Source organism: Ischnura elegans, chromosome 2 (assembly GCF_921293095.1).
Source record: "Ischnura elegans chromosome 2, ioIscEleg1.1, whole genome shotgun sequence".
NCBI lineage: Eukaryota > Metazoa > Arthropoda > Insecta > Odonata > Coenagrionidae > Ischnura > Ischnura elegans.
Window position 1 is genome coordinate 103,985,240 of NC_060247.1, and position 121,896 is coordinate 104,107,135.

A 121,896-nucleotide genomic window follows, 5' to 3' on the forward strand; every position below is an offset into this window, starting at 1 on the left:
CCAGGCATATTTTTAAAGCTCATCAATTCTTAAGAAGACAAGTTACATAAATAAGAACTATTTGCAGGCAATCTAATTCAGATTTCTTCAAGTAAATAATCCACCCATGCATGTTATTAGTAATTTAAAAATATAATTTTTGAATTTCAAACAATGGGATTTTCATTCACCTTAGAGGAAATGTAACAATAATTATTATTCAATCTTGAATTTGAATTTGATTTAAAATAAAGAAGCGTCTCTATCATTTTGGATTGAGGGATGAGATGCAATTAGTCACTATTTTCTGACTCGAGCAAACAATATCTACGAATGAATGCTCTATTTTATACATGCACCATATTTCTACGTACCAATGATACAGTTAATTAACCAGTATTGCAATATTGTTATGAAAACAAATTCCAAAATGGCCCCAAAATCTACTTTTCCATTTTTAATTAACTGATTGATTTATCTAAATATGAATTATCTTACCTTATACCTGGGCATATAAATCGGAGCTAAGATAGTAATGAAATATGATAAGTTATCCTTATCTTATCTTACCATGTACAGAACTCTTCACCCTTAAAATCTTGTATTTAATTTCATTTTATAGTCATTTCGGTGAAAGTTTCGCTAAAATACAGAATGTATAACTCGCACTAAGACAAGAACAGATTGCGGCAAAAAAACGGCATTTTAATGTAAAACAAGCAGCATATGCACTAAAATGGAAACTATTGCGCAGAAAATAGATAAAAGGCGCCATTTCCAAGGCCTTACGGTAATATTTAAGCCCTTTAACTAAGCCCAACGCGAAATAGAACGGTGCGGTATGCCTTTTCGTACGAGGCTCTGTCGTGGCGAACAACAAAGACTCGTAAACTCTTGAACTTCAAGACAAAAGCCCTAGGTTATGAAAACATACAACCAAATGGATATACTAGCATAAACGCGAGGACTTCTTGAATCACGAAGTAAATTGGACTCGCAAAATTATTCCCTTCTGAGGAATATCTCAAGGCTGTCTTGGAGAATGGACAGCCGGATTTTCCTTTTTAAGAGCAGTTGAAATTCCGACACTTTATTCGCGGAACGGACAAACGTACTCATCGCCCTTCTTTTCCAATTCGAGGTCGCCTGAACGAGAGTGAGAATGAGCGATCGAGCTGACGCTACAACGGATGCGATTAACAGGTTTCTGCTCCAGATGACGCCACTATAGTCCAGCCATCATTTGAGAGAAATTCAGCAAAAATGTCCACGCTGACATAACCGCATTTGCAGACGCTGGGAACGAATGACGATTCGCGATTTCAGTTGCGCTGCAAGAAATTCAATTGCATTAACACCGACGTTTATGCTTCCGAATGATTTCCGCGATTTCCCTAAATTATTAAATTAAAAAGAACTTACATTATCAGGAGGGGAATGCTCGTTGTGATCGCGCTCTCCGCTGTGACTTTTCACTGTGATATCCTCCATATCAGCCAAGTCTCGAGTAGTCGCAGGTAATTCCTAGGAAAGGCAAAAATACCATTTAAAAATTGTACACCATGCATAAATCAGGACAACAAGCACAATATTTACGATTTTCAAAGCAAACGCGATCAAACAAAGCGGAAAATTTAAGAGTTATCTACGTTATATGATCGAAGGTATTTGAATTATTCAGAATATTTTACTACAGCATGTATTTATAATGAGGGTTCAATTAGTTTAATGCACTCTTAATTCATTAAATTAGATTTTCTAAACTAAATTATTTAAAGAGTGCATTAACCTAATTAAACCTCGTTCTCATTAAACATTTTTTTTGGCAATGTGATAAAGCCAAATTTGCAGATTAATCGATGAAATATATTTTCAGAAGACATTAAGGAGATTATGTACAAATTGGTTAACCATTGATTATTTATGAACGACATTCATAGTGTTGAAAATTTTTTGACACTACGAGGTCTATTTTAAATGCCACTTTTTTTTAATACCTTGTTCAATCATACCAGATTAATTCCTATTTCTGCAAACAGGATTCAAGCATTTTATAAGTTGAACTATAGCCAAGTGATATTTTGATTGTAGATGGGTTAGTCGCTGTTGATAATATTTTAGGATAGCTCAGTAATATGCTATAATACTTGTGGATCGTAAGAGGAAATTAAATTTAATAAAAATATGAATAATCACCGGTTTGGGGAATGTATTTAAAATTCGCAAAATCACTACACATTGTTTGCCACAATAGTTTGCTTACCACAGCAAACAACTACCTTTACTCGCGTTTTTAAGCATATGCATAACTAAAAACTTAAATTCTTTTCCTCATATAACTCAAAAAATTACTTTCTATTGAATTCCAAAATTAAATGAAAAAGAAAGAAGGGATTGATTTCTGAGCCACTGCCTCCAAATGATTAGAGCTCAAAGCAATTCAGAAAATCACGAGGAATAACTCCTCTATTGCATAAGTATAAAGTCACAGGACATTTTCTTAAGGGTGGACTCACCATAATAGGACGAAGAACAGTTTTAAATTTGAAAGTATATTCAGTTTTTGCTAATCTTTGAATGCACGAGCATATTTCAGGAAGTTCAAGATTGAAAACGGGCACAAATGAAAATGATAGTAGGTATTTACTATTTGACGCAGGACATTTTTTGAAAAATCCTTTATTAGGACATCCGAAGAAAGCTATTTCAATGCAATCACAGATTAGGAAAGCAGTAAGGAGTTGGTAAAATTGGACTTTGAGAAGGATACTCATCGGCAGTGTGAATGAACTTCCTTGATTTAATGAATGAATGAATGAATGAATGTAACCATAAATTTACAAAAAAAAAACATTTCAAGCATTCGATTCACACGATATAAGGCAATAGAAACGAAAAAAAATATATTACGTGATTCAATCTCAATGTGAGTACATTCTTTGAATCAAAAGCGAAAATTCCTTGATGACGTATAAGAGGAGAGTAAAAAAAAATAGCGTGACTATGGTGGCCATTGGAGGAATAAATTTCAATGTTTCCAACATAGGAGTTCGGAGTAGTTCCGGCATATTGAGATGCCAGAAACAGCTCGAAATCCTTGAACTATGCAATGTAAGACATTGAAATAGACCACTCAATTACCTGCTAACGAATACGGATTAGGCTTCTCCGACTTCAAGAACAAATTAGGAGAAGCAGCTTTTCAATTCCTATTAGTCAGCGATCGCGGAAATATTCGGAGCAATTGCTACAACAGTCAGCGGAGTTCACTGGTAACATGTGTTCCAGGAATTTCTAAATCGTTACGAAACATGCAGATGAACATTATAATCACCAGAGAAATAATCAAGATACATATTTCTTTCCTTAAAAATTATATTATGACAGATATTGGTAATTTTCCAAATTCCATAGCAATCTAAGCAACTATTTACACGTCAACTCATCATATTCGCTATTCGATCGAAATTCTAGCCATTATTTTTATTCTTATGGTCTTTGGGTAGTTATAAAGTTATAATACTGCTACAAATCTGGGGCAGTTTGCGCGTGCACTAAATTAAGGATAGAACAAGTCTCGATTAAAATGCATGATCTTATTTCCAAAGGTCAGTAGGCAGAAAAATACTATGAAGCAATACCATCAAATGCCAAGCAAGCATTCACAGTAAAAGGTTTTATTACGTACTTGAGCATGAAACTGATGCTTTAAAAAAAATGGGAGAAAATTATTTTTAAATTACACTGGGTTTTCATATTGGCACACCCATCATATTTATTTCATTGACCAATGCTGTGATGCGTTTACTTTTTCCATTTAAAACCGCTGACAATGAGTACCATCACTTTCGTATTTGCAAATAATTGTACTTTATACTGAAATCCATCTAAATTCATCTAAGTAGCACTCGAGCATTAATTTAAAACAAACATCATTAAAAAGGTGTAAAAAATGTATCCATCAAACCAAACAACCAATAAGATCAACATCATCAAAAAAGATTCACTAATAAACGCTTCACGGAGATACCAACACATTTGAGTGGCAGCGTTGGTACAGAAAATAATTCTCGTTAAACATTATTTAAGGCCAAATTATAAATATCAAACAATACGCCCAACATGCCACCAAGTCCCCAATTTTACCGCTTACAAATTCTGACCATCTCACATTTATTTAATAGCAATTGCTTGCGCAACTATACCGCATAGTCCACAAGCGAAATAATAAATTCCACAAAATACGGCATAACCATCGTAAATCTTGTCCTCAACATTCTCAACTTTAAAATGGCACTGGAAAGGGCGCGGAGGCAATATATTACGCATCTCACTGCTAATGAATACTATGCAACGGCAATGACGGCAAAAAAATTTCGCAAGGAAATTACAGGCCTTACCAAAAAAGAAACACTTCTCCAATTTTCAGCTGAGAACCTCAAATCACTCTGACCTCGAAAAAGAAATTCGTTTTATTATTTTACACTAATAAAGTCTCGAGAAGCGATAAGCATAATTAAACTATATCTTCAGAAAGACGCACTTAGTGCCATCAAACCACACCCGATATGAAGTACAACGCTTTTGACATCATACGATGTGGGCTGCAACACCAAGTAAGGGAAGCAAATGATACCATTGTTCGATAGCATATCGCCATAGGTTCAAATTTGCGATGGCAGGACAACGATTTACCAGAAAGATTTTTCAGTTAGTGCTAAACATGTGGGGACCAAACCACGGTCACTTCCTCGACTCCTACTAGTCCGTCGTATTTAAAACAAACTCAATATTTTCATTTCACAGAGAACTCCCCACAAATTCTTGCGAAATGATCGGTTTGAATTGATCATTTGGAGGATTAACATTCTGTTTCACACGAAAACAAACGTTTCTCTTCGAAAAACCAGCTAAGTATAACAGCCAAGTAGATTGGGTCCCATTGAAAGAGTAGCGATACTTCACTGCAAAAGCTCGGGTTCGTTTTCCAGCCAACTCTTATTTATTGGATCCTGGGTGAAGTGGAGATATGTATAAGGATGGGACGGATCTACATTGCCCTTCAGGGGAGTTCTCCCATGGGTGTAGATTGTCACGATGTAAAATAATTCCATGAACATTATAAAATGGCATTTATTTATATTTCTTTGACACTTTTCTTCATTTGATTTTTCTCTTTTTAATATAAATACTTTTATTTTTTGTCTGATACCAGTAGGTATTTTGCGCTTTTATGCATATTTTTCTTCTTGCTTTTATTAGAAATCAAGATAACAAAAAAATATTTTTTTCAATTTTGACCATTATTAAGTGCAACATACGCAACAGATTATAAGATGCCGAGCTTTATACTAACCCGCCCTGAGGGGGGAAGCAAGGTACTACGACAGAAAAGGCGGAGGAGAGAAGAGGAAAAATAACCGACCTTTTAAAGGAGTGAGACGCATATGCCAGAGAGTAACGGAATTTACTGTTCCGGGAGACGTGCAGGTACTACTATTTATTTAAAAAATACCGTAGATATAAACGTATAAAAGCGTCTCGACCAGTGAACACAGTGGTCGTTAAAGCTAATAGAAATCTATAACGCGAAATAAATCACTTAGTAAAGTTCCACAAAAACTTTTATTTTTCCGACCCTGGGTTTCGACTAGTATGTAGTCATTAACTTGATGGCAATAAACGTTTTTGGGGAACATTACAAAGTGATTTATTTCGCACTATAGATATGTGGTTCCACCAATTGAAGCCTGAACACTTGATAAATATGCTAAGAGAAACTTTACAATTATTAAGATCGGTTCCCGGTATAAGTGATTTTTTTTTCATGGGAATTCTCATCTCCACTTACTCGACAAGCTTGAAATGATCACATTTAATGAGATGCGCCGATGATTTTGTAGTGAGTTCGATCACTGTCTGAGGCTCCCTTGGAAGCAGTTCCTTAGTCATGGGTCCGCTGAGGCATTGTCTTATTTGATGGACAGACTCAAATTGTCTTGAATAGGGTCTCCGAGGCTATAAATTATATCTCATCAACACAAGTGATTTATACCACTACAAAAAAGACACGTAAGATAAATAGCATCCACCAACAAAGCAATATAATCAACAACAGTTTCTTAAATGAATTTCATACCGCAAAAAAACTTCCCAAAACTTTCATTGGCACGTAGAACCATTCTAAATATTTCTTTCCGCAAGAAATATCTAACACCAAAAGCCTCTGGAAATCATAATTGAAGAATCTAGGAAACCCAACAGTCTTAACAGTGGTCTGGGAAATCAATAATCCTTGGACCGTTCCATAACAAGGGACAAAAAAAGTGTTACATTACTTTATGGTATATTTCATCATAAAAGCAATTTATATCAGTTCTTTTTCTAAGTACATGTTTGTAAAGCGATTTTCGTCAGTTATTGTCAATCATGGAATAAAGACAATTAATTTCACTAAAATAGGACTAATCAAGTTGAAGCATAATTATCACTTAATTATGAGAAGAGAATGGAGTTTCATAACACCCTATATGCCCTACAAGTTTGAAAAAGGAATAAATCGAGATTTTCGATTACTCCTAATACTAGTCATATCAATCATGTAATAATTGATAGTACATTCATTACTTCCTTAGAATTACAAGGTAAAAAGTTGCCGCCGTGTGTCCATTATATTTCTTTCATGGAATTGATGCGGTTTTGAAACAATTTTAAAAAGACAAAAATCGACGAAAATCGCATTTTAAGGTGTTTTCTCATCATGAAATTGCTGTCACATTTTTTAAAAATCTAAAACACTTATAATATGGGAGGGAGGAGTAAAAAATCACGTGTTTTTTCATTTAAAAAAATATTATCATTCAGAATATTGAAACACTCAAACACGATTAAACCTATTTAAAAACCTATTTTCACGACACTTAGCTTTTGTTTTTAACTTTCAAAGAACAGAAGCAACTCAATTACTGCGGCGACGCCTATTTATTTATTTATTAATTTATATTATTTAAATTTATAGAAATTTTATATGCAGTAAGCATGATTATTTTAGCAGAAAAATTAAAGCGATCAACGGAAATTATTACGTCATATACCAATTCCACTGACTTGTAGGTACAGCATTTTAAGCGATCACGAGTTCTATATAATCTCATTCTGGAACAAAGAGAAGTGAAGGTTCGAGGAAGTCGAAAAAATCGGATCTTCAGCAGGATAATAAAAACTCAGCCTTGACCGAGAGAATCAGCCCAAAGAAACCACATTCCCCTTGCCTTGAGTATCACTGGGAGCCTTTTCAATATCTGGTTTTCTTGACGCGTGACACTTCAGCCGTGAAATAAACCAATAAAAAATACTCACTATACTGGCTTAAGAATCAGCTTGAAAGACGAGATAGGCAAATTTTGTTTTTAGTCAATACAACTTAACGATAATTATTACTTATCATGGCAAAAAACAGTTCATTAAAAAAATGATATTATTACGCGCCTACAATAGAACACTAGTACCCATAAGGTAACTAGCTTCCTTATTTTTCGAAGCCACGATTACCTTCAAAGAGGCTGTTGTCACTTTTTTACCGGTTAACAAATTTTTTATTCAACAAATAAAAGCTTAATGTACGATAATCCTAGTATTAACCATTCCAACGACAACGAAAAATTATGCTCGATACAGCAAGTTAAACAAGTTGATTCTTCACTCTTTGCAGCAGCGGTATAATATGACCGAGATGGACCTTTACTGACAGAATTACAAAGCCATATTATGACGAGTTAACGATTATTGAGATACCTGACCACTCAAGACTGCTATATGCAAGCAATTTATTTCATATATCCCAAATAAAATTTAAATAAATTACAAAACAAAATGAATAATAATAAGGATTATTTAATGCCATTTCTTAAAATTGATGGTTTGAGGCGTGACTTGGTGAAATTTCTTCATTTTAAAGAAAAAACTTTGTAAATTTCAGATGTAACTTTACTAACGACCAGTATAATCGCTGTGCGACATCACCAGGTTCAAATACAGGGAGAGTATGGCCATAAAGTCTTGGTAAAGTCACGTGTGAAATTTACCCATTCCTTGATTAATCTAGTTAAATTTCACGAAACATGGCAAAGCTAGAGCGAATAATGGAATACTTCCAGCGATAAGTCATCACAGTGAAGCTACTTAGCAGCACCATTTTCACATTATAAAAATATTTCATCTTATTATAAATTCCATTCAAATTCATATCCTTAGTAGCTCTCGTGCGTTAATTTAATACAGTATTCAACAGGGGTACTCCAAGACCCTTAATCCATTAATTCAAGTGCACGACCAACATCATCTTTATAAACATAATGTTACTTCTAACAATGTACTATATAATTAACTCTTTCCCACGAAGTACCACCCGCTGCGCACTTCTGGAGTGCTGCGAGCACATATCATCCACCATATTTTGAATGTTAACCCTAAGTCTATTTAGGAATTCGAAAACAAATAACAAAGTTCCCTGCCCAGCACTTTCGGCAGGCTATGCTTCTAAACATAAATCATCCTCCTGTTTCGTGAAGCTCTGTATCCACATCCGTGAAGGAAATGAAATGTAAAGTAGCGTCGCCGTAGGTATTATACTGCGAATAGTTTAGAAACGGATTTGAGGGGTGGATCATCGCGGAAGAAGCATAAAAATTATGGGCTATATTTTTGGTGTTCTTTATCGCGGCGTTTTTAATACAAAAGATATGAAATGAACAACAAGCAATGATAATAAGTGAGATTAAATTTCTTCTGAGAGCAGGATATATCCACGAGTCAAATACACCTAAGGTAGAGGCCTAAGGCCACTTATATTGACCATCCCATCCAACTGAAGCGCACCTAAACGTTTTTCCTGGCTCCGCCCATGTACGATACCAGCATCCATAAAATAACTTAGATGCGGATATGAGTCATTTGATGTCTACGGACGCGAGTGATTAAATCTTTTTTTTACGAATCGAATCAAAGGGCACAGCGGAATCAACTATTCTGCACCAACTTTCGATTCCAGAAGTTGTGAAATTTGTTAATGAGATACAAGTCGGAATGGCCCGGCTACCCAAATAATGAAGGCCACGATTATCCTTTCACCCCCGTTTGGGCGATGGGTCCACGAATGACGGAAACCGGCACGTCCTCGAAAATTGAACACGTTGCAACACCAGGCTTACGCCAAAGAAGAGGGACATTCTATTTGTTCTCAAGATTGAAACCAATCCTGCACGTGCCTGGTAAATTCAAATAAAATTCCGAGGCATTTAATCACAATACCATTTTTCACGAAGCAAATGCCCCATTTACCCAAGTCAATACTGCAAAAACCTGATCAACGCTCCACTAAAATGCTAATAATTACGTGGCATATTCAAAAATATAACCATTGAATAGAGAGCGGTGTGCATTCACAGAGTCACCCGCAAGTTCAAATATACTGCTACGATTCCACAGAAATTATCATTGGCTAGATGATTTTTCTAATGAAGAATGAAACAATAACTAAAAATCATAATTACTTTACGCTTTAATATCAATTTTTCTACATCAGTCAGAAAAAACTGGAATCTACTCAACAATATCCTTCGTCCATTTTTAAAAGGAAGCAATGACGCTGATTTTAAATGGACTGATTAAACTAAGTTCACTAACTTAAGAGGACAATAGGTGATACTTAGACACTATGTCCTAATCCCAAAAGTCAAATAAACTGCTAGTTTTACAAGAGATAGAGGTACTTATCAAAGCGTGCGCTAACACGTTTAAAATCCGATAACCATTTATCCCGTTGGAGATTGTTAAATAATAACGATTAAATCAAATAAAAGCGCTAATCACAGTATTTTTTTAAACGCATTCGTTTCATACGGATTGAAAACAGCACGAATGAACTATTATGCTAACGAAAATACTGATCAGCGATATGATGTGAGAAGAATAATATTTTAATTTTCTGCAGCATACATAAAAACTGGAATCGACTCAATACCATCTATCAGCCATTCAAAAGATTCTGTTTAAATGGCATGATGTGTAAATTGCATAACATCTCATTTAATGAGGACATTTTGCAGCGTACTCCTTGAATTCCAGGCATGAATCTACGGAGACTTTATTTCAACACGCCAATGTTATCAAGCATGTCGGCTTCACTTAATCTTCCCTGGATATTCCCAATCATAAAACCCCTGAAGGAAAAGTCCTATCATGATCATATGAATCAAGGACCGAATTAGAAACTCTTCTGCTCACAATAACGCCGATGGCGAAATTTTCCTCGGATAAAAAGCCATAAATTCCAGAAACGAATACATTCAAGGGAAATAAAAAAATGAGTCGCAAACGGGAGAGAAAGTAATTTAGGACTTTGAAGCTTTGCCAGCACATACGCTGGCGGGTACTTGTGGCTTCCTTCTTCTAAAGGCTAAGTTCAAGGACGAGGGTAATTCCTTCTCCACGTAAACGCGGAGAGAATAAAATGTGATGGTGGCAACACAAAATGATAAGAGGGTTCCAACGGATGGGGTGGCAACATAAAATAATTTGGTCGAACACGACGCAGTTTTTCCAGCCTTTATATCAACTCACCAACCTGTCTGTTTGTTTGTCTGTTTGTCTGGTACAAATCTTGTAACTCAAATTTGACTCACTTCCTGTGAAGCAAAAACGCTGAAATTTTGCACACTTCTTCAATTCCGATGACAATACATGAAAATATAACTTTTTCTCTCCAACCCCCCTTTAACCACCCCCCAGTCAACCTATAGCCCCCCTATACGTCACTTTTGGTTTTTCGGGGTCACTGAGTTTTTTTGCTTTGTGTCATATATAAACGTTGCTCATCCCCTGTAATCTAAATATAAAGGCTGGTTTTTAAAAAAAAATTTTTTATAAGAGCTTATTTTATGATCGTTTGCAGTCGACGACCAGGTGTCCAGAGAGCAAATAGGTCCCTCAATATTTAAATCGTCGTTTATTCCTTACACTAGCAGACTGAAAGAGAATTTTTTGGCCATTCATACACTTGCACTAAATTCTAAAATGCGATCCTGACGTACAGTGTTGTTTTGAAAAGATATTTCGATTAATATCGCAAGGGACAGGGACAGAATGTCTGAAGCGTGCGCCAAAATTTAGCAGACTCTCTCACGCAACATCACTGATTACACATGTGTTGTGACATTCATACATTGTCCTATACTGAGATTTTTTTTAAATTGTAGCCCTCCATGTATCTCCTTTCCAAGCTATAATCCTTCGCCTTTTCCTCGGGGGACTTGTCCTTCAATTTTACTCTATTATATTTCTCACGTAGACACAGAGCCCTCCAGCCGCAGTTGTTACTTTCTATGAAAACGTCAGAAATATTTCTTAGCACTAAAAGTGAAAGGATAAGGTTCTGCACACTCACGAGTGGAATACTTATTGATTTTATTACATTGGCCAGAAGTTTTTTTTTTACATCTTTCTACTTTATTTAAAAATAAGTTAAAACCTGGCATTTTCTCTGCAAAAATATAGCAAGAATACCTACTAAAGGCTTTCGCGCACTTTTGTTTAATGCGACCACGAAATCGAGAGATAAGGAAGGCGCTCTCACAGCCTCGCATGCGTAATGCGGATCCAACGTGGTCGATGGAGTCGTGAGCCGAGAAAGGACTAGAACACGCTCTCACACACGGAAAAGCTTCGAGCTCACTCTCCGCGCGCTCGGAACTCGGGGAACGACAACGCACGTGGTGAAACGCGGGCGGGCAGGCGCCTTGAAACATCACGCGCGGCCGATCGTCAGTTGGCACTCGGAGGGCAACACGTACGTACGCGGCCGAGTCCTTTTTCGAGGTGCGGATGGAAGGCGCCACAAAGGGAAGAATTCGCGGAATCCCCCCGCGGAACACAAGGAGCAGCGCGATTCCCTTTCCGGAGGACCGCATCCAGAGAAAGAGCGAAGAGAGTAAGACACCGGACGTGATGCCTTTGCTCTGTAAACCTCCATCACTCGGTCGAAAATAAATAAATCACCGCTCACGACCTCAAGCTGGCACAAGCCGAGAATTATCGAGGGCGAGCAGGAAACAAAACGTACTTCAAATGAGGGCCGAAGTACCGCTGACTTATTCTCTGAAGGACCATGGTCTGTAAGCGAATTGATTGATATCGTAACTGCGACCAAATATAGAACATAACTTACTTAGAACAGTTAAAAGTATTCACAAAATATTTTCACTAAATTCCTACTATCCTGAACTAGTTTTGACCTTCAAATGACATTTCAAGGAATAAACAGCCAATATTCTAATGACGAGAGAGTATGATTCTAAAAGAATATTTATAAAAATTGAGATTATACATCATATTATCAGTATATTGTATAAAAAAAATGAATTCCCACTCACGACATCAAGTTGGCACAAGCTGAAGGGCGAGCAGGAAACAATCGTACTTCAAATGAGTCCCGAAGTATTTACTGGCTGATTCTCTCAAAGACCAGGGTTTTTGTATATGAAGCTATCGATCGTAGCTGCGACCAAATAAATATAGAACATAACTTAGTTAGTGGAGTTAAAATTCTTTTCACAACATTTCCACGAAATTCATCCTAACATGCACTGGTTTTGACACTTGAGAGACATTTACAAGGAATAATTAGCCATTCTTCAAATGACGAGCATACGTTCACGTTTACAAAACAAAGAGAGCAAAGAAAAATGGAATCTAATGCGGTAGTGGTTGGGATAGTCTAAAGAGTAAGGTTCTAAAAGAAAGTAAAAAGTGTGATTTACATATAATATTATTAGTAAATTATTGTATCATAACACTCTTGCTGATGAAGTCACCAAGGCGTTGAGAGACAGCAAAATTTTGCCTAAAATGAGGGCAGACAAATATGAATTTATGATAACTGCATAAAAAATATTTGCCATATAGCTATCAGAAAGAATCTCTATTACTATATCCAGTGGGTAGGAGCGGTAAAGTTCATGTGCTATCTATTGACTCTTACATTACTTGCCCCGCAATTTTAAAGAAGACGATTCGTGGGAAATTACTCCACACACGCAGTTGCAAAATGTTTCCGCGGTTTAATTGTTTTTTATGGCAATGAGAATGCAGTAAGATTGAGGATACATAGCTTCTTCCTTATAAATCACATTGGGTTACGAGTAAGGAAAATTACTAAAAGTAGCTGATGAAATGCTGGGGAAACTCATGTCTTGGCAGTTGACCCAAAGGATCAAACTTAACGTAAATGTATACTCATGGTGAAACAAAACTCAGCGCTATTCCACAAACTTTTATTTTAACAGTCTACTAGTTTCTAGTAAATGTATACAATTTACCCAGCACATTATTAAAATTATCAAAGTGAGGCTCCAGAAGTTAACTAGTTGCAATAAAAAGGCAAGCGGATTACATAAGTTATTTCTTATGACAAAAATAACAACAGGATTTCAGGGTACAATTAAAATAATCCAGCTGACCATGGCACTTTTAAATCACTCAATCCGTCTTCATTTCTCTATTTTAAGGGATTTCGTGCCACCGTCCAATTAATTACAACTGCTTTTCTTTGATTTAAGGCCAATTTTGTGGGCGGAATTCTCCTCTCCTTCCGAATATAACCTCAGCAGCCATCCTAGAAATTTTCTTCACGGCCTCTGTCTCTAAGGTGAAACAGTCTTAAAACATAAGGCAACGCAAAACAGCAGACATTTACATCCAGTCGATGGGATGAGAAAAAATTGAAAAAAAATCAAGCAAAAGGTGATTGAAAAGGCAACGACATCAGTGAGCCGTGATGCCACGGATTATAGTGGCGCCCTTCCTATCGCCCGCACATTCAATGGCGTTATGAAATCCTCTCCCACGAAAAGGACGAATAAATTTAGACGCGAGATGGAATGGACCGTTCCCAATGGGAAAGGAGACGCGGAGGGTCATTATCATTATGTTTTCCCTTGGGATAGAAGACGTCTCAACCAACGGCTGGGGCTATTTTATTTTAATTTTGTTTCGGACGAGTGGGGCATTAAAAAAATGGCATAAAAGAACATCGACACGACTTTTGTCTCTCGGATGAATCAAATATTCCACCCGTAGCATGGCTCATTCCAGATAGAGAGAGGTAGAGACATACGTACAACACACGTCCAAAGGCTTTCCCAACACCTTCACCAGGCTCGATTCCCTTCCGCGCCCGGGTAAAAAAAAACCCTCCCCTCCTCCTATCCCACACCCTTTGAATTGCTCCATTCCACCTGCGAAGAGATCGCAATTGGAAAATAGACGATTAACGCGTTGCCCAAGACGAAAACGAAACACAGGAGGGGCGAGGGCTACAGAAATAGCGCTTGTCTCTCGAAATGGAAGACAAGGGCAGGCAGCATAAGGACTCGAGTTCTTTTTTTTCGCTAAGTATAGACAGAGAGACAAGATAATGACGATAAAGGCAGTGACAATGAAAGCGATGTAGCAAGGAAAAGGAAAGAGGTAAAATAATTGAGTGAACGCCTACACAAGGGGTTTTACCGCGATTACCTTCAATTTTTATCCTCAAATTTTCACGCACATCTCGTAAAACATTCTCCCTCATTGACCTTCGAGGCTAAAAGTAAAATAAGGGTTTCCAATGTGCAGATTAGTAAATAAATATATATTATTAACCTTCCACTTTTTCGGCCATTTGAGCAGACCAAATCGCAATTTGCATTTGAATTGCGAGGTTTTACTTCAATTTCAGGATTCATTCATTCTGCTAAATGCACTGGAATAAAGTACCAGCGCTTCATTTTACTGCGTCTAATTTGGTGCCTTCAATATCAGCATTTAAGTTGGAACAATAATTATACAATCAAATTCACATACGTTTCTATTACGTATTGGCAAGCTTTGAAATCAGAGCCTACGAGAAATTGGTAAAATCTTTATACCACATTCCCAATTGTATATTAATTTGGAGAAGCCCATATTAACTTTCAATGGAATTCGATTGAAAGCTATGAAATTATATGAAATTATCATGTATCATTATAAATATTATGAAATTTTCTCCAAGGTTAATAAAAATACTCAAATTAATACTTGACGTGTCAGATAGTGAATAACTATAACTGATATGTGAAATGTCAAATTTGAACAATGAAAGCAATTAAAAATAATTCTTTTAGATTAAATGTATTCTTTACTGTTCCGCACATCAAACAATCCTTTTGTCGTATGTACGGTAATTATGCACTAGATATAAAGAAACCGAGAAGAGACGAACCATTTTCTTTCCATACCATTCATGGGAGTAAGGATGATGAGTTACATGATAAGAAAAAAACACACAAACATGCAATACATTTGTAAAAAAGTTTTATAGTAAATATCTAGGATCTTTTAACTTTTATATATTCCTTAGGTAATACACTACATAGACATTCAATGTCCTACCTCACAAGTTTCAGATATCATCATCGCCGTTCTTTAAGAGGCAACAATTAACATCATAACTACCGCAAACATACAAGCAATACAATAGAAAATTGTTTCACACTTAATATCTACGCTCTGTTAACTTTTTATATAACACGTGAGTAATATACTACTGACGTATTCTAATTTTTATCTCACAAGTTCCAAATATCATCACCGCAGTTCTTTAAGAGACAACAATGAAGATCATAACTACCGCTTTCGATGGTTAACTTCACCGAGTTTATTGGCGGGATCTCCATAAGGAAATGAGAATGAGAGTCGGAAGGGGATGGGAGAGAAAGGGGGAGAAGGGGAGGGAAAGTGAGAGGGAGAGAAAGAGAGACAAAACAGAGAAAGGGGAAGTAGAGCGGAGGAGGAGGTGGGCGAAAGTGAAGACCGTTAGACGATCATGATTCAGATATTTCGAGTGTGCTCGTGGAGGACGACTGTGTGTACGGCGACGCGGGGAAAGCGAATTTCTTTCGCTCTTTTTTTTTGTGACCCTTTCTTTTTTTCCACCAATGAGATGCGAGGAGTAAGTCGGAAGCATGATGAAAATGGAAATAGAGGGGTATGTGGAGAGGGAAAATGGACAAATGGTGGGGAGATGGATGTCATAATTGTTTGGGGCGCGGTCTATAATCTTGGCACCCGTCCTCTTCCTCTGCCGAACGACTTATCATATGGATGAAAAGAATACTCAATCCGAGAAACAATGGAAATGGGATCGACTTAATTTACCTGCGGATGATGCCTTCAATTGATAAAATATCTAATATACTTTCACTGAACAAGCATATTCAAGGATAATCATGAATAAAGAGCTCTACGAAGGGGTCGCACATCAGTCACTTAATTTAAGCTAATATCCATACCATTTATACAACAAAAATGAAATTTATTTTGCAAATGTATCATTTAACATAAAGTATTTAAGCATTATCGTTCAACAGAAAACAAAATTAAGAAAAAACCTGAATATCAAATGAAAATTTTAGAGGTCACGACGCTTAATATCAAACGGATTTAGCCGCGAATAATGAACGTCAATAAAAATTTGGAATCGATTTACTATTGCCTTAAGTTTTATTTTGAAAATTTTCCCAGCCAGAATAAATGAATAAATCTCATTATGAAAGCACGCTATTCATAGAACAAGGGGAAACAAAACAATTCTATCTTTAAATTTCGATAAAAAACGCGTTCAATGATTTTACCATTTTTGCTGGCAATGGCTATGCTAGTTAAATTTTTGATAAAGCCAATTTATTTTCCGCAGCGTTCAACGGTATCTCCGACCGGCCTAGCTCATTCATCATAAGGGGAAACTCTATCCCTTGGTAATGGCCGCAGACGAAGAGCCATTATTGAAACCGGTCAGGATTTCCTATAAAAGGGTGAGCTACAAATTAAATTACATTTCCTCCTCCAAAATTCCGCATTCCATCGAGGAAGTTCGCAATTAATAGAAACTTCTATCCTAGTGATTTTACAGGAGCAGAAGCATAACACATACATACGTAGACCTGAAAAAGCTATAAAGAACTGGCGTTAGGAGGAATAATTCTCGGATTTCCCACCAGCTGTAGTTTTGGGTAATTTTTCCCATCGTTTCGAATGCTGAGTCTGCCATCGTGTCCAGGGCTAGAATCTGGAGCCCAATTCTTTTCGCAAACACGGGAAAACGTGCATTACTTTCCAGAAATACGTTCTTACTAGTAATATATTTCATCATGAGGTAACATTTATAATACGAGAAGATTCTTTATAAAAAGAGAAAAGTTCTGAAACCTGAGTTGCTTCATTTGTCATCAAATGTGGATTCAAGATTATTAATTTCATCATAAAGAGGTGAGAAGCAATCGAATACACAACCCTCTGTTCACTAAACCAAAATAATGTTTAACACATTTTCCCTAGCGCTAACATGGCTCTTCAAGTAGAAATTTGGTATGGATTGGTGTATACAGAGCTCACCCCGTCTAATTTAAGTATGACTATATACCATTAATTCACTAGGATTCCTCGAACTTAAAGTAATTTTGTTCTCATGGCCTTCACCAGGATTTGAAACTCGAGCAGTATCTAAGCATATTAACCTCAAGTCCACCCCGCTCACACTCATCAAATACAAACAACTAATGAAAACGGTAAAAAAAACATCTGATTGGCACGCGATACTTTGAGGAAGGAAGTGGAAACGTACATGGAATTCGAAGGGGGTGGGGATATTGTCAAGACAAAACATAGAATTCTATTGAGTCAGAGAGGAGGTGGTTGTGGAGACATGAGAACCTATTAGGAAAACGTTCAAGGTGGAGGAATTACTCGCAAGGGACCCTCGCAACGAAGGCCATGCGGCGGAGAGCACGTGTGAGGCGGCTGAGTTGACCATTCTGCTCTAGTTTTGGGCCCGCGCAGACAAGGGTGGGAGAGAGATAGGGGTGCACTTGGGTGCTGCGGCTAGGAGGTGGGGAAGTCGGAGAAGGTGGTGCAAGGAAAAGGGAGTGGGGGAGGTTCGAAGCAATTCTCTTTCTCTCCCTCTGGTAACTGGGGGAGATATGGGGTGAACCAACGCGGGGGAGGAGGTGGGGGAACCAAAGGAGTGGCGCAAATGGGGTGGGTCAAGATGTCTTGCGGACTGGAGTGACGCCGCCGTTGGGGGGCAGGGGAGGGAGGGGGGAGGTAGTGTGAGAACCACCAATGACTGTATGGGTGTGCCCAAGCCCTCAAGTGTGAGGGAAAGGTCTCTCTCTCTCTCTCCTATGCTGCATGCTCCTCTCCGTATTCCCCTCTCCTCTTTTCCCTTCTCCCTTCGCGTTTTACTCACACACACCTGATAGAGGAGAGGGTTGGGGACCTCTCCCACACCGGCCTGGCTGACTTTAGTATAAAAACCCCTCGGTGGATGCTGGAGAAATCAGTTCGTTCTCGCTAAGCATACAAAGAGCTTCTTAAAAACCAACCTCATCATCATGAAGGTCCTGGTGAGTACCAGCAATCCCAACCCGGACGGCTTTACTACTCTTGGGATAAGCTACGTAAAGTGTGAGAGGACAGAGTACTCTCTGAGGTGGCCAAGAGTACGGAGACTTAGAGGGACTTAGCCGTTCCAGGCGACTTCATACCGCTACTTGTTGGAGAATGGGTACTACAACGTAAATTTCCGCAGTACTCATTACAGAGTGGCTCTACACCCTGATAAATACTCTCGAAATTTACCAACTGGATAGTAATCATTCACTATGTCAGTAGTACTACGAATATTCGCCAAGTTATACCTAGAAGTACTCAGTGCGTTTTTATCACGTCGAGAGTAGTTTCAACCACGACCAGCACCTACTCCAAGGATAATTTTGCGTGCAGGACCAAGCTAGGAAAGCAGAAATTTTCAGTAGTTCATTAGATTCATTGCATCAGTTTTCGCTGGAAAATATCTCACCAAATAGGCTAAATTAATCGGTAAATCGTCACGTAATATCTCTACTTGCCTCTGACCAGTTCTTTGGAAACTATTTCACTGCCTTATTCGTGTCAGCGAATAACGAATTGTTGATTTATGCTCATAATTAAGGAGAAAAGGTTGGCATTCCTGAAGGAGTATTCTAAAAAGTCTGTAAAATTTCGACAATTTTAAATGTTCGTCTAGATCAATTAGCATGCAGTCTCGTCAAACCATTTTTTACGCCAGTTCGTACGCATAAAAAATAATGATTTGAAAAAATCATTTGTTCTACAATTTTATTTGAATTTATTTTCCCATGAATTCTTAGAAATATTCATTCTCGGATTCTTTTTTATCAATATCAACTGCCGGTAGAATTAACTTCGCAAATGATAAATTTTTAAGTTAAAAATACTAATAACTATTATCAAGTTTGAGCCACTCTGTACCCTGCATCATTTTCAAGTCTAAATACAATATAGGAGTTCCAATATCGAAAAGACAATAATTTCAGGGTTCATCGAGACTCTCGATAGGGATAAAATATTTCGTCCAGGGCACTATTTTCAAGCAACAACAAGTACTATCATTTTGAAAAATACAGCCACTGGGTTAGGCACGAGACTTAGCGTAAAATAATCTAGGTGAACCGCAGCTGAAGATCAGGTGCAATTTTTTTTCGATAATCTGGCTTGATCGGGATTCGCGGACCCGACCAACCACTTTCATTTAGACGGAAAGGTAAAAAAAAATCACAGACCGGCGTAATATACCGTTATCCGCGTTTCAGTCATTCCAGCAACGTATTATTCGACGAATAACTTACCGAAAGTTATTTCATTCCGGAAAAAATATAAGTAGAATTCATATAATTAGTTCCTAGTGATTTCTTTTTCTCAGAGTGACCGCTAAACATATAATCAGTACCTTGAGTCAGTCGTAAATACTCACACCGCTTTCAGGTAAGGTCGAAAATATAAGGTTATGTTCCGGATTTTTAGGACTGAGAGGAAGTTTGTAATAAACTTGCAGAAATTTTGTAATTTCCAACGATTATAGCATTGCGTGTGGACGTAAAATATAGGTCATTCAAACACCGATCACGCGACTGAAAAAAGTTTTGGGCAAGCAATCGCCTTGACAAATAAATTCACGTTGATTTCGGTGAGAGTCGAGTTTTTTTTTTTACGCCACTACGCCGGATGTAGTGATCTTTGCAAAATCTAGTGACCCGAATCGATTGCTTAACGCCGCTTCCCATTTAATTTGTCCAATTCTTCGATGGTTCTCACTCTAACCTTGGAGGAAATCTGGGAAATTAAAAAAAAATATAACTAAATTTAAGGGGTTCTCGAAGCGTGTAGCTGGATTTTCTAACTTCTCGCCACCTAGGACTGTCTTCATAAATATTTTATCCACTACGATTAACTTTGAAACCTAGAACATATGTGATCCTGCGCGACAAAATTATTACTGAACTACAACACTTTTCACAGTAAAATTAAGTAAATTTACAGTAAAAAAATTCCAATTTAAAAGCTGAAAGAACTACTGAATCACATCGTAAGCCCCCCATAAGAATTTTCCAAGCTCTTTAGACCTGGAGGAGTAGTGAGTAGCATTATTTCCCTGCAACTAGCATATACGGCTTCGATTCCCATTAAAGTCAAAAGATTTTATTCACATAAGATTCCGTCGTTTGGCTTTAAATGTTTAAAGGAATTAATCATGCGAATTCTAGTAGTCTCAAAAATAATATTACTGACCAGGAATATTATCTATATAAGCCTATAACGTTTAAACCTTGCGCTGTTCACTAAAATTCGCTGATACTAAGGTTTTTCATATTTTTTTCCATTGTAGGCTATTCTCCTCATCGCTCTGGCCGTCTGCGCCCACGCCGAAGAGAAGAAGGATGTCGAAGACAAGAAGCAGGATAAGCGCGGTCTTGCCGGTCTCGGCTACGGATACGGCGCCCACATCGCCGCACCCGCCTATGCCGCTTACGCCGCACCCGCCGCTTACGCTCACGCCCCTGCCGTAGCCACCTACGCCGCCGCCCCCGCTGTGGCTCACTACGCCGCCCCCGCTGTTGCTCACTACGCCGCCCCCGCCGTGGCTAAGGTCGCCGCCCCCGTGGCATACGCCGCCCCTGCCTACTCTTATGCCCCCGCTGTCGCTAAGGCTGTGACCTACGCCGCTGCACCCGCCGTGACCTACGCCGCCCCCGCCGTCGCTAAGGTCGCCGCCCCCGTGGCATACGCCGCCCCTGCCTACTCTTACGCCCCCGCCGTTGCTAAGGTCGCCGCCCCCGCTGTGACCTACGCCGCTGCCCCCGCCGTGACCTACGCCGCCCCTGCCGTCGCTAAGGTCGCCGCCCCCGTGGCATACGCCGCCCCTGCCTACTCTTATGCCCCCGCCGTCGCTAAGGTCGCCGCCCCCGCTGTGACCTACGCCGCCGCCCCCGCCGTCTCCTACGCCGCCCCCGTGGCTAAGGTCGCTGCTGCCCCCGTTGCATACGCCGCCGCCCCCGCCTACGGACTCGGCTACGGATACGGACACGGTCTGGGATACGGACACGGTCTGGCATACGGACAGGGTCTGGCATACGGACAGGGTCTGGGATACGGATACGGACACGGTCTTGCCTACGGACACGGACTCGGCTTCGGAGGCTACGGCGCCAAGTACATCCACTAAATCCTAATCCAAGCGATCGACGCTTAATTCTTCACATCCGAGAGACGCCGCGGCGTATATAAGTCAAAAGGTGGGTAAAATACACAGAGTAGTGTAGGGGAAAAAAACAAGTAGGCCCTGAAATCAACCTCCAAATGATTTGCATTGTAGCAGAGAATGGCGAACTCATAGCAACTGAAATTCTAATGGATTGCATAAATTAGTATCCTGGTTCGATTGTCAAGTCAATTCAAACGATTAAGGACAGTGCTGATGAAACGGAACGAACCCTCAAAAGATTTTACTTACCACATAACGCCATCATCCAAATCAACACTTTTCGACATTTTCATTTTGAATTAATATAACTAATTAAGCAAGAGTTTCAATGCTGCAAAGGAAGGGTAACTAAAAAAATTAATAAAATAAGTAAAAATTAAATTCATGGAATAAGAACAGCAAAGTAGGTATTACATGGCCTATTATTGCAGGATTAAACATGAAAATTTTAAACAATTAAAGAAACAAGAATTGGGGAAAATCAGCTGTAAAATTTCCAAACAAAAAGGTTCGACGAAGATTTGTTAAAGCTGGTCAAGATATATTTTTAAAGTAAAATATTTTACCCAAGAAATCTCACCCATTGAGACAGTTAAGATTCTTGAACTAAAATACTATTCTTGTCTTCTTTCAGGAGATCGCCGCTGAAGCAGAACGAACCCTCAAGAAGTCTCTTTTTTATCACAACAACGATAAAAAACGCGATCGTCCAAATATGTTACCAAGTGACCAAATTTTCCTGTACAACAAGAATGTTATTTATTTATAAGAAAAACTCTTCTGCCATTAAAAATCATTTCCACAACAAATTTTATCATTTTCATTCTGCCTCAATGTCACACTGTACGTTATAATTTCAATGCAATGGAAATCAAAAGACGGGAAGATTTTGTCGTAGAAAAAACATCGCATGACTGTGGATTTCGAAAGAATAGTACTCAGATTTTCTGAGGTAGACCAAATCAAAAGCCAACTTAACAGTAGCAGGAAAGATAAAACTTTATAATGAAAAATTAATGAGAGAATATTAAGGAGTGATATTAACATAAGAGTTTATAACAGTTCAAGTGATAGCAGAAATAAGCCATAGCTCTCCGAGAGTTACAATACTAAACGAGGATGCCCCAAATAATTGCTGAATTCATTCTAAACTTCTTCGAGAAAAACGATTTTCCAACGAAATTCAATCCTTAAGTGCCACAAAGCCAAAAAGAAAGCTTATTTAGCCTTCTTATAATCTTTGTAGTATTATGGGCAAATGTTTAACAGGTATTCTTCGAATCTATTTTGATGTAGGAATTTGGATGTTATACCTAGAATCATTCCCTGTGGATGGAATTTAACTATGAAGTGATAAGTGCCCCCTAAAATAATTGTCAACATACAATGCACACAAGATAAATACTACCTAGACAATACCTTTGTAACATTTCTCACTCTAGTTTTAAAGGTTAAAAATTACTCTCATGTTAAATGCATAGTTATTTCAATTACTCAGCACTAAGGAGTAACGAACATACAATTTTCATTTTACACCACAGCGTATCAACAAAGTCAGCATGATTTGGCCGTGAAAATTTGTGTGTACAGTGGTAAGCATAGTTATTCAGTATTATCCAACTTGGATAAAATTTGTGCTACTAAGTGCTCGTTAAGATTTTAAAATCTATCCTGAAGTTGCAACAAGAGGGAGTGGCGGAGAAAGTGAAAGATTGCTCGGCGGATAAAGACATCACATGGGGAACACTCGGAGACAACCAACCACCAAGATTTCTTAGAACCAGCATTCGAGTTTCATAATACGCACAGTCTCGCAGCCTAGGCTCACATTGCAATACATTAACTCAAAGGAGACGAATAGAGAATTCGAAATGTGATCGCATTCCTCAAGAATTCCTTATTGATCTTCATAGAAATTAATGTGAGATAGGTGAAGCACTAAGACGAGGTATCTGGGATTTTAAGTATCGTTTACAACTTTTTTTACCATGTTATACCAACACTTGTCTTTCAAACACTCAACTCATTTTTAGAGTTGCTTAGGTCCTAGTATACATTAAGCCCCACCAATAATTTCCCTCCATCTCTTTCTGTCCGTTGCTCCCGGTACTGAAGCTCCAAACTTCTCCAAATCAGATTTTAGTCGGTCCCACCATCTCTTCCTAGGTCATTCCCTCGGTCTTCGTCCATCTGGGTTTTCTTTTAGAACCTTCGTCATCTTACTTCCGTTCTCTTCTCCAAGCACATGGCCAAACCATTCTTCTTCCCTTGATTTCGCCAATAATATCGCCACTCCTGTTGAGTTCTCTGATCTCCTTACTGAAATTTCTTCTCCACCTACCATATTCATAAGTTAGTGGGTTTATATATCTTACGTAAAACCTTATTTTTGAAGACTACCAATATTTCCTCCTCTTTCTGGTTTCATAGCCATTGGCCAGTCAGAGGTAAGGTATCCAAGAGTGAGCTACTTCTTAATTTAAATCTCGGGAAACGAATGCTATATTCAAAATTCAATGCTAATCTAAATTATGCATATTGGATGACACCTTATTTTACACCACTGGAAAACTTCTATCATAGAAAAAATCTCATATTACATCTTTACATCATGCGAGCAAGAATAAATACAATAACTCAAGTATTCTCAAGTAAACTCAAGTACACTCAAAAACTTTAAGTAAACTCAAGTACAAAACTTATATCTTTACTTTCTTATCTTATTGAATTCCTTAAAAGCATCTTAAACCTCAAATTTTCAAATATTATGGAAGACGAAAAAAATGCGTTGCGTCTAATACTCCTAAATGAAAACATCAGTTCATTCCACAATGCGCATGTAATATACCGCTTTCTATCTAAGAACACTCAATCACAACTCCTAGTTCTTCCTAAATTATTCGGGCAGAATAACCATCTTGGAATGGCATAAACATATCGTATTCAATTTTTCAGCAATAACAATTATCGGAACGCAGAAGTGAGGAAGAATTGGTGGTGAAATATAGATAATGGGGAATATCCGCTGGAGTGGTCTAAATTCCAATTTCTCCGCATAAATGAATTCGAAATTCTTCCTCCAAATATCGTTCCGCAACCGTCATGCAGGTTATCCAATTTTTTATGAGGGATTTGACGACTTTCGATAGGAACATTAGCCGAATGATTCCAATATTACGAAAATAAATAATTTATCTTCATGCTAAATAAGCAGTAATTTTTAAAAGCTGATTTTTAGCTGGCTTGAGTTATGAATTATGTGGAATGAGAAATACTACAATAAAAAACCACCTACTGTCTGGAATAATTCATACATTACGTCTATTCTGTACTAAGAAACGATACAACACCTAGGCCGTCTTTCGTATAAATTAGCACCTCATTTATTTTTTAAAAAATCAAAAATTTCTTATCATACCACGATTTTAAAAAAAATCATAAAAATATTTACTTAGGTGAATCATAGCGAAATTAGGTGAAGCGTGCTTCGGAAAAGGCAATGAGCCTTGCATTTGCACTGGTCATTTCACACCGACTTAACCGACTTTTTAAATATCATACGTCAATAAGGGCATACCTTAGCAATAGTCCGTTACAACTCTGGGACAAGGAGCAGTTCAAGGAAGCACGAAGCTGCAACAATGAACTGACATACTTCATATCTCATAAGATCATACAGTTATAGATATAAAATCAGTTTCACTCATTGGAGAGGCTCTGCCTCCCAAGAATCCCCCGGAAAATACCTGCAGCCTTTTATTGCCACTCTTCCAGTTCTTACAATTTTTGTCTTCTGTTTGCAACTTAAGGATCATTTATATTTTCATATGGTTAGATTATAAATACGCAATAGTTCCACTCACACCGAGTAAACGAGCGTATATTATATGGATTAAAATGTTAAAATATTTTTCATAAAAAAGTTTCCCTGAGGAAATAAAAATAATAAATAAGTTTTCAATGAGCCTGGAAGTATTTTCCAATTGAAATGAAAATGAAGTTTACCGCCTGAGAGTTGAACCAATTGGACTAAGCCACAGGCTCACTCACGTCAAAACCAATTATAAAATTCAAGATTTTGGTTGGGAACTCTTTGACCACCCACTGTACAGTCCTTACCTTGCACCTAGCTACACTCTTCTTGTACTTGAAACAGTGGCTCGGTGGACAACATTTCGAAACCGAAGAGTAAATCATCGGCGTTGTCAATTGGTTCAACTCTCAGGCAACGAGCTTCTATGCAGAGTGGTTAAAGAAGCTGGAGCATCGGTACGAAAAATGCTTAGAAGTGAACGGCGATTACATAGAGAAGTGAAGTAGGTTTGTAGCCAACTAAAAGTGCCAATGAAATATGTTTCATAAGTATATATTTTTTCCTGTGACCAAACGGCCCACACTTTATGAATATGCCTCGTATTAATAATAATAATATTTATTGCTCTAAGACAATTGTCCATTAAGAACATACAATGGCTACAGCATACAAAAGGGCTAATAAAATAAAATTTTACAAAATATATCAAATATTTCCAAATGGAACACAGGACAACTAACACATTATAACAAAAAAATGAAATATTGGATAAAATCAACTGATTTGGGCGTTACTTGGTGGAAAAATGAAATATTCAAGGTGAAACAAAACTCAGTACTATTCCACAACATTTTATTTAACAGTCTACTAGTTTCAACGTTTATACCGTCATTATCAAGATTAAAGTTAGTCTAAGTCTAAATCTCCTTTCTCTAAAGTTAGACTAAGGTTAGTCTTGATAATGACGGTATAAACGTCGAAACTAGTAGACTGTTAAAATAAAAGGTTGTGGAATAGTACTGAGTTTTTTTTCACCATGAAATGTTGAAGTTAATCAATCATAGCAAGAAAACCTAAGTATACATGTACAACGAAAAACGTTGGGCGCATGTTCCACTACAACACTCGATGGATACTTAATATAAGAACAACGAAACTACGAAATACAATTAACTACAGTTATTCACATTTTAATTAATGTAACGTAAAAATTGAATGCTACAGTGGAACATGCCCCCAACGTTAATCATTGTATGTGATGCTAATAAGTTAGAGAATAGCTCTTAGAAAATTCACTTTCCTTCTGTTTCCTTAAAAATACGTTTTTTTAAAGAATACTGAGGTTAAAGCGATTTAAAATTTTTCTACGCGGAATTGTTCATGTGTAAACCAGCCATTGCAAATTCCCTACCTTATATTTCTCCTCTTCGTTTTAGCTTCATTCTTCTTCTTCTCCGCTTTTCCTATTTCACTTCTTACTTTGTTAGTAAATATAGCCTTTGATACGAACAAATTATTGTTCATATGCAAACGAGTCGTGAAAACTTTGACTATTCAATAATTACTTTGTAAGTTTCCTACCTCATCTTTCTGTTAAATCTCCTCTCTCATCTTTTCTACGTCTTCTATTTCACTTCAGCTTCAAAGCGGATCTCTTAGCATGCCATACTTCAACTCGTGAATACTTACATTATAAATAATAATTTAAAACTTAAAATTTAATAACTTAAAATAATTACAAGCCCTTGTTCATTTGCGATGACAGTATAATTAGCAATCTACGCTCTCCATAGATGGAGGTTCCTGAAAATTAGTCGAGAAACAATCCCGTACATATACAATTGCCATCTGTGGTTTTCCATTGTTTTTCTATCCGGCAGACTGGAGTGGAAGATGAGAACTGAATCCATCGTAAGCTACTTATAAAGAGTGAAACACCTTTACTGGGTGCAAGAGCGCCAGAATTATTAATTCAATTATAAAATACATAAAAAATTATTCTCATTTTCAATATACGTGGATAAACAGCTAGATAACGCAATTTAACTGCTAGGCGCAATTTAGTGAGATAATTTTCAAATTTAGATTCGACATTCCTCATTAAGTTTTAGAAATCAAGAGCCAAATTACAATAGGAAATTACAAAATAAAGAACATAAATAATAGTTTATTCTTTCCACTTTCGGTTAGAAAAAATCTGAAAACCATTGCGAAGAACAAGGTAGAAATACCTTAATCTCTCGTAAGATTCGTTCACCACATTTCCGTTGCAATTGGACCTCTAATTATCATACGGTCTCCATAATTCGAAGTTTTCATTATTGTCACCTAAGATTATCGCTCTTCTGAAAACTTAAAAAGATAAAACCTAGTTAACACCCAAGGTAATATTGTGCAGCATCAACAAAAATATACATACTTAACGAGGCCCTTTATATATTGACGATATGAACCTAAAATTGTGTAGCACGACATTTTAAGTACAAGATGTAGTCACCCCTAAGTTTTCAAAATTTTTATTGATACATCTTATAACACGTACCAAGATAGCTATTATTGGAAAGCTAAATTAGGTCCACATCATGTCTATGGAATAGAATAAACTACGTTATCATATCACTCACTCGATGGTTTCATATATGTCTCTTCGGTACTATGAAGAAATGCGGAAATAAAGACATAACCGGTCATTCAGATATACATGTATGTATAAACAACTCATCTGTTCAAATCCACCAACAACTTAACATGATGCCACGACAAAATCATTTCAGCATGTCAGATATGTTACCACAAAGCAACTAAACGGTAACAATGAGCAAAGAAAAAAATTACAGGAGACGAAATCATAAAATAAATGCCCTGCGACGAGGACGAAGTGATACTATGCAGCTATAATCTATCACCGTTAAGGAATCACATGCAAAAAGAATTCAAACACGCTTAAAGTATTTTATTCGCTTAAACAAAACAATTAACATACAAAGTCACTGTACAATATTACGGCTGTTAAACATTAAAATCTTATTAACAGCAAAATGAACGACCTTACCCATGGCCATTCACGAGATAATTTATCAAATGAGTCACTTGAAGATAAAGCAGAAATTACACACGCATTAATACGTACAAAATAGCAGCGGCTAAGAAATGAGTAAAAAGTAAGAGTAAATCTGCAATGAGGAAATGTTGCATTGAGAATTGGCAAAAACATGCGTCATCACAAATAGCTTCAAGAAAATCACATTGTTTTACCCCCGTCCGGAGGACAGGCTTCTCACTGCACTTGAAATTCTTCATAGCTGGGAAAAGATTTCGGGATGAAAATAAATGATAGCGATGGAAACAAAATTTAAGAGCAACACCCACGAATAATTAATTACGATAGTTTAGCATGTACTCCTTAAAGTATTACGATTCCCACACTTCTATTCACTGATTATATCTCTCACTTTTGTGGATGACCTGCTGCTGGAGATTTGAAGATAAAACTCCTGGGGGTTCGTGTTTTTTTTGCCGAGGTCAACAACTTTACCCGTTAAAACCGAACGTCACCCAACAGATGGAATGCTAAATTTAATTCCGGGCAAGGACCCATAATTAGGAATCTAATGCGAAAATAATTTTTTTAAGGAAAAATCAAATCCCCGTAGACTCAAAACTTTTCATATAGCACCGAATATCATGCATGCTTCCATATTGCCTTAAAATTCCGGCTCTCAAATCAGGAATTCAATCAACCAATCAACATGAAATTATGACACAATATTCCCTAGCACAAGGAAACAAATATGACAGCTAGTACTAATAGCCTCGGTGGTGGTGGTAACTGGGCCTCACTATGGTGTGAGTGGGGTATTTGGGGACTTCCAACTTCACTGTAGTGATGGGAGCGGAGAGAGCAGGTGCAATGTGAGCCCTGATCGGCTCCGCTATGTGCACCGAGGCGGGGATTTTGGTCGCCACGATTGCGGTGGGGTACGGCAGTCCGAATGGAACGGGCACCACGGACGTGATGGGCGCCGCGATGATCGGCTTCACCGGCACCGATGGTACGTGCGCCGCCAGGGGCGCTGCGAGCGACAGCGTGGGCGCGTGAATCGGCGCGGACAGGAGGTGCGTGACGTGGATGGCGGGCGCGTGGCCAATGGTGCGGGTCGTGGGGGCCAGAGACACCTGCGGCGCCAACGACGCCACGCGGGCCAGGGAAGCGCCGTAGCCGGAGCCGTGGCCGAAGCCTAGGTCGAAGCCGCCGAAGTGTCCCTCGTTTCCGAACCCGAATCCGTATGGGAATTGTCCGAACGGATAACCAGTGTTATGGCCGAAGATCTCCCTCTTGTGCTGCTTTTCGTTCGATTCCTCTTCAGCGGCGAAGATGCCAATCGCCAAGGCCGAGAGAATCAACACCTGTAAGAACCACATGGCATTTTAGTCATATTTATTAAGCTCAAACATGGAAATATAATGAGAAAATAGTAAAAGAAATTGTATCCACAGCACATAACTATAAGCTCAAGCATGGAAGTATAATGAGAAAATAGTGAAAAAAATGTATCCACAAAATTCACTGCCTTTTAAAAGGATTACGGATGGCCGCCTTGGAAACTTCAACGCCCGCATTGGAAACTCAATGCCCAAATTTAAACCGAAGTAAGAGTTTTTGGGATTTTTGCGCTCGCATTCTTGCGCAAGGAGAATACAATTTTCTCTGATTTCCCGATATTTCGTTTTCAAATTCAACATTCTTCAGGCTTCCTCACTAAATTCTACGTCTGGATTTGTACACTCGCATCCCTGTGTAAAGAAAATAATGTTTTCTTTGCTTTCCCGATATTTCATTTTCAAATTCCTCAAGTTTCCACGCCAAATACTACATCAACCAAAATTTATTAAGTCACAGCACATAATCACATTCAATTTGAAACAAAAACATACCTACGCAATAATTACTAATTCAAAGGCTGATGGTATTAAGCGAGGACAGAGTTTTCCTTGGTTTAGTCCTTAGACATAAGGGAAGCAAGGTCATTTACTCAAGTCATCTACGATTGTTACTTTATAACACACACAATGATTTAATGGAGGATTTTTGAAAACTTCTGATATGAACAAAAAAAACTTTAATCAAAATTCCAAATATCTTATAATCACGGTAAATATATCGCAAAGTAACCTAATTTTCATGAATTGTGTAAGTTGTGGTGCGTACATTGGCAAACTAAAAATAAGATTCCATAGAAATATCGCACGTACATACCCATTTAAACATAAAATGTGATAATAGTCCATATTTGAAAAAATAAATAGATTGAAAAAATTATGCTAAAGCGGGCACTTTCAAAATATACAATATCAAAAGAGAAAACAATTTCAAAAAGAACCGTAGGTACCATTAGATAACAATAACTGAAAGAAATTTCAAATAGTACATTCCCTGGCTACGGGTTAAGATTTAAGATGAACAGTTAGTGCAATCTTTAGCATTCATAAGTAGGGTTTAGCGCAGAAATCCCTTCAAATGGAAAGTGAATTTCGCGAAACTTTTCTCCTAGTAAATGAAATTCAAAATGAGTATTATGGCTAAACAAAATATTTAATTTTTGTAGTGAAGTCAGAAAAAAACTATTTACTTACATAAAATTTCATGATTAAAGATGACTCGTCGCGTTCGATGGAGGACCTGACTGGAATATTGGTGACCAGATGCTCTGCTTTGCAGTCTCCTGAACGAATAAGGCAATGTCCTATGGATCACTGTCATCTTATATACGAGAGGAGAAAACGAAATCGACCAAAGGAAAAAGCTGTCACTTCCGCCAACAGCCACCCCCAACCACGCGCCCAGCATCCGTCTTCCCGGCGCATCATCTTACCATGTGCTCTGTGCTCACACCAACACTATTACGCAATGATTGTGACGAATTACGATGATGAACTGAATTAGAATGTTTCCGTAGAATTCGAGAACGTCTATAATTTAAGGGTTCATCCTGCTTTTATACAATATTTCGCCAGTAACCTCATAGCTTCGTCAGGATGTTTAAATTCATGTTCCCATGTCTCCCTTCTCACTCCGTAAGAGTAGGTTCCCGATGTTCCTAAAATGCAAATTTGTAAATACATTTGACGTTATCCTCCAACGTGCGCCTAACCAACCCGTCCCTTTATTTTTGCTGATCTTTATCTTACTTCCATAGTATGGTCCATCAGTCTTGGGAGATGGTTTATTCCCTTCGGAATAAATTTCGATTTATTGAATTTGAAGGTTTGAAAAGGGCCGTTTCGAGAGCTATTACAGACATATTTTTTATTGTTCTTATAGCCATTTGCCACTTTTTTTAATGCGCCACATATCTGGATTGTATTAGGATAACAACAACTGTAAAAATATTTTAATAGTCCGCCCTAAAATCTAAGTGGAATTGAATTGTAAACCTCTAGAAGGGAGTCTTCCAAAATTGAAACACTACAATCTATGAAATAATAAAAATTTCCAAGCATATTAGCATGTTCACCAAGTATTTCAAAATTGTGTCTGGCAAATCTCCTGATCGTTTTCAAAAACACAGCTCTATTTCCAATTCTCAATTAATGTTGAAGAGTACATTGGTTCGTGGTTTCTCTTTGTTATTAAAATCAATGGTTAAATCGTATTTTTAAGCACTAACCACATTAGACAGTCGCTAAAATTGCAATTATTTTCTAGCACATAAAATGGAAGCAACCTGTAGAGTAGGTACTTTAATTTTATTAGCTTTATCAAGGGTTTCCTCCGCGTAGATATGTAGTAGTTTTAAACAGTATTATTAAGGATTCACTTTCCTCGAGATATTTCCCTACAGACGAGCAACAATTAGACATCGGGATACTAATTACCAAGTCACCCATTTGCTAATAAAAAACGGCCCATTACGTTATTTCACCAGAAATTCACGGGATTTTTCATTAGATTTCGAAGGGTTATGTTTTTGATTAATCGAAGTCATTCATCAATATTTATGCACAAGATAGCATTTCAATTTTTCATGAGTAGTCGTGGAATAATAAAAATACAATCTCAATTATATAAATTAAGTTCTCCTAAATTCATTCCTATATCTTTTAAAAAATTCTCTCTCGGAATATTTATTTCAAAATGAACGCATCCCCGCATTGTCTTCGCATGCAATATATTGGTGCAATTTGCAAATCAACCATGGGTATCGGTTGCACATTGTAGCATTAAAACTTAGACATTTTACTCCCAAGATAAAATACAAAGTCAATTGATGCGAAAATTAATCGCCATAGACAGAGTTATCCGATTCGTAACAGAAATCTACAAGAGCAGAACTTAGCGCGGCGTTAATAGAGGTGACATTTTAAGGAGCAACAACCATACTAGAAACTGTCTACCACCTTGGAAGCGAGAGAAATTATCGTTTTAACTGCGACGAGTGTTACATTTCCCTTTAGACAACACTTTTTCACAGAGCAGCAAATACATTTTACATCATAGAGTGCCAGCTATTCATTCTCAGTTCAGGTGACAAAAAAATCATGTTTAAAACCAACTCTGATGAAAACGCCTCAAGGGGTTAATATTAGGAAATTTAATTTCAAAAATATATAACGCATGGGCAGTCAACCGTAACGAAACCAGAATCACTACACGACGTATACGCAACTCATTATGTGTACGTGTGAATCACGTTCTCGAGATTCAGGTACGATATTTATTTTCCCTCGGGTCGCGAGCCACCGAGCGGGGCAAGTCATGTCATACGATCCCCAAGCGAGATTGGCGCATTCCCACGATCTCTTCCGGGTCCGATCAGCTGAGCAAGATGCTTTTAACACTTCGTGACAATCTAATGCCCGCATTTACAGTAGCAGAGGACTCCTCGGTGATCGAGAGGGATTTTCTTGATCAAACGTTCAGCATCTTATAATATTTCCAAACATTTCTAGGAGTTTTCCGAGCATTTTCCAAACATTGTAGGAGTCCGGAAAGAAGGCAAAACTTTTTTTCGGGTTTCCGCAAGGTACCACTGGAACAGTCCGAGGTACACTGGCTTGAAAAGAAACCCTTGAAATGCTTTTCTATCAGAATGCGTCACTAATAGTGACGTGGAAAGATCCTTAGCTAAAGCCTGAATCACAAGAACATTTTTTTCTGCCTCTCAGAATGATAGCTCAAGCGATAGTTTTTCAGGGACCAATGAAATGATCGCTCGACCTATCATCATCTGAATCACACGGTCACTTCCACCGTCCCTTTTTCCGTCATTTTACATATTTACAAATTCCGTTTCATTAAAAGCCAAGCGTGGCGTTGCGATCGCTGTTAGCGGCCCTACGATCTGAGTGGCTGCGATGGTGTCAGCTTTGGAAAAAGGACGTGCCGAGAGACGAAAAAGGGTATGGCATTTCCATCCCTCTAGCTATCGCGGAAAATTATTACGTAAAACTGTTATTTTCCGCCATCGTTGGAGCAATCGTTGGAACTCTCCCTCGAAGGGGATGAAAAAAATGAACGCGTGATTCAGACTTTTGCACGAAGGTGTGAATGGTGAGGAGGAGGAGGGGCGCCTCAAGATCAAGTCCCGCCTACATAAAAAAATTTTGAGGGTAACTTAATATTCTACTTGAGTGTGCTGAGGAGAGTACCCAAATAAAACACCTCGTCCATCGGACGGTAAGTAAGTGCACTAGTTCCTTGACATGTTTCCCCAATGGCTGGCTAACATAATCGGCGGGATTAACTCCTGCTCTACTACTAACCTACTAAGGACTTCTATTTCATTTCGGCCAATTTTACCTAACTTCTGGTTAAAGTAAGTTCGTTCCAGAAACTCTAGAAACATGTGATGAATAGTAATCAAGATTTCTGAGATGGTAACATTTCTAGGGATTTTAACAATAATATCATTAACAAAAATTCCAAAACTATGGAGCAGCGAAAACTTCTGCACAGTTTCAAGTTCACTAAAAACACGACTTTCTTCGCTAAATAACAGGCTATTGCAAACTTCAATTATTTCATTTGCATTGATAACAAATTGTTTCTGGCAAATGAAATACACTTTTAAATCATAGACATTTTACAAAAATTTTAAGACGCCAAAATCCTTGCAAACGAATTTTTATGAATATCATAAAATATGTTTACACATTCTTAGGTTTTAAGGATGAGGAAGTCATTCTTGAAACGTTTATGTAACCTTTAGAAAATCGTTGCGACGCCGAAGAATGTCATTCTCTTATTTTTGCAATGGCAGAAAATAGCATATGATACCCCATCTCAAGTAAAATGACTCTATCGCTCTGGCATCATTATTTCCCACACACCATCTTTCAGCACTGGTGTTATCCACATTTTCGCTGCCGGAACTGACCAAACTGAGGCATGCTTTCTGTGAAATCGAAGATGCATGCACTAGCTTCCTAGAGTTTTGCGGTAAAAACTCTCTCTTCCTGCTCACCGTAAGTCCAAGCCATCTTTATCACCGGAGCGAATATAATGCGTACTATAAAGAAAATTCTGATGTTCTTCCAATGATTCTACGAAATAAAATGAAGAATATCCTAGTTTTACGCCCACTCTGCGACTTCTCGACGAATATGGGATTAAAACCATATCTTCAGTAGATAGATAATCAAATAAAAATATCTGCGGTAGACAATTTTTCTATTACAAGTTAAGAAGCCATACAAAAGAAGAAGTTCCTGAGTCTTCAGTTCTAGGGTCCCTCCCTTTCTCGATATATAGGATTTGCAGAGGTTCTTCGTCCCACTAAACCAGTGAAAGCAGATACAGCCACCGACACAATTCATGAATTTTTATTCCGTTTCCCACATTTCCATTAAGAAAATATATATACAGCGCAATTCGAAGGGGTTCCGACTAAAAACGAAAGAACGTAATTTTTATGAAAATTCCAACAGTACATACTCGGCTGACTATTTTTCAATGAGATTCAGGATTTTAAATTTGTTCTTGTGTTGAAGCTTGACAATCATAAGTAAGTTTTGATTACGATTAGAATACAGCTGTGGCAAAAAATTAAAATGCAATACAGTATACCTTTACACGTAAATATAATAGGCAGGCACATCACTTCTTATTATTAGTATTATAGGAGCTATAATCAAATAGCGGTAATTTAAGTCACAAAGCATTACTTTTATGAAAATGGCGCTATGATTGGCTTACGAAACTTAATACGTAGTTAGTTTAAAAGTTGAATTTTCTCTACCAACTTAAGTATCCCCAAAATTCGGGCAAAATTTTATCCCTAATTTTTTCGCATATTTAAGTAAATGGAATGCTATGTATTCATTTTATATGGATGGAAATGAATGGATATTTCCCTACCTTAAGCAGTCCAGTCAATAAATGTTGCTCCCTTTACACAATTCATCCCCCCCTTCAGCACGGAATTCAACCTATCTTCCCCTCTTAGAATCCCTGCCCAAACCACTTACTCTGTCTCCTTCTTATCTCTTCCAGAAACTTCTCCTTTCTAAGAAACAAGTCGATCACACTCTCGCACCCTCCCGGTTATCTTTCATTGCCACATCCCGAACGCCTGAAGGTTTTTCACATCCTCCTGCCGTAGAATACAGCTTTCTTCTAGCGCTTCACAACGCTAAGCGCCACAGTAAGCCATGTACGATTTTTTTTATAACGGAAAGCGACCGTCAATAATTCATGGCACTCACTCACTTAGCACTTCAACTTGAATATTAGTCTACATAGGTGAGTACAGAACCCACAGAGCCTTTCGGCCAGCATCCACATGGGTATTATTTCAGTACGTAAACGGCTTTTTCGTAACCAACAGCTCATAACCGACATTTCGTAAACGGATAGTTCTTAACCACGACATTTTTGCAACTGCAAATGAAACAAATATTTAATCTCCATTCCGATCGAATCGCATACTCTCCGGTAAACTATGTGCATCCAATAAATTTATTCTCCAATGCAGCCGGGATTTTTTATCAGACAGAATACGAAACATGGTTATACTTTTTATCTGTGCTTTCATGATCCACGATGAATAAAATCACGGGGGTATTCCACATTTGTGGAAGTGATATTAAACTAAATCCCAACAGTATAGCACCAATCAGCCTCGCGGTACGGCTTAAAATGTTTTAATAGCCACTAAATCTATTTCCCAGCACAGACAAGCAATCCTTGAAATCTGAAAGCTTTTAATCCCCGCGAGAGAAACATTGACCTCAGAGATAGGAACTAGTTTCCAATAGAGAAGGGAAAGGTATTACAAAATTTCCGTTCCTGCGGCACGTACAAGACTTTAAAGGCAGAATGAATTACATATTTTACCGGAGGAAACTATTGGCCTACTACGCCCATTTCTCCATCACCCGTGAGGGGGATCTGTATATTTCCCCGATAGGCAATAGGTTATGGAAAGTTTACGAAAAAAAAAACGTTCGCGATTATCAGAGGGCCAAAGTCCTCGAAGAAAGAGTCCATCAACGCGCCTCGCCTCGAAAGAAAGCCATTATAATCGCCGTCAACGGAACGAACCAAACTCTCGCGAGATGTATCGACCAAATTCTCAAAGCGGAACTGGGTCATCGCAACAGGGCGGTCGTGCTCTTAACATGTGGTCTCCGGGTCGATGTCGGGATCCGCTGAGACCAACGGAGGTGTTGCACAACAAACGGAAAGGCGTCGAAATAAGAGTTCCTTAGAACGGCTTAATTGGCGTAGACTTAAGCATGGTTCACAAAATATTTTTTGCCGTGCAATGACTTGGCGATGGAGATGAGAATTTGAGAAAAAAAGTGGAAGAACCCCGCCGTGAGAAAAGTTTAATCAATTTGAGAAAAGTTGACGATTCGCAGAGGAAAAAATTGTCGGCCTTCTCGATTATCTACCACTGCTTATATTAGGTACCACAAAAGTAATCAAGCCTATGAATTGAAAGAAAAATTTTCCTTCCCTACATCATTGTGCCCAGAAGTAAAACATCAAGAAATGAAAACAAAAACAGTACAGTAAGAATTGAAGCAAAGCAAGGAATTGGCCAAACTTTACATTGGTTGTTGCAATCACTTAGCTCGAAAACAAAACACAAGAGTGAAAATGTTATAAGTATTGTTATCATTTTTCGATCAATTGAATGGACACCAGAAAATACAATTTAACTACAGATAATTCACAACGCTGCCAACATTAAAGGAATTCATTCATCACAAAATACTACCAAAAACGAAAAACAAATTATAATAACATGTTAATATAGCATACAAATATAGCAGACATATATATTCAGTAGAGAGAATAAGTTGCACTTCTTGGATATTCTTCACACCATAACGAAACATAGAAGTGAAATTCACGGTTTATTTTAATCTTTTTTTTTTAATTTTAATTTTTCGTTCAATTCGGCGGGAAAGAATAACGTCTTTTAAGTAAGTTAAAATAGGAGTTAAAGGAAAAAGCTTTGCTTTTTCCACATGTTGATTCATTTTGTTAGACCATAGTTTTGTTACCGCGTAAAATTTCCAAGGTGAGGAGCACAGGTAAATTCAGAATGCTACTCGGTAACGAAACTATGTTCGGACAAAATAAATAACTACTCGGAAAAAGCAAGCTTTTTATTCCTTAAACTCCTACGATAAAGGATGTCCACCAAGTTATGCCCGCTACTATTAATCAGTTAAAATAATTATCCTAAAGTGAAAAAACAACACTAGGGGAGGTTAGCCCAAAAGCGAAACACTATAACAAATGAGAAGTCCCTAAGAAAGTGGAGCAACACATAATATTTCGTAAACTCCATTTATGCTCTCTCGAGAGATATTAATCAACTTCTGAAGAGACAATAGATCGTTCTTCCAGTAACCACTTCAGTTCTGAACGAAATACGGGAGAAAAACTTAAAAAGAGGTTCCGTTTCGTTCATTCTTTCGTACAAGTCTCCGGGTAAAAAGATTTAAGTTCACTGATTCATACACATAATGTTGGCGATGGGATATTTTGTAAACCCCATTCAAGTTCCCTTTAGAGATAAGAAACCAGCGATAGGTGCAGAGTGGTATAGTTACGCAGTAAATACTGTAGTGAGAGTCCGTGTGCTACGCGGGTTGCATACACAATATTTTGTCGTAAATTTCGTACAAATCGTACCTTTTATTAAATCAGCTATATATTTTGTGTATAACCTTTGTGTAGATAAAAACATCCTCTATGGGTGGTATAAAAGGTAAGATTTCCTTTTAAATTCGTACATATACAAATTCTGTATGACACATACAGACAAAAAGAGTGTATCCTATACGTAAAGTTGAGTTGACGTGATAGATAATAACTGAGGTTATTTTCTTATCCAAAATTTGGTCAAAAACAAGTCGCATATCTAAGACAACGAAATGGCTGTTCCCCAGTGTAATAATTTCGGTACTGAACGCAACACGGGAGTACAACTTAAAGAGGTTCAGTTTCGTCCATTCGTTCGTTCAAGTCTCCAGGTAAAAGGACTCGAGTTCACTGATTCATGCTCATTTCTTTCTCCACCCATTCAAGGCGAGTGGGATGAGAACCAATGTCTCAGGTGGCGGATCGCAGAGTTGATGCGGACGCCGGGCGTGGCGCACGGCGTCCCGGCCGGGAGTGGGCGGAACGAGTCCCCCGGGTTCACCGCTCTTATGAGCTACCAGGTGGAAGCAAGGAGGAGGAGGAGGAAGGGGGATGAATATGCAAGAGACTGGGGCGAACGGCTAAAACGACTCTGGTGCAACAGGCGTAATGTGCGGATCGCCCGAGAATTTATTACGCGAGAGAGAAAAAGGTCTCCCCCTGGCGGTCGGTACTTCTGCAACAAAAAAAAAGAGAAAGAGATGAAAGCCTTAAGGTTCGCTCTAAATTTGCTATTTCACGGCACGTCCTCTATCCACTACGTCCACGATCTATCACGGGATTTGAATACCTCACAGGTGTTCGAAATCCTTGACTTAGTCTCTAAAACTGTCTTTCGCTCGACGCTCAATTTTCTGCCTCCATTCTTTACGTTCCCAGTTGAAGTTGGTCCATTCACATCCTCTACCGGCCACAGTGCTAATATTTACCTCAAAACTCTTTTCTGCTCATAATTAAACCGACAAAATATCCTTGGTCCACCTTCTCAACGCGAAATTATTATTAATAACCTAGTCTCACCGATTTTTAGGAACACTTCATCTTGAAGCCCTATTATCGCCTCCTACCCTCTAATAGATATAGAGGATAGATTATTCCATTCTTCGTATTTTATCATTCCAATATATCTCATTTACCGCGGCACCACTCCTCCATTAACAAATCTGATACAAGCGACAGTTAATTTTTGTATATTACCACTAGTATTCAACATTAAAAGCCTTTGCCCCCATCGAACATTATTTTACATCCTTTCAAATGTCTCTAGCGCTTAGGCTTATTTCCTCACCATTCATTTATGAATCAACCTTTTAGGGCCAACAACGAGGCAAGATCGAATCATAGCGTGGAAAATTCTGAAAGTAGCGACGATCTTCAAGTGAGATGAATTTTGAGCTAATGTGCATAATCCCACTGCGCATTAAAGCTGTGTTAATCGGGTAAATTAATGCTAAAAACCGCTTAAAAATTTTACTTTGATAAAAAATAACGTATTTCTCCGAGATTACATGTAATACCTTGTAAGTTCCATTACAATAATACAAATAAATCCTGAGAGCTACCACAACATACCACCATTGGCCTGCTCATCATACGTCTAAAAAAACAAATGGTAAATATAATCCTTCAAAAAAAATTTCTTCCGGTGATATGAGTACATACCATAGTTTGAGTTGGTAGTCATTGTACTAACTAATCAGTACTCTATCCAATCGATATAGCAGTGGACTGAGGGATCGGCTTTTGTTCGAGGAAGTCCGATTCCGAATCGATCCATCCTTTCACACTTCCTACTACCACCCACTCTTCCTTTTCACGATCACAGGTCAACACCGTTTGCGAAAACGAGCCATTAGCCATAATTTATGATCCGTAAAAAATTACTAACGGATGATATATTCGACAAGACCAGCGATTATGAGGAGAAGAAAATTATCCCGAAGACTCAACGAAAACGCCATGTTTCTGGCAGCTTCTACGTACGATGCCGTCCAAATTATCTATCACCCACGTTCTTAGTTCTTGAAATAATACGGCTCTAGATTCTTCATTCTTCACTGAGTGCTTTCAACCTATCCTCGCACGGTTAAAAAATCTTCATTCGTTCCTTACAATTTTACACCACAAGTAATTAACTCTTGCCGAATATTGAAATGATTTTAAATATGAAGGTAGCCTCATAATCCTAAAGGGTTTCTTGGTCGACATCTAACGATTTCATTGTCGAAAGACCATTGTTACTTCAAAAACTTTCATCTTAGGCTTTGGAAGTAACAACACTCTGGAGACTTTGAAAAGATAAAGCTATAGTAGCAATTAAAATCGCAACATACTGACATCATGGGGGAACGTGAAGCCCTCAGCTACTAACCGAGGGTCCCAGGTTCGATTCTCGGATGAAGCCTTCGTATATCCCAACACAAAAACCCATAAGTACGAGATGGTCCAAGGAAAGGAACTACCATCCTACCCTGAATGTGTAAGTTTCACACGCATGTGACTCAAACCAGGGTGAGCTCTACCATCCAAAATTTCTCTCCTATCCGAACTAACCGTCGGGTTGTATCACTGAGCGAATGACTGACAACATGGCAAATGGAAGAGGTCCGTCGGAACAATATTCTATTAATATCATATCACGGTAAAAAAAATGCTGATTTCGATAAACTTCCGAATACCAATACTTCGGCATGGAAATTAACACGAGAATCGACCCTTATATCTACCATACAAGATGCAGCCCACAAGGTATACTTACAAAAGCGTAAAGATGGCCACTAAAGGGCACGCGACGTTTAAGTATCTGACGCCAAATAAGAAGCCGAGGGATTCTTGGTCATCATCGCCATGGGTGTCCTGGATATGCCCACAGATAGAGTTTTACATTCACATTCCCTAAGCATTATGTATGACACCCAGGATCAAGACTAGGGGAGGACAAGCAATTGTTTTTTCAAGTTGTAGGTAAGATTTAAGCATGGAAAAGGTAAATGAAATCAACATTTTAAGGAAACTGTAACAGCTATCTACTAGTTTTTCGAATTATTTGCTTGAAAAAATATTATTTTCCTTAAAGACATTTGCGATTTTGGCTTCTAGGGGGGGACAGCTGCCCCCCTGCCCTTCGCTGGGTACGCCCATGTATGGCACCTCAAAGACATGTATGACAAAGAATATACAGGTCGGAATTGAAATGTCATACTTATAAACATAAATGTAATGTAATGAGCTCATAGAAGGGATCAATGAAGGGCGAGCCTCAAGAAGAAAGGTAAATCTACTGGCTACGTCAAACGATACATGAAACAAGGACATTGATAAATCTCCACGAGAGATGATAGCCCTACAATGTCAGAGCTTAATAATTTTAAAATTACCATTGTAAATATTAACGAGTCGATTGGGTGCTTGAATTCTTCAAGCGGGTAATTAGGAGGGTGGAAACATTGTTGTGTCACGTGTTGTCGAGTATTGTGTCCATAAGTGTTTAAAATATTCAAAAATTTCCCTGCCGGTTTTTGAAAGGGTAAGGAACTTAATTGTTTACTTTTAAAATTATTTGTTATTTTCAATATGATTTCATTTGACGGATAGTTCATTATTTGAATAGAAAAAGTTTAGCACTGAGACATAATTGGAATAAGGTTTTTAAAATTTCAAGACAGTGATGATTTTGTGGATATTTTTCAACTCTTAAAGTCCAAAAGCGTTGTGATAAGCGAAACTTGAAAATGAAACGCAGATTCCTTAGATAAATATATAAAGATATACATACCTACCACTCGCAAAACATATGTCCATAATGCAGTGTGTAAAAAACTAAATTGTAACGATTCCCCAAATTTCTTTGGTTCTTAAAAAAAGTTATTCTCAAGATATTCCAATTTGAAAAAAATAGCTTTGGCATATTTGCTATCATTATCGTATCGAATTATCAAGTATACTGTTTTGAAAATTCGTAATCCTGTTCCCGTCTTCGATTATCAACCCTAAATTTCCTGGTCAACTATGTACGTGGATAGAAAATCCTGTATGTAATAACGATTCGATATATTTTAAGAAAAAGCATATTCAATATATATAGATCGTGAGACTACACGCAAAGCATATTTCCATTGGGCATTGTGAGGAAGACCAAGATGTACCCATTCACCAAATTTCATTGGTCAAACGGATACAATAATCAAGTTATGCCAATTTAAATATTTGCTAAAATAATCAAATCGATTTTTCAATTATACTGACATCTGTACTGTTAAATCCGCGATGCTATTGGTTTAACTTCCAGTGTATGGGTATCTACTACATAATTCCTGGTCAACTATGTCCTTGGATGTAAAATCCTACATGTAATAGCAATTCGATATATTTTAAGAAAAAGTAAATTCGATGTATATCGAACGTGAGACTATAAACAAAAAATATTTCAATTGGGCATTGTGAGGAATACCAAGATGTACCCATTTACCAAGTGTCATTGGTCCAACGTAAATACTAATCATGTTATGCCAATTCGCGTATTTGCTACAATTATGGAATCGATCTTTCGATAAAACTGCAATCTGCACTGTAATATCCGCAATGCCCTGGATTTTAATTCCAGTTAATAGAAATCTTCTCTATATTTCCTGGTCAACTATGTCCTTGGATGTAAAATCCTATATGTTATAGCAATTCGATATATTTTAAGAAAAAGTAGATTCGATATATATCGAACGTGAGACTAAACATAAACAATATTTCAATTGGGCATTGTGAGGAATCCCAAGATGTACCCATTCACAAAATTTCATTGGTGCAACGTATATACCAATCAAAATATGCTAATTTCAGCATTTGCTATAACTATCGAATCGATCTTTCGATTATACTGACATCTGTACTGTAAAATCCGCAAATATATCGATTTTATTTCCACGATATGGTCATCTTCTATATAATTGCTGGTCAACAATGCCCGTGGGTGTAAAATCCTAAATGTTATAGCTATTCGGTATAATTTGTGAAAAAGCAGATTCGATATGTATCGAATGTGAGACTACATGCAAAACATATTTCCATGGGACAATGTGAGGAATACCAAGATGTACCCATTCACCAATTTTCATTGGTCCAACGTATTTACTAATCCAGTTATGCCAATTTGCGTATTTGCTAAAATAATCGATTCGATCTTTCGATTATACTGACATCTGTAATGTAAAATCCGCAATGACATTTTTTTAATATCCAGTCTATGGTCATCTTCTATATAATTGCTGGTCAACAATGCCCGTGGGAGTAAAATCCTATATGTTATAGCAATTCGATATATTTTAAGAAAAAGTAGATTCGATATATATCGAACGTGAGACTAAACATAAACAATATTTCCATTTGGCAATGTGAGGAATACCAAGATGTACCCATTCACCAATTTTCATTGGTCCAACGTATTTACTAATCCAGTTATGCCAATTTGCGTATTTGCTAAAATAATCTATTCGATCTTTCGATTATACTGACATCTGTAATGTAAAATTCGCAATGACATTTTTTTTATATCCAGTCTATGGTCATCTACTATATAATTCCTGGTCAACAATGCCCGTGAGTGTAAATCCCTATATGTTATAGCTATTCGATATAAATTGTGAAAAAGCAGATTCGATATATATCGAATGTGAGACTACATGCAAAACATATTTTCATTGGGCATTGTGAGGAATACAAAGATGTACCCATTCACAAAATTTCATTGGTCAAACGGAAATACTATTTAAGTTATGCCAATTAACATATTTGCTATAATAATCGAATCGATTTTTCGATCATACTGACATCTGTACTGTAAAATCCGCAATGCTATTGGTTTTATTTCTGGTCTATGGGTATCTACTATATATTTCCTGGTCTACTATGTCCTTAGATGTAAAATCCTATATGCTATAGCAATTTGATATATTTTAAGAAAAAGTAGATTCGATATATATCGAGCGTGAGACTATATACAAAACATGTTTCCATTGCGCATTGTGAGGAATACCATGATGTACCAATTCACTAAATTTCATTGGTCCAACGTATACACTTATCATTTTATGCCAATTTCCGTATTTGCTATAAAAATCGAATCGTACATTCGACTATACTGCCACCTGTATTGAAAAATTCGCATCCTATTGATAACCCATCCATGCGATGGCCATACCCTTATCCCTCTCTTCTCTACTATCCCCGCTTTCAAAATTTCGCCTATGTTCTTATATTGGTGACGTATATAGGGCGATGCGTGTATTTCTTACGGGGACCTAATACAAAAAGATATAAATTCATATTGATATATCTCCGTTAGGAAACAATACTCATCTAAATAATTTATGTGTACGCATAATTCATTTCTTCCCTTACATATTTTTATAATTTTTATCCCCGTAACTATGTAAATAGGTCTGAAAAATGGCTCAATCGAATGCAACCTTTTATCGATCATAACTTCGACTGTAATCGCTCGATTTGCTTGATTTAACTTTTGTCGAAGAAAAGACATTAACAGTAGTATTATATATGACTTTCACATTCATGCCTTGATTTAAAAAAAAGTTATTAGCGATTTAAGCGTAACCAAGGAGATTGGTATCGATATAACTCGCACATGAATCGATCGAGCGAAATGGTCAACATTGCAAAAGTTGACCATTGTGATAAAAGTATTACTCTGAAAATTTCATTTCTCTAGCTTAATCGGTTGCTAAGATATTATAGATTGCATGCTCCACAAAAAAATGGCGACAATGATTTTTCGCGTGCAGGACATTTTTCGGAATTTAATTATGAATTAACCAAGAGGGTTACGGCGAAAGTAAGCTCAAACGTGAGGGTTCGGAGAACCCTCTAACGGTTTTTCCTAAAGAGTCCAAATTTTCATATGGCACTTGTCTCAAGGCTGAAATCCGAGTTTGAAAATTCGCCCATCACGACAATGTTAAATCGAAATCGTTTATTCCTCGGAATTGTTTCGACGTACGAAAATTCCAAGATAGCCAAAAAATTAACCAAAGAATTATCTAACTTTTTGGCAAAGGAAATTTTCCTACGATTATTGCAAGTTGGTCAAAAAAATTCCCAAAATTTTCCCATAAGAAAAGCATTGAGAGCATTCAAACAGTAATAAAAAATACTAAATATCAATTCGTCGCTATGGGAACCACACCAAAAAATCGACCAAAAAATCTAGTCCATGTCCATTGAATATCATGTTCCTCGGGCGTTTAAAAGTACAAAATTAAAGCGAAAAAGTCGTAGTCCCATAAGGCTCCCATGTTAATTCAAGTCGATATATCTCGAAAACTAATCGACTTTTTCAACTTTTCAGATTTTTCCTCCCGATGAATTTTTTTTTACTTTTACGTCCAATATTCCATATACCCACACCTATCACAGTTTGGGCTACTAATTTGTGTCAATCACCCAATCAATCAATTACTTTCCCACTTTAAATATGTAACGAGTCGATTGGGCGCTTGAATTCATCAAGCGGGTAATTAGGGGGGTGGGAACATAGTTGTGTTACATGTTTCCGAGTCATATGCCCATAAGTGGTTCAAAAAGCGAAAGAAACACCCCAAATATCGTTTGAATGAGTGAAATATGCGGACAATACGCTCATTCACTGTCAACAATACTTAAGACCTTCTTAGTAACCACGGTGATCAATGCTTCGGGAAACCATTTTGATATGAATGAATTGCACAATGTAGAAAAATATATAGTGTACGATAGATGAACTTATGAAATGTAGCCGATTTTTCTTATTTTAGCCCTTAACCTAGGATTATATCACCTTTATTTTTGATTTTTAGCGTTTGAATACAGCAGACTTAATGAAATTAAATACATCATTATTAGAAAATAAATGAACATTGACTAATGAAATGATTATTCGAATAAATATGTCTCGAATAATGAAGTAATGTTCGGATTTCTCTGACGATGTATGTCTCTCAATGCTGTCATTTTTCTAGATCTAAGGAAGGTTTATAACAACAAAACGCATTGATTACAATAAATATATAAATACGGTTATGAAACTTAAATTGGAGAAAGAACCGAAGAATGTTCAACTGTCTCCGTTGATGTTATATTTGGTAAGTAATAGCAGTTCGATATATTTTACAAAAGGTATATTCGATAGGTGTCGAATGGGAGCATAACAAACGAATATATTTCATTGGTGAAGCATGAACAATGCTTTAATAAACATATTCATAAAATTTCTTTTGTCTAACATCAGTAGTAAAAAAGATACGCAAATTAGCATATTTGCTACCATAATCATAACGAATTGTCAAGTTTACTCACATGTGAAAATATAAATTCGCAATCCTATTGATTTATCTTCCCATTAGGTCATCTACCCTATATTTCATGGTCAAATACGCCCGCGGATGTAAAATCCTGCATGTTATAGCAATTCAATATATATTTTAAGAAAACGCTGAATCGATATACATCTAATGAGACAGTAAATGGAAAACATATTCGATTGGGCTTTGTGAAGAATATCAGGATGTACACATTCACCAAATTTCATTGGTCCAAAGAATATACGAATCAAGTTATGCCATTTTCCGTATTTTCTATAATAATCGATTCGATCATTCGATTATACTGCATCTGTAATGTAAAATTCGCAATGCGTTTGATTTTAATTCCGGTCAATGGCCATTCACCATATTATTCCTGGTCAACTTTGCCCATTGATGTAAATTCCGATGTGTTATAACAATTCCATATATTTTAAGAAAAAGTATATTCGATATATATCGAATGAGAGACTACATACAAAAAATATTCTCATTGGGCATTGTGAGGAATACCAATGTGTACCCATTCACCAAATTTCATTGGTCCAACGCATATACTATTTAAATTATGCCAATTTGCATATTTGCTACAATAATCGATTCAATCTTTCGATTAAAATGCCATCTGCACTGTAAAATCCGCAACGCTGTATATTATAATTCCAGTTAATAGTCATCTACTCTATAATTCCTGGTCAACAATGCCTGTGGATGTAAATTCCTAAATTTTAACGCAAATCGATATAATTTGGATAATGAAGATTCGATATATATCGCATGTGAGACCATATACAAAACATATTTCTATTGGGCATTGTGAGAAATATCGTGATATACCCATTCCCAAAATTTCTTTGGTCCAACTTATAAAGCAATCAAGTTATGCCAATTTGCGTATTTGCTATAATTATCGTATCGATCTTTCGATTATACTGACATCTGTACTTTAAAATCCGCAATACTATTGGTTTAACTTCCAGTGTATGGGTAACTTCTTTAAAATTCCTGGTCAACTATGTCCCTACATGTAAAATCCTATAGGTTATAGCAATTCGATATCTTTTAAGAAAAAGTAGATTCGATATATATCGAACGTTAGACTACATACAAAACATATTTCCATTGGGCATTGTGAGAAATACCAGGATTTACCCATTCACGAAATTTCATTGGTCCAGCGGATATAGTATTGAAGTTATGCCATTTTACGTATTTGCTATAATAATCGAATCGATTTTTCGATCCTACTGATATCTGTATTGTAAAACTCGAAATGCTATTGGTTTAACTTTCTGTCTATGGGTATCTACTATATAAAACCTGGTCAACTATGCCCTTGGATGTAATATCCTATTTGTTATAGCAGTTCGATATATTTGAGGAAAAAGCATATTCGATATATATCGCACGTTAGACAACATACAAAACATATTTATGTTGGGCATTGTGAAGAATACCAAGATGTGCACATTTGCCAAATTTCATTGGTCCAACGGGTATACTTTTCAAGTTATACCAATTTGTGTATTTGCTATAATAATTGAATCGATTTTTCGATCATACTGACATCTGTACTGTAAAATCCGCAAGGATATTGGTTTAAAATCCAGTCAATGGGTATCTACTATTTAATCCCTAGTAAACTATGTCCTTGGATGTAAAATCCTATATGTTATAGCAATTCGATACATTTTAAGAAAAAGTAGATTCGATATATATCGAATGTGAGACTACGTAAAAAACAAATTTTCATTGGGCATCGTGAGGAATACCAATATGTACCCAATCACCAAATTTCATTGATCCAACGGTAAATCTATTGAAGTTATGCCCATTTACGTATTTGCTATAATAATCGAATCGATTTTTCGATCATACTGACATCTGTACTGTAAAATCCGCAAGGCTATTGGTTTAAAATCCAGTCAATGGGTATCTACTATTTAATCCCTAGTAAACTATGTCCTTGGATGTAAAATCCTACATGTTATAGCAATTCGATACATTTTAAGAAAAAGTAGATTCGATATATATCGAATGTGAGACTACGTACAAAACAAATTTTCATTGGGCATCGTGAGGAATACCAATATGTACCCAATCACCAATTTTCATTGATCCAACGGTAAATCTATGGAAGTTATGCCCATTTACGTATTTGCTATAATAATCGAATCGATTTTTCGATCATACTGACATCTGTACTGTAAAATCCGCAAGGATATTGGTTTAAAATCCAGTCAATGGGTATCTACTATTTAATCCCTAGTAAACTATGTCCTTGGATGTAAAATCCTATATGTTATAGCAATTCGATACATTTTAAGAAAAAGTAGATTCGATATATATCGAATGTGAGACTACGTAAAAAACAAATTTTCATTGGGCATCGTGAGGAATACCAATATGTACCCAATCACCAAATTTCATTGATCCAACGGTAAATCTATTGAAGTTATGCCCATTTACGTATTTGCTATAATAATCGAATCGATTTTTCGATCATACTGACATCTGTACTGTAAAATCCGCAAGGCTATTGGTTTAAAATCCAGTCAATGGGTATCTACTATTTAATCCCTAGTAAACTATGTCCTTGGATGTAAAATCCTACATGTTATAGCAATTCGATACATTTTAAGAAAAAGTAGATTCGATATATATCGAATGTGAGACTACGTACAAAACAAATTTTCATTGGGCATCGTGAGGAATACCAATATGTACCCAATCACCAATTTTCATTGATCCAACGGTAAATCTATGGAAGTTATGCCCATTTACGTATTTGCTATAATAATCGAATCGATTTTTCGATCATACTGACATCTGTACTGTAAAATCCGCAAGGCTATTGGTTTAAAATCCAGTCAATGGGTATCTACTATTTAATCCCTAGTAAACTATGTCCTTGGATGTAAAATCCTACATGTTATAGCAATTCGATACATTTTAAGAAAAAGTAGATTCGATATATATCGAATGTGAGACTACGTACAAAACAAATTTTCATTGGGCATCGTGAGGAATACCAATATGTACCCAATCACCAAATTTCATTGATCCAACGGTAAATCTATTGAAGTTATGCTCATTTACGTATTTGCTATAATAATCGAATCGATTTTTCGATCATACTGACATCTGTACTGTAAAATCCTCAAGGCTATTGGTTTAAAATCCAGTCAATGGGTATCTACTATTTAATCCCTAGTAAACTATGTCCTTGGATGTAAAATCCTACATGTTATAGCAATTCGATACATTTTAAGAAAAAGTAGATTCGATATATATCGAATGTGAGACTACGTACAAAACAAATTTTCACTGGGAATCGTGAGGAATACCAATATGTACCCAATCACCAATTTTCATTGATCCAACGATAAATCTATGGAAGTTATGCCCATTTACGTATTTGCTATAATAATCGAATCGATTTTTCGATCATACTGACATCTGTACTGTAAAATCCGCAATGCTATTGGTTTTAAATCCAGTATATGGGTATCTACTATTTAATCCCTAGTGAACTATGTCCTTGAATGTTAAATCCTACATGTTATAACAATTCGACATATTTTAAGAAAAAGTAGATTCGATATATATCGAACGTGAGACTGAATACAAAACATACTACCATAGAGTATCGTGAGGAATACCAAGATGTACCTGTTTACCAAGTTTCATTGGTCCAACGTACACACTTATCAAGTTAGTCCAATTTGCGTATTTGCTATACTAATCGAATCGTACTTTAGACACTGCTGACATCTGTACTGTAAAATCCGCAATCCTATTGATATCCCTTCTATGGTCACTCCCTTATCCCTGCCTTCTCTAATATCCCCGCTTTCAAAATTTAGCCTATGTTCTTATATTGGTGACGTAATTGGACGGGATGCGTGTATTTCTTACGGGGGCCTAATACAAAAAAATATAAATTCAAATCGATGTATCTTCAGTAGGAAACATAATTCATCTAAATAATTTATGTGTGCGCATAATTCATTCTTTTCCTTACATATTGTTAAAATTTTTATTTCCGTAACTATGTAAATAAGCCCAAAAAATGGCTCAATCGAATACAACCTTGTATCGATCATAACTTCGAGTCTAATCAATCGATTCGCCTGATTTAACTTTTGTCGGATGAATGACATTTTCAGTCGTATTTTGTATGACATTCATGTTCAAAACTTGATTAATAAAAAAGTTATTAGCGATTAAAGCGTATCCAAGGAGATTCGTATCGATATAACTCGCACATGAATCGATCGAGCGGAATGGTAATCATTGCAAAAGTTGACCATTTTAATAATATTATTACTCTGAAAATTTCATTCCTCTAGCTTAAACGGTTGCTAAGATATTCAAGATTGCATGCTCCACAAAAAAATGGCGACAATGATTTTTCGCTTGCAGGACATTTTTCGGAATTTAATTATGAATAACCCAAGAGGGTTACGGCGAAAGTAAGCTCAAACGTGAGGGTTCGGAGAACCCTCTAACGGTTTTTCTTAAAGATTCCAAATTTTCATATGGCACATGTCTCAACGCCGAAATCCAAGATTGAAAATTCGACCACCTCTACAATGGAAAGTCGAAATCGTTTATTCCTCGGAATTGCTTCGACATATGAAAATTTCGAGATAGCCAAAAAATCAACCAAAAAATCTAGTATCTTGCGTTTCAAGGAATTTGTCCTGTGATGTTTGCAAGTTGGTCAAAAAAAATCCTAACGTAGTGCCATAAGAAAAGCATGGGGCACTTTCAAAAAATCATAAAAAATACTAAATATCATTTTATCGAAATGACAACCACACTGAAAAATCAACCAAAAAATCTAGTTTTCGTCCAGGGAATCTCATGTTCCTGACGCATTTATAAATACCGAAAAAAACCTAAACAATTTTAGTCCCATAAGGCTCCCATGTTAATTCAAGTCGATATATCTCGAAAAGTTATCGACTTTTTTAAGATTTCAGATTTTTCCTCCCGATGAATTTTTTTTTACTTTTTCGTCCAATATTCCATATACCCACACATATCACAGTTTGGGCTACTAATTTGTATCAATCACACAATCAGTGAATTAGTTTGCAGCTATTATAGGGACGTTAAACGAGTATTTTATCGCTTGAATTCTTCAAGCGTGTTAGTGAAGGGTATAGTGTGTATCATTGTGTCATAAGTAGTTGTGTCTTGGGTCCATAAGTTGTGGAAAAGTTGGAGAAATTCATCATGTCAAAGGTAAAGCCAGTCGATTAATTTTATGAAAACTCATATTTGATATAAATTGGAACTTAGCCCATAGTCTTCATTAATTTCTATTTGACAGCAAGTATAATACTAATATGTACTCACACACGAAATTTCATACCTCTAACTGAAATAGTTATGAAGATATGTCAATTTTCATATTTGCTACAATAATCGAATCGAACTTATGAATAAATTGACATCTGTATTGCAAAATACACAAATCTATTCATTCTCTCATCAAAATATCCATACAAATTCATTCTATTCATTCATTATGTATAAACCTTCTCGAATATGCCCGTGGATACAAAATATAATGTTGTAAAGCAATATGATACACCTTAAGTAATCGCATTTTCGATATATATCGAATGAGAGACTAAATACAAAACATATGTCCTATGTGCATTTTGAAGAATACCAATATTTACTCATTTACCAAATTTCAATCATCTACCTCAAATACTTTTCAAGTTATGTCAATATTCGTATTTGTTATGATAATCGAATCGATATTTCGAATATACTTACATACATAAAGTAAAATTCTCAGAGATATTGATTAATATTCATTCTATGGTCATCCACTATCTCTCACCTTCTCAACTATGCCCGTGGATGCTAAAACCTACGTGGTATAGCAAATCGATACATTTTAAGGAAACGCAGATTCGATATATATCGAATATTAGACATTATACAAAACATTTTTCACTATTGGATTAAGAAGAATACCAATATGTACCCATTTACCAAATTTCTTTGATCTACCTGAAATACTTATCAAGTTCTATCAATAAACGTATTTGCCGTAATTATCGACTCGAACTTACGATTATACTGACATCGGTACAGTGAAATACTCATTGCTATTGATAAAGTTGCGTTCAATGGTCATCAAATATCTATTGCCATCACATTTATGCCCGTGGATGCTAAATCCTATGTGACATAGCAATTCGATATATTTTACTGAAAAGCGGATTCGATATATATCGAATCTGAGACGACATACAAAACGTATTTCCCCTGTGAGTTATGAGAAATACCAATATGTAGCCATTCACAAAATTTCATTCATGTATCTCAAATAATTCTTAAGTTATGTCAATATTCGTATTTCATGTAATAATCGAATTGAACTTCGATTATAATGACATCTGTATGGTAAAATTCTCATATTTATTTCTTTGAATTTCATTCTATGGTGATCCACTATCTATTTCAATCACAACTATGCCCGTGGTTGCTTAATTTTTACGTAGTATAGCAATTCGATACATTTGCAGAAAACGCAGGTTCGATATATATCGAATGTGAGAAGACATACAAAACGTATATCCCCTGTTCATTATGCCAAATACCAATATGTACCCATTTACCAAATTTCATTCATCTACCTCAAACACTTCTCAAGTTATGTCAATATTACTATTTCTTGTTATAATTGAATCGAACGTTCGATTATACTGACATATGTGTGGCAAAATGCTCAAAGCTATTGATTCGAAATTCATTCTATGGTCATCCATTATCTATTACCATCGCGCATATGCCCGTGGATGCCAAATCGTATGTGTTATAGCAATTCGATATATTTTAAGAAAACGCAGATTCGATATATATCGAATGTGAGACAAAATACAAAACGTATATCCCCTGTGCATGATGCCAAATACCAATATCTACCCATTTAACAAATTTCATTCATCTACCTCAAATACATCCCAAGTTATGTCAATATTCCTATTTCTTGTTATAATCGAATCGAACGTTCGATTACACTGACATATGTGCGGCAAAATGCTCAGAGCCATTGATTCGAAATTCCATCTATGGTCATCCATTATCTGTTACCATCGCGCATATGCCCGTGGATGCCGAATCGTATGTGTTATAGCAATTCGATATATTTTAAGAAATCGCAGATTCGATATATATCGAATAAAGGACTACATACAAAACAAATTTCCCCATTAAATTATGAGCAATACCAATATGTACCAATTTACCAAATTTCATTCATCTACCGCAAATACTTATAAAGTTATCTCAATATTCATTTTAGTTATAATAATCGAATCGAAAATTCAATATTACTGACACCGGTACTCTGAAATATCCACGTCATCTGTTTTTTTTTCTCAATTGGTTGGTCGTTTTTGCATGTAATGCCGGCACTAATTTCCTTCGTAGATGAGTATTCCAATAAGTTATTAACATTCGATAGAATTAAAGAAAACGTAGGTTCGATATATATCGAAAGTGATGGCCATTATTGGACTACATTTTATATGGTCATAATAAAAATACAATGATGTACCTATCTGCCGAATTTCATAGGCCTAGGTGTAATACTTTGGAAGATATGCTCTATTCCATTTCACCATTGCAGTAAATTCACCTTCTAAGCCTATGGCCAATGTCAATGGGAAATCCGTATATATAACAAATGACTGTTGCAGATGCGATACCGAATACGTAATGAAAAAATCAATACTTTAAAAAGTTATGCCGTGAGGCTTTACTGGGTATAGACCTATGTTAGCCCTCCAAAATTTCACCCGCCTAAATACATTAATGGGATAGGGAAATGCGTGTATTTCTTCCGTAGACCGACCACCGCCCGTTTGGCGGCGAGGAATGGCGGCGATTGCCGCGGGCTCAAGAAAATAATTTGGGAAAAATTCGGAATGAAATAACTCGTTAAATATTACGAAATCTAAATAAAAATGAAAACCTGGACGTACCGGAGGTACGTTTGTAGGCATGCTTTTTTGAGCTGAATAGCCTAATTTTGAAGCGCCAGCTCTCAAATCGATATTTATCGATCGTCCTATCTCGACAATGTTATTTCGATAATGCTAATAACTCGGAATCTATTCGACATACGAAAATTCCGAGATAGCCAAAAAATCAGGTAAAAAATTAGAAAAAACGTATTAGGCGGCGAACGTCCAACTACTTTTAAAAGTGGGTCAAAAAAAATTCCAAAGTTGGTCCATAAGAAAAGCATTGTCGATTTTTAAAAATTATTTCGACATTGATCGAGAGAGATCGATGAAAAACCAAGGTATCAAAAAATCGACCAAAAAATCTTGTTTACGTCAATGGGAGAAGATGTCTCTGGGCCTTTTATTCGCGACGATATTAAGGAAAGAGTTTTAGTCCCATAAGGCTGCCATGTTAATTCAACTCGATATATATCGAAAAGTATCGCACTTTTTGGAATTTTGAGATTTTTCCCTCCGATGAATTTTTTTTTAGTTTCACCACCGAAAATTTCATCTCGATCGGCCCGGTAGTTTGGGCTGCGAATTTGTATCAATGAATAAGTGATCAATGACATTGCAGCTTTAATATATGTAACGAGTATATAATGCTTGAATTCTTCAAGCGTGTCGTGGTGGGTAAGGAGATATGGTGGTGTCATAAGTAGTTTTGTCTTGGGTCCATAAGTTGTTGAAAAGTTCGAAAATTTCACCATGTCCAAGGTAAAGCCAGTCGATTATTTTTATGAAAATTCATATTTGATATTAATTGGAACTTAGCCCATAGTCTTCATTAATTTCTATTTGACAGCAAGTGGAATACTAATTTGTACTCACACACGAAATTTCATACCTCTAACTGAAATAGTTATGAAGATATGTCAATTTGCATATTTGCTACAATAATCGAATCGAACTTATGAATAAAGTGACATCTGTATTGAAAAATACACAAATCTATTCATACTTTCATCAAAATATCCATACAAATTCATTTTATTCATCCATTATCTATAAACATTCTCGAATATGCCCGTGGATACAAAATATTATGTTGTAAAGCAATGTGATGCACCTTAAGTAATCGCATTTTCAATATATATCGAATGAGAGACTAAATACAAAACATATGTCCTATGTGCATTTTGAAGAATACCAATATTTACTCATTTACCAAATTTCATTCATCTACCTCAAATACATTCAAGTTATGTCAATATTCGTATTGTTTATAATAATCGAATCGATATTTCGAATATACTTGCATACTAAAAGTAAAATGCTCAGAGATATTGATTAATATTCATTCTATGGTCATCCACTATCTCTCACCTTCTCAACTATGCCCGTGGATGCCAAAACCTACGTGGTATAGCAAATCGATACATTATAAGGAAACGAAGATTCGATATATATCGAATGTGAGGCTACATACAATACGTATTTCCCCTTGGCATAAAAAGAAATACCAATATGTACCCATTTACCAAATTTCTTTGATCTACCTGAAATACTTATCAAGTTATATCAATATTTGTATTTGCGATATTAATCGAATCGAACTTACGATTATACTGACATCGGTACAGTGAAATAATCATTGCTGTTGATTAAAGTTGCGTTCTATGGTCATCAAATATCTATTTCCATCAAAACTTTGCCCGTGGATGCTAAATACTATGTGATATAGCCATTCGATATATTTTAATGAAAAGCGGATTCGATATATATCGAATTTGGGACGATATACAAAACGTTTTTCCCCTGTGCGTTATGAGGAATACCAATATGTACCCATTCACCAAATTTCATTCATGTATCTCAAAAAATTCTCAAGTTATGTCAATATTCGTATTTTATATAATATTCGAATCGAACTTCGATTATAATGACATCTGTATGGTAAAATTCTCATATTTATTTCTTTGAATTTCATTCTATGGTGATCCACTATCTATTTCAATCACAACTATGCCCGTGGATGCTTAATTTTTACGTAGTATAGCAATTCGATACATTTGCAGAAAACGCAGGTTCGATATATATCGAATGTGAGACGACATACAAAACGTATATCCCCTGTTCATTATGCCAAATACCAATATGTACCCATTTACCAAATTTCATTCATCTACCTCAAACACTTCTCAAGTTATGTCAATATTACTATTTCTTGTTATAATCGAATCGAACGTTCGATTATACTGAAATATGTGTGGCAAAATGCTCAAAGCTATTGATTCGAAATTCATTCTATGGTCATCCATTATCTATTACCATCGCGCATATGCCCGTGGATGCCAAATCGTATGTGTTATAGCAATTCGATATATTTTAAGGAAACGCAGATTCGATATAAATCGAATGTGACACATAATACAAAACGTATATCCCCTGTGCATGATGCCAAATACCAATATCTACCCATTTACCAAATTTCATTCATCTACCTCAAATACATCCCAAGTTATGTCAATATTCCTATTTCTTGTTATAATCGAATCGAACGTTCGATTACACTGACATATGTGCGGCAAAATGCTCAAAGCTATTGATTCGAAATTCCTTCTATGGTCATCCATTATCTATTACCATCGCGCATATGCCCGTGGATGCCAAATCGTGTGTGTTTTAGCAATTCGATATATTTTAAGAAAACGCAGATTCGATATATATCGAATGTGAGACAAAATAAAAAACGTATATCCCCTGTGCATGATGCCAAATTCCAATATCTACCCATTTACCAAATTTCATTCATCTACCTCAAACACTTCTCAAGTTATGTCAATATTCCTATTTCTTATTATAATCGAATCGAACGTTCGATAACACTGAAATCTGTACGGAAAAATGCTCATAGCTATTGATTCGAAAATCATTCTATGGTCATCCACTATCTATTACCATCGCACATATGCCCGTGGATGCCGAATCGTATGTGTTATAGGAATTCGATATATTTTAAGAAAACGCAGATTCGATATATATCGAATATGGGACTACATACAAAACAAATTTCCCCATTGAATTATGAGCAATACCAATATGTACCAATTTACCAAATTTCATTCATCTACCGCAAATACTTATAAAGTTATCTCAATATTCATTTCAGTTATAATAATCGAATCGAAAATCGATTATACTGACACCGGTTCTCTGTAATATCCATGTCATTTGTTTTTTTTCAATTGGTCGGTCGTTTTTACATGTAATGCCGGCACAACTTTCCCCCGGAGATGAGTATTCCAATAAGTTATTAACATTCGTTAGAATTAAAGAAAACGTAGGTTCGATATATATCGAAAGTGATGGCGATTATTGGACTAACTTTTATATGGTCATAATAACAATACAATGATGTACCTATCTGCCAAACTTCATAGGCCTAGGTGAAATACTTTGGAAGTTATGCTCTTTTCCATTACACCATTGCAGTAAATTCACCTTCTAAGCCTATGGCCAATGTCAATGGGAAATCCGTATATATAACAAATGACTGTTGTACATGCGATACCGAATACGTATTGAAAAAATCAATACTTTAAAAAGTAATGGCGTGAGGCTTTACTGGGTATAGACCTTTGTTAGCCCTCCGCAAATTTCACCCGCCTAAATACATTAATGGGATAGGGAAATGCGTGTATTTCTTTCATAGACCGACCACCGCCCGTTTGGCGGAGAGGAATGGCGGCGATTGCCGGGGGCTCAAGAAAATAATTTGGGAGAAATTCGGAATGAAATAACTCGTTAAATATTACGAAATCTAAATAAAAATGAAAACCTGGACGTACCGGAGGTACGTTTGTAGGCATGCTTTTTTGAGCTAAATAGCCTAATTTTGAAGCGCCAGCTCTCAAATCGATATTTATCGATCGTCCTATCTCGACAATGTTATTTCGATAATGCTAATAACTCGGAATCTATTCGACATACGTTAGTTCCGATAAGGCCAAAAAATCAGGTAAAAAATAAGAATCAACGTATTAGGCGGCGAACGACGTACTATTTTTGCAAGTGGGTCAAAAAAAATTCCAAAGTTGGTCCATAAGAAAAGCATTGTCGATTTTTAAAAATTATTTCGACAATGATCGAAAGAGATCGACGAAAATCTAAGGTATCGAAAAATCGACCAAAAAATCTAGTTTACGTCAATGCGAGACGATTACCCTGAGACGCCTAGTTATGTCGTAATTAAGGAAACAGTTTTAGTCCCATAAGGCTGCCATGTTAATTCAACTCGATATAAATCGAAATGTATCGCACTTTTTGGAATTTTGAGATTTTTCCTCCCGATGAATTTTTTTTTACTTTTACCACCGAAAATTTCATCTCGATCGACTCGGCAGTTTGGGCTGTGAATTTGTATGAATCAGTCAATGGTTAATCGATTTGCAGCTTTATATTATCCAACGAGTATTTTATCGCTTGAATTCTTCAAGCGTGTTAGTGAAGGGTATAGTGTGTATCGTTGTGTCATAAGTAGTTGTGTCTTGGGTCCATAAGATGTTGAAAAGTTCGAAAAATTCGCAATGTCAAAGGTAAAGCCATTTGATTAATTTTATGAAAACTCATATTTGATATTTATAAGAACTTAGGCCACTGTCTTCATTTATTTCTATTTGACAGGAAATGGAATACTAATATGTACTCACACACGAAATTTCATACCTCTAACTGAAATAGTTATGAAGATATGTCAATTTGCATATTTGCTACAATAATCGAATCGAACTTATGAATAAAGTGACATCTGTATTGAAAAATACACAAATCTATTCATACTTTCATCAAAATATCCATAAAAATTCATTCTATTCATCCATTATCTATAAACATTCTCGAATATGCCCGTGTTTACAAAATATTATGTTGTAAAGCAAGGTGATGCACCTTAAGTAATCGCATTTTCGATATTTATCGAATGAGAGACTAAAAACAAAACATATGTCCTATGTGCATTTTCAAGAATACCAATATTTACTCATTTACCAAATTTCATTCATCTACCTCAAATACTTTTCAAGTTATGTCCATATTCGTATTTTTTATAATAATCGAATCGATATTTCGAATATACTTGCATACTAAAAGTAAAATGCTCAGATATATTGATTAATATTCATTCTTTGGTCATTCACTATCTCTCACCTTCTCAACTATGCCCGTGGATGCCAAAACCTACGTGGTATAGCAAATCGATACATTTTAAGGAAACGAAGATTCGATATATATCGAATGTGAGGCTACACACAAAACGTATTTCCCCTTGGCATAATAAGAATTACCAATATGTACCCATTTACCAAATTTCTTTGATCTACCTGAAATACTTATCAAGTTATATCAATATTTGTATTTGCGATATTAATCGAATCGAACTTACGATTATACTGACATCGGTACAGTGAAATACTCATTGCTATTCATTAAAGTTGCGTTCTATGGTCATCAAATATCTATTACCATCAAAACTTTGCCCGTGGATGCTAAATACTATGTGATATAGCAATTCCATATATTTTAATGAAAAGCGGATTCGATATATATCGAATTTTAGACGACATACAAAACGTTTTTCCCTTGTGCGTTATGAGGAATACCAATATGTACCCATTCACCAAATTTCATTCATGTATCTCAAAAAATTCTCAAGTTATGTCAATATTCGTATTTCATATAATAATCAAATCGAACTTCGATAATAATGACATCTGTATGGTAAAATTCTCATATTTATTTCTTCGAATTTCATTCTATGGTGATCCACTATCTATTTCAATCACAACTATGCCCGTGGATGCTTTATTTTTACGTAGTATAGCAATTCGATACATTTGAAGAAAACGCAGGTTCGATATATATCGAATGTGGGACGACATACAAAACGTATATCCCCTGTTCATTATGCCAAATACCAATATGTACCCATTTACCAAATTTCATTCGTCTACCTCAAACACTTCTCAAGTTATGTCAATATTACTATTTCTTGTTATAATCGAATCGAACGTTCGATTATACTGACATATGTGTGGCAAAATGCTCAAAGCTATTGATTGCAAATTCATTCTATGGTCATCCATTATCTATTACCATCGCGCATATGCCCGTGGATGCCAAATCGTATGTCTTATAGCAATTCGATATATTTTAAGAAAACGCAGATTCGATATATATCGAATATGGGACTACATGCAAAACATATTTCCCCATTGCATTATGAGGAATACCAATATGTACCAATTTACCAAATTTCATTCATCTACCTCAAATACTTATCAAGTTATTTCAATATTCATTTTAGTTATAATAATCGAATCGAAAAATCGATTAGACTGACATAGGTTCTCGGAAATACGCATGTCATTTGTTTTTTTTCAATTGGTTGGTCGTTTCACATGTTATGCCGGCATAAGTAACTCTCAAGATATGTATTTCAAATAGTTATTAACATTCGATAGAATTAAAGAAAACGTAGGTTCGATATATATCGAAAGTGATGGAGATTATTGGACTAAATTTTATATGGTCATAATAATAATACAATGATGTACCTATTCGCAAAATTTCATTGGCCTAGGTGAAATACTTTGGAAGTTATGCTCTTTTCCGTTACACCATTGCAGTAAATTCACCATCTAAGCCTATGGCCAATGTCAATGGGAAATCCCTATATATAACAAATGACTGTTGCATATGCGATACCGAATACGTAATGAAAAAATCAATACTTAAAAAGTTAGGTGGTGAGGCTTTACTGGGAATAGTCCTATGTTAGCCCTCTCCAAATTTCATCCGTATACATGCACGTATGAGATAGGGAAATGCGTGTATATCTTACGGGCACCGACCACCGCCCGTTTGGCGGCGAGGAATGGCGGCGATTGCCGCGGGCTCAAGAAAATAATTTGGGAAAAATTCGGAATGAAATAACTCGTTAAATATTACGAAATCTAAATAAAAATGAAAACCTGGACGTACCGAAGGTACGTTTGTAGGCATGCTTTTTTGAGCTGAATAGCCTAATTTTGAAGCGCCAGCTCTCAAATCGATATTTATCGATCGTCCTATCTCGACAATGTTATTTCGATAATGCTAATAACTCGGAATGTAATCGACATACGAATATTCCGAGATAGTCAAAAAATCAGGTAAAAAATAAGACAAATTGTATTAGGCGGCGACGGTCCTACTACTTTTGCAAGTGGGTCAAAATAAATTTCAAAGTTGGTCCATAAGAAAAGCATTGTCGATTTTCAAAAATTATTTCGACAGTGATGGAAAGAGGTCGACGAAAAACTAAGGTTTCAAAAAATCGACCAAAAAATCTAGTTTACGTCAGTGGGAGACGAATACCCCAAGACGCCTAGTTATGGCATAATTAAGGAAATAGTTTTAGTCCCATAAGGCTGCCATGTTAATTCAACTCGATATATATCGAAAAGTATCGAACTTTTTTGAATTTTCAGATTTATTCTCCCGATGAATATTTTTTTAGTTTTACCACCGAAAATTTCATCTCGATCGACTCGGCAGTTTGGGCTGTGAATTTGTATCAATCAGTCAGTCATCAATCGTTTTGCAGCTTTATATTATCCAACGAGTATTTTATCGCTTGAATTCTTCAAGCGTGTTAGTGAAGGGTATAGTGTGTATCGTTGTGTCATAAGTAGTTTGGTCTTGGGTCCATAAGTTGTTGAAAACTTGGAAAAATCTATCACGTTAAGTTAAAGCAATTTGATATATTTTATGAAAATTGATATTCGATGCTAATCAAAAGTTAGCCAATTATCTTCCTTATTTTTCTACTTGGCAGTAAGAGGAATATTAATAAAAAATCATACTCCAAATTTCATTGATCTAATTTAAATAGTCATGATGATATGTCAACTTGAATATTTGCTACAATAACCGAGTCGAACTTATGAATAAAGTGACATCTGTTTGCTAAATACGTTAATCTAGTCATACATTCATCATATTATCCATTCCGATTCATTCTATTCATCCACTATCTATAAACCTCAACTATGCCCCTGGATACTAAATATTATGTGCTATAGCAATTTGATTCATTTTAAGGAAACGCGGATTCAATATATATCGAATGAGAGACTACATAAAAAATATTTCCCATGTGCATAATGAGGAATACCAATTAGTACTCATTTACCAAATTTCATTCCACTACCTCAAATACTTATGAAGTTATGTCAATATTCGTATTTGAGATAATATTCGAATCGATCTTTCGAATATACTGACATCTGTACGGTAAAATACTCAAAGGTATTGATTAGAGATTCATTCTATAGTCATACACTATCTTTTACCTACTCAACTATGCCCGTGTATGCTAAAACCTACGTAGTATAGCAATTCGATACATTTAAAGAAAACGCAGATTCGATATATATCGAATGTGAGACTATATACAGAACGTTTTTCCCCTTTGCATTAAGAGAAACACCAATAGGTACCCATTTGCCAAATTTCTTTGATCTACCTGAATTACATATCAAGTTATATCAATGTACGTATTACCGTAATAATCGAATCGAACTTACGACTATACTGACATCTGTACAGTGAAATACTCATCGATATCGATTAGAGTTTCGTTCTATGGTCATCAAATATCTATTACCATCACAACTATGCCCATGGATGCTAAATTATATATGATATAGCAATTCGATATATTTTAATGGAAAGCGGATTCGATATATATCGAATGTGAGACGACATACAAAACGTAATTCCCCTGTGCGTTATGTGGAATACCAATATAAACCCATTCACCAAATTTCATTCATCTACCCCTCATAATTCTCAAGTTATATTAATATTCGAATTTCATATAATAATCGAATTGAACTTCGATTATACTGACATCTGTATGATAAAAATCTCATAGATATTGATTCCAATTTCATGTTATGGTCATCCGATATCTCTTACCATCACAACTTTGCCCGTGGATGCTCAATTTTTACATAGTATAGCAATTCGATATATTTTAAGAAAACGCAGATTCGATATATATCGAATGTGAGACGACAGACAAAACGTATATCCCCTGTGCATTATGCCAAATACCAATATGTACTCAGTTACCAAATTTCATTCATCTACCTGAAATACTTCTCAAGTGATGTAAATATTCGTATTTCATATAATAATCGAATTGAACTTCGATTATACTGACATCTGTATGGTAAAAATCTCATAGATATGGATTCGATTTTCATTTTATGGTCATCCACTATCTATTACCATCACAACTATGCCCGTGGATGCTTAATTTTTACGTAGTATAGCAATTCGATATATTTTAAGAAAACGCAGATTCGATATATATCGAATGTGAGACGACATACAAAACGTGTATCCCCTGTACATTATGCCAAATACCAATATGTAATCAGTTACCAAATTTCATTCTTCTACCTCAAATACTTCTCAGGTTATGTCAATAATCCTATTTCTTATTATTATCGAATCGAACGTTCGATTAAACTGACATCTGTACGGCAAAATTCTCATAGCTATTGATTCGGAATTCATTCTATGGTCATCCACTATCTATTACCATCGCACATTTGCCCAAGGATGCCGAATCGTATGTGTTATAGCAATTCGATATATTTTAAGAAAACGCTGATTCGATATATATCGAATATGGGACTACATGCAAAACATTTTTCCCCATTGCATTATGAGGAATACCAATATGTACCAATTTACTAAATTTCATTCTTCTACCACAAATACTTAATAAGTTATCTCAATATTCATTTTAGTTATAATAATCGAATCGAATATTCGATTTTAATGAGAACGGTTATCTGAAATACGCATGTCATTTGTTTAAATTCTCCATTGGTTGGTCGTATCACATGTTATGCCGGCACAACAACACCCGGAGATGAGTATTCCAAAAAGTTAGTAGCATTCGATAAAATTCAAGATAACGTAGTTTCGATATATATCGAAAGTGATGTCCATTTACGTTCTCTATTTTATATAGTAATATTTGGAATACTATGATGTACCTACTGGCCGAATTTCATAGGCCTAGGTGGAGTACTTTGGATGTTATGCTCATTTCCGTTTCACCATAGCAGTAAAGTCACGTTCTAAGATATGGGCCCATGTCAATGCATAATCCGTATACATAACAAATGACTGTTGCATAGGCGATACCAATTACGTAATGAAAAAATCAATACTTAAAAAGTTGGGCGGTGAGGCTTTACTGGGAATAGTCCTATGTTAGCCGTCTCCAAATTTCATCCGTATACATGCACGTATGAGATAGGGAAATGCGTGTATATCTTACGGGCACCGACCACCGCCCGTTTGGCGGAGAGGAATGGCGGCGATGGCCGCGGGCTCAAGAAAATAATTTGGGAAAAATTCGGAATGAAATAACTCGTTAAATATTACGAAATCTAAATAAAAATGAAAACCTGGACGTACCGGAGGTACGTTTGTAGGCATGCTTTTTTGAGCTGAATAGCCTAATTTTGAAGCGCCAGCTCTCAAATCGATATTTATCGATCGTCCTATCTCGACAATGTTATTTCGATAATGCTAATAACTCGGAATTTATTCGACATACGAAAATTCCGAGATAGCCAAAAAATCAGGTAAAAAATAAGATAAATTGTATAAGGAGGCGACGGTCCTACTACTTTTGCAAGTGGGTCAAAAAAAATTCCAAAGTTGGTCCATAAGAAAAGCATTGTCGATTTTCAAAAATTATTTCGACCGTGATCGAGAGAGATCGATGGAAAACCAAGGTATCAAAAAATCGACCAAAAAATCTAGTTTGCGTCAATGGGAGAACATGTCTCTGGGCCTTTTATTCGCGACGATATTAAGGAAAGAGTTTTAGTCCCATAAGGCTGCCATGTTAAATCAACTCGATATATATCGAAATGTATCGAACTTTTTTGAATTTTCAGATTTATTCTCCCGATGAATATTTTTTTAGTTTCACCACCGAAAATTTCATCTCGATCGATTCGGCAGTTTGGGCTGTGAATTTGTATCAATCAGTCAGTCATCAATCACTTTGCAGCTTTTATATATCTAATAAATAATTTATGTGTGCGCATAATTCATTCTTTTCCTTACATATTGTTAAAATTTTTATTTCCGTAACTATGTAAATAAGCCCAAAAAATGGCTCAATCGAATACAACCTTGTATCGATCATAACTTCGAGTCTAATCAATCGATTCGCCTGATTTAACTTTTGTCGGATGAATGACATTTTCAGTCGTATTTTGTATGACATTCATGTTCAAAACTTGATTAATAAAAAAGTTATTAGCGATTAAAGCGTATCCAAGGAGATTCGTATCGATATAACTCGCACATGAATCGATCGAGCGGAATGGTAATCATTGCAAAAGTTGACCATTTTAATAATATTATTACTCTGAAAATTTCATTCCTCTAGCTTAAACGGTTGCTAAGATATTCAAGATTGCATGCTCCACAAAAAAATGGCGACAATGATTTTTCGCTTGCAGGACATTTTTCGGAATTTAATTATGAATAACCCAAGAGGGTTACGGCGAAAGTAAGCTCAAACGTGAGGGTTCGGAGAACCCTCTAACGGTTTTTCTTAAAGATTCCAAATTTTCATATGGCACATGTCTCAACGCCGAAATCCAAGATTGAAAATTCGACCACCTCTACAATGGAAAGTCGAAATCGTTTATTCCTCGGAATTGCTTCGACATATGAAAATTTCGAGATAGCCAAAAAATCAACCAAAAAATCTAGTATCTTGCGTTTCAAGGAATTTGTCCTGTGATGTTTGCAAGTTGGTCAAAAAAAATCCTAACGTAGTGCCATAAGAAAAGCATGGGGCACTTTCAAAAAATCATAAAAAATACTAAATATCATTTTATCGAAATGACAACCACACTGAAAAATCAACCAAAAAATCTAGTTTTCGTCCAGGGAATCTCATGTTCCTGACGCATTTATAAATACCGAAAAAAACCTAAACAATTTTAGTCCCATAAGGCTCCCATGTTAATTCAAGTCGATATATCTCGAAAAGTTATCGACTTTTTTAAGATTTCAGATTTTTCCTCCCGATGAATTTTTTTTTACTTTTTCGTCCAATATTCCATATACCCACACATATCACAGTTTGGGCTACTAATTTGTATCAATCACACAATCAGTGAATTAGTTTGCAGCTATTATAGGGACGTTAAACGAGTCGATTGGGTGCTTGAATTCTTCAAGCGGGTAATTAGGAGGGTGGGAACATTGTTGTGTCACGTGTTGTCGAGTATTGTGTCCATAAGTGTTTAAAATATTCAAAAATTTCCCTGCCGGTTTTTGAAAAGGCAAGGAACTTAATTGTTTACTTTTAAAATTATTTGTTATTTTCAATATGATTTCATTTGACGGATAGTTCATTATTTGAATAGGCTAAGTTTAGCACCGAGACATAATTGGAATAAGGTTTTTAAAATTTCAAGACAGTGATGATTTTGTTGTTATTTTTCAACTCTTAAAGTCCAAAAGCGTTGTGATAAGCGAAACTTGAAAATGAAACGCAGATTCCTTAGATAAATATATAAAGATGTACCACTCGAAAAACACATGTCCATAATGCAGTGTGTAAAATACTAAATTGTAACGATTCCCCAAATTTCTTTGGTACTAAAAAATAGTTATTCTCAAGATATTCCAATTCGAAAAAAATAGCTTTGGTATATTTGCTATCATTATCGTATCGAATTATCAAGTATACTGACACGTATATTGAAAATTCGCAATCCTGTTCCAGTCTTCGATCATCAACCCTAAAATTCCTGGTCAACTATGTACGTGGATAGAAAATCCTGTATGTAATAACGATTCGATATATTTTAAGAAAAAGCATATTCAATATATATAGATCGTGAGACTACACGCAAAGCATATTTCCATTGGGCATTGTGAGGAAGACCAAGATGTACCCATTCACCAAATTTCATTGGTCCAACGTAAATACTATTCATGTTATGCCAAATCGCGTATTTGCTACAATTATGGAATCGATCTTTCGATAAAACTGCATTCTGCACTGTAATATCCGCAATGCCGTGGATTTAAATTCCAGTTAATAGAAATCTTCTCTATATTTCCTGGTCAACTATGTCCTTGGATGTAAAATCCTATATGTTATAGCAATTCGATATATTTTAAGAAAAAGTAGATTCGATATATATCGAACGTGAGACTAAACATAAACAATATTTCAATTGGGCATTGTGAGGAATCCCAAGATGTACCTATTCACAAAATTTCATTGGTGCAACGTATATACTAATCAAAATATGCTAATTTCAGCATTTGCTTTAACTATCGAATCGATCTTTCGATTATACTGACATGTGCACTGTAAAATCCGCAACGATATTGATTTTATTTCCACGCTATTGTCATCTTCTATATAATTGCTGGTCAACAATGCCCGTGGGTGTAAAATCCTAAATGTTATAGCTATTCGATATAATTTGTGAAAAAGCAGATTCGATATGTATCGAATGTGAGACTACATGCAAAACATATTTCCATTGGGCAATGTGTGGAATACCAAGATGTACCCATTCACCAATTTTCATTGGTCCAACGTATATACTAATCCAGTTATGCCAATTTGCGTATTTGCTACAATAATCGATTCGATCTTTCGATTATACTGACATCTGTTATGTAAAATCCGCAATGACATTTTTTTTATATCCAGTCTATGGTCATCTACTATATAATTCCTGGTCAAGAATGCCCATGGGTGTAAAATCCTAAATGTCATTACTATTCGATATAAATTGTGAAAAAGCAGATTCGATATATATCGAATGTGAGACTACATGCAAAACATATTTCCATTGGGCAATGTGAGGAATACCAAGATGTACCCATTCACCAATTTTCATTGGTCCAACGTATATACTAATCCAGTTATGCGAATTTGCGTATTTGCTACAATAATCGATTCGATCTTTCGATTATACTGACATCTGTTATGTAAAATCCGCAATGACATTTTTTTTATATACAGTCTATGGTCATCTACTATATAATTCCTGGTCAAGAATGCCCATGGGTGTAAAATCCTAAATGTCATAGCTATTCGATATAAATTGTGAAAAAGCAGATTCGATATATATCGAATGTGAGACTACATGTAAAACATATTTTCATTTGGCATTGTGAGGAATACCAAGATGTACCCATTCACCATATTTCATTGGTCAAACGGAAACACTATTGATGTTATGCCAATTAACGTATTTGCTATAATAATCGAATCGATTCTTCGATCATACTGACATCTGTACTTTAAAATCCGCATTGCTTTTGGTTTAACTTACAGTCTATGGTTATCTACTATATAATTCCTGGTCAAATATGTCCTTGGATGTAAAATCCTATGTGTTATAGCAATTCGATATATTTTAATAAAAATTATATTCGATATACATCGAGCGTGAGACTACATACAAAACAAATTTCCATTGGGCATTGTGAGGAATACAAAGATGTACCCATTCACCAAATTTCATCGGTCCAACGGAAACACAATTGAAGTTATGCCAATTAACGTATTTGCTATAATAATCGAATCGATTTTTCGATCATACTGACATCGGTACTTTAAAATTCGCAATGTTTTTGGTTTAATTTCTGGGATATGGGTATCTACTATGTATTTCCTTGTCTACTATGTTCTTAGATGTAAAATCCTATATGCTATAGCAATTCGATATATTTTAAGAAAAAGTAGATTCGATATATATCGAGCGTGAGACTATATACAAAACATGTTTCCATTGCGCATTGTGAGGAATACCATGATGTACCAATTCACTAAATTTCATTGGTCCAACGTATACACTTATCATTTTATGCCAATTTGCGTATTTGCTATAAAAATCGAATCGTACATTCGACTATACTGCCACCTGTATTGAATAATTCGCATCCCATTGATAACCGCTCCATGCGATGGCCATACCCTTATCCCTCTCTTCTCTACTATCCCCGCTTTCAAAATTTCGCCTATTTTCTTATATTGGTGACGTATATAGGGCGATGCGTGTATTTCTTACGGGGACCTAATACAAAAAGATATAAATTCATATTGATATATCTCCGTTAGGAAACAATACTCATCTAAATAATTTATGTGTACGCATAATTCATTTCTTCCCTTACATATTTTTATAATTTTTATCCCCGTAACTATGTAAATAGGTCTGAAAAATGGCTCAATCGAATGCAACCTTTTATCGATCATAACTTCAACTGTAATCGTTCGATTCGCTTGATTTAACTTTTGTCGAAGAAAAGACATTAACAGTAGTATTATATATGACTTTCACATTCATGCCTTGATTTAGAAAAAAGTTATTAGCGATTTAAGCGTAACCAAGGAGATTGGTATCGATATAACTCGCACATGAATCGATCGAGCGAAATGGTCATCATTGCAAAAGTTGACCATTGTAATAAAAGTATTACTCTGAAAATTTCATTTCTCCAGCTTAAACGGTTGCTAAGATATTCAATATTGCATGCTCCACAAAAAAATGGCGACAATGATTTTTCGCGTGCAGGACATTTTTCGGAATTTAATTATTAATTAACGAAGAGGGATACGGAGAAAGTGAGCTCAAACGTGAGGGTACGAAGTACCCTCTAACGGTTTTTCCAGAAGAGTCCAAATTTTCATATGGCACATGTCTCAAGGCTGAAATCCGAGTTTGAAAATTCGCCCATCACGACAATGTTAAATCGAAATCGTTTATTCCTCGGAATTGTTTCGACGTACGAAAATTTTAAGATAGCCAAAAAATTAACCAAAGAATTATCTAACTTTTTGGCAAAGGAAATTTTCCTACGATTATTGCAAGTTGGTCAAAAAAATTCCCAAAGTTTTCCCATAAGAAAAGCATTGAGAGCATTCAAACAGTAGTAAAAAATACTAAATATCAATTCGTCGCTATGGCAACCACACCAAAAAATCGACCAAAAAATCTTGTCCATGTCCATTGAATATCATGTTCCTCGGACGTTTAAAAGTACAAAATTAAAGCGAAAAAGTTGTAGTCCCATAAGGCTCCCATGTTAATCCAAGTCGATATATCTCGAAAACTAATCGACTTTTTCAACTTTTCAGATTTTTCCTCCCGATGAATTTTTTTTTACTTTTACGTCCAATATTCCATATACCCACAAATATCACAGTTTGGGCTACTAATTTGTGTCAATCACCCAATCAATGAATTACTTTCCAGCTATATAGGGGGGCGTCAACAAAATAATACGCATACGAATACGGTTTTCTGAGGCGTGAATTCCAATAATTTTCTTACCATTGTGGTTGAAAAGCTAGAACTTTATAATACCACATGAAGTCATTTAAAAGAATCGGATGTGGACGAAGCGCGTCATAATCAGGGTAAACCCTACAGAATATATATTCCGTATGGTTTAATGGCGTTCTAATCAAGCTTTAAAAAAGTATTTAAACACTTTTTAATTCGAAATACCTCTCCACAACTAATAAACCTGGTGTCAGGTTCAAAATACATTACTCCAATTAAAACATACATCATTTATTTTATTTATTGCATGGATATATAAATTTTAACGCCGAAGAAAGATTTTACAAAATCTATGAGATTGTACCAATGAAAATAGGAATCCGGTCATCGGCTCGGGTAAAGAGAAATTTAAAACCTCATAAATTAAAAAAAAAAAAACTCAATAAAGTCGATTAAGCGAGGATGCAGCCTTTTTTTCATATGCTGTACCTATATTTTGTAAGCATTCCGCCAGAAAGTTCAACGTAACAGAGTTAAAAACGAGGTGCATAAAGCGTAATGTAACAAGATAATACAAGCAGGAGAGATAAGCGAAAATAGTTTTAACCGACTAGCACTACTTATGAGTGAAGTCCTTTCATGAAAAAAAGGATTGCATTAATTATTTTTTGCTATTACCGCGGTTCAAAGGGATGGAATTGGGTCATTAATTAAACCGCAAAATTCATGACGCTATGGCAGCCAGCCAACACAAAAAGCCTGCTCAAATTTAGCCACAGGCCTTTCCCTCTTCAATGTAACTCGCAGATCAATCATAAATGGACCATTAAATCTTTCATCACAGTACAGATTAATAGCTTTACCTGAAACATTAAAAGTTTGGTTAAGTAAAGCCCACGGTTGAAAATTAAAATTTCCCATGCATCGTAAAAAATACTCCCATTTGATCGGAGGAAAAATACTGATCGGAACAGATAAGGTTGGTGTTTAGGAAGTTTACAAAGTATTATAAAAGAGGAAATTCATTAATAATTATGATTGGCATGCTAACATTATATTTCCAAACGTGGTTAATGGCCACTTATGTATAACTCGACAAATAAAAAATAAAGACACTTATACTTGGAAATATTAACCCTAAATTCGTTTGAGTTAAAAGTGAAAAATACGCTAAAAAAACTATAACAAGTGACACAGAAAGCATATCATACATTCTTAAGCAAACGAATCTACTCTGCGACAGCTGAACCGGCTTCGGGTACATATTTAGGAATTATATTTAATGCTCGCAAGAAACCTTTTCAAATTCAGAGACTAGTGGCCTGAAGATAAAATCATACGTGACTTTGCTACTTTTTTATTGGAACTAATCTCCAATTACATTACATCTTTTGGCTAGTCGACTACTAATCTTTCCTCGGGTCTAGAATAAAAATTAAATTTCCAAAGCAGTGCAAGCCATCCTTTTGGTGCTCAAATTCGGAACGTTTATTTAATTCCAAAAGCTATGCACCATTTACCATAATATGCTCGCTTCACGACCTTTAACATAGAAAAGGTGGATGGAGAAAAGTTTTTTTTTTAATACAATGGTGAAGTACAATTCTCATAGCCATAAACTTGATCATTAATCGCATTGGCCTTTCACGGCTTTTCTGAAATGTAATTATAGTATGATAGTAGTAATTATTCATGCATTCCCTCTTTTACAATGCTGTGAAATACTACCCAAACGTTAGCCTTATCTGTTCCGGTCAGTATCTTTACTCCAATTAAATAAAGTACTTTTTGCGGTACATGGGTAATTTAAATTTTCAAATACTAAATGAGAGCTCCAATTCCTACATATCTGAGGACTCACAAATATTTAAACCGTGCAAAATATAAACTTTTGAGTAATAAATGATGACTGTGTCACACTGACAGCCATCACATGATTGAAATAACAAAAAAACTCAAAGATAAAAAATAACAGAAATATAACTCCTGAGAAACATTATAGACACCTCATAAATTCATGCATTGGTGAAATCGTGAATAGCAGATGATACTTAACTTGCTCCGTATTACCAAATCATAAACACTTACTCCGGAACAAAAACTCATGAGCATTGTGCATTTAATTTTTTGCCTTAAAAATAACCCGAATATTTTTTCACATTCACTGCATAAATATTAGCATCTACCTTAATTGACCACTAATAAATATGAGATACTGGTTACCTGAGTACATTTGAGGCGATGAATTCAGAAAACGGATACAAATTTAAAAGCTGCATTCTTTGTTGGCAATAAATTCCCGGAATAAATGTTGCCTAACATCCTGATTTAACCTCCTTCGCATACAAGTAGAGCGAACAGTTTGTTCGGTCGCTTTATCGCATGACTCACGGACACTGCAATCTGGAAAGTCACTCCGTAATTTTCTTTCAGTCTAGCCTTAAGGTTGCGAGGTCGAATTCCAACCAAGGTACGCAATTCTTTGCCTCCAACTCCATTACTGATTGCGGTACACTCTATGGCTCAAACTTAAGTAGGCGACTAATAGTGGCCAATACTAATAATAAAAAATACCGAAAGCTTTATAACTAATCACAACTTATTCTTCTGCGCGTGGGTAAAATTATTTGCCAAGCCCCTCTTTTATCCATTTCTTCTCACACTAAATAATTATATCAAAACCTCAGGACAATGCAATGCGGAGACGGGAATCGCTAAAGAACAAAGAAATTAGGAAGAGTAAGCCGAGGGGTTCATATCACTCATCCGTGATTAAATCTTGAGAGATTAAAGGCCATTAATTGAAGGCGCTCGCCCTTAGGGATAATATCGAGATCGCTATCTGGCACGCTGCAAAATAAGGACCACCCTTTTGCTATCACATTGGAGATCCAACACCTAAATAACGCCAAAGAACATATTCGATTTGCATGACTAGCCAAGAGAAGCGGAACTCACAGTCACACGGTCTAATGGATAACCCCTTAAGGCCAGTGGTATGCATTGTTTTCGGTCGACTTTTGTTTCTAATCATCTGACGGATGTGATAATTGAGCGTATGTTTGATTACTATAAAATCATGTCAAATTGTTGACCGTTATAAGATCAGATGAGCTATTAGACACTTTTCCAAACATTCAGAGTAATTTGAAGGACATTTTTATCCTCAAACATCCAAAAATCTGAAAATATTTTGGTATCATGTTTACATACATATTTTTCTATAATAATGTAATAATTCTCAGTACTCGAGAGAGATTTATTTCTTTTACCATACAATCTTCTTGAACGGAAAGGATACATAGCCTTGAATTCTAAATGACGGAGTATCATGCATCCAATAAACCAGATCGCATTTGTGTGCAGCCCTAAGATAAGGCCGAAAGTCAAATTTAAAAATTCAGACTGCAGTCAAGATTACGACATCAAGTAATTCATGCACATTAAGGTAATGGGAATAATTCCGAAGGAGCAGCCTATTTCAGCTGTAATGGAAGAAATCTGTCAATGCTGGCTAGCATTTTATAACGGTGGATGGAATGCACATCAACATGGAAGTCGATGAATATTAGATCATGCACATTTTTTCCACATTACATCCACTTTGCAAATAGTAGTTTTAAATAAATCAAAAACTTTTGTTCTACAGCATCATTATTGATAAATTAAAAATTTTCTAAAAGGAGGTGACAATCTTTAAACACAAAAATCTTGACGAATAAGAATCAATTGCTATGCAGTTTTAGCATTAGCAATTATCTAGAAAATATTCTAAAAAATTTGTTGAATAATAGTCAACACCAGCAGCGAAAGCAGTTTTTATGGAGTTTCTTTTTTCAAGTGCAATTCATGTAGACCTAATTTATTCAACACTTAAATTCTTACCTCCATTAAAATTATAATAGAATATTCACGGAACACAGGCTGGAATATTAAAATTATTAACACATAGGAAGGCAAATTAATTCTTCTTACTCCGACTAAGTTTTAGCAGTATAGCTATTCCTCTATTTTCAATGGACCACGGATTATTGATAACTTTCGAGAGATTTTTTTATACATATTAAGTTCCCAAATATATTACCTGTTGCTACCTTCCAAATTTTGTCAGTCGAAACAAACCCATCTCGTTTATAATCACGGTGATTCTTAAGTACAGTACTTTTGTGAGTAGTATCAGCTATAATACAATCAATAGGCACCACAAAAAATAGTAGAACCAATGAGAAATGCGCTCCAAATGCCACCCTGTAACCCGTGTTATTAGACAGAGGAAAGCATTAAATCGTCCAAAAAACGATTACAGTACCCAACTATTCATTTCAACGCGCGTGTAAGTAAGAATACTAGTTTACACAGGGGCAAAATTTCATCAGATATCTCCGACTCCGTAGACTCCGTAACTCCCGACAAATCCTTTAAATATTCAAATCAAATCTCGAAATCTTACCTCTTGAGTCAATACTCTAACTGTGGAGCATCCATATTACGTAAAATGTTTTCCTAGAATAGCGTTGCTCCAAGGAAATCACGCATCCAATATTTAACGTACAGTAGAACCTCATTAATGCGGAATTATTGGGACCAAACACGATTCGGATAAACAAAAATCCAGATAAACCTAAAAAATTAGGAACAGCAATAAAAACAATAAGTACAGTACTGTTATAGAAAAACTTACCATTTATTTATCACTAGCAGGCCGTTGCTCGGGAAGAAGTACCCAGAAAAAAGGGAAACTTGGAACTTTTATTTCATGATCACAAAACGTGCCAAGAGGTTTGCCTACTCATCAGGATGTCCAACCGCAAAATATGCTTGATGTGACTTTTAAAACAAACTGTAATGAGAAAACGCCTCAAAGGACACGACGGACGCAACCGAAAGTAGCACTATGGGGTTCGGGAGCATGAGATGTACCTACGTACTAACTTAGGTTGCAATCCTTGCAGCCGCATTGAAACGCATAGCGAACAGACAAACAGGCATATATTATTTTATGTATATATAACATGATATCGATCAAAACCAGTCGCCCGACCAAAACTGAGTCATAAAGCACCGGACGGCTGGAACATAATATTCTCGCGTCCCAATTTGCCATCAAACAAAAACAGCGCAATACAAAAACACGGATTTGTTATGAAACAGAATTATCAGGCATTTTCTTATGGTACATATTCAAATTTTACTGTCATTGTGAATATTGCAACAAGGATGGTTGGCTATTTTTAAATTGAACATTGTAATATTATTCGGTACTTTTCGTGTAATATTGGTCCAGATCTTTTATCCGGACAAACCGGAGAGCCGGATCGTGGAGGTCCAGATATTTGAGGTTCTATTGTATACAGAAAAAATTTTCAATAATAATTAAGGGAAAATCAGAAGAGAAGAATTTACAAGTGTAAATTTCAATTATTTTCTCTTACCATCCATTACGTTCAACGGAATATTTAAATGGAAATTACCATAACAATCAATGTGGTACACTTAGGCGACGCGACGCATTAGGTAGGACTTGAACAGCACATGCCGGACCACTTTATCTTCCGCATGCGAACTGATTTATCGCGCATAGCAAGCCACAATAATTGAGGACTGGCTTTCCTAGATGTCAGAACAGCATTCATCGAAATGGTAATGGGCACTTCTAATTAGCACCGATGTCAACCCTTCAGCTTTCACCACATTGAGAGCGAACGAGGGGACTAATGAGGCAAAGTTCTTAGTGGAAAACATACCGAGACCCTCCCCTAAGCAAGCGACTCATAAGATGCCGAGAGAATTTTCTCGACAACAACCCAGGTTTTTCAAAATCATGACAACCTTTAAAAAAATTGATTAAAAAACTAATTTTATTCCATAAAAAGTAATTAATTATGTCCCAATATTTTAATAGAGCTAAGCAACTATGCATGAGGCATTAAGAAAATTTGGAGAGGGTTTTAATTTTTATTATGATTATCAGTAAAATAGAATTTTACAGGTAAAAAATATCCAACAACATAAGAACTTATAACTATTACAATTAGTAATCAAAGATTTCATTAGTGCTATACTCCCATCAGTAGCGGATCCAGGATAGGGACAAGGGAGGGGCTAAGTATGGGGTAAACTCCCAGCAGTAGTGGGGGTCCGAACAAAAATTACCATTCTATCTAGCGTAAATTGGATATCCGAGAGGGGGGATAAGGGGGAATAGTCCCCTTGGCTCCCTCCCCTCCATAGATCTGCCACTGACTCTCATGTTATAATATATCTCCCTGTCAATTGACCTCTACCGCTTTGCCCAATTCCGAAACTATGTTTTATTTTTAAATTTTTATAAAACAGTAGCTACACCAAATACGCCTTTACGTAAGGCAGCTATGCGTCAATCCTCCATACAATAACTGCCGAGAAAACTAGAACCCAACGTAATTACGATAGTACGCGAAGCAAGACGGGAACACGACCATGGAATGCGTAAAAAAGGATAAGCGTGAGAAAAACAAACTTTTATCCAAAAATATTAACATTTGAATGGCACGAGAGATAATTAGGAAAAAAAAGACACTAAAAATATAAGGTCGACTGCGAGGCTTTGAATTCTAATTTCCGCAAAAACCGCTAGGAATGAGGGCATTATTGTCGTGTGACATTATCACTGTCATTGATCTCCGGCCTTCGCAAGTTCTTTTCCTTTTTTTCAACGGGGATGCGCGAGAACACACTTGACCCTAGAGCCGAGACGAAACGGACGAGAAGAGATTTCGCAATCTTTCGTGCAGGAAGTGCGTCCTCCACCTGGAAATTCTTCCCCCCCAGTCTTTAACTTCCCCCCCCGGGGGGATGTCCGGCCGGCCACCCCATTGTTCTCTCGACATATAAGTATGTCTGCCGGAGAGGGAAGAGACCAAATAGCGCCGGCTACTTGTGACGAAAAGGAGAACGACACAGGAGATTCAGCCGAAAGGGTGCGAGTGGTCTGCAGAACAGGATGAAGTCCACGGTGAGTGAGCCTAAAATTTGTGAAACCACAGCTAAAGGACCACGCTATAGAAAAAAAGGGAATCAGTAAACTATTTATGGACTTTTCGTCCAAATTTGGGAATTCGCTATTCCCTATTGGCTTCATGACAGATTTTCGAATGGTAGCTTACTTGTTGCCAATGGTGAGGATTGAGTCTTGAAACGCGTTTTCTCATTCGGAAAGTTACACTTATAAAGTTTTCTCCGGCGTACATGGTATTATTTTATTTTTAATCTGTGAACTTTTAACGAACTTTGGTACGAATTTCGGAATTCGCTATTCCCTATAGGATTCAGGACAGATTTCCCAATAGTTGCTCACATATTTCAATGGCAAAGATTGAGTCTTGAAAACACCTTTTCTCATTCGGGAAGTGATTCACTTACACAGTGTTGTCCCGGATTATATTTAATGGGAATTATTTCATTTTTCAAATGGCATCAAGAGGTAGAATTTGTAATTCACCAATTCGTAGCCAGTCTATTTTGAGTTTACAGTAGGAGAAGGCATGTGATCGTACAGTAAGTACTCTCAAATAGTCAATGAGGCCAATTTGTGAATAAATTAGGAAAAGCCCCACCTTGGTTATCATTTCTCATGCTGCCGGTACTATGGAGTGGAGCCTATTACAACCAAAATCCGCATTCTATTCAATGATAAAACTCGTAAATTTTCAAAATCAGCATAAATTTTTTTCAAAATTTTTCGGCATCGTAATAGGGGTGCTCCTACGTAAGGCAGCTCGATATTTTGCCACCATTTCTGGATCATCGTTAACATCTGTACATGGAAGCACACTTTGTATCAGCTCAATGAAGTACTATTACTATTATTCTTAAAAACGTGATTGATACGATACACCACGGGTCATGCAACGAAATTTCGCGTTCGCTTCAGTCAGTATTCCTTCTCTTAGCACCCTTACAAACCTTAGAAAATTTACATAATAATCACAGTGAACTCAATACATCGTAAGAGACAAAAGGATCTAATCTTGAGGATAAAAGGATGTGATCCATAAGGATAAATGCCCACAGTTTTTTTGTTTTAATCTTTAAAAAACGAGTGAGAGGAATAATGAGTTAAGACAGTATTTAATAGAAATTATTGAGTCAACGCCAGAATGAATGATATTAACTCAAAACAAATAGCCATTTCCTTTGAATTCAGATGTCACGAGAGTATCTCCACCCTCAGAAAAGTAGTAAGAATAATCAAAGTTTTTAACCGTTCATACTTGTTGTCCCAATGTTTTGCGGAGTAATTCCATTTCAAATACGAGGACTTGATGAATTACTAAGTCCTTGTATTGAATCGATAATTGCATGTAAAACCAAGCAGTAGCAAATTGTTACCTTAAATTAAAATTCGAAATTTATTCCAGTATCTAAATAATACTCAAACACTAGAATATGTTCACAGCTACAGAAAAAGTAAGACATCACTCAGCTTTCAATATGGAGCGCCATCACTACTGGTAATATCTCCTATCAAATTTTTAATTGGGTTCATCTCTCTTCAACGTATTTTCTAATTTTCTTTCAACTAAAGATAATTTAGCCAATAAATTTGCACTTCAGACGAGCTGCAACGAAATCGCATAGTTATATTCCTTAGATTCTAAGATTGAAATAATTTGGATTAAAATATCAAAGCAAAAATTATACGACGCGAAACACTTCCCTTAGATTGGCATAGCCAAACGATGCTACGTGGGAAACAAAAATAAAATTCCAGAATTTCTGTCGACAAAAAATTCTAAGTCAATCGAAAAATGTTTTCTCGTCGCTAATACACAAGCTGAGACAATGTCTTACAGTTAGTGCAACAAACTTCCTTTTAGCGCCGCTAGAATTTAGAACGAATCGAGCGTAATTTGAGGGAATACCAACGCCACTCCAGAGTGCCTAAGAGTAATTTAAGTGTCGCTTCAATCCTTGTAATAAGAGGTACAATGGTTACCCAGTGAGTGAAATTAATTTAAATCAGTCTTCCTTAGAATAATATGACATTTTTCACTACCCTTTAACACTGAGCATAATACTGTAGGGTCGTTCACTCAGACCCTAAATCGCAGTTCAAGTTAAGAAGGCGGTAGATGGATGGGAAAAAAAAGGTTACGACTAAAAAAAAATGCTCCCCATTCAACCTCGTAAGTGTTGAATGAGAAAACACGACAGTTTGCGTCCACTTTTCATGAGTTGGTAACGTCATTAGAGATGTGATCATTTTTCATTCAGAGATAACCTTTCATTGGGATATAAAAATCACCCTGTATCGATATTAAAATATCAATTTTATAAATCAAATATCAATAGATATCAATTTTAAAATAAAATTTTCGAGATAATGTGCTCCCTTCCTTATTGATTCTGAGGTGCAATATTTTCTTTAACCCCAAGTGGATTTCATTTAAAACTTCTAAAGACATCAGCACCAATTCCAAGAACAAGCCCACGGATAATCGTAAGCACTCTCTTGGCAGAAACTTTGAGAAATTCAAATAGTCTTTTTCAAGGGTACTGAACACAATGAGTTCGGGCTAGAATTTATGCCCCGAAACCATGCTGTGAACCAGCTTTGGAACGTCATTGTTTAAACCCCCTCCAAGCGCTAGGCGGATAAAAACGATATTTATTTTCTTGAGAACGACAAGTTGAAATCGGTCGGTTGAATATGTGGAATATAAGCGAGAGGCATACGATTTCAAAAATCCTTTTTTGACTAATATGGCCTATTAGGGAGGGGGTTAGCCGTAGGGTCCCAGGTTCAAATCTCGGGCGAAGCCGTCGGGTACTCCTAATTCAAAATCCTCGAAGGGCGAGGTGGAGCAGATAAAGGACTTGAACACCTTAACCTGAAATGCGAGATATCTTTCGTCTGTGGCTTAATATGAGTGTGAGATTCACCCTCACCTATCCTTATTAACCCTCGTGTTGAAACGCAGAGAGAGAGACGGGTCAGACCTCAAAATCATGAGGGAATCTGTTGTGAGTTTAACTACAAAATCGACTATAGCGTAAAAATATTTAATAACCTTTGCACTATTCCGTTTCCAATTCCCACAGATTCTACTCCTCATTGTCCTGGTGGCCTCCACTCTGGCCATGCCAGCACCAGAAGAAGAGCACAGGGAGTATAGCCGCAGCAAGAGGAGTTTCTTGGGAGGATACGGACTCTACCCGCCGTACGGAGGATACGGTTACGGTTTCCCGGCTTACGGATTCGCCTACCCAGGATACGGCTACCCTTACGGCATCGGCGGATACGGTCTCTACAAGGGATTCGGACATGGTTTCTACGGTTGATGATCCAATATCCACTCTACAATTGATCAAGGCGCAGACGAAAACATATCAAGGGAATAAGTGAAAAAACAATCTCTGAAAATATACAGAATGAGACGTAGAGTGATAACCACTATTTTCGTTCGTCTTACCTTTAAGGCACCTTTCTGTGATTAATTTTTCAGATCCTCATGTCTAAGCATACCATGTTGATACACTTAAACTTCTTCAAATACAGTTTTTGAAAGGAGATTTCAACTGCTGGCACTAGAGAAATTTTGATTATTGACAAGAAGGAAGGAGTTAGAGAAGTTGGTAGTCAGCCAAAAATAAACCTATGAGCTCTATACAAAAACTTATGTACCACGAGCTTTAACTGCACTTCACAACTATACTATGGCTACTAAGACACGATTGTAACGCACGCAGGTTTAAATATATACATGTACTCGGATTGAAAATATTTCTTTTGACCAATGTAACCAATGTGGATTTTTACTTTTTCAAACTTACCACAAGTACTTGAAATTTCAAAGGTAATAAATTTTAAACTTAAATGAGTGCATTTTTAATTTTGCAGAATGTATCACATTGACATATGCAATGGCGCGAGATTGTAGAAATGTATTAAATTTTATCCAGCCATTCTACCCAGGTAAAAAAATGCTCTTGAATATCGCCTGATAATAGAGAAAGTTGACTGAAAATTTCATCCTAATTTTTCATTAAAAAAACGCAGTTAAGCAGAGAGAAGTGTGTCCTCACATCCCTTCTAAAGTTAACATTGACCTTGACAGATAATGTCTAGGAAATCAGCTCTCCTCCAGTGCCTTCGCGCGAAACTAAGACAGCACGTCCGAAACGGGAAATGCGTTCGGGTCACGCAGACAACAACCATGGCACGCAAGGCTATGAAGAAAAAAAGATTACATCTGTTTCTGAGAATTTCAATTCTGCCTTCACAAGGTCGACTCCAAAAATATAATGATGGGTTCTATCTTCGCGACAATCAAAGTTTACGTAACCTAATGGTCTCCAGAAATTCATGTCTACTCGGATAGCAACCGATTAAAAAACTTTCAAGTTGAATGTATTTTTAGAATGTTTAGCTTTCTACTATACAGCCATTTATATGACAATAAATAAACGTATTCTCAACTCACAGCTCACTCAATTTAAGCTGACTTTCTTCCTATAAATTTATCTTTTCAAAACCTTTTTTCTTCAAGCTTCGTTTGATTGACCGAAACTAAGCCTTAACCTAAAATGAAAAAATCTGATGATAATTTTAAAATTGATTTCCAATAAAGTAAATACAATCTTGTTAGCTCACACACAGAAAATATATCTACTCGGCATTACTGACTTCATAACTCAGAAATACTTCAGAGACGTGTCAAACATGAGAATTTGAAACCCATCGCTAAAACCTCATGTTAACCCTGCATGATATTTTATCAAGATCCAGTATCGATGAACTGACAGTATGTCATTTGAGGAGATCATTTTTTGTAGCTACATAAAGGTTTTCCACAAGTCATGGCCAAGACGAAAATCCACAAAACTTAAAATTATAAAAATAACTCAATTCCTCATTAAATTCAAAACACCGAGGAGTAATTTGGAAAAGCACGAGGTAAAAAGAATAAATATTTTGTATGCACGATGGTAAGGCCAGTTCATGGGATCAGAGGGTGAAAGGATCACCTTCACCATAGAGGTAAGGTTGCTAAATATAACATACTAATGAAGATGACGAGCTGAATTCCAAAACTATTTAATACAAAATTATTATTATCTGATAATATTTCCACACTCCTTTGAATATTCCCCGCATTTAATATAGCAAAAAAATAATCTGAGCTGAGTGAAGAAAAAGGAATGGGACGAGAAAAACCATTTAATTTGTTCAAAAACTCACAGTTTTACACAATGAATTATTATAATAATGAAGATCAAAACAAAATAAAAATACATTAACAATGATGAATGCAATGAAAATATTTGAATCAAATCACAATATGAAGAAATACGCTGTCGAGAAGCACGGATATTACCTCTTCGTACATACACTTCCGGAAACCTCTAACACTGAGTTCACAGAAGGAATGACCATAAGTATTAAAGGAAGACATATTTCTCAACGAATGAATACGTATCGAATGTTTCAAATTATTTTACAACACTAATTAATCAATTTAAATAAAACTTGTGGTTATAAAATAACACAATAATAAGCTGTCGTTCTAAAACCACCGAGACAAAATACACACATGCTATCAGTATTCTATTCCATCTTATAAGTCAAAACCCAATTAATCACATAATCCCTACACAGAATGAGAGACTTGCAAACGCGGGATAAACCTGGAACTCGCCATTGGAGTTGACACTCGTAAATGAACAACATACCTTTACGGGGCTGACTTACCTTCTATTTGGAGATAAATAAAGCCGACTGCTGAGAAACTACGCTCCATAAGCATTGAAAGAGAACACACTTGGTTCAATCAACCAACTATCAATACGCCTTTTGAAGAGTAAGCCTCCTCGATCAATTACGAACAATAGGGTGGTTTCCTATTATTTTTTTATTGCCTAAATCGAAAGATTATTACTCCTGGAGTACGTATTTCACGCTTTTAGATTTTTAAATGACTATATCTATTTTTCGCGATTAAATGAAAAGTGAAAATTTTCAAGCGCGCGAAAACGCGACGCTTAAGTATGAATGTCGGGAAGTCTCTCCGCGTGACGTATTTCTGGTTCCCCCTCCCGCCCTGCGAGGTGACCTTGAGGCGAGGCTTAGCGGTGATACGACGCAGGCTGCTAGCGGCTAGCCTAGTACCCTGCTGACTGGTAGCGCTTGGCTTAAATAAGGATTATTAATAACTTATCAAACGAGGAAAACTTTCCGACCTTAGCCAGTTTTAATAAGTGATTGTTAAGACATGTTTCCCTGAGCTCTGCGCCTCATGCATGCAATGGTAACCTCAGACGACGTATAACTCCTATCTTCTCGTATAGAAACTAGGTCCCTGTGACGTCACGTGGAGTGGAATCGCATGGGCGCCAATCTGGCCCTTTTCAAATGAGGATAAAAATGGACCATTGCCATTCGTCTAACCCGGTATTTCTAAAACAAAATAATTTGTATATTATGAATACACTAATGGTGGGTAACGAATCGCAATCAATGCCTTTCGTTTTCTTTGATGAAGGAAACCACCCTATTATCCCATATTTACTGATAGCTTAGATACACTGTAGATGTCTTTCTGAGCAAAAATATTCGTATAGCATAAAAAAATAGAATTAGATCAAAATAAAGCATAATATTTCAATTTAGTTGACTAATTTATATGAAAAAAGAAAAAAACGTTGCCATTTTTGAAACAATTATAGACATTTTGTAGCATAGCAGTTTTTGTTCTACAAAGTAATACATCATACTAAGATACAAACCAAATACGATTCAGAAGTACATACATTCAGATCAAAGTGAAAAAAACGAACCACGATTCCCCTATGATTTTCGAGATTCAGACCAACAAAATCAAGTCACTAGGGCTACTAAAATTATGTTGGGCCCACCTTTAGTTTCGATCTTTTGGCCACGATCGGAAATAGTACCGACAACCTCTTTGACATAGCGCCAGCAAAGATCACAATAAACTTCATACATGATTACTTTAGAGAGTTTTATCGATAATGATTCCTTCGCTTTTAAACTGCATACAATCGATCCAATAAAAAAGGCTTGCGGCTACATCAGAAGAATCTGCCTCGGGCGGAGGCAAGGCAGCAGCAGTATAAGCCTTCTGAGGAAACAGTACTTTTTTCCCGGCTAACAAGAAACGGAACTTGTATTTTGCGTCATGTAATTATAGCTCCTCAATTTTTATGCGGTAGAGAAAGGTGAGATTCATTATCCCCGCATTTTATAGTAGGACCTTTATGGAAAAATTGCGGAATATGAAATGATAATGCCTTGTGAGATACATCGGTTCGTGCAGGTGTGCTCAAACTCGTAATTTGGTTTAAAACGATTTTCTTTTTCACGTTTAGGTATAGTGCTGAATCAATGCCGAGGAAACGATTATCAGGCTCACTGCTTGCCACATCTTCGTCGTGTGACTGGGATTTTTCTTTTTCCCCGCCACACTGATTTTATCCGCCAGTTTTAGGTGAGTTTCTTTCGCATGATTCCTTACGCGGATTAACACGAAATTTAAAACGATCTCAGTTCCGTATTTAGTAAAGCATAAAATTTCCTAGAAACAGATCACAATTCGAGCATGAGCAAGAAAAAACTAAATTCGTTCCACAACTAAATTAAATTGAGAGCGGTACCGGAGAATACACTGTTTAAGGATAAGTAAAATGACGACCATTAAGAAACACATCACTGGAATTCCAAAATAAAAGCAGCTTAACAATTCCATGCGGATGATAAGTCGTTCTTAATGGAGAAAGAGATGACATGACGGCAAACCTAAATTTGGCAACAGCGTCCGTTTCAGACTATAATCACATACCATGGAATATGAACGTAGGATACAAAAAGCAAATGTAAATGTAATATTAGATGAACAAAAGAAGAAATTGTTATAAAATATGGTGCACGGAGTAATTACAAGCAGAATAAAGGCAAGGGAGTAAAAAAATTGTACCATGGTCAACTATAGTTGCCTATTCCAAGAGACAGAAAGTGATGACATTGTGGCAAGCCTCATATTTATTAATAAATATCATATTTTTTAGGGAAGAGGACCAAAAAGTTGATGATGATAGAAAAGACCAAATGATGATAGATTGAAATATAGTTGCCTATTTCAAGTCGCAGAAAGTGATAACTTCACGACAAACCTCATATTTAAGTAGAAATATCTTATATTTAAGTAAAGGGAACCAAAAAATGATGTTACAGTGAAATTTAGTTGCCTATTTCATGTGACAGAAAGTGATAACATCACGGCAAATCTAATATTTATTAACATATACTTTATTTGTTTTAGTCAAGGGAGTAAACAAATGGTGGTAGAGTGAAATATTGTTGCCGATTCCCATTGACAGAAAGTGATAACATCACGGGAAACCTCATATTTAAGTACAAATATCTCATTTTTTAGAGAAGGGAACCAACAAATTATATTATACACACAATAAGTCAGGAGACTAGAATTAGGGCCGCCCAGACAGTGTTCCAACATAAGAATACACTCTTGCGCACTGAAATTATTTGAGTGACGTGTTGAGTAATGACGCCAATAAAGACATACCCAGACCCCCCATCCCTACCCACACTCATACAGACCCACACTCGCAGATCAATTCTCCTATCGGCCTTTGGTTCTAATCCAATTCCAGATATATAGCTAGAGTCCGCTAGCATGAGCAAATGCTAATGAGGAGCCGCTGGGGTATCAGATAAGGAAGTCACAATCGATGAAAGAGGTATAGGGAAAGTGACTCCGTTTAATTTGCCGCTGAAGTTTCGAATCTCAACGAATAGACGATGAAATATCGATCACGCGCTCACACTCATGGCATCAGTTATCCGATAGACGCGGACGAGAGGCTATGTATTTATCGGCTCGAAAGGGAAGATGAAAGGAAATAAATAAATCCATGCTCATCAGTATGCAATCAGCAAGGAGACAAAAGATATTGCAGAGCTTCCGCGGCGAGTTAAAGCGGCCCAAGTGTTGGGTATTAAAAAGATCGAGGCCTATTGATGCTCGAAAGGAAAAAAGACTGTTACCACCCGGAAGAAGAAAAAATGCCCTCCAATACCATTTACGGTTCATCAATTCGTTGACCTATTAAGATTACTGGCTACGATTATAAAGATCTATCCGATAATTTTTGTTTTTACTTGATTCGGTATGAATAATTTTGATTTGATTCGAATTTTTAATTATTTCATTTACATAAATTAAAAAAAATCCACTTGAAGACAAATATATTAATATTCCAGTTAAATTTGTTTATAAACGCAACCGAGAAGCTGTCAACAATATCTCCGCACATTATCTTAGGATACATCAAATTCGCCGTTAATGTAGAGGGGTAAAAGAGCCACAAAAAAGACCTTTGCCGTAGTAAGTAACCATATTAATCAAACTTTCGTAAGGGAGGCAAGCAAGAATCAAACAGAAAAACTGTCTATGATCATCTCTTACAATCAAACGATAGCCATGGAGAATGTAAAAGTGAATCATTAGGTGAATAAAAGAAATTTTTCATGCACCAAGCTGCTCGGAGAGCGGGTTTTTACAGTTCATAAAGTTTTAAATAGCCTAATTAATCTCTTCGTGATCTCAAATACTGATTCAAGGGGCTCGAGGCTCAAGATTATTTATTGTTAAGTATAAATACTGTACTGTGACCGACGTTTCATAAAATTTATTCGCACAATTAGGTCTGTGAAATAACAAAAATTATAATATCTTCATAAAGAATAATTGATTGATAAAAAGCGAAAACTTCTTTTGCCATTTTCATAGCCCTGGCGATGCAAATACGTTTTTAATAAGCTGTCATTAAATATTATTGTTATTGAATGACCAAAACTCAGTGGTAACAGCACTTTTATGACAATCGAATCTCCATTAAATCACGCCGTTAGTACGAGGAAACTAAATTTAAATATTAGTTTATAGTTTATTTGAATAAATTCTCAAATAGATTACACACGCCTAATTAAAATCTATAACTTTGGTTGTGATATTGTAATGGGTGAAATATTAAAATATTTGGCATTCACAATCGTTTAATTCACTCAATAAATTTAAATTTTTCGTAGTTTTTCTAGACAGCTGCGGTGAATGGTGCGTAACAGCAAGTAAATACCTAGAGCTGTACGCCTACAGATCTCGCCAAGGATCAATTCTGGAGTAAAAACGCTCAAAACAAGTTGACGCTCGGGACTGAATCAGCAAATTAGCGTTTTGAATAAATTTCTCCATCATGCCCCTGAATTTTCCCTTGCTATAGGCCCAATTCATGCTCCCAATCAAACCCGTCCCCTTGCCCTTCAAACTCCTAACATTCCCTATAAAAAGTCCCTTCCGCCACCCAATTAGCTTCCTCGTTGTACCACTTTCTCTCACGCTTTTGATCCCTTTTTCATGAATGTGTTTCTTTATTCGAATCCCATCCATTCTTTCCGCGTGGCTAAACCACAGTTATTTTCATATGGCACCATTCAATGGCCCACTCTCCAAATCAATCTAACCCACTCTTCACTGTATACTTTTTTATTAAGCCCCAGCCCACTTCTTCCCGATAATATTACAGTAAGCCAAGCAAAAAAACACAATCATCTATAAAAAAAATATATTTTCACTTAGAAGCTCACATAGTGAACAGCATACTTAATATTATTTACAAATGAAAACTGGGAGAGCAGATTATTTTCCAGACCAACGCACTCATTAACCCCAAGTCCAAGTTATCAACTCATTCACAGTTTTAAGGAACCTATTGTACTTTTTCACCGTAGGTCAACGGTTACAGCTTACCAGCAAACCACCACTTTGTTTCCGATTATTACAAAATCATAACTACAAGTTCACCTAAGGCAGAGCAAAGAAGCATTTCAAAACTTTATATCTGCTGCTTTGATAGAGTGGTATGACCTTCCTTCTGCTATTATTTTGCATTATATCGAAATGATGTCATTAAAAACGACTAGAAAAATAAATCTCTTTTAGCCAGCAATAAGTATTAATCCAAATCTTAACATTGTGTAAAGTAATGAATTAGATATCGAATGTCAACGCGTCATTCCATTCCATTTTAGTAATAAAAAAATGATCGAGCGTAGGTTTTGCGTCTGATTCCGATGACAGCATGCATCAACAAGATGTAATAAACATCGGCTGACTTAAAGGAGGAAAAACAATAGTTAGTACAGACAGGGGCGGATCCAGGATTTCTTTCTGGGGGGGGCACAAGCAAGGCCGTATCCAGGATTTTGTTCAGGGGGGGGCACAAGGATATCTCGTAATACAAAACGAACGCAATGATAATGGGACCGTATTAAAAATCTTGTATATTTTTGAGGGTCTGGGGGGGGCACGTGCCCCCGTGCCCCCCCCCTGGATCCGCCTATGAGTACAGATGTCAATGAGAAGTTGTTTCATTTCGGTAGGCGCAGGGCCCAAATTCGAACAACAAAAGCGGCGGTGATACTAAACTTATTTACGATTACAACAATTATTCTATCTAAGTCAGTATCTAAAGAGCAGTTCGTGGTCATAATTTATTGAGAGGTCGAATGTTTTTTGTTGGTAAAAGACCATTTTTAGCGTTGTAACCGCCAATGAAAAGCTGATGCATGCGATTTCACCGTGCAATTTAAAACTATTTTTAAAATAATGGATGAAGGTAGAGTTGGAGTGATTGGATACAGTAAAAAATATTGCCTTCAAATGTGATATTTTTATATTCTTTAAATCTAAGTTAGGCCACAGATTATTGAGACTACCCAAAGAATAAAATGTTAATTAATAGCTATCAAAGTGACCACACAGGTTACCTTTATAGCTCTGTTGTAGCATTAAATCACCAATAACTGACGTAATAGTTTGGTGAGACGTTTTTTAATTTTTTATAATGACTTTAAAACTATGGCCTTCCCATTAACTCCTCCGCCTTACCTAAAATTCCTATCGATGCAACTCTGGGCCATATTGCAGAAGGCAGCATATCGGCAGGACATATAAAATTAGAAGATGTTCTCATATAAACAACGGTACAAGCCAAAAAGGAGACTTGACAAAAAATATCATCCAATAATTAAAGAGAAGGAATGTTAGCAATGCATTTGTTTCACTGACAATACGCGTACACCTCATGAGCCGCTGGCTGGTCACACAAAATAATTTCAAACATAGCTGGCAAACCCTCGCTTCGACTGACCAACCTTTCCGGTTGCCATAACATAAAAAATACCCATATGATGCAATCTTTTCGGGTTTCCTCAACGTCTTCATTCGCATAGATAAGTTACATCAGCAGGGGAAAGACTGGTTATGATATTATGCATCCGTGATGAAATGGAAAGGGTTACAGGATAGAGTGAGGAAGCGGTAATTGGTGAGAACCACAGCGGAACATGCGCGTAGACGGGTGGAAATGGGGAAAAGTGTGGGAGAATTTGTGAGAAATAGGCACATTTTCTGGAAAATTAGACGATTCTCTCTCCTCCGGCGATATTTTTTGTCCCGCTTCGAGAGATGTTACGTAAGAGAATGGGCATCGGGAATTGCTTTACTGAAAAAAATAACAAAAAAGGCTTAGGGGAAAAAATGAATGCTTCTCACTATTTTCAGGACGGCAAAGCGTTGAGAATAATAGGCCTAATTTTAATATATTAAAACGACTAGATAAAGGATGAGTTCTCATTGAAAAATGACTAATTGAAGCAATAGAGAAAGCGAAATGTGCCAACCAAATGGAAAGCTAGCGTAAAACATGAATAATTAGCTTCGAACAAAATAAATGCCTTATTCGGAATTCATACAATTAATCTTTCAGCTTAATTACACGAGAGCTTTGAGCGAGTACCAACAATACATTTGCGCAATCTCACCCATTTTCAGATTAATTGTTTCAGGAAATTATGATCACACATTTTCGTCCAACCTTGATGATTAAATATCCTCAAAAATCTATATTATTAAATAAAAAGCCTGAATATTCAAGAAAAACCGTTTTCATGGTAACTACTAAGTGCATTCAAAATCATTTTTGCATTGCCATAGCTCTGTAACTAAGGAGTATCGACCCCATGTGTATAAGATGTTGTATGGACAAAAAATATTTAAAATTGTCCCCTACCACCTCCTGAAATATTACATATTCTCATGAGATTCCCTACCTTTTTCCCGAATCGTTTTTTCCGACGACCTTTTTCCCGAATTTTTTTCCGAATCCATTTTTCCCGAGTAACCTTTTTCCCGAAAGCTTTTTTCCCGAAACCCTTTTCTCCGAAACATTTTTACCGAACACCTTATTTCCCGATTGTATATAAAACAAGCTATTTATCGTAAAATTCAACAAGTGGGACTCCAAGTCCCTTACAATGACCCAACAGATAGAACCCTCAAAACGACAGTTCATATGATGGCAGCTTTAGCGTTTGTTCCAGTTGAAGACGTTGAAAAAACTTTCGAGCTTCTAAGAAAGTACGCGGATAAAAATATTCCCAGACTTGAGCCAATTATGAAATATTTTCAAGAAACATACGTTATTGGTGTAAAAGCTGTTGGCAGACGACGCGCTGTCCCTCCTCGATATCCTCCTAGTCTATGGAATCAACATGAAGCTACAAAAGCAGGTTATGCACCAACAAATAATGCATCTGAAGGTTGGAATAACCGCTTAAGGTTACTAGTCGGGAAAAACCACCCGGATTTATACTCAGCTGTAAAAGAGCTGCAGAAAGAATAAGCTGACCCAGAGATTGCCTTGATTGAATTAAGTGTTGGAAAAAGTATCAAGGGCAAGCCAAAAAAGAAATGGTACGACATGCAAGAGAGGCTGAAATCGGTGGTAGAAGAATATGAAGACTACAAGAACGATAGGAATTTTCTTGAATTTCTTAGAGCTATCGCGCACAATATAATTTTCTAAAAAAATAATGTACCTTGTGCATGAATATATTTGGTTATGAAAAATATGAACTCATTTATATACAATCGGGAAATAATGTGTTCGGTAAAAAATGTTTCGGAGAAAAGGGTTTCGGGAAAAAAGCTTTCGGGAAAGAGGACGCGTTACGATTCGGGAAAAATTTCTTTCGGGAAAAAGGTCGTCGGAAAAAACGATTCGGGAAAACGGTCGGGTACCTCTCATGAAACCCTGTAATGTAGAGGAACTCATTTTAGACAATAATAAGTCATATGATAAAAAATAATGGTTACGATAAAATCGCCACCGTCGAAGACCATGGCCAATGTACTAATTAAGGCCCAACTTCAGGCCCCATATTTCCGACATATCCAAACATATCGTACAATTTGTTCGTGCCTTTACGCAATAAAATCAGACGCCTCAATCACTTTACATGAGACAGCAGTACACTTTTCTTTACTTCCTTAACATTTTCCACCTCAACTCTTGGTTTCGATTCATTTTTCATAAACGATGGAAAATGAAGAAAGTTGCCTGCTTAGCATTCAAAGAGTATCTCAAGGGAAAGGAGTGAAATATCACGAACTATTACCGACAAGTCCCGTAGAGAGAAAGAACAAAGACGCTGAGCGCAGCTATGTTTCCGAGAGGGGGAGCGAGGATTTCAATGGGGCACGGAGAACATGATCCTCGGAGAGGCATGGAGAGAGAAATCGAGGAATCGACTTTCCTTCAAACCTCATAAGGATGCGTTAAGCCATGTCAGCCTATTGGGAGAGTTTACGGCAAAGGCAGGTTTAAAAGCAAAAGTAACATAAAACATCTATAAAATAAATGGGAAATTATTCACCATGCATATGGTCCGATTTTCAATACAAAAAAATGAATGATGACATTTAGCGTAAGAAATTATGTGATTACGTCTTAAACTAGCTGGACATGATTTTGCTGATTTAAGCACTGATCTACTCATTATATTAGATTTTGTGAATCAATAGACAAGAGAGTCGCGGATTTTTACTGCCGATGGCGAGAAAATGTGTTGGAAAACACATTAAAAAATATAAAACATTATTTACATCATTACGCTTTCACTATAAATTTTATTTACATTCAATGCCCATAACTCATAAATTTCATACACACAATTAACCCTCTTTTAAATGTAAAACACCAACGAGCACAATTTCGTTATCCACAAAGATAGTTTTCAACGTCATGCGTTAAGAGAATATAACTACATAATGATTTGGAATACAAAATACTCATTCAAATGAATTCCTTACCCAATAGCCTAGCCACGCGAAAACGCGATTTTGAATCGAACGCAACATTTACACCGAACCGACGGTACACCGAACACTTATTTTTCCACGACGAAAAATAACTGCACGAGCGGTAAATACAAATTTTCAAAATTGTATAAATAATGCAATGACGTCAACGAAGAAGTCTAAGTTGCTATGAAAGAAATTCTCTCCTACTAGAGTGAACCTGCGAATGATCTCTTCCAGAATGCACCTGGCGGAACGCAGAAGCGGATTAAGAAAAAAAATCAAGGGGGGGGGGGATATCCTGAGCTACCTGTACTTTTGTCGAAATGACAAATAATTAAGTCACATGCAAAGTTTAAGAAAGTTTTATTTAACTAATAATACGCGTATACAAGACTATGCCATCTACGATATAAAAAAGTTACAATTGTGGCTCAGCAATGTTATGCAATGCGGGCGGCCCCACAAGGGGGGGCGCGCACCCCCAACCAATATGTATCCGCTTCCCTTTTTTACAGGAAATATGACTGGAGAGACTCCAAAAAATTGCGGGTTATGACGCATATTTCTCGAACTGCAGCCCAAAATTAGCACGATCGACCCTCGGCCATAAAAAACTCAGAGTTTATCGACTCGTGCGCCCGGTAGATGGTTTATTTCCAGCATACGGCCGAGCATCCAAGGGATGAGGGTAATGGGCCAACAAAATCCGTTCTTCTTCGAAAGTATTCGCACATGAAAGCGGCGGACGTGAGATCCCTGCCGGATTAGCGAGAAGAATGACTAAAACGGAATAAGCCACGAGGGAAAGCCGATGCTCGTATGTCGGAGCTCTTGAAATGGCGAGGAACCCTAAAGGAAAGCAGGGGGTACGCGGGGGAGGAACGGCACGAAGCATATGTCCAGTCGGAAGGGGATGGCCCCTATTTAAGACGGATTTGTCTCGTCCAAGCTCATCACTTGACGCTTCACTTCCGGCGGATACGGTGACTCGAAGCGACCTCACACTGCAGAATGAGAATCGAGGTAAGTGAAAAACATTTTTTTTTTACTTTTTTCAAATTTATCCAAATCATACATCGTTCAGACACAACATAGAGGCGAATTAAAGGGCGAGGTGCCCACATTATTCAAAATATTATAGTCAAGCATAGTTCCAGGTTTTCAGGATAATTTTAAAAAATTACGTGATAGAGGTTTTTTTCCTGGTTTCACTACCGCTGCTATAGTACGGGTAGATGTGATTTTTAAATTTCAGTATATTTCATGGAGTGGTAATAAAGTTCAATGCAAAAAAATACACAAAGTGATAAAATGACGCTAAAAAAGATTATAATAAATAAGGGAAGAAAAAAAGAATTGAATACGTAGTTTTGGCATAAAAGCATAATTGCGTTTCAAGAAGACAAAAGTTTTGCATTTTAAGTGAAAATTATGAGCTACTTAAAATATAACACTTGGCCATACACAGAAGATGTAACTCCACGGAATAGACAATGCAAAACGCTTACCCAAGACCGAAGGTTCAATTGATTCAATTAAAACAACGTAACCTTCTTCACGTGAAGAAAATGGGAGGAAATGTTTTATCGTGTTTTTACGCTTACATATTACGATCCGCAAAGCACTGACGATATGATGCGCTCATTTTTGGGTCTTTGATGAATCGATTAACTCACACCCACAGGATCACATACAGATGTGTGTTATTTTCCAAGCAGCTCGTGTGACTTATTTTTTAACTTGGCATAATCATCTTATAATTTTAATTTAGTATTGAAGAGAAATAGACAATAAAATATCGTTGTAGTTCATTTATCGAAAAGCTTCCTTTCAGCAGCGGACTACAGAAAATAAAGTATGCACCACTTAATAGCTACAAAGATAGGTCATTTGTAATCGTATAAAAGCAGTGATGAATACCTCATTTCCGTACCAACAACGAAAATATGGAATATGCGATTTCGTCCAGGATACGATCACAAATATTCCCCGCCGCGGCGTCAGGGTAAAATTAAAGTAGGCGCGGACTCGTGTCGTTGTTATGGGGGGGGGGAGCGCGTTTTAACTGTGCGCGGCGCCTAGATAGCGTGTATCTCGCAACGACAATGCATCTGAAATCTGGAAGGCGCAGAGAAGTAGCGTTTACAAATTCGTCAAATATTTTTAACAATTGTTTGTTAAGATGGTGAATTATAAAAACTTAATTAGAGAGCCACCTAAAAAATTGCTACCTTTCCAATTTCTCCAGAATTCACAGGGGGGTGGGCCGGCCGTGGTTTTATTTTCCGTGATTTACTTCCGATTGTAACACTTCCGAGCTGTGAGCTTTCATAGGAGGAAACAGACAACACCACACGCAATTTTTCTCATAAAGACTGTAGAGTACTGATAAATATTTTCAAAAGAATGCGACGAAAACTTTAAATGCTCCATCGCCAATGCTAACCGTCGACAAGGGATATTGCGATGACCTGCACGACTCATTCTGCAGCCGTAGTTATCGTGGTAGCAGTCAGGATGTCCGCGAAGAGAGAGAATAGGCCATACCACACGCCATATGGGCCCATTCACTAGTTTTGTTCATTGCCGATTATGAATTGAAAAAAAAACTTATTTGACTCCTATTTTCGAACTGCTGCCTACTTCTCAGGATGTAAGCCACAAAAAATCGAAATCGAAACGAAATTCAGAAAATGAAAGAACAGAAATCCTTTTACCGATAAGTTGATAACTCGATGAACTCATGCTAGGAAGGTCACTGCTTCTCAGCTACCCTTCGGCCCAGTGCAAATCTGGCACGTAAAAAAATCTGCCTACAGTAAAAATAATCACCCCAGCGAAAGTTAAGTGGAGCCAAAAGGTGTTAAACAACTATGGGCCCAATCTGTGGCGTTGACAGGATTTTGAAATGGGGAGGTTTACCGGAGATTTTGGGGCCCTTCCAGGATGCATGGAAAACACCCCATGGTAAATGGGGGTCTTCCTCGGGAAATTTTTGGGATTTTTGATGCTGAAAACGTGAATTTTAGGGCTCTCAGCTTTAGGACTTCAGGGCTGCGGCTGGCTTTCTATAGCAATCACTAGAAGAGGGGATGGGGTAGGCGGAGGCACAACCCCCGATAGGAGTAGGGTAGCATGACCAACATGAGCTGAAATATCAACAGGTTAGCCAGTTTTATAGGTGTATAGAGAAATTTTCCCAAATTAATCCCATAAACACCTTAAGTGCTGGGGATGGGCAAGGTTATGAAAACAGAGTTTTGCAACATAACATAAGATTTTTTCACAAAAAAACTGTCAAGGATGGCATTGGCCAAATTTCCTAACAGTTGAACTAGTGGACAGTGATACCTGAGATTTCAGAGAAAAATAAAATCAACACATTAATTGTTGAGCTAATAATCTATTAATACACTATTATAAATTAATTATTTATTAATCTTCCACTGGAGGTGAAGTATGTCCATCAAAGTACTTGGTCATTATCATAGTAAATTGTGAATTGAAACATAAAAGAAAAATATTATTGAAAATCCTAGACATATGATTTTATTCCCACAATAATGGCCATTGAAAATCAATTTAAAAGAAAAAATCTATACTCTCCACTGAGCCCATGTTAAAACTGCAGCCCAAGTACCAAAGCAAGGAAGCGAGGTAACAAGACAATTCCACTTACCAAACCTGTATGAGTAGAAGTGGCTTCATTCTTGACCTCCATTTCTGTTCCCACCTCTTGCCGATCATCCATTTCGGAGATCTCTACAGATGATTTTGTTGCAAGCCCCTTAAGTAAAGATTAAGAATCAAAACAGTGATTTTGCATTGATCACTGTTAAGTCATGACTAGAGAACTATTTCTCAAGGAATTCTTTCTTAGTCCCAGCTAAAAATATTTCTGAAAAACCGTCTTCACATAATATACACTGGGCTATTTCAGTTATATTGCCCCAAATCTACAAACAAATTCCAGCCCACAGATCCAAGTGCTTGCTGGTCATATGTTGCCTAAATATAGGCAGTTCTTTTCATGACCATTAAACATCAAGTTTTTTGTGAAATGCATTGTACAAAAGACGCTTCCAAAGGAATCTACCGATGATTATATCAGATTAACTTCATTTTTTGGTTTAATAACAGCTACAATGCTTCGCTTCAACCACTTGTGTAACCATAAGACTTTCTACTCATAATCATTATGCAGCATAACCTTCAGCAACAGATCCACTATGTTTTCTCATCTCCAACAAATGCTTCCTTATATGTATTGCCTAACACGTAAAGCTGTTGATTGAATGTTTTTTTGGCAAATAAATAGGAAATTTGACCAATATCATCATCCAGGGGCACAGCTAGGAATTAATGCTGGGAGGGTTTAGGTGCAACTAATACCAGTGTGTGTGGGGGTATGGAATACCCACCAGGATAAGCAGTAGGTGCGAGATTAATAAATTGTAGAATTTTAAGATAAATGGTTCAAAACGGTGAGTTTTACAGCTTTATGAGGGATATTTTATTAATCCTTACACTATTCTATTAGTAATATCAATCCAACTAAGTAAAATGGATTGAACTTAAAAATTTCTCTGAGCTCTGGGGGGGTTTTTATCCCCCAAAACCACCCCCTCGCTGTGCCACTGTCATCATCCACAGCTTTTTTGGCAAAATAATCTGATGTTACCTGGCGAAACTTCTCTCCTTTCCTACCCTTCCTTGCCCACCCACTTTACTGAATAAGATTATGGGATTAGTTTGGGCAAATTGAACGGTTTACATATCATATAGTGGGTTTCGATTAGAGACAAAATATGAAATCTTTGGAGAGCGAGGTAGAGGTGAATGGAGAATCATGGCAATGACAAAAGGGTCCTAGGCTCAAGTCCCATGTACATATTCCAAAATACTTAAAATGAGGTTTGCTTACAGAAAGGGTATCACTCCCCAATCCAGTCATGTAACTACGACTCGGCTTTGGGGATTGATGGATCAGATTGGATGGCACATTTCAAAGGATAATTATGCAAAAGATTCTCCTTTATAACAGGAATGCATCGTAGAAAAACATGACAAGATTAAATACTTGTCATAGAAAGTTATGAGCCTTTTAGTTTTTCTTATACTAAATGAAGTTTACAATACTCAAGCCAATAATGCAAATATGAATAAAGGCAGATTAGTTTCTTTTGACTGATTAATTTAATTTCATTAAAGATGCCATAGTTAAAATATAAGCGAAAAAAGCAGGATTTTTTACTACTGAAATGAAAGTTAAGAATTCAATACAACTTTATACACATACAAATACGTACATATAATATATGTTTTGTTTTTTTGCTCCCCTAATCACAAGGTATTTTCCATGCCTGAAGTTCATATTTCCAGTTGCTTTTCTTTCTTGCTTACACCCTTCACATTCAACTTTACCACAGGAATGATATTCTTTAACCATAATTTTCTCTTGGGCACAGGTACTGACTGTCATATTGGTGCTCTCCAGCACCGATATTTCAAGTGCAACCTTCTTTGGAGGAAAAGGCAAAAGAAGCTTCTTTGGATTTGGATACAGCGCTCCAGCCGCAACACCTGTTATTGCTGTGGCCCACCATCATCATCATTTGGCCTACAGTCACCCAATCGCAAAATTTGCCTATGCAGCTGCTCCACTACCATATCCTGAGCCAGTGGCTAAAGTTGCTCTGGCCCACCAACACCACCCTTACCCATACGATGTGCAACCAATCCCATATCCACCCCAAGTTATATCATATGCAGCACCACTGACAAGAATTGTGTATCACCACCCAGAGGCAGTGACCAAGCTAGCCTATATTCCAGCACCGGTCACTAAAGTTGCTTACGAACCTCAACCACCACTGATAACCAAGTATGCTTACACAGCACCAGCTATCAACAAGTTTGGAAATGATTGGTGAAATAATAACTGATTAAATGATTCAAGTTATTCAGTGCATAAATAATGGAGATAGTAGGCCATCCCATGGTTATTAAAAACAAGAAGCTATAAAAGTTGGTTTCTCGAGGATATGAATGCAGAATTTTACAAATTTACTATCAATTGTGTGAATCTTCTACATGCATATTTTAATGTACAACTATATAGCCATTGATGACCACCAATATATATTATTTTTATATTTCACCCATGTTGTTTTCAATTAAGCTGTTAAACTGTTATCATTATTAATTGTTGACTGATAGCAAAAAATAAAAATCATACTATTATGCAATCTTTCAAATAAATTCATTGTTAATATCAACTAAACTCAGTTAATTTTTTTGTTGCCACCTAACAATAAGTCAAATCATCCATCACTGATTCCACCAGATGATTGGTTTGATAGGTTAAGGTACAATTAACTAAAACTTAGCCACTGGCAAGTATCAGACTCATATCAAACATTGTACCTAGTTCCTTTTCCAGCACCACCCTCTTTTCTAACATTTAGATATTCAGAAAACCACATTGGGAGGTTTTTATGAATGCATGTAGCATCTACAATCTATATGCAGGCTAATGCTTTTGGAATTTAAATACAGGACCCTCCAGAATGTAGCACAATGCCCTACCGTCAAGGCCATAGCCACAATATAAAATTCTATAGCAGATCTAATGCATAAATTGATAAGAAAAATATGTTTTAATTTTACAAAATAAACCTTAGAATGAATAAACATTTTTGTTTTTCTACATCCGAGGTTTTAGAAATGACAAAGTTTGTTCATACATAATGAATAGAGTTTCTACCATGAAATCCTGAAGACATCCATTTCATAAATCATAGAAATTATTAGCTCTGCCGTTTCAGCTTATATCCCAAAAATTAGATTTTATTTGAAACAATAAAGTGATGATGAGTAGGTGAATTCATCCAGTGCATTGTTATGGCCTCAAAGATTTTAAACTTTTATAAGTATCAGAAAGGGCAATGTGCAGCCAAACCCATGGATAAGTTTTAAGTGCTTGCTCACGGATTCACATTAAGGATAGTAAAAGCTCACGAAAGAAATGTTTTGACATGCCCTATACAGACAGGTAGTCACAAATTTGCCTTGTAAGGTGCTTGAGAGGTATGAGGGTTGCCTACATCTATATTTTGTTGTCAATTCCACACATCAGAAAATCACACAATTCATCAAATCAGTTATATATTTCACTTGCATAAAGCTGAAAGTTAAATTCATCACTTGTAATCCACAGGCACTATGAAATATAACCAAATCGAAAAGTGGAGTCTCAGATGATAGATGCCCATGGGATAGCATCTCTTAAGTTGATGTGTCACTGGTAGTTACCAAAGGGGAAAAATGTTTGGGACAGAGGAAGAGAGGGCTGAAATCTCAAAGCCCTCCCCTGGCTATGTGACAGTAAAATCCACCTCTTAGAAAAGGAGATTTAATTGTCAATGTGTTTCTTCAAGGTGATTACATGGGAGACATTATAAAATGTCATTGTATCGAAAAACAGAGAGTCAGAGGGTCGGTGCCTCTGGGTTCACGGCCTCCTAACAGATGCATTGTGGGCAGTTTACACTAGGAAAAAAAATTGGGAGTGGGAGAATAGAAGCCCCCATAGCCTATGAGAGGATTGTAGGAAAAATAGTAGATGCTGTAAGAGGGATGATATTACACCAAAACAATAAGTTTCCATGAGATCACCAAAAGCATGCCTTGTACCAATACTGAGGTGTGTGGAGGGCCAACGAGAATGATTTCAAGGAATCTACATCCAAAGTGCAAGATGGCTTGAAATCAAGGTATCCATGTTAACTATGGCTGGGGAACTTGGGGTATGCATCAAGACATATTTGGCCCTTATATATACACTTCTGCCAGGAATGATATCTTGTTTCCCACACTGACCATGCCTCATTTCCCTCACTAAGTTTCACTATCTGGTCACTGACCTATGTCCCTGTCCCACCATGGCACAAATGACTCTAACCCGATGACAAAGCGCAACCCATGCACAGAGACTATGGATCACAATGACCATTTCTTTCTGGCTATTGATCTTGATAAGAAGTGCCTGCGAATCGCTCCAACCACTGCCAACTTACTCAAAACTTAGTATCGGTTGGTATCTAAATAACTAAGGTATGGTCAATTTGAATTTCTTATTTGAAGTGAAATTAGGCATCATATCCGTCAACCTCTTAATTTATCACCTATTGATATTATGAACTCTGTAATATGAGGTCCATCTCTAAGATTGAATTAAGGCAACTGGAAAAGACCAAGTCAGCTTACCGTGTCAACATGATTTGAAGTGGCTTCATCCTTGGCCCCCACAGCAGTTCCTCCACTTTTTTGATCCTCCATTTCAGGCATACTGATAGTTGATTTTATTATATGCTCCTAAGGTGCAAGAAAAAAAATTCAATTTCAATTCACTGATGCTATTTCAGCTAAGTTTTCCCAGGTGTCCCGACTAATCCAAATATCTTCAGCACCCTTCAAAATTATTCCACCCTTAATATGAGACTGATTCTAAGTACATTTGCCAACCAAAAATTAAGACAAAAATTATCTTTACCATTTCCATAGTGCTCCTTGTACCACTGTTTGCATGCCTAGGTTTTTCTAATGGCTCATTGAGCCTTTCCAGTTTCAGCTCCTCGAGGCATGCTTCCAATAGCATCATTTTATTGAAAACTTCAGCCAACAAGGCACAAAATTTATTCATTGAATCTGTTTCATAACTGTTCTGTAAGAAAGATAAAATTATTAGAACTCCCAATAATGAAATTTCATCGAATATATTTTTTTCCTTCAAACACCATAATATTCAACGAGAAGGGTACAGCCATGCAGCAAACAGTCATTTGAATACACCTCAATAACCCTCCCGCATAATTCTAACATCAGAATATTCTGACTATAGCCACAATTCATCAATAAAGTTCTGTGTCCAACCCAACCGTTCAACATACTGCGTATCAATGTTATTTATCAATCCATTCCCACAAAAATAATTTACAGTTCAAACACCAATATATGTACACATAAGGTATCTAAGCAAAAATTCCGATGTACATACATGCTGATGAGTAGTAGTATAAATTACACTGTGTAAAGTATCTAACAGTCTGCAGAAACAACTCCAAAAATGTAATACGGTAGATTTCGGTTAATTGGGACATATTGGGACTAGTGCTCTTTGCCCCAATTAGGCGAACTATCCTGTATATGGGCATAAACAAACCTTGAATGATAGAAAGAAGACTAAAGAATGTTTATAATGCAATATAAGTTTATTAATCTATTAATTTGATTAATAAATCAGCGAGTTTAGTTAATTTAGTATCATTTTTAAGAATTATAACAATTTAGTTAAAAATATTTTTCACATCCTCGGGCGACCCTGAATGAACGTCTTTTACTTAGTCCTATTAAAGAAAAGTCCTATCCTCTTGCGGATAATATAACAACAAGAGCTTTCAAAATAGGGCAAGAATAGGAATATTTGTGAAAATCAAAGGAGGAAAATATAAAAAAATAATATTCTGGAAACAAAAAAATTTAATTTCATCGCGAGTATAGTCTATGTCGCCGACTCATGGCCCAATAAAGCGGCATGCTGTCCCAATTAAGCGGAGAATACTCTGGGATATTCCTCTATTGGGTTCTGTTCTTCAAGACCTGTCCCAATTAAGCAGCTGCCCCAAGTAGCTGGAACCATTAAACGGAATCTACTGTACATAATTTGATACAGGAAAAAAGCCACTGAAAACACAGAATCCTTCCTTTATTTATCAAATGCAAATACTTTTTCACCAAAACCGTACGCCACATTCTGATTGCCACCAAATTCACTGTCTTAATCTTCCTCATACCGTTAGATTTCTTAACATGATGCTATCTTCTTCAATTACACTGTCATTGAATTCCTTTGAAGCTGATTTTATATTATAAATGTATGCTGCAAATAATCTCCCAATAGTATTGCATAAGTTACGGGAATTTCTGACGCATCTCAAATTTCTACATTTTCAAATACAGCTTTTCCCACACCCATTAATTGGGAGTTCTTTCCTAGGGCAGTGGACATCGGTTAAAGCGCCTTGTTTTGTAACCTTTATTTTTCGGGGAAGAAAAGCAGCATGTACCAGATTGAGGAACCAATCGGATCAATTTCATGCATAAGGTTTGAGTCCAAGACAGTTGCATATGATGACTACTGCAAGAACTTGGCCAACAATGAAACAATTACCCATTAAATTATTGAAACCATTGGTAATTTTTTTCATCCAAGTGACCAAATTTTTGGTTAAAATATATGTATGTAGCTTATAAAATATAACTTCCAAAACTGGTCATTGATATGTTCATTTCATCAATAAGATGACTTATTGTACTGCTACCCAAGGTCATTTAAGTACATAATTTGCAACCTACAAATCACCTCTCCCTATTACTCAATTTATCCCGTAAGACCCATATATAAGTCAGCCAAGAGGAAGAGAGGAGAGGAAATGGTAATAGTTGGTGAAAGGCTCTGGGAAATAATCCCTAATGATTTTCCAGACAATACCAAAAAATTAAGGCGAAGAATTTTCAATTAAGGCAAAGAGATTGGGAATAATTTTCATCCTCAACATCATCAGTCAACAATTGTGAGATTGTTCACGCATGACGCTCTCCATTCTGCTCTCCTATCTGTTACCTATTAATTAAGGAATTACATACCTTATTGCATTTTAATATTTCTGAAATACAAAGAAAGAATTTATTCCTGCAACCCGCACCATTGTGGGAGACTCTGTGGATTTTTTCACACACAAAGAAAGAAGAAAAACTGTAAAATATTGGTGTGTTAGTCATGGCATATCAATCAAGGAACTTCTCTCTCTCTGACTTATCTCAGTTCCTCCTGAAATAAGTTCAAAAGCATCAACTACAAAACATGGAGTGACTGGAGGTAGCTTTTCTTTAAACGTGGGGAGCTAAACTCAGGGTCGAAACAAAATCTGAGTCCAAACTACTTCCAGTCTTAACTAAACTAAACTTCTGGTATGAAACTAAACACAGATAATGTTTCACACCAGAGGGACCACGTGCTTCACCTTGGAACGGTTTAGTTTAGACCCACACACTGAGTACGAAGTATGGTTGAATGAAGTAGAGGTTCGGCCTACCAGCATTAGATGCATTGGGCACTCATATTATTACCATAACAGGAGAATAGTGAATGCAAACTGGCCATTTCATTTTTTATCTCAATGTTTTAACCTCTCCACAAGTATGTCACACGTAAATGGTTGAAACTATTCCCTTTTCTCCCTCCACTCAACTTCTGTGATTGAAACTGAACTATGAGCACTGGAGTTTTGATTACATAATTCAATTTCGCTCGTGGGAGTAAAGTATCATCCTGGGTTGAAAATAAACTCCTTGGTGATTTTATTTTAGTGCGGGAACGAAAGTAAACCCATGCCTCATATTTTTATTTCGCTCTGGGTCGAAACGAAACATTTTCATTTCGTTTCACTTGCCACCCCTGCCTCAGGCTACTTCAATCTACTGCTTCCTAATATGCCTAATATCCAGAATATTTTACTCAAGATAATAACATCATATCATCATATAAAAGTGAATCTAGTAGTTGAGACTACTCATGATAATGAGATGATTTGCCTTTGCCTTCAACATCACAGTACTTTAATCGTTCAAGTAAATGTTACCATGCTCGTAGTGAGATGTATCTGTAGCAACCAATATGGTCTCCACCTTCACACTCATGAGGAAGAGCTGCTGCCCTCCACCCGGGGAAATTAGAGGCATAATAGTTGGCGGCCTCCAGTCACCATGTCATGGCATTTTCACAGGCTTTGGTATCATTTAAATGGCCTATCTTTAACAAGGATAGACCAATACCCCATCAAATAGCTGTCCCTTTTAGTCCATGACCACTAATTCATTGAGTGAACTCACTAATCTTGCTGCAAACCTCCATATTTAGAGGTTGACACACCATCCACAACCCAGTGAATGCACTCAATGGCTTTGAGATCATCCATGAGACAATATTGATAAGACTATGGAATGAATTCCTTGTTTACACTGAAAAATTTAAAATTGATTAATTCTTTCCTGCCAGCACCTACAATAGAAAAATGTTTTCGTGCTACGAGTAGCATAATAATATTTTAAACCTCGCTGTACGGAGCTCTATTTTGGGGGTAAGTTGCCTGGGTATTTTCATCCGATTTGGATCTGATCCCTCAGATTTGGGGCCCAGCTCAACCTCAAGCTCAAGGGTGCCCGTTCCTTACCCCGGCCACTGGACTTCACCCTCTAACCCTATCATAGCACGAATCCACGGTTAACTTATTGCGTTACCAGTGTTTTTTTCAACCGAACATTGTAGTTGATTTTAAATGATTAACTCTTCTAAAAGAATTACTAACGTTTTCTTAAGCATTGTGGAATTTTAAACAGGTTTCTAGCGTTAATATCAACAAAGTTAGTAAATATAAGGTAATAAGACTATAAGTCCGGAAGTCCGTTATTTTTAACACTAAAATTCTGTTTAAAAATTCCACAGAACAAAACGAAGAATTCATTTCAAAGTATAAAAACATAGTAGTATGCAAAAAAACATATCACTGAAAAAACTATTGAAAACGTAACTACTATGCAACAGATTCCTGCGGGGAGGATGGTCATAAGTAAGTGGGAGGGTCGGGCTTTATTGCCTAGGAGTGGCCCTAAGGACTCGCTAAGCTGGGTCTCAGGCCGGGCCTGAATGCATCGGACAATTGCTACCTCAGCGGTCACTTCCTTTCCCTCGCATCGGTCAGAGCCGACGTCCACTCATCTCAGTTGAAAAATCTGTGACAGCTATACCCGACGTAAGGTGTTCCGCACATGAAAATGCCCTTTGGCTCCACCCAATGTCCGGCACGAAAGGGTTAAAAACGCAGTCTCAAAAATTTACAAAGCAATCAAAAATGTTAATCACACAAAACTCCAAACCAAACTTCAGGACATAGAACTGATATTAAATGAGTGACTTAGTTTGTATTCCTGATCCATTACCTCTGATTTCATTTAATCTCTACCTTGTCGTACACGTGACTTCCAGACTCCTTCATGAAAATAATTTGTTCTTTAATTTTTCCAACACCATTTCCTCTATAAATAATGCCAAACACCTCTCAATCTTGTCGCATAAATGATGTAGTTGGCCAGACAGTATGCGCTGGATGACAACTAAATTTGTAGGGTTATCATATTTACATTCATTGTCTCTCATATTTTCCATGGTAAATTATCCCTTGACCATTTCTTCTAATACCCACTTTCTTTCCATGAAACCAATACCTCAAGCTTATCTAAGTATATATGTATGTATTCTCAATTTACCAAGCAACTTTTTTGGCTTCCTCACCCTCATAACTGCTCTGGTAAATGTAATTCCTGTCCTATCACTCATCCCAGTTTTTCTCTTTGCTATTTTTGGCCTTCTCTTTCCCAATCTTTGGCAATGCTGCCCTCAGCAGTCATGCAGCCCAGTAAGGAAGATTTCACATAATGAATCTCAAGGAGAATCATTATGTACATATTTGGTTTGACAACAATTCTCAATCCAGAAAATTTGTTGTAAGAGCCAGATAATACACCTTACCGAACTTCAATAAATTCAGCTGGATCATACACGTGCTAAAATTCACTGACACTTCAAAATGCATACAGTTTAGGGCTATTTAACCCTTAGGCTGCGGAAACTGTTTTTGCATGGTGAGTGTGGGGAAAACGTTTTTCAACGTTTGACCAGATTTTCTTACCACTGGCAGCCTTTCCTTAAGATTTTATTGCCATTGCTTGAACTCAGCCAAACCTAATGCCAGACAGCACAATGGCATCTTTAGAGGACTAGAGGACTGGGGTTCTAATCCCAAATCCGTCACACTCCCAGTGACTCAAGACGTGGGTTAGTTTAGATAGGTGAGGGTAGAGATCACCTACTTTGCCACAGGGGTGTGAATATCGCATATTCATAGGGGGTCCAGGTCTTTTCCCTGAGCCACCTATAGTATTTGAGGATTCCATTTGGGGTGCCCAAAGGCTTCACCCAGGACCAACAGGACTTGGATCAGCAGCCAAGCACTCAAGGCTACCACGCTCCCAACCAAAGCCATAAGACACCCACAAATTAAAATCTTCAAAATCAAAGGTGGCCCAAGGAAAAAATGCCCTCCCCACCCTGAATGCGGGTTATTTACATGATTATGGCTAAGTCTGGGGTGGAATCTTCCCTTACCTACCCAAGCTAACCATCAGGTTGAAACACAGAGAGAAAATTTCTGTTTAAGTATTTACTGTTGAGCTTGGCGATTGTGATTAACAATTTTTATGAATTTCAGGACCACACTATCATCTCTATTCAGATATATTGTAAATCAATATTACCAGTATCTTGTAGCTGAACATAGAGCCACAGGGTTGGAGATGTGACTTACCTATATATACTGAGGTTAGCTGTGATATAAACCAGTTTACTCATCAAATGAGCAGCCATGGCCAAAAGGATAGAGCATTTTAAAGTGGTATTAGTCTATCCATGGTGAAGGAAGACCGTTAACTTAAAGAATGCATACACCTGCAAATATACCATGACATGGTAATCTACAGGATACTGCAGGGAAAAAGTTTACGTCAGGAGAAAAAATGCCAAGAATAAGCCATGAATCATAGATGAAGTCACGGACCTAATAGAAGAAATTAATTTAGAAAAAAAAACATTTTCCCCTTTTAGGGCCATTTACAAAACTTTTGTCAGTAATGGCCAGAATAATTACAGCATGAATGAAGCAGTTGCAAGAGATGAGATTCTCCCATTATTTCGGGGTGGATGGAGTTTCCGTGTTTACGAGCAAACCAGCCATCTAAGTATGGGATCAAAATATTTGCCTGTTGTCATGGGCTGATCTAGGAGGGGGGGAGGGGCAGAAAAATATGCAAGATTTTTACTGTCCCATTATAATGGCGTTCGTTTTGTATTACGGGGTATACTTGTGCCCCCCCAGAGAGAAATCCTGGATCCGCCCCTGTCTGTTATGATGCAAAAACATTTCACACCAGTATCATGGAAGTGTACATTGGTAAACAAAATCAGAGTATAGGTAAAATTGATTATAAACCTGACTCAGTATATTTATAGTAATGGAAGAAATGTCGCCCTTGAAGACTGGTTCATGTCCTACCCTTGAGCACTTCATCTTATAAAAAATGGTCTTACAACAGTAGGAACAATAAAGTAAAGTAAGGTTGAAATTCCACCCATGTTTACTGCTAAGTCAAAAGATAGATAAGTGGGAAATATGTAGTACTTACTTTTGTTTTTCAAAAAGAAATGATGCTAAGTGTGATACAAGCCTAAGCTAACAAAGTTGAATTGCTCTACTCAACAATGCACTGAGATAGCAATGTGGATCCTCAAACAAATAAACCTGAATTTTTTATGTATTATTATAACTCCACAAAAGGTAATGTAGACATTTCAGATCATTTACAGTCCACCAACAGTATCTCTCGCAGTTCATGAGGTTGGCCGCCAACTTTGTTTATCTTATTGAACCTTGGCACGATCAATAACATTGTAATTTACAGGGCGAATTCAGGTAAATCTCTAAGCTGTAGGGAGTAATTGAAAAATCTCGTTAAACTTTTGACCAGATAATACATAGTGGAAAGGGAGAAACAGCAAAATATAAAACTATCTCTACAACTCCGGGTGCAGGAAATATTGGGTACAACTGAGAGAGGCGATAACAGGAGCTGCCATACTGATGGTGGATGAGTTCACTTCCCATCAAAACATTATTATTAGAAAAAAAAAGTCGACATATAATACCTGTAAAAAGCATATTTGCCAAGAGCACTGCATATTCAACAGAATATCATGTTCTCGAAATGCCGACTGAATTGATGACTGATTGCAAGTTTAAAGTAATAATGTCTTTCTTGTTATCAGAATATTTTCTTTTATGTTCTCTATGTTCATGGCTATAAAATTAATATACCTATATGGTTCATTTTGATTCATTTGTTTAAGGTTTTATCAACCAAACTTGCCAATTAATGTCCTTTGTTGTACTTATTAGTGTTCATTAAACTGTATACAACCCATGGGTCTTTTCCCTGCCGTGTGTGCTACTGCGGGTTAAGAACATTTTTGGGTTATACCACACAAAAGAGATCAAATGACCCACAAAAATTCTTTTACTGACAATAATAAGTGGACATATAATGCTAGATTATCAAAACACCTCACAGTGATTGTATTTTTAATTTATTAAACCAAAAGTGAAAATTTTATTAACCATTTGTTTCACAAATTACTTTTGTTTGAAATCAAAGGAGTGATTACTGAGTACTATTTTTAATACCCAGCATGATAATGGCAATAGGAAGTGTCAAAAATTTTGTAGCCATAGCAAGTGTCAATGACTCAAAAGTGAGGGAAGATGCGGGAAAACGAAGGTCACCTTCAACCAAAAATGACCTTGATTACTACTGACATTAATGAAATTGTTTACATTATTGGGTCAGACAGGCATAATAATAAAACTTGTCACGGATAAAGCTATAAATCATTATATAAGTACCTTCTGACTTTCTGGTAGGAGAAATTCCGTGGTTATCCCACGGGTTTCCGCAACATTCACAGAATAAAAAGTGCTTTGTACATTTTGAAATGACTTGGTCAGCTTTTCCATTAAGGTAGCTGCATTACATTCATTTTCAGAGGCAACCTTCAGGATAAAGGTGCAAAAAAACATATAGATAGATGTAGGTCTAGCCACTGAATAAATGCGTATGTTATCTCCTTAAAATGCCATACATTTTTAATATGTCTTTCGAATTCCTCATCATAAAAATACTTCATCTGGCAGCGGGAGCATATATTTTTATTCAACTTCTCGGTGACGACCTTGCAGTAAGTTTCCAACATACCATCACATGAATTCAAGTTTTCATTGGTTTCCTGAAAGTGAAGTGAATGATCAAACGTCCAAGCAACTTATGATTCACCTCAAAAAGTATAATATGTACCTCCAATTTCTTCCATAGCTCCGCCACTCTCATCTCCAAGTAAGAATGAGTATCCAGCTGAACCGGCAATGTGCCACAATTTTCATTTCTATCTACTACCTCACGAGTGCTATCTGAACAGCCAACTTTGATATTTAAGTCATCCATAATGCTTGAGAATGTACACTAACACTTTTAAAACCCCAAAAAAGCTGTGTACAACGTGCAAAACCACCTAGCGCGATATTGTTAACATGGAATTCGTTCGAAAGGAGCGGTTGCCTAGCAACGCCGTTGTCATGGCGCATGTGCAGAATAAGCATTTCTGAGGTGCAAAATTCAATGAATTAGAGATCTTTCCACAAAATATGCTCAACATCGGCAGTGGTAAACCGATGATGTTTCCACAAAATCACACCACTCCACCAAAATATGACTAGGTTGCAATCATATGCTATTTTCCAGTGTACTACCTACATAACATTTACAATACGAATTATGCGGGCGAATACGCTCTAAAAATACCTTTGAAAATTCAAGTTCATTTTCGAAATGCAGGAAATGAATTAAATTGATAACACTAAATTGATGAATAAATCTTTTAATGCCATGAAAACCATGAAACAGCTGGAACTCACGGTAATGTCCTCCACACATTAGTGCTACTTCATGGCATGATGTCGATCCTCCACCAAATCCTTACATGAACTTTTTCTCCGTCATCATATCATCAATTTTTACATGAAATGTTGGCTTTTATTCCAAACTAACTCCATTCAAGTCCAGAACTTTTCACTGCAACCGCCCCGCTTGATCCCGCCTCGCCGTTCATGTCGGGTTTCTCGGGTTTTCTTCATTCATGTGAAACAGTCGAAAAACGCTTCACGTGAAAATAAACAAGTTGAACAAGGCGACAACAAGCGTGGTCTCAGCGAGGATGGCGGTAAGCAATAATTTTTAATTTTCATGTCGTTTTACGTTTGGTATTACAAAAATCATGTAATAATTTTATGGCTCAATTTTTTCTTAGTTGTTTTATATATCCATAGCTTCTCTAATATTTGCGTACTAACCTGAGGAAGCCATCTAGCCGTTTTCCACAAGGCCGGCTTGATCGGCTACCTTTTAAGTCGCTAATTATTTTGTTATATTGTAAGTTGAGCTTCCCGTGGCTGTATTATTGTTTGTTAATCAATTGGTGTTTACTTTTCCGTCCTTTTTCTGCCAAATCAGTGAAGTAAAACCTTAAGCAGTTCTTAAATTTATTGTGAAGTTAACTTTCCTCGCCTTTTAAGTTAGTTTGTGGGCAATCGTCCTCTTTTGGAACTCATAGTGAGGTTCAACAGTCTAAATATTCTATCAGAAGATTTTTTTAAAGACCAGCTCAATTGCCTTTACTTATTCTTTTCAATTTCGAACCTTCTAGAATTATTAATTGCGCATTATTCGATTGATATACCATTAGATGACAAGACGGATTGGTGCTAGATGTTATGGACGATAAAATTACAAACGTGCAAAAATTAAAGTAAAAGCTTTTTCGTCGGATAACCTTTAAGTGATAAATTACATAAAACTTAATGCATTAACAGTATTTACAGACATTACTTTGTGACCCAAGTAGTTTGCACCTAAATTAAAAGCACCGTCATTGCGTGCCGTGGCGTATACAGGTGGCCAGAAAACGTCTGCTTAAGTACTTAAATAAACTCTCTTCGATGTATTGACAACATATAGCATCCCCAGAATGGGAGCCTAACTAATGTATACATTAGATGAGAGTTTCTTTCAGCATTAGACCATTAAAATGTTCCAATTCTGATAAGAATGTAAAGTTGCCTATAAATAATATTATCTAATCCTTCCATGGAGTAAGTATGCTTTTCCTTATCTGGTAATGATCTGGAAGAAACATAATATATATTTCGATGTACTTATTTTCAGGCTGCCTAATTTGTCACATCTTTACAGAGGAAATCATTGTAGATTGATGATTTTTGGTAGAGTTAAAAATGCGTAACTAATTACTTAAATATTTATCTTTTTATTTGCAAATTAAGGCCAGTGCTGTAGCCAAGGTTCAGGAAGTTCGAGACATCACTCGAATAGAACGAATCGGTGCCCATTCACACATCCGAGGACTTGGCTTAGATGACTGCCTTGAGCCCAGAAATGTGAGTTTTCACTTTGTGTAAGTAGTGTGGGTGAAGCCTTTCTTTCAAGATCCCTGAGGCCTAACTTCAATGTTTTTCTTCTGAATAGGTTTCACAAGGAATGGTGGGCCAGCTCACAGCTCGCCGAGCTGCTGGAGTGGTGCTTGAGATGATCAAGGAGGGAAAAATTGCTGGCAGGTCTATTCTGCTGGCTGGACAACCAGGAACTGGTAAAATACTTGTGTTGTATGATTAATCTATCAATGCTATCTTTTAATTTTGTGAGAAATTTCTCAAAGTATTAATTTCATTATTTGGTATTGATATGTGATAACTCACTAAAATATTTTTAATAGGTAAAACTGCTATTGCAATGGGAATAGCTCAAGCTCTCGGTCAGGACACTCCATTCACCAGCATGGCTGGTTCTGAAATTTACAGCCTGGAAATGGGCAAAACTGAGGCTCTCACTCAAGCAATACGGAAATCAATTGGTGTGCGAATCAAGTAAGTTCTGCTGTGCTGTCTACCATTAAATTTTGGCATGTAAGAAACTGCTTTAAAGGCGTTTCAGTTGCTTTTATACAGGCTTATCGTGTACAATATTTCTGCCTATGTTTGAGTATGATCATGCATGCTTGATTTAAACATTGTGGACTCATCTGCATGTTTTCTGCCGGCCTCAGTGGTGGCAGCGTAAAGGCCTCCCCTGCCAAACCGAAGGTCATAAGTTTGAGTCTCGCCTGGGTAAGTTGTCCCTACCCAGGGCATGGTTGTGTGTGATAGTCGTTGTTACACGTTATTTCTGATGCAATAAGGCCTTAAATGATTTGTTTCCGGGGTGATGAAGATAAATGTTTTCACTTCAATGGATATTGTTAAAAATATTATTTGTCTATTGTTGATTTGAATGAAATTTTTTGGTATTTTAATGTTAGTTGTTCTTAGGCCTCTTATTTTGTGCAGATGATTAAGGTTATTTTAGGTATGGTTGATAAAAACATTAATGCTTTACAACTTACAAACTATTCCAAGCATTTATTTCCATAATCAGGGCTTTAAGTTCAAATAAATGCACCCATGGCAACCAGTAAATAAGCGGTAACATTACGCGACAACCAAAAAAAGATTCAATAGAATTGTTTATTGGTTGCCATGGCAGTGTTCATTTATATTATTCATTGAAGATAGAAACAAAAGTATTTTGAAACAATGCATGCAAAGAGAAAATGTTTTTGTTCATCATTACTTAAAAATAATCTAGTTATCGATGCAGTATTTTAATTGTTTAACTTATGGAGCCAGTTAATTTTATGCCACTTAATTTTGTTAGGTAAATTAGCTATAGGTTTTTGTTTTTAGATTTTTGCTGCAACAAGATGCACGGCTGTAATCCATTTTTTGGTTTACTGCTGTGTAGAAAGAACTTTAAATGCTAAACATTTCATTAGTCCTTCTGGGAATGTCATGAGGAAACTGAATATTATACATTTTTATCTGGATGGATTAAAAATAATAAAAACCAGTGAATATAAATGGAATATAAAAAGAAAACAGAAATTATGTTAAGCTGTGATTGGCACACTCACATATGTAAAGGAAAAGGTGTCTTTCCTCACACAGCTCAGGTGATAGATATCATCCCTATTGAAATTTACAGGATGTTTAGAAAGCTCAACTGCCTCTAATTAGTTGAGGAGTTCAATTAAATTGTATGATTAAGTGTAGGTTTTTTTAACCAAAAAATGCATTGTTTGCATGATCTAACAAGATTCAATAACGTAGTCGTTCCAATAATGAAACACTGTTGTCCTGGAAAAATTACGCATTTATGCAATCTAGATCTTCAAGTATATATAATAATGATTCAGAAATTCTTGAATGTACATTGTCATTAATTTCACCCAAGGGAGGAAACTGAAATTATTGAAGGAGAAGTGGTAGAGGTCCAAGTTGACAGACCAGCTACAGGAGTTGGTGCTAAAGTGGGAAAACTAACTTTGAAAACCACGGAGATGGAAACTGTATATGACCTTGGCAACAAGATGATTGAATCACTGATGAAGGAAAAGGTATGATATATTTTTAAGATGCCAAATTCGTTGTGGAGAAGTTTGGGCTGCTTACATGTTGATTTGAAAGTAAAAATGAGAAAAGTGTTCAATAATTTAGTTTTTACCTGGATTCACATTCGTGAGACATTGAAATGAATTTTTTGTTAATTTTAACATTGGATCATTCATTTGTTAAAATTATATTTCAGTTGGCATGTATAGTAGGTTCAAACCTATTTTTTTAGATCTAAGGATGATACAATTTCCACCATGTCTTAAGAACTGAAAATATGCAACTGCGCATCTGATCTGGTAGATTGGAAAATAATATTCACTTCGTATATTCCACACTAATAATTTCATTCCTTAAATACTCGTAAAGTAGAGTAAACAAAGTCTGGGGTAGGAGGAAGGGTGGGTGGAGTGTAAAAACTGACAATTGAATAGGGTGGTTTCCTATTATTTTTTTATTGCCTTAATCGAAAGATTATTACTCCTGGAGTACGTATTTCACCTTTTTAGATTTTTAAATGACAATATCTATTTTTCGCGATTAAATGAAAAGTGAAAATTTTCAAGCGCGCGAAAACGCGACGCTCAAGTATGAATGCCGGGAAATATCTCCGTACGTCGTATTTCTGGTTCCCCCTCCCGCCCGGTGAGGTGACCTTGAGGCGAGGCTTAGCGCTGATACGTCGCAGGCTGCCAGCGGGTAGCTGAGTACCTTGCTGAATGGTAGCGCTTGGCTTAAAAAAGGTTTATTAATACCTTATCAAACGAAGAAAACTTTCCGACCTTAGCCAGTTTTAGTAGGTGATTATTAAGACATGTTTCCCTGAGCTCTGTGCCTCATGCATGCATTGGTAACCTCAGACGATGTATAACTCCTATCCTCTCGTGTAGAAACTAGGTCCCTGTGACGTCACGTGGAGTGGAATCGCATGGGCGCCAATCTGGCCTTTTTCAAATGAGGATAAAAATTGACCCTTGCCATTCGTCTATACCGGTATTTCAAAAACCAAATAATTTGTGTATTATGAATACACTAATGGTGGGTAACGAATCGCAATCAATGCCTTTCGTTTTCTTTGATGAAGGAAACTACCCTATTGATTAATTCTTGTTTTGAGAAGTGGTTTGGAGAGGAGGAAGGTAAACTTACGAACAAAGATAACTGTGGCATCAGTACCACGTGCTTATTATAAAGAGTCAAAAATAGAATGTACAAGGGCAGCTACGACATCGGTATAAGGAGCAAATTACTTGTGTCAAATCCTGTAAGCGACTGCTTGTCACAAAAAGAGAATGTTTCAATTACCAATTAATTATAGGTGAATTGTCATCAAATAAAATATCTTTCACTAGTACAATGATATTTTATTTGATATGCATTCACCTCTAATTAATTCATTGTTTTAAAAAAATATTTTACTTTTTGTTACCACTAGACGATTGCAATATCAATGCAAGATATTGATGTCAAAATTGTTTGGCTTGTAAGTTTGATGTTTTAATTGACATTCATTCACCATTTATGGATTTGGAAGGCATTTGAATCTTATAATATGCTCCTTATATTGATGTCAGAGTTGTCTTTGTCTGTAAGTTATCCTTCTTTTTTAAATCCCTCTCCCCTAACCACTTCTCATAGCAAGAATGATCAACATAATTCATAGTCTCGGACATGATATACAGTGAGTCCTCGTTTAATGTCACCGTTCCTGAAAAATGTGACAGTAAACGAAATGACGTTAATCGAAACATAATATCCCATAAGAAACAATGTTAAAAGTGAATATCGGCTTCTATACGCGAAAAAATTTAGCGTATCATGTCTGAGGCATTTTTTACGATGGGAATTCGCTATGGTGGTCGCCAGGGCGAGCGTCGCCTGGGCATCATCATCGCTGAAACATCGTCGCAATTAAAGGAACCAAAATTATTGTTAACACGGCGAAAAAAGTGACGACAAAAACTCAGAGTTCTGCACGGAAAAATTCCTTGAAATCACTTTTTAGGTTCCTGAAAACCATTATGTCAAGTGAAACCTTGCCACCTACAGTGAAACCTCGATATAACGACACCCCACGGTGCACTAATAAACACTCGCTATAGCGAATTGTCGCTTTACCGGAGGTGGAGCGAATAATAGCCAATATACCTGTTGCGAACAGATATACAGGAACAGGAGTGGTGCGGCGACAGATAAACATCTATCCGATAAACGTAAGCATAAATCCAGAAGAAAGGCGATGTTTTTTTGCATCACTAAATTTCCTTACTCTAATAACGACCACCTATTCAAACAATTTATAAGCGCCGCACTGAATAAAAATCATGCAAAGCATTGTTTTGTCATCATTATATTTATCGAACGACAGTTTACCACATAAATTTGAGACTGAGCACTCCATTAACTTCATTTCTAACAGATCGCTAGCAATTACAGAGGTTAAGGAGTCTTCATGAAAGTCTTCCGGCGGTGAAACCCTCGCTATGGCGAGAGCCAACACCGAAAGGGTCTCGTAAAAACGAATTTTTTAACACGCTTATTATAGGGTCATTTGACGGTACATCGGCTATCTCTCGTAATAGCGGGGGTGTCGCTATAGCCCGTACTCGCTTTAATGAGGTTCCACTGTACCTAAGAATTCATTTTGCAGAAAATTTGCAGAAACCGTAATCGCAATTAACAATAAACACACCGTTTTACACTTCGTTTTGACTGGCTGTATGACTGCCCGCAAAACGAACAACCTGAAACGCCTGCCGCTTCGCGTTTTTCCTTGCGCGAAATTTAAAAGACTTGGCGTTATCGCGAAGCGAAGGTGCGATAAACGAATGACGATCTCAAAATTTTCGTGGCGTTATCGCGAAATGACGTCAAACGGGGTGATGTAGAACGAGGACTCACTGTAATGGAATTGACTTAACATAATGAAAATGACTTTGTAATTCTGCATAAATTTATTAATGGATGTATTAGGTTTCGACATGGCACGTCATAACCAAAGGATGACGGGTATCTTTGAAACCTAGATAGTCAATAAATAATTTTATTTGGAATTACTAAGTTTTATGTTTCATTATGAAACAGCTTAACTCTTCTGTTGGTAGTTCCTATACATCCCCCCCCCCCACTTTCTTCTTCCAACACCCGCCTCTGTTCATCCTGATTTACGAGTATTTAAGGAATGGAATTGTACTCATAAGTACATAGCTTAAAAATGACATAACTGTCAAGAAACTAATGGTCAGAAACTAATAATCAGTGTGGAGCGTGTGAGGCACATTTTATTTTCCTATATCATGATTCAACCAATTGAAGCCGTAAACTTTAGACAGTGATCTGTTAGTGTTTATTTTAAGTGTATATGTACTTTATTTAAAGCTCAGTTTGATTCCAATCTTAATATTCATGCTATAGGTTCAAGCAGGAGATGTAGTTACCATTGACAAAGCAACAGGAAAGGTTAGCCGACTTGGTCGCTCGTTCACCAGAGCCCGCGACTATGATGCCACGGGTGCTCAATTGCGTTTTGTCCAATGTCCGGAAGGCGAATTGCAGAAAAGAAAGGAAGTTGTCCACACTGTTACATTACATGAAGTGGATGTTATAAATAGTCGCACTCATGGATTTTTGGCCCTGTTTTCTGGTGAGTTACAGTCTAATTATAATTGTAATGTGTAATTGATTCAGAAATAGAGAGAGATGGAGAATTTGGTCGATATCTAATATTATAGATTGTTTTGTTTCAGTATAATTATGTATTCTTTAAATTTCTTTATGGACAGTAGAAAAAAAGTCTGACTATCTTGACTGCCCTTAAGGGTGTACTTTTTTTATCAGTTCTTGCTCGTGAATAAATGGATTCTGTGATTTTTTTATGAGTGTATAATATATTGTCTAAAGTGATGAGTAAGATTTTTCAACATTTAATTTATTTGCTTGTAGGTGAATATTTTTTATTGATTAACACCCATGTACTTAATTAGCATATTTGAAGGGCACGGCTTAAATCCAGCAGTGAAGGCAAACTGTTAGGCATTATAGTATTAGGCTATGAGATTGGGTAGATATGTAGCATAAATTTAATTGGAATATTATATCAAATCCATGGAATTAACCCGTTCGATTATTTGTGGATTTGAGATTGTGGATTGGAAATCTGACCCATCACGAGTTGTAAATATTTAACACTTTAGATGACAGATTCTCATTTGCTATCACAGCTGCTAGGTATGGATTAACCCTTCTACTTTTATATCCTAATAAATCCTGGTTTAAGGTTAATATTATTGTTCAACTCCCATCTCAGAAAAAAAATTTCCTCATTTGCCATATTGCACAAGAATGTTAAGAATATTTATGTGAAATTTTAAATAAATGGTACATACTTTTTTAGAGTTTTATACATTGCCTAAAATCAGGAAAGTCACCAATGCAGTGAAATTATTAAGTTTGATGGGTGAAGATTTCTGTACAATAAAATGAATTTTTCTCATGGCTTGGAATCCATTCTTGTAGAACTCATAAGTTGAGGGTATTATGCCCTGGCTGTAAGGCCTAATTTCAATAGATTAATACCAAGTTTCGTAAAAAACATGGGTTCATAAATAATCGATGTCTCTGTTATTTTAGGTGACACTGGAGAAATAAAGCCAGAAGTTCGGGAACAAATTAATACCAAAGTAGCAGAGTGGAGGGAGGAAGGAAAAGCAGAAATTGTACCTGGTGTCCTATTCATAGATGAGGTAATTGCTAATAAACAGTATTTGAAATTTCATTTCATAATTTCAATCTTAGGGGATTTTTGGCGTGTACTTTTAGATCTCAGCTGGTATTTTTTTTTGTCATTTTGCTGTGTTTACTTCACATGATCATGTCAGATTCTATGTTTTGAGGAATATTTAGTGCCATGGAGGTGATGTTGCATGGTGCTTATATTAATGTAATTTCAAACTTTATTTAGGTTCATATGTTAGACATTGAGTGTTTCTCATATCTCAATCGCGCACTTGAGGATGAAATGGCCCCAGTTGTCATAATGGCAACAAACAGAGGAATTACGAGAATTCGTGGCACAAACTATCGTTCCCCTCACGGAATTCCTATTGACTTGCTGGATCGAATGATAATCATCAGCACATCTCCATATAAGGACAAAGAGCTTAAGGAAATTCTGAAAATAAGGTAACTTTATATATTATGAGTCATTCCTAGTTGTTATTTTTACATATGATGTTGGTACATGATAACTGTGGCTGTGATAATTAAAATTGTGCAATATTTTTTTCAGATGTGAAGAAGAAGATGTAGAGATGTCTGATGATGCCATGATTGTACTCACTAGAATAGCTTTAGAGACATCTCTCCGTTATGCTATCCAGCTTATTACCACATCGGGATTAGTTGCACGAAAAAGAAAGAAGACCGAGGTAATGTTGTTGTGTTCACTTGCCAAAACTAGGTTTTCAATGACTTCAACTGCTTGAATGGTGGAAGTAATATTAATGTTGTAGATAGTCTATGACTAGAGTCAAGCTTGTTAATCCATTAGGTATTTGTTTTTACCTTAGGTTACCATAGAAGAAATAAAAAAGGTGTACTCATTGTTCCTGGATGAACACCGTTCAACTCAGTTCCTGAAAGAATACCAGGATGAGTTTATGTTTAATGAAGGTAGGCCAAAATTTCATGATATTGTGTTCTTATTCATTTCTATATATGCTCAGTCTGAGTGTGTCTGACAAGTAATATCTATGAATGAGTAGAAAAAATTAAGATATATATGGTGTAATGTTTAGTCACTGGGCAATGAAGTCAGTGAAATTAATATACAGGCACACCCACACCTTTATTTTATACTTGTACAACGTACTAGATTTTTTGTCCTTTCCACTTTCCAGATGACTCCAAGATGGAGGTGTCCACTAGTTGACCTGACTACTAATTCTTGAGTTACCAGGCTATAATGACAAGTTTACTTGATCAGGAATGAAGTCTTAATTATAATTTAATGATCATTCCAATTTCTTGATTCTCAGCTTTCACTATGTTCATTTTATAAATAAAGCTATTGCCATGTGTAAAATCAAAGTGTACTCTTTATTTCAAGTAACAGAGATAGATTCCTTTGATTGCTACATGTAAACTTTAATGTGAGTTATTAGGAAAGAAGTTTCATGTCCTGGAAAACTTTTTTTAGTGGTCAAAGTTAATATTTAACATTTGTGTAGACTGTGGTGGCTGGTTATCTAAGAATCTGGTATCAAATTTACCTCATACAGCGTGTAGTTTACACGGAATTCTCTTTGATAATACTAGTGTTCATGCATCAATTAAAGCAAAAACTTACAACTTTTTTCTCATGTGCAAATTCAGTATGTGCATTTTGCTTCATCAGTAAGTTGATAATGACACTCATGTTTTTTTAATTCAGGAGCTATTCTCTCATTTTGTGTGAATTGAGATGCTGAATAGAAAAGTGTTAATTGCTCTTTTTGGGACATCTTGGCTGAACCCAATGCACCATAAAACACATCTTAACCTATATGTTAGGAAGAATTATCTGGTGTATTTGGCCGCTTTCAGACGGGATGACTTTTCACCGTCCACAGCACTGCGCCGTGCTTTCAGATAACCATAGGTATCTGTGAGTGCCTTCAAACTAGTCAAATCGCACCATTCCCGGCACAGTGTCATGGACAGCCGCCATGGTCTCCACGGTGCCCATTTCAATCCAGCATGGTGCTGTGCCATCTACGGCGTGAAATGCAGACAATGCTACCGTGAGACCGCTTTCAGACGAAACGATTCTCTGCATTTCAAGGTGCCATGCCATGAGCAGCGACCGGCGGATTGTCATCTCGTCTGAAAGCGGCCTTAATAGTGTATTAATCAATACTCTATTGTAATTTTTGGCTCCTCTTAACCCTGAAGCAATCTCAAGCAGATTGACTTAATTTCTGCTGCATTTATTTTATTTCAATGGCTAAAGAAAGCCAAGTCAGAACAAGGGTATTCTACATAAACTAACA

General features: G+C 36.5%; 5 protein-coding genes across 5 annotated transcripts; 4 read left to right on the forward strand and 1 right to left on the reverse strand.

Annotated features, from left to right (window-relative positions):
- The first annotated feature begins 18,392 nt into the window (after positions 1–18,392).
- LOC124154281 (cuticle protein 16.5-like) lies at positions 18,393–22,464 on the forward strand. The gene is made up of 3 exons (XM_046527903.1): positions 18,393–18,458; positions 20,780–21,686; positions 22,290–22,464. The coding sequence occupies exons 1-2, from the start codon at positions 18,447–18,449 to the stop codon at positions 21,614–21,616; spliced, it is 849 nt and encodes a 282-aa protein (XP_046383859.1). The 5' UTR covers positions 18,393–18,446; the 3' UTR covers positions 21,617–21,686; positions 22,290–22,464.
- Positions 22,465–28,411: 5,947 nt separating this feature from the next.
- LOC124154278 lies at positions 28,412–110,917 on the reverse strand. Its single transcript, XM_046527901.1, has 7 exons — positions 110,670–110,917; positions 110,458–110,601; positions 110,222–110,368; positions 102,145–102,315; positions 101,859–101,966; positions 97,270–97,377; positions 28,412–29,876 (listed from the first exon to the last, which is right to left on the reverse strand). The coding sequence occupies exons 1-7, from the start codon at positions 110,814–110,816 to the stop codon at positions 29,274–29,276; spliced, it is 1,428 nt and encodes a 475-aa protein (XP_046383857.1). The 5' UTR covers positions 110,817–110,917; the 3' UTR covers positions 28,412–29,273.
- On the forward strand, positions 78,277–82,226 carry LOC124154283 (shematrin-like protein 1). The gene is made up of 2 exons (XM_046527906.1): positions 78,277–78,361; positions 81,451–82,226. Exons 1-2 carry the CDS (start codon positions 78,350–78,352, stop codon positions 81,688–81,690), a joined length of 252 nt encoding a protein of 83 aa, XP_046383862.1. The 5' UTR covers positions 78,277–78,349; the 3' UTR covers positions 81,691–82,226.
- On the forward strand, positions 94,554–99,592 carry LOC124154282. The gene is made up of 2 exons (XM_046527904.1): positions 94,554–94,613; positions 99,059–99,592. Exons 1-2 carry the CDS (start codon positions 94,602–94,604, stop codon positions 99,521–99,523), a joined length of 477 nt encoding a protein of 158 aa, XP_046383860.1. The 5' UTR covers positions 94,554–94,601; the 3' UTR covers positions 99,524–99,592.
- A 570-nt stretch (positions 110,918–111,487) lies between the features above and the next one.
- LOC124154280 (ruvB-like 2) lies at positions 111,488–120,955 on the forward strand. The gene is made up of 11 exons (XM_046527902.1): positions 111,488–111,591; positions 112,709–112,822; positions 112,911–113,031; positions 113,158–113,308; positions 114,711–114,873; positions 118,283–118,511; positions 119,498–119,610; positions 119,829–120,049; positions 120,156–120,294; positions 120,436–120,538; positions 120,766–120,955. The coding sequence occupies exons 1-11, from the start codon at positions 111,586–111,588 to the stop codon at positions 120,795–120,797; spliced, it is 1,392 nt and encodes a 463-aa protein (XP_046383858.1). The 5' UTR covers positions 111,488–111,585; the 3' UTR covers positions 120,798–120,955.
- The last annotated feature ends 941 nt before the right edge of the window (positions 120,956–121,896 follow it).

Coding starts and splice junctions, on each gene's coding strand:
- LOC124154278 (XM_046527901.1), bottom strand. CDS start 110,816: ATGGATGACTTAAATATCAAAGTTGGCTGTTCAGATAGCACTCGTGAG. Junction 110,602..110,669: donor AGCTATGGAAGAAATTGGAG/GTACATATTATA, acceptor CTTCACTTTCAG/GAAACCAATGAAAACTTGAA. Junction 97,378..101,858: donor CTTCAAATCATGTTGACACG/GTAAGCTGACTT, acceptor TCTTTACTTAAG/GGGCTTGCAACAAAATCATC.
- LOC124154280 (XM_046527902.1), top strand. Junction 120,295..120,435: donor GAAAAAGAAAGAAGACCGAG/GTAATGTTGTTG, acceptor TTTTTACCTTAG/GTTACCATAGAAGAAATAAA. Junction 120,539..120,765: donor TGAGTTTATGTTTAATGAAG/GTAGGCCAAAAT, acceptor TCCACTTTCCAG/ATGACTCCAAGATGGAGGTG.